The following is a 144,179-nucleotide window of genomic DNA, read 5'->3' as shown; positions in this document are numbered from 1 at the left end:
ACTCTCCATGCTTCTATATTGCAAGGTAAAAAAGGGGGAAAAAAGACATTTTAAAGGTTTTTAGACTGCCAAAGAAACATGAATGTTCATATGTCTTTGATTAGAGCATTATTCATGTGTAGACTGAATCTCAAACTGTAATTACACTGATGTCACTTAACGCTTTCTTGTTACTTGAAGCAAACATACAGAAATGCTATTATTCGCTCAGTATTAAACAGGTCTTATTTAATCCATCTTGATGCATATTTGTTAAAGGCAAGGGTGTCCTCTTTATGAGCGTACATATGTATTGTTTGTAAGTGTATGCTATGAACATGTTATTCTGGTGGGGAGCCCCAGGTAAACTGTGTATGTGCGTTTTTTGGGGGGTATGGATAATGGTAAAAACTGTGTAATACTGTATAAAATGATGGAGTTTTGAATTTCTGATTTATATGTAAACATGTGAATCAGTGTTACTTTTGGTTCACAGCAGCAGTTGACAATTTTCACATACATCCATGTGCTTGTAAGTCCTGTAAAACAGATGTTGTTTAGTTTGAGTAGCACTGACATATGTTAAACATGAACACCTGCAGAAATAATGCTGTATTACTGTAATAAAATAGTTTCAGAAGGAGAAGTCATTTATACAAACTGACCGGCTGTATTCTCCTTACAGTGCACACAACACAGTGCTGGCAGAAATTCTTGCCAGCGTCATATTTTCCATTTGCCAGAGCCCCGATCCTTACCTATTTCTCATTATCCAATTACTGTAGCTCCCACCATTCTTTAAGTGCTGTTGCTGAGAATTCCTCATGTGTTTTCAGCCTTGCTTGTGTAAGTGTGTGGCTCTGAGGATGGCAGTGTTGGACGGTCAGTAAAAGACACTTTGTTCTTGGGGGATGTAAGGAGCAGCACAGCCTCTAGGGGCTGCTAGCAGGGCTTTTAGACTTTCAGACTTGTTTCACTGTAAATGTCTTTCAGACACCACACTGCTCTATTGTATTCCCATTGCTATATTCAGTTTTCGGCAGGTTGAGTGTCACAAAGTAGCTTTGCTCTTAAGTGAGATCCTTTTTGCATCTCAAACAAAGATGCATTATAACTTTTCTTTCTCACCAGAGGCTCATTTTTCTTCTTCTTATTTGCATTCTCAGTCAGGGGATGAAGATGCTGTTCAGTGTCATAACACATGTGCACTTTACAGCAGTTAACCTATAAGTTGTTTTAATGTTACTGCACAACTGATACTTTGTAGAGATATACATTGTAGCTGTTCTGTCTTCATGCATACATACAGTATACTCTGTAGTTCTAATACAACTTGAAATGACCTTTACAAGGCTATTTTTGGCAAAAACAAAAATATCATATGCACTTATTTAGGTCAAACATAACAAATTTAAAAGCCTCCTTAGAGATGCTCTTTAGTACAAGTATCCCGAGTAATGGGGGACAGAGGCTTCACACTTTCTTTAGATATTACAGCTATCTTGTTGGTAAATAGAAAAGCCTGGGGTGCCTTCTCTTAAATAAAAGCCAACTTGCTGAGAACTAATCTCTTATTGGATGACCTTCAGTAAATCAAATCTTAAATAGCTAATTAAAGACTCTGATTAAGGGGGGTAGTTCTTTCACTGTTAAAGCTAGTAGATTAGGGTTTGGATATTGAAGTTGCTGATTTAATCAGTGCTTAACTATGATGTTTGCAACTACAAATTCAGGGGCAAATAACATCTACTGTATACACACATTCCCACTGAGCTCAGCATTAACTTAAACTTGTTTCTAAGACATTGGATCCCCCCCCCCCCCCCCCCCCCCACGCCCCTCCTCCCATTCACACCTCTATCATATCATTTTATTTCATTTCATTTGACCAGTTGTCTCAAGTTGAATTGCCATTTGACTTTAGCCAGTAAGAATTACTCCTTGTGGAAAAAGTCTGTCTATTATGAGGTAATATAAAACTATTAAATGGAATTCATTATAAGCAAGCCATCTTCATAATCAACCATCAGCCAATGTCATAAAATTTTACTCTCCAAGACTAACTTGCCATCCAACATGACATCACGCCCAGTCTGCATGAGGACCCCCCTAACTGTGCACCCAACCAACCTCTCTCATTATTTACCCCATCAGGTGTGGGACTAGGTGCTTGAATGACATTAGAGGCCCGTGCTGCCAAATAACTGCCCCCTGTGGGGAATTTGCATTATTCAAGATTAAAGAGCCTCACACGGTGCACCACAGTATGGTGTTCCTTCTTCCCCTCCATTTTCAACACACTGAGGACCCTGAATGGCACACCTGTCTCCTGGCATATCCTTTGAAATAATAAGTGTGCAGTAATTGCTGGGGAGTGGGGAGGATTTTGTACATCACTTCCTGACCTCATGAGTGACACAAACTTTAGAAGGCTACATTTATTCTTCTCTAAATGCATTTTTAATGTGGACTAAAAAGTGTTTGTGCATTATTCTGTTTCCGAATGGCGGAAAGTGGCTATGACAGGTCTAATAGCTTGATTTTTTTTTTTTTTTTTTTGTCAGGAATCATGAAGTGGCACATAAGATTGCCTCTTCTATCTAAGTCTAAAAGAAGTTTTAGAATAGATTGATTTTCCCTTTATTCGATTTCAAATGAACACTAAAAGTGTCAGTTGATCTTACAACTTCTGTATGAGGACTGAAGATGAAGATGCATTCGCCCTTTTGGTTATTGACAGCTTGCACTTAAATGAAAAATGGTAAAATGGCAGGTTTCAAGATCAGATCAACAGAAGACAAAGCCTAACATTACGCCCACATTTGATATGGCTTGATCCAATACCAAATCTTCTCCTTGCTCTGACAACACTGACAGTTCATCAGTCCTCCTTTTTTTTTAAAGGTTTTCACGTTGTTTATTTGGGGTAACCCAGCACGATAAAACCACGACTGTGTGGTGTCTTTTCTCCCTCTTCTCATTCATCTTATTCCCTCACTCTCATTTTCTCACCCCATCTCTCCCTCTCTCACTCTGTTTCTTGCTGTTGACAGCTTACCTTGCAGAGCTCTAATCTCACCCTACTACTGAGCAACCAAGTGTTGGAACAAGTCGCCTTCTGTAATAATTTGGAAACTCTGCCAGTTTCATGTCTTTAAAAAAAAGCAGCAATGAATTTAATTAGAAAGCTGTTGCATATCTCTGTGATACATTTCTTTTAATTAACCCCATGTGAATAAATTAAAAATAATAGGGGGCTGAAAAGTGTGGAAAAAACACCCTAATGAAGTTTTCCGTTAATTGGGATGGAGTCTGCAGCCAAACCACAGTGAGTAGTGAGCACCAGGAGCTAACAATGCCTTCTGTAAGCCTCAGAAAAAGGCCCAGGGCCTTCGTGCTGACTTCAAGTGTAAGAAATGCACCTCTGACGTGATGGAAATGACCGTGGGCTGGGAGAAAAGGCAGTCCTGTTCCAGGCTGCTCTGCTGAGACTCCCCATGCCGCGCTTGAAGCCGGGCCAGTGTTATTGCAGCCTTAATGCGGCTGACTCATTTGGAGCGGATCAGGAGTAATTATGGTAGGGAAAGTGGCTGCCGACCGTGGGGGTCAGGACACTTGTAACATGTGAAAAGAGCAATTATTCCAGGAGACAAAACCCTCCCTTATCCCAGGCAGTGCCAGGGTCAATGCAAGGGACGGCTGGGCTCCGTTTCACCAGGGCTTATTAGCCACAGCAAGCTGCAAAGTTTGAGAGAGTGCATCTTGTTAATGAACAGTCCCCTCCTCATCCGCACCAGCCCTGTCTGCTCTCTCTCTCCCACTTACTGTGGGTGTTAATTATGTCATAATCATAGCATGCATACAGTCCCAGAGATCACCCCACAGACCCCAGCATTCATACACAACCATCTGGAAATGTAGCATGCCTTACAGTAACATAGAAGGCTCTTACAGAAAACTATAAGAAAACACCTTTAGTATGAATGTAATATTGACTTGGGCCCTGTAAGAAACTACCTAATTTGAGAATGTGTGTGTCAGTGTGTTTCTCTCAGTGAGTGAGTGAGTGAGTGTGTGTGTGTCTGTGTTCATGCATATCTTTTCCTTTACTCCATGCATATGATCCAAATAAGGATGGGAACATGAATCACACAGTGAATCAGTGGTCTTTATTTTGCTTATCATTCAGAATACACTCATCAGTCGGCTTTCAACTGGCATGTGTATTCCAGCTGATATTATTACCAGATGTCTTGTATTTTGTCTTGGCAATAGAGAAACGTGTCTATGGGCTCAATTACAGCAATGACGGAAGCTGAATGAAAGGGGCTGATTCATGCACACAATGGCAAGACATCTGCATGAGATCCCCATTAACCTCAGTGGCAGACACCTTGGCCCAGGGACAAATTTTACTTGGGATTGACATGACCACAGCATTCACAGTGGTGGCAGAAACCTTAAAGAGTTGGGTTTAAAGCAAGTCTCTGTTGCTTCTAAACTGCACACGCACTGAGGAAACCAATATAGACATTTATGATTTTACACTGCTCTATATTGTTCTCCCTGTTTCTATAATATAATATAATATAATATAATATAATATAATATAATATAATATAATATAATATAATATAATATAATATAATTCAGATTTATTTAAGATGATTCATTCATTCAGTTATGCAGGGTTGATGTGTGATAGTTTGGTAACTTCATGCAGCAGTTTATAGATTCATCGTAGGTCATTATGGTTAGTTGATGTCTTGTGCAGGAGTGCTTTGAATTAAGAGAAGGTGATGGTAAAGATGATGATGACAGATGCACTTGTTTCAACTAAACGCAATCATTTGGTAATGTAGTATCTAATTTCTCTGAGCATCCCAGTCTGTGCATTTACCATGCTGGTGCCTAACACTCTTGTTTGCTGCAGCTGGGAGGAGGAATTATAGGGGCCCCTGAGAGGAGGCCCACCCATGGCCAACTTCCACCTCCTTGAAAGCCCGCCTCCCTCCCCATGTGTCAGGAAGGCTGAGTGATTCTCATCAAGATCCTTTACCTCCCCATGAACTAGCAAAGTCTGCGTCACACCATGGCATCGGTTCTTTTAATTGATCAAAAGGCATTTAACAAAACACAGAATCAGATGCAACTGTCCCTTCTGCTATTAAGGGCGAGCGCCTGTGAGAGCAGATGTTCCACTGGGATCATGCGTGTACTAGGAGGATACTGTGACTTTGTGCGTAAATTACATTTCAGTTTAGTTGCATGCACATTGATGCACATAAAAATACAGCTAAAAGAATTAGTCGATCGACAGTAAAGTGGTCAGCTGCTACTTTGATCATTTCAGTTCAGTCATCAAAAATGCCAAACATTTGTTGGTTCCGGCTTCTCACTTGAGGATTTGCAGATTTTTTTGCCATATATGATTGTAAATTCAATAATTTGGGGTTGTGGACTGTTGGTCAGACAAAACAAATCAACTGAAAATGTCACCTTAGACTCTTAGAAATTGTGATGGGCATTTTTTGGTCTTATTTTGGGGGGGGGGGGGGGGGGCATTTCATAGACTATACGATTAATCTAGAAAATAATCAGCATACATAAAAACTATGTAATTGGAACATAGAAGAAATACAGACAGTATCACTGGCAATTTTATGATTATGATGATGAGGATGATGATTATTTCCTGGTTTTGTATCCACAGCAGTTGATGCCAAAGCAATAACCAATCTTCCTTTATTCTGCATGACATGACACAGCATGGCTGATTGCTCCAGGATTCATAGGAAACCCATGCAGCATATATCTTTGCACCTGCTCATTCGCTCATTCAAAAAACAACCAAACATTTTGGTGATAACAATAGAGAAAAGGGTTTTAGAGCAAATCATCTTTCTTGTCACGCATTCCTTGTCCAGTCTGAGGAAATGTGGGTCTTGCCATGTCTATGTGATAATTATATTTCTCTACTTTCAAATGTTTCCTTTAGTGCTCCAAAAAGCGCATTTTCTTTTAAAACCTTAAATATATCAAAAAGGTTAGCAGAGTGATGTGATTTTTTGATAGCTGTAAAGACGGAAGTCTAAATAGGGTAACACAGAAATTGGATGCTATCTCTATAATGGAAAATACATGCTCTGACAGACTGCTTGGGCTGAGAAACTGTACATATTCTTGAAAGATACAATCTTAAAGAAAGTAGATGGATGGAAGAAGAGAGAGATGACAGGCCTTTACACACACTACTAATGGCAAATTAAATTCCTTCTCAGGAAGGATATTTGGCAGGACAAGTGCTGTCTCTCCACTTTGAGGGGTAAAATACATCCCTTGTTGGAGAACGAATTGTGATGTGGAGAGGCATGCTTTTGGTGACATCAAATGACACTGGAAGGTCAGTGGCACTTGTATCTGTTAAATGGATTGGATTAAGTGGAGGCTGCCTCCTAGTCTGCTACTTCCTTTCATAATGCAGCTTTTCTTCCTGGGAGGTGGCAAGCATGGGAGGTTCTGTTCAACTCCACAGTTTCACATTGCGCCGAGAGCGGTGACAGGTGCAAGAAAATGTCTCATGGCATTAAGGGAATTGAAAAGACATTTACTTTACACAATCTTTTTTTTTCTGTCACTGCTCTTTGTTTAGTAGGTTTGAGCTACTACTTGGTACACTACTATTAAAGCTGTTTTCCAGGTGCTGCTTTTGTAGAAGGCATCAAACCCGTGTTTGTTCCCTGCAATGGCTTCAAGGAAGAGGCATCAGTTCAATGTGCATACTGGTTTCCTGGCAGACATTAGACGTTCCTCTTCTGAGACATCTCTCTCTAGTCAGGCCTGAAGGACCAGAACATATGCATGAAGGAATGAATGTGAGACTAACTGAAAACAGAACCTCGGCTGCATTAAAACATAGTGTGTTGTCACTTTGATGATGCTGAGCAGGGTTTAAAACAAAGTACACATCCAACAGGGGGGTGAGCAGCATACAGTAATTGCAGGATAGGTTAAGCTTTGGCCTTTTCAAATGTGATGTAAAACACACGTGATATGTTTAAGGAGTGTGTGGCGGGTGGTGGTCTCAACCAGTTAGGAGTAGTTCTCTGGAGGTGGGGGAACGACCTTTTTGTATAATTAGTTTTCTTATTTAAAGCAAAGATTTTGAGTAGAATAACTAATTAGGTGTCATAAAAGGCAAATTAAAGATTCTTGTGATCCCAAGGGAATTGCAGAAACTCCTTTCTTTTTCTTTGCACAAGCTCAGAAGTACATACACATACACATGTACATAGAAACACACACAGGCATTTTCGCTCTCCTCATTAAGACTTTTTAGTTCTGTAGAAGCCTGTCAGGCGAGCACTGTTGGCATACCTGCAGAGAGCTCCCCTAACAAGCCATGAAATGCAGGTAGAAGAGTCCGCCCTTAGCCAGTGTGGCTTGAATTTGAAGCTTTTTAGCTTCATTTACACTGAACATTGGTATTTATAGCAGGTTTTGTGATCCTAATGTGCCAGCTTCAAGGGGCCTGTTTTGGTGAGGGAGGGAGGTGAGGGAGCTGGAGGGCAGGCAGAACACTAATTGATGGCTCCCATCACCAGAACTGGACCAATTAGCCTCTCCTTTCCACTTCTGATAAAGAAATAAGACGGCTCAACACCACTGGAGCACTTACTGACATATAAACCAAAGCTATAAATTTGACTAACAAGCTCTCCTATTTCTTTCACCTCTTTTTTAAAAGGGGAAATGCTAATTATATTACATTCATAGAATTATTGATGTAAGGATGGCCAAAAATTGCAGAGCAAATCTGGATCCAATAAGGTACTTTGTGAGTCCATTTGTGTATGCGGATGTGTGTGTGTGTGTGTCTGTGTGCATGCATGTGAGAAACAGAGAGAGAGAGAAAATATGTTTTCCTTTTCCAAAGAAGTCCTTTGAAAAGTGGTGTAAGGTTTTTGTGAAAGAGAACAAACTTGACAGGCTTAGCGGAGAAAAACAGTGCACAGAGTGAAGCGGTCCCCTGTCACCAGCTGAGGTTGCGTTTATTACTGAGCAAACCGCAGAAGTAACTGTTAAAATTGCAGATCCAACTACAGAATGACCCTATTCACACTTAACATTAACAGCTACAGAATACACTGTTACAACCTGCATTTGATCCGGACACAATGCACCTGCACACATCTCTAAAGTGCACCAGTTAAACAGTGACATTTCATATAAAACGCTGTATAACATCTTCATCGTCTTTAAAATAGGCCTTTATAGATACCCACACACACAAAATACTGGCCTGACCCCCTGTGATGCAGAGTGTCCAGGGGTTTTTTTTGTTTTGTTTTGTTTTTTTGAGAGAGAGAGAGAGAGAGAGAGAGAAATGTGTTTTGAAAGAGAGTGGCAAGTGGCATCCACTGTGTGTTCTTTTAGACAGATCAATAGCTCAGTGTGTGAGAGAGTGTCTTAAGAGCTGTTGTCTTGTGCTTTCAGCTGTGGCAGACCTGTTAGTGCTACAGAGGGGAGCTGCACGCCCCTGCCTCTGTACCAGCAGTGGCCTGAGGGGGGCTTTTAGTCCAAACACAAATGTCAACCACACATAGACTATTAGTGTTTAGTGCAGTTATTAAATGGACTTTATTTGTCCTTTAGGAGGGTAAAAGGCGCACTTAAAGGGGACCTGCGTGACAGCAGGGCAATTTGCGAGTTTGGTAAGTTAGGCTCGCTCGTTGCAGACACATGAGTACAGATAAGTGTAAAAGGAGGAAAGGCTGTAATGCTCTGAGTAGGGAACACTGTGTGTGTATGTGTGTGTGTGTGCGTTTGTGGTTTGTGTGTGCACATGTGTGTGCGTGAGTTTGTGTCTGTGTGTTTCCCTGTGTGTGTGTGTATGTATGAAAACACAGAGAGTGAGTGTATGCTAAAAGGCACTTAGGCCATAACATATCTCACTGGGGTCTGGTAGCAACGTTTTTGTGGTCAGAGGCTTTTTAAAAGGTTAATGTTAATCTATACCAAACAAAGCCCATGAGGAGCTTTTACAGCTGTGGACAGTTGAGTGAAATGGGCTTTGATGAAATGGTAGGTAACCAACGTACTACATGGCACACTCACAGTAAACAAAATAAACATTGTGTCTTGTATCCTCAGAAATACACAAGACATGCCCCTTACTCTGAAGCCTGCTGCAAGCAGTCATGTAACTTTTGTATTACAGCATGTTCTAAGTGGAACAAGTACGTCAGGGCTTTGTAGTCCAATGTGACCTGTGTGCCTATCTACATGGAAGAATGTTTTCTTTAATGCATATGAAGCAGGTAGGCAGTGTGCTGTGGCCGTGCGCGAGGCCAGGCTTAGACGCCTCGAGAAGCAGCCGGCTTATCAAAAAGAGAACATGAAAAGTCACTCGTGTTCCTGGGCCGTAAATCACGCATGGCTGTTTGTCTCCTTATCACTACAGGTGTGCCGATGCTCTCCGTCCAGCCCAAAGGGAAACAGAAGGGGTGTGCTGGCTGCAATCGCAAGATTAAAGACCGCTACCTGCTCAAGGCCCTGGACAAATACTGGCATGAGGACTGTCTCAAATGTGCCTGCTGTGACTGCCGCCTGGGGGAGGTGGGCTCCACCCTCTATACGAAAGCCAACCTCATCCTCTGTCGCAGGGACTACCTGAGGCAAGAAAAGACACACAGTCACCTCTCCACTCACAAGAAACACAAAAACCATGCCATTGCAAGGGCCGTGTGACATGAAGGAGTGAAGGTTTTTCTTTACCTTCTAGTGCCACTTTGCTTCGGTTTTTCAGTGTTTAAGTTGTGTGGCTCCCATTCATAGAAACACATCTACAATTCATCTAAATCACTGCAAAGACTCCTCCGTGTTATAATTACATGATAGCAAAACCCGATATGTAGACAGTTTGCCGTCATTTTATTTTGCAGTATGCGTACAGCAGAAAGTAATACTACTTGGAGACAGTTCACAAGAGAATAGCATAGGCAGAAAATAAACATTTTAGGGCATTTTTGGAGCAATTCATCTCCTTATTTGTAATCCTTAAAGAAATTTACATTCTGTATAACTTATGAAGATTCTTGTACAACTATCAAGACATGAATCATGCTGTCATGACATTTCTGACGTTTTCAGCACTACAGTTTAATTAGAGAGTAAGGATTGGCATACATTTTTATAAGAGGTTGTTTTGATAGGACACATAATTTAACATCTGAATTTTAATGTTCACATGAAAAAATTCTATAATAGTAACCTGTTTCGGATTTTGACTTGTGACTAGTGTTATTGATTGCTAAAAAAATACAAATTTTCCATACAACTATTAGTTTGATAGTATTGATAGAGATTCTATGACGTCACAATGAGAGACAAAAGAGACAGTAATTTTTTTTTTTAAACTTTATTACTTTTTGAAGTGATAAACATACAACTCACAGAATTGGCCAGATGAACCTTGCAGTGTGTGCTTAATTTCTTCTAACCTCATATAATATAAGATATTCCTGATCCACTGTGTACGAGATGGAGGAATTGTCTTTCCATTTCTGTTTGTACTGAGAAGATGTATACCCATTAAGCTAAAAGCCATTATTTCTGTGGTGTGAAGTTAATACGATTACGTGTAATTTTTGCTTTTCATCGCACAGTTTTTTTTTTTCATAATTACATCTTTTATTCTGTGTTTACATGAACACAGAAGACTTCTGTCATGGAGTAGACTAGGTCTCAGTTGTACCAGAGCTGTAGGCTGTACCTCCAGGCAGGCATGTTGCTTCACCAGTGTCTTTGGCTCTGTTCCCCCCCCCCGTTCCCCCTCCTTCAGATGTCCCCTGCCATCTGCTTGTTAAATTAAACATGACCATTTCCCGGGCGTTAAGTCACATTCCCAATGAGATCCTACCATTTATCTGAGAGGGAACCCCCCTGGGGCCGACTTAGGGATGCCGGTGCCCTAGGCCCCCCTCCTAAAACTCCCTGTCCTGTACTGTCCTCCCCCTCTCCCTTTCTCCATTCCCCTTCTGCCTACTCGTCTCTCCACTCCCTCATTGATATCTCCAGCTTGCTGCTACTCACTGGGTTTGGATCCGTTCATTACTCTGATTTAGAGGAACACATTTAAAACAGCAGACATCGTTTCAATCACTATTAAAATTCAAAGTAAAGAGAACCATAAGCCACTCCGTTATCTTCCTACCTCACTCATGGATCTCACATTTCACTCACATCTCAGCTTTTCCTCTGACCCAGAAGGAGCCTGCAGTCCACTTGAGAGGCGCTTAGGGACGTTTCGTTGAGATAGACCATTACCATCCATCAGTTCCCACCCACAGTTAATGCTTTTAAGATGCAGTGAGAGGTCCACTAAGACCCAGTGTTGCCCCCAGAAGGGGCAGATGGTGCATATGAGGTAATAATAAATGGGCAAATGACCAAGAGAAGGCAAAAATGATGAAGCGCAGAGACTTTCACTTGGTAAAATACATCTGCTGAAAAGACAGCAACCCCAACCCCCAAGCCATAAGTGCCTAACTGGCACAGTGACGGGAAAAGGAAAAGCTTTCTCGCACATTAGACCAGTAAGATGTAGAGGTCAGAGATGGGATGAAAATCAGAGAGTGACATATGAAATAAAGAGTTAGGAATACTAAAATAAGAATGAAAAAAAGAAGATGAGGAGAGAGCTTTCTGTGCACCTCTGTTGCCCCAGATTGCCTAATGAAATCCATCCCACTCGCCTGCTCTTCAGCCTGCGACAAATGCAGAACACTTAATGGCTAGAGATGCTTGAGATGAATTCTATTATGGAACAAATTAAAAACCTTGCCTTGCGTGTAGAGAAGAGGCAGTTTGAGAGACCAGAGCATTTGAAAGTAGGTGATGCAGTCTCCGTCCTGCGCCAGTTTCCTTTTCGTTCCTTCTGTGTAGTAAGACTCCCCTCACCTGCAGTAATGAAGTTAAATCTGTGCACTGAATTAGCCTCCTGCACTTCATTAAAGACACACGGGTGGATCAAACACACTTTGGTTATTTCCCAGGGTTTGGAACCCTGCCATGCTCACATTAATTATTATAGGAGCTCCATCTGTGATTGTCCTTCAGTGGCATTAGCAACTTATTGAATGCACTCACGCTTTCTTGAATCTTCAACACACAAACACTAAAAATGTACACACACTTTAGCCTGTGTCCTCTTCTGCCCTCCAAACCATTGCACTAACAAAAAGTCCAGAATTTCTAATCATCCTGACATCAATTTCTCTGTACTGAGGGTGTTTTTTTTAGCAACTTAGCCACACTCTTTCATTACAAATGAGAATAATAGATTAATTAGGCGTTTCCTTTTGTCTAGGGCCCAGGATCGTATGACTTCACCAGAGGGTTGACAATCTAGTCATGGTGTGATCATCAGGACTAAGATCATTTAATCTTCTACTTCATATATTAGAGAGGACATAATAGTCATCCACTTATCAAAAGGGGGTAAAATTAACTGTAAGAGAAAAACGTTTTCAAGATAATGAACATTATAAGTTATCCACAAACTGGCGAAATAGCAGGGGGAAGATGATAGCTCCATCTGGATGTGATTGTTTTTCAAATCTGTCCTCTCCTCACTACTTTAATAACTAAAACAGTTGCTCTTCCTCTCTGGGCAAAATAGATCTGAACATAAAAGTTTACACTTTCAAAAAGACACAACTGTTGAAGGTCAGAACATGTGATGCATGCATTAACAACTTTCCCTTTTATGAAATCTGACAAAACCTGCGTAGACTGGGAAGTCTCAAAGAGCTCAGAGAACAGGTACCGTAGAAAACTTCAAGAGCCACAGCCCAATCTGAGGGAAGTAATGCAGAGAGGCACTGTAGGAGCTTTAAGGGTTTGAAGTTGGCAAAGCAGCAAGTTGAAAGGACTAAAGAAGGCCCTCTTTTCTCTAAAGACCCATTGTAATAACTCAATAACAGAGGAAGGAGAGTTGAGTTTCTTACACTTTTTACTGCTGTCCAACTCTGCCCCAACAACAGCACACAAAGTTAAAACTGTTACTGAATAAGAACTCTTTTTAGAGATTTTAGAGTATGACATGTTCTGTACGGTATTTCCTCCTGTTTTCAAGATTATAAGAAATAGAGATTAGGCAGGCAAACTAAAAATAAACATTTTTTTATTTCCAAATAAAAACCATTTATTTCCAAATAAAACAGTATGCATTTATGACTATTGATCCTTATTAATTCAGTAAATATAACACAGCAGACAATGGAGTGTTTAGGTCAGTATGCTTATGAATTTAATAAATAATATATTTACAGAAAAAAATTACATTTATAACAGTAGACCTGAAGGAAATACTTTTATGTCAGGGGTCATTTAATATCTGAACACAGATTGTTAAATTTGAAAGTTCCTCAACACTCACTCACATTAAAGCTGTCCAATAAATAGCCAGTCTGCTTTCACTTTCACTGCGTTATCCTGTTCAGAAAGCCATGCCAGAATGTCTCACAGGTTGTGGGGAGCAATCCAAACCAGCACTTCTAACCATCTAATCTGTTTAAATTAACCACAGAAGCGTCTATTTTAAAATGGGACTTTTTAGGCTTCAAGCCCTGCTACAATGCCAATGATTGATCGACAAAGCCTGATGGGCCCAGTGTATTATGAGAGGCTATCAACAGTACTCTCTTATTTTCCAGAAAGTCATCATTCACATGCTATTAAAATAGAAGCACTAAAAACTGTGTTGATGTTGAATTTTTTCCCACTTTCCTTTTGAGAATATTGATTTATTTAATCCAAATGACCAGGGAAATTGAAGTGCATGAGCCACTGCACTCTTACAATACATGACATGTGTCAGAACAATACGTGGGAATTCTGCAGAAAATAGTCCATTCAAACAAAAAAAATCTATTATGAATGAAACGAATTAATGTTTTTCAAAAGGTAATCTGCAATTTATGTTCTTTGAAGGCTGTGTTTCAGTGCTGCGAAGCATATCGAATTTAAAGTAAAAAAAAAAAAACGACTGGAGCAACTGTATTAACAGTTTTCTTGTGTGTTTATATTCAAATTATTGTACATACTTTGTATGGTTACATGATTACAGTGAGAAAAATCTTCATAAGCTAATTGGCTATCCTGATCCTTCAGCTTGTGTAGATGATATTAGCTTTTTAGATTTTTAATCAGAGTATTTTCCATACTTTTGCACAAGATAAAGGTGGTAACTAACCTGGTCAGTCCATTCATGTGTTCGCTTCTGCCTTGCCTAATTTTTGTTTGACTCTAATTTTCTATATTCTCTCAGCTGACATCAAAACCTGTGACCTTTAAATTTTGCACTTGATCGTGTTTTGATGTGAAACATTCATTGCTCACTATGTGTAGTTTCCCTTCAGCTGTTACTCATGAGACCGCTAGAGTGGTGGCTCTCATAGCTTTTAGCTTCATAGGAAAGGGAAGAAAAGAGTGTAATGTGTTTGAACATTACTCTCAGTCTCTAATCTCCTCTTAGCACGAGAGGCCCAATTAAGTCGTATGCTGATGCCATGTTATAACCCAGACACATCAATTGTTGGTGGAAGAACTGTGCGAATAGCACACAGTCACATCCAGTGAAATTTCTTCATTCCAGTAAGAAATTTCTGGAAGATGGATGCAAAGCCTTTCTGAGCCAGCAGCAGAAACATTTTGTCTCCTGTTTAGGTATCTACTGTATTCAAAAATACTACTAAGTATTTTTTGTATTTCATTGTTTCTCAACTGGGGGTCCGCAGACCCCTAGTAGTCTGTGGTGTAATTGCAAGGGGTCTGTGAAATAATAAAATATATATTTTAAGAAGATCCTATGGCCTTTACAAAGATACCGTATTTCCTCAGATAGGGATTGGGGCCTTTATTTACCTCAACTGCAGAAGGTACTATGCCTTTATTTGAAACAGGCTTGTATTAGAGGCAGGCCTTTATTTCTAATTCCCTCTGTTTGATAAGTATAATTGGTCTTATATTAGTACGAAGTCTCGTTTTAATCACAGACTGTGAAAAAATAATGGACGTAGTTACCGTGATATCACCCATTGTTTTGTGGACTCTCGTTTTGAAGTCTCAACTTTGCCATTTTGGCCGTCGCCATCTTGGATATTTGGTGGAGGGGGGGGCCACACATTTCTCCGTTCTGTATTTCTCTGTTTTGTGTCTTCAGGTTATGCAACTTTGGAGCTAACCCCCTTTACTTTTCCAGCATTTGGGGAAACAACAGACGTGACTTTTTAGCATTTATTAAGCGACAAACTGTAGTCTGTACTGTACATTTACTGCCAGACTGACAACTTACTACTAACCTTTTCCTCTGCCCTGCTCGCATCCACCGTCACTTCTCTGCCCCTCGCTCTATCCCATATTGGATGTTCATTGGATGTTCATGAATGGATATTCATTCGGATGTCAAATATTAAAAAATATTTTTGGGGGGGCTGGCAGGGGTTCTCGTTGTTTCAATATGGAGAAACACAGATTCAGTAAATGTTCAGTAAACGTTGAGTACAGTTAGACCCTGCAGTCTCCATTAGGTTGGGCGAGTTCAAAGTTGTGAAAACAACGGGGGTGTTTTGAATACACACAATCACGCTGTATTGAAGAAAACTTCAAACTAGCAATTAAGACCATGACCTTGTTAGGAAAATGTTTACTGAGGAAATAAATCAAGTGAGAAGTAGGGTCATTTTCCCATAGACTTCTATACATTCAGACTTTTTTTTGGAGCAAGTGGAGTTGCCCCCTGCTGGCCATTAGAAAGAATGCGGCTTTAAGGCACTTCCACATTGGCTTCACTTTTCAGACCCGGAACTACCCGCTTGGTTTTGATCCACTCCTGTTTGCCTCGTTAAAGTTACTGCATTACGCCATTAATACAAACTCAACACTTCGGCATATAGCTTAATATATATATAACTTAAAATGTAACTGCAAACAACCAAACAAACACAAAGAAGAACTGTTTTTCACCATAGCACTAGCAATATGGAGAAATGGCTAAAACTAAACAAACAGCCGTCTGTTTTGAACAACAGTCCACATGAGAAGAAAACCAAGACAGAGAGCAAAGAGGCAATATAAAGAGGATTACATCATGTTCATGTTGATTGCGCCTACGTATGCTGTTTTATGCAGTTGTTATTACAATAAAGTAGGTTTTCCGTACAATTAGCCTCATGCAATTTCTGCTTCTGTCAAACTGTTTTGTTGCCTGGGTCCAGACCTTTGAATCCGCCCACCCCACCAAGTCGAATTGACTGACATCAGACAAATTGTTTTGGAGTTGAGAAAGGTTGAAGACCACTGTTGTAAGCTAACAGCCTCAACACACATACACAAAGGGTTTATTACCTTGGCGGCTTGTCTGCTGCATGCTCTCTGTCTGAGTTCCTGAGGATCCTCAAACATCCTTAAAGGGGAACTCCACCAATTTTACACACAAAGGTCAGTTTACTCGTTATGTGTGGTACTACTCAAACTGGTGATGTCACTGTGATATCAGTGACATCACCATCTGTGACATTATCAAACTGGGGGGCACGGAGTTTGAAAGATGTGGGTGTTTACCCAGGCAGGGTCTGCAGGCTTTCTGTTTTTGTTGTATCAAGCTCAAGCTGAGATAACCCTGGTGACATCATGAGGGTTATGTATGTATGAAATTTCTTATTTCATCTGTTTTCAGTGCAACTGCTAAAACAAATATTGTAAACATAAAATATAAATAAATGTAAATATATAAAACATAAATATTTTGTTTTTGTATTTTAGTAGCATTGCTTTTATTCTCCTGGATTGATAAAAATAATTCTTAAAAGTTAATCAAAATACCCTGTGTTTCTGCAGGACTGTTTAAATGCAGTGTACAGTACCTACAGTAGGTTGGGAGGTGTCTGTCAACAGCTGCAGAGATGGGATGCTGAAAAAATGTTTCATAAGAAAGGGAAGAAGAGATTACACCCACAGTATTTGGGTTATTTTTTGGAGACACTTTATAACTAAAAGGTAAAATATGAGCCACAGGTGTCACACACTCCTTTGACTGAAGGTGGAACTCAGTGTAGGAAGCAAGCTGGGCCTCCCCCACCAAGCGTTTTCACAACCTGTATGTATCAAGTGAGCACCATGTCCACAGCCCAGCGGGGTGTAATGGAGATGGGTTAGAATAATCCTACGAGCTGTTATGGGTGTGTGCATGTCAGACTCTGTAAGTGGCCGAGGCTCTCTAGGCTCTTTTATAGCTTTGGTTCCCTGAGGGGAAAGAGAAAGACATCACGACTGTATGTGACCCCTCATTACAGTTAGAGCTCAGGTGTGGTACAATCTGGAGCAGTCTCTGCCATTGTCATGATGACACTGGTTCCTCAAGCTGAGAAGGTGGGAGGCAGTAAGTTACACCCCAAGACGAAAGCTTTTTGGTGTAAGGTGAACACTAGGGAAGAGAATTAATTAATCAAAATTACAAAAACAAAAAATCAGGGTCGCCAAAATTTGTTTGCTGCAAATAATGTAATAGAAACAGTTTGTTTCTGGAGCAGTGATATTTGGACTGAATGTGTGTATGTAATCCTTTTTTTGGTAACACTTTATTTTAAATCCCCCTATTTAGCATTTATAAGTAGCATATAAATATTTAATAAATGTTTATAACACACTATAATGTAGTTATAAGTTATAAGGACAAGTGTTAATTAATGTACAATATTTGTCAACAACTATAACTTCCCCTTAAAAGCCAGATTTTATATTATTACAACTGTTGTCTTGTGTTTTACTATTGTCATTCATTATCTTATGGGTGCCCACAGGAGGAATTATAGTTTTTGACAAATGCATTAATTAACACTTGTATCTGCAAGTGTTTACAGTAAATGTGTCTCTACAGTATGTGGAAAAAAAAACAAATTCTTTATGTTACAGAGTGCCATATTGTCTTGTCTGCTGTATGAGAACATGCAGTATTTTACTGAAACAGTAAGCAGTTGTAACAATGTCTCTGTTTAACACCCTGTGAATCCCTCTCATGGAACATAACAGCCATTCTCCCTCCGTTTCTGTCTCTCCTGCTCCTCTGAGGCAGTGGCCCCTAATTAGAAGCAGGGCTGCTGGATAGACGTTTTCTTTAACAAGGTGAAAGCAACTGAATGGGACTAGCCTAAACGAGGCCGAATATCAACGCTGTGACTCTTCTGTCTGAGCCCTACAAGTTTGGGGAAAAGCATTTAACATATTGTTGGAATGGCAATCTGCTGTTGCCTTATCTCCTCTTGTAAAGCTGTGAAACGCTCCTTCTCCTCCTGCAGAATATATAAATCTTTCTGTGCTTCAGAATCTCCAAATTAAACATAGAAGGCAGGCGCTCGGAAAATGAAAATGTAAATCTGACTGGGAGAAGCATTGAGGTCCCTTTGAAGACAAAAGAGATCTACACCAGTGCTTCCTTGCTCTGTTTGTGACCTTTATCATTTGGCTCCAGTCTAATAAACAGTTGCCTAAACAAGCAGCAGCAAGGTTTGAGTTGTGAGTCTGAGAAACATTTAGTTAACTCTCCAAGGTTACATCTCCAATCATTCTGTTCTCTGAATGAAAAAGGAAGATGGAGCAAGAGAGAGAAGGGATTGAGTGTGAATCCTTGTAACAGAAATCTTTTGAACTTATGACTTCATTATAGAACGCAGCCTCTTGTGTAAAATCCAGCTGGCTTTGGTTGGGGATAGCCACATTAGGTATTTTAGATTTGAAAGAAAGAAAACTTTCAACAGCTCAAATGGTTTACCTCAGACTTGTTTTTGTTGTTTTTGCAACGTGCAAAGGGGGAATTCTTTGAAGAAGGAGATTAAAACCATGTGATCATTTTAATTAGATCATTAGCCAAGAATTAAGATCTATTTTTGTAACTCTCATTAACAAAAATACCAAGTGGGTGCCAAGAAAGATTTGTGCATTACATTCAATGTATTTTGATTCTGCCATGTTTTCTCTTCCATTGCAGCATTTTTTTTTTCTGCTATTGTCCTTGCTGTCAGTACGTTTTTGTTTACTCTTTTATTGCATCAAGGTAAAGGGAAGGTGGGTTAATCTCCGTCTGTGCTCTCTGTCTTTCAGGCTCTTTGGTACAACGGGGAACTGTGCAGCCTGCAGTAAACTGATCCCAGCCTTTGAAATGGTGATGAGAGCCAGAGATAATGTTTACCATTTGGACTGTTTTGCCTGTCAGCTTTGTAACCAGAGGTAAGAATAGAAATCATAACTGCATAACAACATAGCCTTTTTTTTGTTAAAATGGCCAATAGCTTAAATATTAGAATCTGCTGAAATATAGCTCTCTTTTAAGGTGCAACAGAGTACATCTGTCTGATTACATTATTGCAGACTGCAGTTTGGAAGTGTGAAAAAAAAAAACCTAAATTTTTGGGGCATGTGGATTGTCTTGTAAGAATAAAGGTTGCTGTGTTGCATTTGTAATGCTCTGCTAATTATTTTCTATTGTGACACTCTGCCAGCAGTTTAGCAGTTTGTCCTTGTTTGTGGCTAGATCTGTAAATCTTTTAAGCCAGAGGATGTAAAATGAGCTCTTACGTTTTCAAGGAGGTAGCTGGGAGCTACAAAAATAAAGTCTATTCCAGAGGTGTGTTGCTGCATAAGGGAGTGAAATGGTGTTTCCCTAGTGATAGGAATTATTATAAAATTGGAGCGAGCACAAAGCCTATGGTATGATATACATAGAATATGACATACCCAAATATTGCTTTTTCCCATTAATATACTGTTGGTAATGGCACCACTCTGGGAGCACAACGTCCTTTGCATGCTTGTCAGGGGTGCTGTGACCCTGTTCTTCCACACAGCACAAGCCCATTAACCTTCTGCAGGCCAGATTCAGTTACCATAGTGAACACCTGCTGTAAGGGAATTATGACTGCAGTCTCTCTTCTCAGCTGGCAGACATGAAGCCAGGTCTCATCTGGCACAGTATTGCCATGGCCGTGACTGTTTTACCAGCCTGGCACATTACTAAAGCCAAGCTACGCTCGACTATATTCTTATCTTCACTCCCCTTCAGTCACATTATGGAGCTTTCTCCACTGTGTCACACAAACAAACAGCAGCATAGAGAATAACATCAGTGGGGCAGGCTGCTATGTGTTATTTTTCCTCTTCAATTGACTCTGAGACTTTAGAGGAAAAACATTCTTGAGCAGTGGAACCAAATTGGTGTGTGAAAAGCTCACCCCGTGGCAGAGTTTCCTTGGAAACTCTTGTGGTGCCAGCGCCTTTTTTGCCAGGCCGAGGAGAGCTGACCTGCCTTTCGTTGGGCGCCAGTGCTCCTGTCTGCTTGCTTTGAAATGATAGGGTTTTAATCTACTTTTATTCGAAGCCACACATTTATGATGACTATCAAAAGCAGGCTTTGAATCTGACAGGGCGTAGTGTCAGTGTGCATCAGGTAAAATGTCTTGAGCCAAATGTGTGCAATCAAACAAAATCATCATTACCTGCTGATCTTAAATGCATTTTCACTGCCAGAGCAGAGCAGAGGCAGCCAGTCAACACACACACCACTTTGTCATAATGCCAACACTAATCGTCTTTGTGTTTTTAACAACAGTTTTGCCTTTGTTTTTCTCTGCCAACAGGTTTTGCGTGGGAGACAAGTTTTTCCTAAAAAACAACATGATTTTGTGTCAAATGGACTATGAGGAGGGCCAGCTGAATGGGAGCTTTGAGACACAGGTTCAATAGTTGGAACCTCGTGGCAGCAACATTCGGCTCCACACTTTACACACAAGATGGATGTTCTGCTGCACTTGGAAAAAGACAAGCATCTGTCTGCTTGCCTGCAATACTTTTTAAGACCCCTTTATCAGTCCCTAAGGACTCTTGTAAATGTTCAACTTTTTGCCCCTCCCACACCCCAACACTGAGCAGTTACAAATTTTGATGTACAGTTGTGCCTGCTTAGCTGAGCACTGTATTGCTTGTATGTTTTGTGAAATTTGTTTCAGGTTTGTTTTCTTTTCCTTTTAGAAATGGTTCATTGGAGGGTATGTACAGTCTGTTTTCTCTGTATATATAAACTGGAACATTTATTTTATGAAATGTAATGCAATTTTATTACTAGTGTGAATTAAAGATTCTTAAATGTTCATAGTGAGTTTTTTCTCTTGTACCAAAACCAAAGTTGTTGGAGGAGGTTGGCCCATGTGTTGATATGTAATCATGTCTCCAAAACTGCAATGCTATAAAAAGCCTTGCAAGAGAAAATATATTTGAAGTCCTTCTTTAAAACATGATGCAACAAAACAAGTTTTATTACATTTTACAGAGTTCTGATGGAATTAGAGATGCTGTTTAAAATGAACTAAATAAGATTTTATTTGGAATAAAAGAATGCTTCTCCAAACTGTGTTGTTGTGGACTTGCAGGTGTCATGAAAGGGAGTGAGTTAAGCTGAGCTGCTCTCTGTGATTCATGCTTCACTAATTGCCATCTGATTATGAGGGTGAATTGACCTGGAAATGAAATGCAACAGCAACTAAATTAGAGAGAAAATGAATGCTCATTGAGTTTGAGCGCATTCAAACTCATCAGCAACAGAGGTGCAGGGCTGTATTAAAAAGTACTTTTCCCAGAAGACTTTGTTAATGGAGCTGTGTGACACTGTCTGTTTATCTGATGAGGTTATATCTGATACACACACCAAAAGCCAACAATACACCAACTCTGGTAGAGCTGTCAGATATTCAGCAGATCCCTCAAGTGATAATTTATGTAAAGTCACTTTGCATATAACATGGAGTTGCACGACTTAATCAAGTTATCATTTTATGTTGACATTGACAAGTGTGTCTCAAATTAAAAATGATATTTTATAAGAATCTCTTGAAGATTAAGTGCTGCAAATAACATGATAAAGTTGATAATTATAAATATATTAGGCAGCACAATGGGTACACATCCTTTCTTTGTGCATTATCAAAATATCTGATTATTATGATTGGCGTTTGTGTATTGAAATAATACACGTAGGGATGATAAAAGTTTTCATTTTAAATTTTCAGCCGGTAATTTATAGTTTATTTGGACTACAATGAGCTAAGCCATTTTTACAATTAGTTAATTATGTTTAACATTTTAGAGCCACTTTGGGTCTATTTAAATTATTTCTGCCAAATTAAAACCTCAACACTGTTGCCATGTTACCATTTCATAAAATGAAATGTTTTCACATAGTTAATTAACGGTGAAGAAATACAAATATTACTCTAAGAGAGAAAATAAGCAAAATGCTAAAGCAAATACAATCCTCAGACCATTCAAGTTCCAAGTTGAAAAAGAGGCTGATAGAGGTCTCTGGCTTTTAATTTCACTCTGGTATGATGACATCACAAGCTGCAGGACCTCATGTGTGACATATTAGACCCTGGATATGAAAAAGACATGCTATTGGTCATCTTATGTCACCGGCTTTGATTTACTGGGATGTTCTAAAGTGCCTAAGACATTATATGACACAGTGAGAATAATGCAGACTTCTCACATCAGGTCACTGCTTGTGCTTTAGATCAAACCTGGATAAAAAAAATAAAAAAAAAAACACACAAGTTGCACGTCATGCCCACCTGTGTAAATGCTCAATAAAACTGGCATACTTTGCGGTTAGTTTATGCTTGATGCCCCAAATATAGCAGGACAACCATAATAAAAAAAGCAAGGTAGGGGAGTGTGTCAGAGTTTACACAGGTGCATACAGACATGACTGGGAATACACCGCATGCTTAATGTGGCTGAGCCGATGTATCAATCAATGTGCTGTCTGGGGCCTACAACAATTACAGAATAATCATAAACATTCAATATGTCCAACCTACACCGCTTTTTTATTTTTTAATCATTATTTTATTCTTATTCAACTCAGTGTCTTTCTTCCTTTTTAGTGAAAGCAGGCAAACTTCAGATTTCAACTCAGGTTTGACATTCTGTGGGCACTTTTCCACCAGCAGGACACAAACAGCAATATAATTTGCTAACACATAAATCAAGTGTGCAAAGAGCATTAATTAGAAATTCATTAAAAATTCAGACTCACCGGCAGGTGTGCAAATAAAGGATTAGGTAGACATCAATTATACCACATAAGAGAACATTTTAATTGCAATTCCTGGATTGATTTACAGAGGGAAACAATCAGGCTCCATGCAATATGGCTGATTGCTCATTTTCCGGGAAAATAATGAGGAAAACACCTCACCAGGTAACGCTGTCCCCAGCTGTAAATTCACACACACACACACACACAGATTCAGATATATGTGTTCTGTCATGCACACACATGCACCAATACACGCAGAATACACCATGACTGTATATGCCCACCAACACATTTCAATAGTAATCATATAGTAAAACATACAGAATAAGATAGAGAGACGCAGCAGATATGCACACACAGATACTATTGAGACACATACACATTCATCCAGAATTACAAAACATGACACACACACATGCATGCTCACACACATAAATACACATGCACTGCAGCTTGGCATTCCCATCTGCTTGTGTTGGTGGAGAAGTTCTTAAGCACCAAATGTTGCGCTGTTATGACTCAAGTTTGTGAATTCTCCAACCTCCTCTGTGTTCCTGATTACTGCATTATGGCATCTGCTTAATTAGCTTGGCTCGTGTCATATGTTGCACACGAGGGGGTGTTAAAAAGTGCCCTTCCCTCTTGCTCATTATCTGCCTCGATTCATGTGATGTATAATCTCTCTTGACAGACATTCGTATTGACATAGGGACAGCTGTCAGCAGAGCATGGTCATAAAGGGTGCATGGAGGATAAAAACCGCAAGGAAGGCCGATAAGTGGAGAGGATGCCAAAATTCTAAGTGAAACTTGTGATTCTGTGTTTCATTTTGGGTTCATCAACACTGCAACAGCTCTAATTATACTGGCTTTAATTTTATGGATGAGAGTTTTTTGGGAGAAGAAACTGATGGTAGGCTATGCATTTTGATTACTGCAGGTAATACGGAAAGTAACCTCTTGCCAGTGTATTTTTTAAATTGGTGTGGTGTCCAACTCTTGGCGAGGAATCAATCTCATTATTGCCATGTGGGAAATTTTAATCATTATCTGCATAACAGCTCTGGACAATAATTTTCCTCCCACAACACGTTACTTTCTTGATAGGACAGAGAGTTTGTTGTTTGGAAATGCCTTTTCTGTACAAGTCAAAGGATCTAATTCTGTCTAGGTTTAAAGCATGATATAATAGCATGATAATATAATGAGAACAACCTAAGCATTATAATGTGGTCTTCTCAATAAACATGTTATCCCAAAGGGTCCTTTATTTAAATATGTTTTTTTTATTGCGATGACTTAACTCTCTCAGCAAACAGAATAATGATAATGGACAAATCTGCAAAACCTGTAATGTGCCAATACCAAGAACACATTTTTTTCTACAATATTTGGTTAAAGCTGGAAAGTTATGTCAAATAAAATGGAGTACAGCGTTAGATCAGGCACTGAAGTCACTTTCGCTGACTATGATCAGTTATTTCATTCATGCTTCAAAATAACTGGCTTTTTCTTATCCGTGTGGCTAACAGCTGACTTGCGACGTCCAATCATATCCATGCAGGTGTACGGTGCGGCCATTATAACCTGACACATCTTGCTATTACTCTGCCGACCCAACCTCTTCCTTACAGTATGGGCTATAGCATATTTTTAGTATTGTTGATTTAACTCAGATTTGACTGTCCCAGACTGTACGGTATCAATGTGATGAATGTGCGGTGAATTCTAGCACTACAATGTAAATACAGAAAAGTATATGAAAGCAGGGGCACATCATCAGCATCCATCTGCGCCGCTCTTACGTTATCTTTTTTCGTTTCGTCTCCATCATTTTGGTTTGTGTGTACTAAAGATGTGTTAAACTTTATTCAAAAATGACACTTATGACATATCTCACCAGCCAGTGTATTGGTGTATTATAGATGTACGTCGTAGTAGCAGTCACACAGTCAGAATTTGGTCCTGATCACCAAAGCTCAAAGAGCAATCTAGGACCGCCTGGATTGATGACCAAAGATTTTGCTGCATTTCTCTCACAACAATTTCTCTTAACTGTGAACTTTCATCACAGCACCAAATTTGCAGTGATGGGTGACCCAGGCCTGTTTCCTTTAACCAAATCACAAACAGAAAAAATGAATTGTTCATCACATGGCAATGGAAATTTGTCTCTGATGTGGCTTACACAGTGAACAAAGTAAAAACATACACATCAAGTCAAAAAACAAAACACAGAGTTACAATATGGCTGTTTAAAAACTGTCTAAAGTCTTATGTGCGTGTTTGAGTACAAAGTCCTTCTTATATGTTTATTGTGTGAATGGAAGTTGGAATGAATCACTTGTCGAATATGTTTGTCCTGACTGGAAGGTTATTCATGCTTTGATACGGAATAAAACACAACTGGGACCCATTTAATTCTTCGGAATTATTCAGAAACATAGTGGTTGAAGTGAGATTTGGCCTGTTACCGTAAAAACAAGTGATGTTGATGACAATGAGGTGACCTCATGTATTTTTGTATGTCTTTGCTTAATGTTCATGACATAATTGTTTGACATGATAATCTTTATTGTCTACTCACGAACCGCGATGGTGTCCTTCAGACAGACAGCTGTGACCTTACAGCCTCACAGACAAAGCTATAGCATTTGATTTAAAATACAATGAACACCTTAAACAAATGAATATGAACAGATTTGGTAACTGTGGTCAAGTGACTATTATTCCCCTTGAAAATAAACTGATTTTCACACCCACTCAAAAACTCCAACATATGTTCCATTGATGCCTAATGGGCCTGCTTGTGCTCTGTGCAAGGGACTGGAGAGGGCAATTAGTTGCATGTGGCTTTGATTAGTACTGATTCCACAACAGTGCTGGAAGGAATATAGAAAACAAAATGCTAAATGACTGTTGAAGCTCTTTTAGACAGAATGCAATAAAATGGAAGAAACTATTTAACTTCATGGTAATAACAGGTAAATGTGAACACGTTAACTATAGTATGGTGCCCATGGCTAAGATTATGCATATTCTACCTACCAACAGCCAGTGCCAGGCAATGCATATAAAACTGAAATAAATGGCTACAGATGCATGAACTTGCCCTGAAAGAGGTTTGCTTACTCTGTGATCTCATTCTTAAATGAAACCAATTTGCCTAGAAATTGGTTCTAAGGCCTAATGCTGAACTCTGTACATCAGCTTCACCACACACACACACACACGCACACACACACACACAGTTAGCTTTTACAAACTCACTTTCACAGTCACACTGCTTCCACCCCTTCCCTTGCTGCAAATCATGTTTGACTTTGAAGTGCTAATTTTGGAAGTTTAGCCAATTTTTATTTGCTGCTTTGAAATGTATCCCCTAAGCTGCTGCACCAGCAATGAAATATACAGACCTTTACAATGAGGGATAAGTGACCAAAATGAGAAGCGCCTGGTTTTCTTCCTAACATTATATAACTGTGAATAATCCCCACATAGCATTTTCTCCTGTGCCATCACTGCCTCAATTTATATTCAAAAATATTATGCAGACTTTTTACTTTTTGCTCATTCCTCAATACCCACCTAAAGTTGGAGCTAATTTAAGATATGAACAATACAATGCTGCAGACAAAAACCCTAAAACATTTTTCACAGTATTCCTGTGTTTTATCAGTGTTTGTGAACAAAAACTTTACCATAAAAAGGGAGAGTAAAATTGGAATCTGAACAAGTTTTCCTTTTTTTTGCTTAAAAGATACCTGGTGATATGTATAATGACATTATATCATTACTAATTTTGCTCCAGATGAAGACATTATTCAGGTCCTCATTTATATATGATACTTACAGTAAGTAACATCCAAAGCCTGAAAGGGAACCAGTTAAATCAAGAACCACATGGGCCTATAGACAGGTGTGTTTGATCATGTATAGACACTGGAGACCCAATATAATTCAGATACATCAGGTCTATTTAGACATAAAAATGTAATTTATATGACTGCATATTAAGCTTTGTCGCTGTGTTTTCTGAAAAACCAACCCAGACACTGACAGAAAACGGCTGTAGTAATGTACGTAGCAGCGTTTGCCACCCTGATGGGTGCAAGGATGACCTCAATCACAATCCTTTTTTAACTGCTTTCAGCGGGAGCTGGAGCATTATATAGTAAAATAAGTTGATCAGATTGGCTCCTCACCAAGCAGCCCAGCTAATAACATGGCAAGCAAAGAGCTTGAGGGAGAGAAGATTTGGAATGTGGGCCCCTCCACTTTCAGCGCTGCTCTGCTTTAACACAGTCCTGGACTTGGCAATAAATTGCTTTGGTAATCAGCTTTTTGAAAAGCTTATTTACTGCTTGTTTTGTGTTTATTGTAGTTCTCAGAATGAAATATAAAATTGGATTTTATTACATGTGCAATTTTCCTTTCGTAAAGAATAGAGAGAGAGAGAGCACATCACCTTGTTGAGTATGGATGATCCAGAGAGGATGTATATTGTATATTATTTTTGATTATCTCTGTTTTGATGCAGTCGCCTCACGCTCCTAAGGATACACACTATGGGACTGAGTGGAAACATTTCATGTATAAAATGTCTAAAAAAAGCTGAGAGATCAAAATGTCTACAAGCTGGGGTGTATATCTGTGTGTCTGAGTGACAGAGAATAACAGAGGAAAAGGGAAGTGGGGACTAGTTTATACTGTATGTAAGGTATGGATATATCTTGTGGTATTCTGTTAGCATGTGAACAAAGTAACTTATCATTCATTGTACAACTGGAATATAAGATTAATTTAACCACAACTCCTCTTTACTAACATACAATCCATTTTCCCATATTTGAAGAATCATAGACCCAGTGACTCTTTTGACAGTTTCATCATTTTGTGCATCGTTTGTTCATTTTGTACAATGCAAGACAATGGGACAATGTGTTTTTGGAGACTATGTGCTATTATATAAAGCTAACAGGGCAGACGTCTGACCTACCCATATCCCAGTCATTCTTAATATTTGTTGTCACTACCCAGACTCTTTTTGGTTTTCACTTCATCTTATTTATGCTAGGTGAATGCATTCAATTATAAGCTATGACAGAAAACAGAGCACTCTGGAAATTGAATCATTTGCAAGAGCTTGCAATTTTGCTCAATCTGTACGATATTACCCATGAAAAAAGGGAGTCAGTTTAAAAGAATACTTTAAAATACTTTCTCGGACACCACCCTTATAATCTAAATCAGAATCACTGTTAAAAGCTCAGATCAAATACATCAAACAGTGTTCTCAACAAAACAACATATTGGCAACATTTTTAACTATCCAGTCTGTCATGGCCCGAAGATGTGTTACCACAAACTACTAACATCCTCTCAGCAACCACAAACAAAACCATATATGTTTTATTCCTCTTACTACAACTTAGATATGTTTTACTCTTGCTGGAGTTATACATAGCTACTGGTTCATGTCTTAACTTTTGTTATCTCAACACAACTCTACTCTAAAGAAATATTTTTATTTCCTCCTATTACACTGGCTGCATTATCCGTCTAGCGAGGAGGTCTGTATAGACACAAAATAAATTTGCTATACTCAAAATAACATTAATTGTGCATTACCTGTTACTGTACAACAGGGTTATTGTTTTAACTTTGTGAACCAGTATCAAGCTACAGTATGCATGATATTATATAAATATTCATATTGCCCCTTGGATAATATATCTAGTAGCCTAACTATACCGTAACCTTAAAGCATTTAAGCTTTTTTGGTGTTTGCAAGATCTCTCATAAACACATTTTAAATCTAATGCGTAGTGACTTTATAAACGGTTATAGTCTGACAGATTCCATTAAAATGTATAATTTAGTAGGGATACACACCAGGCCATTTACTTTCCAGTCAGATTAAGATTTTTATTGTGACTATTTTATTAGTTTGGCTTTGGGATTTCATACAGTTGATTGTAATGTCCTGTTGTAAATGCTGCATGTTTCACAGCTACATTTGAGCCCATTATTAATCTATACCTGCTTCTTTATGAGTCATTATCTTTAGTGATATGCACTTTCTGATGCTATGTTTCATGAATGTAGCTAGGTAGCGAGCTAGCTATGATGTAGTCCCACTCACTAAGCTCTGATTGGATCAAATATTTCTCTAACAAGGGGAAATAAGCATCGACAGGCTCAACACCAGACTTTACATTCATATATAAATCGCTGAACAGAGGTCTGGAACCAGGTCAAGATCATCTGTCACTACTGCTTGTGATGTCAAAAAAAACTCACTGATACTTCTGACTTTCACTTGCAAAGTTATTGATCTTTCTGTTTTTGTTGACCAGTATGAAAAAGTAGTTTGACCGAGGGTCACAAAATGAGGCTTTATCATAAAATACTTCAAAGCAGCATCACAGGCAACAGAAAGTTGGATTAACACATCTGGCAATAATGATAACTGAAATTTACTCTGCTAGGATGAAGCAGTAGTAAAATATACTGTACGCAGGGACAACAGCAGTTTAAATTCAGTACATTATGTCCAACATAACATCCACAGCCAGTCCTATTCATATTCGGCAATTATTCTGGTGGCACATAGTTACAATGAAATCCAAATGAGATCTCTGTAGCACTGACATACTTTCTGCTAGCAGGTACAGGATGCCTCATATATGATTAATTAATTGCGGCAGCCTGCCATCTGTGTTTTAACTGATTAAATAGCTCACAAAGTGGGATGCACCTTTTGATGTGAACCTTTGGGGAACTGGCTCTGTCTTTGTATTTCTACCTTGATTAAGCACAATAATCCGGCACTTCCTCCAGCCCTCTATTTCAAAGTCTCTTTTAATTTGTGAGGAAAGGACACAAAGGCATTTGGGCTACTTTAAAATGTTGCCCATTTCCAGTAGTCAAGGGGATGTCTCTCTCTTTCCTTCTTTTTGTTTTTTTACAAAGTGAAGGTTTCACACAGGGCTGGGCCGGTGAGCAAGCATCGAGCTTTCAGATAAAAATTGATTCCAGTAAATTCTCACCTGAGATCCATCACGGTGAAAGGCTTTAAAAGGTCACACATGTAATAAGTTCCTATGGTCTCAGTCCCTCCAATAATAGGCCTTTAGTCTGCCATGGAAGGCTGGTATATAGAAATAATTGAGTAATCTGTGGACCATTCAATTCAATCGTGGGACTCAGTGACAGTGCAAGGCCTGCTGGGCTGCGGAGAGGTTGTTCTGGAGAGTCTTTCTGCTGACAGGGAAATGGTTTGTCCCTTAAAGCCATGCTACTCCAACTTTGCAACGGCACAGTGGATCACTGACATTTCAGAGGCTCTTCCAGGCCTAAATTGTATAGCATGGTGTCAGCTTTTCAAATCAGAAAGAGGAAAGAATATGACACAACAGAAATGTATGCCTGAAAGCACTGATTAAATTAAAAGCCCTCTTGGTATCCTAAATTAACATGTATCCCTGATGTATAGTGAAGTGTATCTGATGTAAAGAGCACTTTTTGTATCTGGAAACATTTGAGGGACAAAGTAAAATACTAGTTTAACCAGAGCTCTGTGGGGTTTTTATGTTTGTTTCTGCTAATACACGATGTTAAGCACAAGACTTACCAATTTATGCAAGTGTGCTACAACACAAAGCCAACAGTTGTCTAATGAAAAAGCTGAAAGACTTAAGATTCAATCCTTGCAAATTAAGAAACTAAGTAATTAACGATGAAGCAATGTCACTTCACAGTGATTCTGTCATACTGTCTAGCATTTGAATAATCTTTTCATACTGCAATTCAATGAGGCTTCTTATACTACACCCTTAGAGGGAACCACATCACTCATTACTCCATCTCTTTATCTGTCTCACCACACTGCAGTCTCTCTCTCTCTATCTACATATCTATGTATCCTTCAGAATTTGGAAAAAAAAAAAGGGCAAGCTTATGCCAGAATGCATATCATGTCAGGAACCATTTTATTTAAATCGCTTCAACTGTGATAAATCCAGCAAGATGTAATAATATCTGTCAGCTATTTAGATCAGAAGTCAGATGTTGCATTGCAAAGTCCATAAACGTGATGTAGAGGATGCATGGTGTCCTGCAATTAACTTTCTTTAGGAGGATAATTTGTTGACTACCTGCAGTTATCAATGTATTCATATTTCCTTGCAACTGATGCCAAGCAGTGTTAGATGGACCTCTGTCTGCAAACTCTGACAGCATTTCCATGCAAGTCACTGATGTCACAATAGTCTTTACACATCATTTTTATTTTGAGCAAAAACTGTTCCCACCCATCAAAGACGCGTTCTCCACACATACACACTCACAACATGACAGATTTAGAAATATGACTTAAACCAGAACAGATGGCCCTTAAAAGTAAAACACAGTAATTCAATCTGGCTAATGGGAGGAAAGCCACAAACTGCTCCATTCTCATTTCTTTGACTGAGAAACTCGGCTGAATTGCTTCTCCAGCTTTGATGCTCAGCCCTTCTATCATAGTGTGTTTCTGTGTTCCCCATGCATATTATAAGACATTTAAAAGGAAAACAGTGTATATTTACTAGACATGCCTCACCATGTGCACAGACAGGAGCTATTAGTGCTTAGACGGGGGGTGGATGTATTGTAATTGATTGTTACAAAAGATTACCCTCTTCAAGAAGCATCAAGCTATTTCAGAACTGCATTTGACGCCTTGAAGCAATGAGAAGTGCAAAGAAGGCTCTCTCTGTGCCACACATTCACACTGACATGTGGTTTATGATGCACTGTTGTTTGATATTTGTCCCCACTTTGGTTCTTCATAAGTGTGAGTAGTAAATGGTAAATGGACTGCATTTATGTAGCGCCTTTCTAGTCTTCCAACCACTCAAAGCGCTTTACACTACATGCCACATTCATCCATTCACACACACATTCATAGGCTGATTGCAGAGGCTGCCATGCAAGGTGTCAAACTACTCATCAGAAGTTCTAATTATTATTCACACACCAATGGCACAGCCTTCTGCAGCAATTTGGGGTTCAGTATCTTGCCCAAGGACACTTCGACATACTGAGGGGAGCTGGGGATCGACCCACCGATCTTCTGATTAGTGGACGACCCGCTCTACTTCCTAAGCCACAGTGCAACTCACTTGCCAGCCATGTAGGTCCTATGGCAAACATGAGCCCCTTTCACACATGCAGTCTATCCCTGAAATGTTCAGGAACATTTCCTGCATAGGGTCATGTGAATGGCAGCAGGGATCAATATTCAGGGAAATCTGTACTGCAAATTCAAGAATTAACATTGGAGGGACAAGCACATAAGGGGTTACGTCCATCTGACGATGCTTTCACAGGTGATTTGATACCTATCAAGCAATACAAGTTATTTTGTTTGCCTACAAGTTCCTTTTTACAAGAATGGCTGGAAACAGAAAACAAAAAGAGATGTCTTCCACCGTGTACATGTACATCCAGCCTTGCCCCATCCTCTTCATCTGGTGAGTTTTGTGGCGGTTGGCATTCATAAGTGTTGCATTACCGCCAACTGCTTGACTGTCTCTTGCCCCATCTATTCCAGCATTGCCATGGCATGTGTGAAAAGGCGCAAGATGGAAAAGTTCCCGCATGTAGCTGCATGTGTGAATTGTGAAAATCACTGGCAGTGCTTGAAATGTTATCCCAGTAATTTACCGGGAACTATGTGTTAAACACACTATGGTTTCCATCAAGGGATGTCAGTTATACGCAAATGTAATGCATATTCCCCACATATCCAAAATCTGTAATAAGAAGTTGTTTTTGCCAATACAATCATGTTGTTAAAATGATAATGAATTTGTTTGAAGGTTGTGCCGGCATATGTTCTTGCAGTTATTTAAATTATATATTATCTATACAATGTTGGTAAATGGCTTTGCAGTTGGAAATATTCAATCCTATATGTGTTAGAAGTGTTCCAAAACATGCATTATGTATCATGTGGAAAAGGATTCAAAAGAGCAAACTTAATTGACAATATAGCATCCAACTGCTTTTTTTAGGGTCTATGAGGTTGAGTGAACCATAGTCTAAGTGTTATGAAGACAAAACACTGCTTTGTCTGGAATTGATTTAATTTCATTCACTTTCTGTATGTTTATGAAAAAATCTCCAGTTACAGAGGGACTGTATTCTCTTATATGACTTGCCTAATCTCCCAGTGAATCTGAAAGGACAGATTTCAACTTTACAAATAGATCAACTCTCCAGTCTGTACAGAAATTATGATAGACTAAAATAGCCGATTTGATGGGAAACGCATCTGTGTCGATTAAGGATAAGTAATGTGTGTGAAGGGGGGATGGGTATTGAATCTGGAATTCCCAACTAGGAGAAAATTGGTTTCTGTATAGCAGCAATATAGCTTGGACACTTCTAGTCAGTCTTTGGAGGAAATATATTAACCTGCCGGGCCATGCGCACAAACTTTCCAACCTTATTGTTGACAGGTTTTATGAGCCTAATGCACTTTGTGATGTATAGCATAATAACCCAGTCTATGACTGTAGGGCCTTACTCTTAATATCGGCTGCCGAGTGAATCAGGCAAAATTATTGTAATGAGACAAAATTTCCATACAACAGCAAAATGAGTTCATTACTCTAAGTTATATTGGTGAAGTAACCAAAAGAAATTGATGGTTTTATTAAGCTGGAATTGAATTTCAGGCATAAACAGAATTAGGCAAACATGCAGACAGCAAAATGTAATAATAATTACATTAGTGTTATCGAAAAGGTTATCAGAATGGCCCCTGCTGCTTCTTATTTATCGCTTTCAAACAGAGGTGCTGTTTTCAGCTCTAACATAGCTCTAATTTCGTGGCCTCAGTGGGCTGATTGAAATTTGTACAGTTGCCTTAGCAAACTGATCATAACCCTGTACACAGGTGTAGAAATGCAGGTGAAAATCTAACATTTAAAATTGGTCAGTGCCAGTCATCTACAATATAAAGCTTAACAAGAGAGGCATGACCCATCCATCTCCTAGCTGCTAACAGTATGTGGCAACCAGAGCATCTCATGTCCTTTTCTCCAAGACTTCCTCCAGTTCCTCTTGGGGGAAATCCTCAGACACTCCCAGGACAGGTGGGAAGTGTAGTCCTTCCTGGGTTTGCCCTGGGGACTCTCCCAGCCTGATCATTTCCAGCACACGTCCAAAGGGAGGCACTTAGACTTTATTTGATGTGCAAAGCATTTAAAGGAATAGTTCAACATTTTGAGAAATATGCTAATTGGCTTTCTTGTAGAGAGTTAGATGAGACATACAATACCACTCTCATGTTTTTTGGTTAAATGTGATACTTCACCTAGGAGAAAGTTTTTGAAGCACAGGAAACACCTAGGCTGGCTATTTTTAAAGGTAAAAAAATCTGCATACTATCACCTAAAGCTCACTCATGAATATGTCTGTTTAATTCGCACAAATACTTAAGTGTAACAATCACAAAATTACTGTATATGCAGGACTACTTCTTGGCCACGTCATAGACTGCACATAAATATGGACGTAGGTGTGACATTCTCTCCTGACTAGATCCTTGCTTGTGTTGTATCAGCTCTCAGATGTACGTCGCCTTGGATAAAAGCGTCTGTATTTCTAAAGAGAAGTTGACGCTTCTTGAATGGGAGTCAATGGGAGCCAGGGATTTTTTGGAGCCAGCACCTGGCGGCCACTGGTGGCATTGCACTTTAAGGTACTCCCACATTGGTTTCAGCCTCAAGCCATGGTAGCTGCCGCTTGGGCCAGGCACAGCTACTTCTTAGAGTCTTTGTTGGTTGCCTGGCAACCTTATGGTGACGACAAGACTTCCAGAAGTGACTGAGTCCGGCTGAGAAATAGTCCAGCACATAAGCCCCAGTAAAACCACAAATTATCTTTTTGTGAATTTGTGTTCTGGGTATGTTTTTAGTGGTGCATAACCGGTGGAAATCATACAAAATAAAACTGACCTTGGAAAAAAATGATTTAAGCGCTTTCACACAATTTTAATTACAATCACACATTAGAACGCAATCTACTTTAGATGGATTCTGAAGCTGCAGTACATATCTTATATATCCATTAAACAAAGTATCAGTAGTCATTCCTCCCAAGGTTACCATCTCTCTCAGTAGCTTAGCTGTACTCTCCAGCTGTCCACTGAGGACTGCTTCAGTGCATCCTCTACATCAGCTGATTATGCTATCTATCAACCCCAGCTGTCACTGCCCATTTAAACCTTTGTCAAGTCCTCCATGCAATGCAGCCTGCAGTAACCCAAGTAATTGCACTTTTGTAATCTAACACCTGAACATCACTTTCCCTATATATTTCTTAAACAGATAAGCAAGGTGCATTTTAACAGCAATATTTTGGGACTTGTGTTGCATTGATGGAGGCATGGGGTATAGTCTTGATGACAAATACACTGGTATCTAAAAGAACATTGTTTTGTTTTTGTTGTAGTTACAGCAAGCTAAAAGAAGGAAAAACAGATGCCAACTGCTTTTTTCTTGTTGCCAAGGCACAAACAGGATGCTGGCAGCTACAAAGATTCAATTATAAAAAGTACAGAAAATAATTAGAAAAAATAATAGCACTTGAAAAAAATTGCCCCTCCAGGAATTGCACATAACAATAAATCCGTTAATTAGCTCATTAATATTCAATTGGGGTCAGTGGACTTAATGGAACCTTTTTCATGGGCCAAGGAAATGTTTAACACTCATGCCTGTTCTCATTATCAACTATGCACAGGCAGGCCTTATCAGTCCTCCAGATGGTGAGGAACAATGCAGCACCATTATCGTCTTACGGCAGCGTGTGTGCCTTGTAACCGGTGTGTGCCTGGGACAGTGAAGTATAGATACTGAGGCATTTAGTGTAATTGATATGTGGTATATATCGTATTGTTTAGGCCTGTTTGTTTGCTCTGCTGGTATTCAAGGCGAGAGGAGAGGCGAAGATTGATTTTCACCGCAGCCATTCCCGCTCTCACCACAGGTCACAGATAACTTGTCAACGCAGGTTTTTGGGCTGGTGTAAAATGCATCAAGGCTAAACTCTCTCGGGTATAGTGGACGAGAGGGAGTTTCATCTCTGCAAACAAACCTCGCGTCGCCATTACCTTGTGCTTTGAGACAGATGTTTTATTCAACAAGTACATGGGATGGAGAAATGTCCAAGCAGAGTCTTTTCACATCTCTGCTCTGTTAGGTTCCCATTTTCAGGCAGATACCAGCCAACTTTATTTACTATATAGATATAGTATTTAGTATATAGTATAGGGGGGTGTCTTTGGAAAACACCAAATCAAAATATTTGTGCCTGTGGTTAAATTATGCGCTCTCTGGCATGCTGACCCCTAGAACTGCAGGGCACTCTGTTGACTATTATCACAAAAAAGTCTTGTCCTTTGCCACATCTTCATGTAAGGTGAAGACTAGAGGTAGACCGATAAATTAGCTGGGCTTATATATCGGCTGTCATTAGCATATTGCAGATAGACTGTATCTGTATATGCTAGCTGATAAGAAAGAAATTGCAGTACAGAAATACCGAAGATATGTAGAAACAGTGTCTCCATAATACTGTAAGGGCAGAGAACACTGACAAGTTTATTTTTCAACTGTAAAATTCAAAAAAATTAAACAATTTAATTTTAGATAGATTTTTTAAACTCAATTTTAACCTAAAAAATCCAGGCGATGGTGAAGACTACTGTTTTAAAGGTGCAGTGTGTAGGATTTAGTGGCATCTGGCAGTGAGGTTGCAGATTGCAACCAACTGAATATCCCTCCCCCTCCAAGCATGTAGGAGAAGATACTTGCAAAAAATGTGAAAGGCCCTCTCTAGAGCCAGTGTTTGGTTTGTCCGTTGTGGGCTACTTCAGAAATGTGGTGGGCTCTGTGGAAAGGGACCTGCTCACTGTGTAAATATAAAGGGCTCATTCTAAGGAAACAAAAACATAACTGTTCTTATTTTCAGGTGATTATACACTAATTAAAATATACTTATGAATAAATTACAAATTCTACACACTGGACCTTTAAGTTCATGTACTATATGACAGTATAAGCATTCAAGTCATAATATGCCGTCCTCATGATCACTCTTATGTTCCATTTAATGAGTGCATAAACATATGTTTCCTTCTATAAAGAAGCCTTCATCAGTCCTTTCATCAGTGTATATTATTGCATTCAATCTAACACTCCTTACATTAAGCTAATTTTCTAAATTTTCACATGATCAACCAAAAACAGGAGCCAGATAACTGGTCGATGTTTAAACCTTGTCTGGTGTCATAGAAGATGTGTGAACTTGCTGGGACCCTGTCTCCTTATAAGCTTCTCAAAGATTCAGATTACTTCAAGCTATTTCCACCAACATATGGCATCAGCCGTCAGAAAGCAGACCAAGTCAGAATCGCTCATGCATACACAATTGGCCAGGAAATGACTGTGTCAAAGTCTATGGTAAAGCCAGGTTTAATTAATGAAGCTATGATGAAAGCTAAATTGTCACTATGGGGCATTTTAAACCTATGACATTTACATAGCCTTTGAAGGGATTTCTCACAGAAATCAAGAAAAATGCTAGCAAGGATTTTACAGTTCTGTGATTTTCTGAGCAGAGTAAATAATGCAATCTGCTGAGAAATCTTCATTCACTGACAGTCAAAGGGGAAATTGATGCCACTTGTTACAAATATTCAGTACATTTATTTTTTATCAGCATTTTCCATAACACTGTGGATTAATGTGCCTCAGTTCAGAAGATGAACCGTGACATCGTCATTTCCCATTAACGTGCTCCATCTCTTGTATCCATCATTATATCTACAATAGTTAAATGTCAACCTTTTGAAAGCCAACATTTTCAGTCTCATCCAGGGTTACCCCCCTTTTAAAAAATAAGGCAAAACATGAAAGCACAGTTTGTTTTTGTCTCCGTTTGAAGCAAAGGCTGTGGATTTTTACAGAGATAAAGGCTGTTGCATTTGTTCTCAACATGTCAGTTTATTGACACCATTCTCACAGCAAGGGGAGATTATTAGAAATATTATCGCTTGGGAAAAAAAGAACATTTTGTTTCAAATCACTGGTGCAGAAAAATACTGGGATGGAGTGAATGACTTAAAAGGAGATTTTCATACATCTTCTTGACAACTAAGTGAAAGTTAAAAACGTACAAAATAAAATTGAATTCACTTGGCTGAAACAATGTAGGCATAAGGATTTAACAATGAGAGCCTTTTCTAAACAAATAACTGACAATGGCTTTCAGCTGTGAGAGCTAACAGAGCACAATGGCTAGGATTGAATGTGCTGAATGTGCTACGGCTATCCCACAAATAGAGGTGATCCTAAATCATGTGCTTAAAGGTTGCAGCTTGAGAGCCCAGGTGTCATGGATAATTCCTACTCAGATATCTATAGCTCTCACTATCTCACCCCATTCTCTCTCTCCTAGCTTAACTTCACCTCTGCCAAACAGGCAAGCTGCCATGCTATTGATCCTCCCCAACCTCCAAACGCCCAACCCCCTCCCCAGGCCGAGGCATAAGGGCAGTCACTAAACCTGTGGGCAAAGGGAAAGAGGACACTCCCCACTGAGTGCAATTGGGATTTGACAAAGTTAAACACTTCTCAAGCACAAAATTCCAGCCTGGGCAGCAGAGAGGGGATTCTGTCCTCAGGCCTCCTCACGCTCACCTGATCAGAAGGTCAGTCCCATCATCATCGTCCTTCTTGCCCATCTTGCACTCTTGCCGCCTTTGAGAAGCTCTGGAAGGGTTCAGCTTTCTCATTTACTTCAAACACTGCTGTCAACAGTTTTTGCTGCTCTCCTTGACTCTAAAATGATACAGGGTTCATATTTTGAGGAGGACATACTGTGGGGGTGAAGGGCAAAAAGTGCAAAACGGATGAAGGGGGATAGAGGATGAGGTCTTACAGTTAAACAAGGAAGTGAGTAAGGGGAGAACATATTTTGATGGATGCGACGCAAAACTTCACAAGACAAATTTAGTCAGTAAAACTAGCCCCACTCGGTCATTTGGTTTTAAGAAAGATGCATATCCTCTAAGCACTCAAATATATAAACATAACTCAATAGAATTAATAAGTAGAGATATTGTACATGGAAGGTGTTTCTATTTTCATTGATGCAAACCGCAACAGTGAAAACTATCATTGTAAAACAGTATATATAGATGTGAATAGACAGTTGCATCTAGAGATGTCTCGAGCCGATCCTAACAATGGGTATCAGGGCCAATTTGGATATTTTAATGGATCAGTATAGGCCAGTCCTCTCTCTACTCTTTTGTCCACCTCCGCCTCCAAGTGTTGCGACGGTGATCTCCTTTACAACAGCCTTCATTCATGTGCAAGCACAACAATAAAATGTGTCAGCTGACAGTAATTAGCATTCATTTCCTGAGTAACTTGATGGCAGACCGCGAGTGAACTGAGTGTTTTTGACAGAGTGATAAGTCTTCTCTAGAAAAAAATGAACTATTTTAGGAGTCATAGTCTCCCAGTTAAGCTTTCGTTCATATCATATCTATCATTTAAGCTTATAAATGTAATCATTTTGAACCAGGACCTTCAGTGTTTGGATCAAGAAACTTGTGAATAATAAGATTTGTGAAATTCAGTAGGCTATAAGTGTTATTTCAATGTATCAATTACATAATCAATATTGGTCAATTTAAGTATTAGATCTGCCTCAGTGTTGGCAGATACACAATATTAAAAGACTCAGATTGGGATTGAGGCCAAAATAACTTGATCAGATATCCCTAGTTGTATCCCATCCATACTCTTCCCATTTACTGTAGTTTTCTTGTCATTTGTCAGGATAAGCTCAATTAAATACCCACAAATTCCATTACAACCCGGACGGAAATGTTCTCAAGTGCTCTGACTACATCTCAGATACCTTACGGATTATTTCTTTACTGCATATGACCAGACCAAAATCCTGAAAAAAAACAAACTTAGGACTGATGCTTCAGAGACTAATCTAATCTAAACATAGTAAGCAATGAGAGCAAAGCCTGCCTTTTTTCAGTCGACCAAACTACAAATGAACAAGCTTGTTTATCAATACAAATAGCATTAATGCAGAAGGTGTGGTAGGATATGCTTATTAAAACAGATGTGTAGTAGATTAAATAAAGCTTTCATATCAGCATGTACGTGCTAGTTGTTGCATGTTGTGCCTAATGAGATACAAACTAATTCAAGAAAGGAATATAGTAATGCGTACACCTATGTGTTCAGTAAAATGTCAATTCACATGTAAAATCTTCTTTGCATGTAAAGATGAAAAACAGTGACACGATTATTTATATGTTTAGGTTTGTACAATAATTCCAATGAAAATGTAAATGTAACCTTTAACAGGACACAGATGACACAGGACATCACAAAGTCAGTGCAGGACCAGACACAGAGAGTCTTCAGGAGGCACAGGAATGGACACAAGGAGTACACACTTAGTAAGTAGACTAGATGGTTCATCTTCCATCAAATGTTGCAAATGTTTTTTGATATATTATATATGAAATCATGAGAGGGATTTGAATGGACTCACTTTCATTTTTTTATCCCATTGATACATTCTAATACGTGATATTGTATAAGGTTATTGACAGGATATTAAGATTGGCTATTGTTGTTCATTTCACAGCAATGTATCAACTATAATAAATGCTATACATAGCTATGTGTACAACATTAGACAACTGTCCCTATTGTTTTCTAAATGCGTAAATATTTTCAGTGTAACAGAACCTGAATGGATGGATGCATAGTGAAGATGTAGTGCTACTAGTACGGATGGTGCCCTACAGATTACACAGAACTGAACAGGACACAACAAAAAGGACAGGGGGCAGGACCGGACACAATAGCCATTCTGGACACAAATTAGTCTAACCATCTACTGGCCAAGCCAGCAAAAAAGTCTATCCCAATATACCTTCCTCCTGTTTTTGGACTTAGTGGTTGTTCTCAACACAACTGGTAAACAGATGAGACCAGACAGGTCAACAGCAGGCTCCATGGATGTACACTAATTGACTACAAGTGGTTTGCTGGTCCCCACAAACACTGAACCTTTAGTTGAAGGGTTGCCTTTGGACATTCTCTTTTTTTTTGTTGCTAACACCCATTTTACCCTAGTGTCCTTTATCTATTCAGACCTGTGGGTCTCCTGTAACACAACCTGCAAGAGTGAAGAAGGGGTATTTAAGGCCGTATCACCGCAACAAAAAGAGCTGCATGTTTACAAGAACAAGACAAGCACATTACATTCAAACAATGAAGCACTGCCTCCAATCCTGTGCTCTCTTTCACTCACTACATCCCACCCCCTCGGGGTTAGCAGACCTTCCTTCATGTTCAAAGATTATCTGTTAATCCAAAATGTGCAGGAGCATGAGACGACAGGAAAGGGACCAATACTCTGGGGGGAGGGAGGGATGCATGGCTTTATTTGTTTGTTGGCTTTCATATTAATCCATTGGAACACAGTGCATTTTCCCCCTCTTTTCTGGGCATGTGTAAATGTTTTAGAGCCATTAAATGGAAGATGAAATTTTCAATGGATAGCATGTAAAAGTATTAATTGTAAAGACCATTATTTGGTGTCCATGAGGCTGAATCAGCTTAGCCACTCCATTCCCCCATTTGCATACAAAATGCTTTATTTTGGCAATCAATGAAAGTGCTCCACTATGTGTGGCTTATCACATGCTTGCAGGAAATGGATTCCTTAGCCATCTCGTTAAATTCTGTTGATGCAGAACAATTTGAAACATGGCACAGGCAGCAATGACATTTAAAGATGCCTCGGCTTAATTATATTTTGCAAACATTTGGGCTGTTTGTCCTCGGGGATAAAGTGCCTCCACTACAAAGTTAACTTGTTAATAATTCAAAATGAATCTCTCTTTTTGTTGAGCACCAATCATTATCTCCTATTAGTGCTGGTTAAGGGCATTCAAGGTGCCTCAACCACACAGGGGAGACAAACTGCTATTAAATCCTTAAAATGGAGCACACATATGCAGCACAATGAACTTTGAAAATTTCAGGAAAAAAAATACAACTACTAAAGTTCTTGGACAATTTTGAATCTTAAAGACAGAGTAGAGATGCTTAAGTGCACAAAAATATAATCAACAATTCAAATAAATATACACACATCCAAACAAAAAAACGTGACCAGGAAGCACAGGAAAAGCAGATTAAACGGAAGAGAATGGCTGACAGTTGTTTCTCTCATACACCTGGGTTCTGGGTAATTACAGCCCACCATTGACATGACTGGTTAAATCACAAATAATCCAGAAATTCAAGTTGGAAAAATGCTTGTGTGTTGTTTTTGAAAAGGTAAATGGAAAAAAAGTACGGAAAATCTTATAGAACAGTTGAACTTAGTTGCCTGGATTGATTTACCGCTATGCACAATACTGCCACAAGGTGGAACCGTGTGACTATAACGGTGGCAGCTACCTACACTAGATTTATCCTCTGAATTTAAAGCTGACAGCTACTAGCAAGGCAACCACCTGATAACAAAGTAGGCGACAACTAACAATTACAAATCCACCTCTATAACAAGCAAGACAGATTTAGTGCTCTCACTATACAGTATGTATAAAACAGAAATGACTGCAAATACAATTAATATTAACATATGGACATATATACCATTGAAATCTACTAATCTAAGTCCTGATTAAACATGAACACAACAATACAAAAAGCTTTCAAATGAGAAATGATGGATGACTGCATGTTGATAAAGGTAACGGTAAGCACAGGCTCTGCACAGGTGGAAGCTGACACCAATTGGGCATAATTAGCATAATGACCAGCAGTAGCAAACGACAAAAAGCAATAATTATCTTAGAAAAGGACAAATATACATGTTACTATGTTAATATATGATTTAAAGAACTGACACACTTATACAAGAATAATACCCATGTTGGAACTTAATTGGCTTCACTATTAGAACTCAACAAAAAAAAACTCTGAGCATCATCTTCATGAACTACACTGAATATATCACTATTAGAATGAGGGGGAATAGTCCAAGTCGTGCTGGCCTTTTTAACAGAAATATGTTAGCAGATCTTGTGTCAGCTGGTGTCAACTTAGAAGCTACGGCCTATGGTTGAGACTTGTAGAGCAGATGTACTCAGAGATGTTGCAGATCCCATTAGTTTCTTTTCTGCAATGAATATACTGTTTTAAAATATAATGCATAGTCATAAAAAATACATGTTTTGTAGTGGAACAATTACACTGTTAATTTGAACAAAATACTTGTTTAAAAAAAGCAACTACTATATACTTTGTCTATAACAACCCATCTCAGTCAACAGAAAAAGTATAAAAATACAGTTAATGAGCAGTGATTATACTTATGATACTATACAGAAAAAAACATGTTTTTGCATACATACTATATTTGTGCATTAATGGTCAAGAGCTCATATTCAAGTTCTCTGCACACAGGCATGAGTTTTGTGTGCATGTTTTCATTCATGATGGTCTATAAAGGCAACACAAATTTAAATTGCATCCCTTGGTGATAGTGTCTGTCCTTCTGATACTAATAAATTAAAGTGTGCAGACTGGCAACCATACAACTAAAAAACAGTCAAGGTCTAGCCTATATTGAAAAGCATGTTTCAACGCCATTAATCCACCTCATTCATTTTTCACAACGGACTTTCTTCTATGAATATACAGGCTTCAAATGTGTGACAGTGTGTCCTTTATGACACTCAATATCAACAAAAAGAGGAAAAAAATTAAACCTTCTCAAAATATATGCTATAGGAGTGCATTGATTTAATATAGTGCCATAAGCCCTTGCTCCTACACTCGACATGCAATTTGGAAATAAATTGAGTGATTTAGATAGAGGCACGGGGAGGAGTGGAAAAAAACCTGATGTAAACCTGGTACGCTACTATTGAGTAAGGTGACATTGCGCAACAAATCACTTGCATGAATAGAGAAAGAAAACGATTTCTATTTCTAAAAAGTAATTTTGTTTGGGGAAGGTGCGTTGATTGCCATGTATGTGAATCTATTCCTCACTCGACTCGAGGAGCATGAACATTTTATAAAAGTCAATGTTATATTTTGCTGTTAGCATAATAATCAGAAAGGCCAGACTTTCATCCAAAGAATAACAGAATCTCATTTATTCCAAGTACATAATAGAAGGCCAACTGCAACAGCCTCTCTCTCCCATGCTTTGTATACTGTTCTGCAGAGGCATAAATAGTTGACTTTTGCAGCAGCAGAGTCTATTGTGTTTTAATTGAGCCCAATGAAGAATAATTAAGTAATTAAAGGCTTGATAAGAGAGAGCCACAGTAAACAGATAAAAGACAAGTGCTGGTATTAACAATTTGGCACACTGCAGAGTGAATTGGACATACCTCCAGTATGGCATCAGTGAAACAAGACAAAGCATCAAAGGCACCAACCAAAATGGGCCAACAGTCTGTATGTCATTTCTTAAAAGAGCTTGTGGCTGTGAATATGCACGTGGTCAGATTCAAAATTTAATACTTCCCAGCTGGATTTTGGGAATGGGAGTGCACTGTGATATTTTCACCACTCTGACATTAGCGGGTTTTATTTTTTGAGTAATTGCACAGCTTGATGTGTACTCAGGGGTTTCCATGAGAACGATGAAAGTCTTATTTCAACAATACTGCAATTATGGGGGAAATATGGAAATACATTTTGAGCCAGTTCACAGTTGAGTTGACTGGAATAATAGGAATAGAAAACAGAAACCGGGAGCAAGGGTGAAAATGGCAATTCGAAACTCAACTGTCTTTAAAATACAAACCAGTTATGAAAAAGAATCCTTACAACTAAAATCCCTAATACCCTCTGTGTGTCAAATACAGCAGCATGTCCATATTACTTTGAAGTAGTTCATTGTGCCAAATTTTCAAACAGTGGTATCTGCTTTATTCAACGTACAGCAGCCATAATCTCTGTTGGCATCATATGCTGGTTGGCAGTGATAATCTATAATCCATTCATCCAGAGAGGGTACACAAATGCATATTTGTTTCCTAGGATTAAAAGCTTATAGGGGGTGTATGGCATGGCCAATAATGTTCATCCATGCCAGCTATGACAGAATTTTCAGCTGTATTGTAGATACTTAGGTTTCTAAGTCACAACGCAGTGTGCCAAGTGTTTCAATGTTTTTAGTCTAAAGTGAATATTCTGCCATGACAATATCTCTTTTAATGATAATTGATATTAAGAGACTTGATATCACTTGATAGCCCTACCTACCAGCCTGCCTTGTGGTCAGCAGTTGTCACCAGTTCATGGTCCAACTTTAAAAAGGTCTACAACCATTGTTTGACTGAAATGAAATCCTGAATTGCTGCAAAAACAAGATGCCAGTCATAATACTGAAGGCAATTTAAGCACAACAAAAACACCAACAATATTTTCAACACTAACAGTGAGATAAATCTGAGTGATTCACACTCATCATTGTGCTAAGTCTCCTTACTGTTTGAATATGTCAATACCCATCAATTTACTACTTTTTGATTTAATTCACTCACTTGTCAAAAAGGAAAGGAATGGAGAAAACAGAAAACAGGCTTGTAGTATTGAATGCTAGTCAACTACATATACAGTTGTATAGAATGTGCATTTTATTTTAAATATTCACCCTGAAATAATGAATTGGTGTTCCTTGACATTCCTTACATAGTATAAGTCTCTTTGATGTCTACTAGGACTAAGATTCTCTTTGTACTTAACGAGTGGTAAAATGGGACTTTGCCCATGTGACGCACCAAAGGTAACTACTGAGCAGGTCTTGATGATCTACTTTTTTTTTTTTAAATTTCTGGTACTTTTGTCAGTAGAATAGTCCTTCCAGAATGACACCTTTCTTTTTCCTCTGAAGTACTTTTTGGCCTTTGTTAAGTTTCCCCTACATTCAAGAAATCCACAGTTCACAGATTATCAGCATATCATGCATAAACATGTTAATTGTCAACAATATTCAATAAAGCCAAAGCACAATGCTGTATGAAAATAGTTCTCTTGATACCCTGTATCAGAGAACCAAAACTTTTTGATAGATCATTAGACCATGCATGATTTCTGCTTTGTGTAGTTAATTGCCATAAGTGCAATAGGTGCTGTCCACTCCCTTAACAAGTGTCAAAATGTCCCTTGAGCTGAATGAGAAAAAGTAGCAGTTTGTTCCCTATGGCTCTATTTCAGGAAAATGAGACAACTTGATGCAAACATTACCCAATCACATGGTGGCATGTCATATATATATATATATGACGTGTACTCGACTCACTCAGGGCTATACCTAAACTCATAGAATTGGGGCTATATCGAGGTAACTGCTATCCTCCACCCTCTTACAGTCTTCGATATTGGTGGAAAACCATGAACAAAGGCTGGGATTACCCAGATTCAAGTCCTCCTTGGTTACTTACTATGTTGTTCGTTCACTTTTTTTCTAAGCTAAGCAATAACATCACGGTTCAAATGCACATCAATACATATGGCAGTAAGCGAACACATCACCAGTCACACTGCTGCAACATTCAGCACAGATTCTGACTGTCCTCAGTTCAGTAGTGTATTCAGTCTATTGTTGGTTCAACCTGTTACATTCAGTTCAGTAAAGAACTAAGCCTATACAAACACTGTTCAGAAAGTTAATAGTTTGTTTCTGTGGCTTCTGCTGTCTTTTTAATAAGCTTTTAACTGGGAAGTAAAGCACCATGAATCAGCACTAACCACTGGAAAAACAAAAGATCTGGAGGTCAAAATGGTTAGATTTGGCTGTACAAAATTGGAGTCATAGTCAGACAGAATATTCAGGCCAGCAGCTCTTAATAACCATTTAATTAGCAGATGTCTCCTGATTGTGAGGCATTCATAGTCATGAAATTTTGACCAGATGATGGCACTTGATGAAAAGTCAGGAGTTCAAAGTTATTATGATTAATCATCGTGGGACCAGGAATGTGTGTACCAAATTTCACAATAATCCACCCAATAGTTGTTGAGATATTTCAATAAAAAACTGAACATTTAACCTCACTGTGACACTAGTGGAAAATTCACCAAAGTCATTAAAATAGACTGTCTGGGAACCATAAATGTCTACCACATTTTGAGGCAATCCATAAAGCAGATGCTGAGATATATCACAGCATATGTCAAAACTTTACTTACAGCAACGTTAGAAGATCACCTAAGTCTCTAAAATGTATCCTCTAAGGACTTTGAGTAACTGTTGTAAATTTCATCAGATTATTTGTCAAGATATTTCACTGAAAACCACAAACGTCAACCTGATGGTGGCGCAAGAGGAAAAGTCAAGGCTTGACCAAAGTCAGTAGGATTCCTCCTCTCGGGGCCATCAATGTCTGTACAAAAGGTCATTGCAACCTATCGAATCACTGTCGAGATATTTCAGTCTGAACCCAAAGTGGTCAAGACTTTGACCGACTGGCCAACAATACCATTCCTAGAACCATGCCACCAGAATGACTAAAAATGCTAAAGTGACCTTGGTTTTTAGGGGGACTGATGTTGATCAACTTCAAACATGCTGAATTTATGGTGAAATATGTCACCATCTTGCACATTAATTGCTGTATAGTGTAAAGGGGAGCAATGGTACAAGATGGTTAAAATCAGCTTCCTGAAATTAATCAACCAAAATCAGCAGTGTTTTCAATGTTATGTTTTCCCTTGTAAAAACACAATGGCAAATACTGATTGTTGCATGTTTGCCACTCAAGGGGGAATGACCATGACGATGTCTAAAGATGTGTAAAGTGACTTACATATCCTCTGCTACAGCAACAACCATTATTCATAGATGATCTTTCATTACAAATACCATCAATTATTTATCCCACCCCTGCACTAACTGGTTATTTCTGAAGGTTTACCACATTGATCAGTGTTCCAAAAAGCCTTTAGACTCTTGATAAGTATTCTGTGAAAAATACATGTGGGAGTTATCATCTCTGCCATGGTCTTTGCTAATAAGTCCCCCAGGTCCCACCTGCTTGACCTTTGTGCATGTTGGTTTGAGGTTAAGTGTTAAACTGGACTGCTGCACCTTTAAAATGGCAAAACATAGTAAGAGTAATGCCAAAAATGGTTGATAAATATATCTACTATTAAGTTAATCACTTTGATCTAATTTTCCAACCTTTCATACAAAAAAGACTGATTGTAGTAGAAGAATCCCATGCAACTCTCACATTAGACTATGATATTACAATACTGAATGCATAGCTTCCTTATTTCATCTTTAACCAACTAAATTTTGCACCCACCCCCTCCATATTTTTTAATATTCACATTATTTGCTGTTTTTTAATGGCTATCCTCAATTACTTGTCGATATTCTGGTTTTAATTTATACAACTATACACATGAACTACGTAAATAATTTGTATTGAAATAAAATACTACATGGTTACTAATATTGAGGCCCACACATTTGAAGTCCAAATGGGAATATTCAAGTGACTTAATGTGTGTATTAATATACACACATGATACTTGTATTGTATCATCTTTAATTAGTTAAAAATGTGGCAAACTGTAAATGGCTTTGGGGAGAGAAAATTAGAGTCCTAAAACTAAACAAAAAGTCCTCTTTAGTCAATTAGAACCTAAAAATGTGAGACAATCTATTAAACAAGGTAAATCAAGCAATGTTACTTGACTCTTGGGACTTGTGAGTTGGTGATCCCACTGTACCTGAGCCTACACTGCCATCTGCTGCTGTTTGGTATGAAGCACACACCAGAGGGTCTATGGAGTGGATAGGTTGTTAGGTCATATGCTGCATTCAAGTGCTCTTTGAAATATCTTATCTGAAATGCAATTTGTGTATTCAAACCCTTTGCTTGAAAATAATTAATAATAGACCCTGTAAGAATTACTTTTGGTGGCTTTTGCCCATTACAGAAATCAAAGAGTGTAAAGGGAGATATGTATATCATGCATTTAATTAAATCTTTACCTATTTTACAAACAGAAATTAAAAATATATATCACTTGTCCTCGCTTTTCCACTTCTTGTTTTTGGCATGCCATGTGATGCTTCTGGCAAATATGACACTGACAATTCCAATGAGAAATGTTAGCTAGTACAGTAATAACACTAACCCAGAAAAATTACTGGATCAATATCAAAAAAGACACACCTGGGAAACACTTACAACCTTACATCTGTTTGTGATTTTTTTTTCTCTGACAAAATCATAAAGTAATGTACTTTCCATCCTGCCACTTCTATCAAACTTGAATTATAACCAGCTGGCTGGGAGCTGTCTCAAAGCACACTGAAACTCCACATTGCCTCAAAAATCAATCAGCATGCACTGATCAACCTGAAAAACTATTGCACTATTAGACCAGTCATAACACACAGTAAACACAGCGAAGTCTAACCTTAAACCACATATTTTTTCCTCACCAGTTTCTAGGCAAAAGCATCTATTACTACAGGGCTCTGATTCATTTTTGAGCTTGAGCTTCTTACTGCAATAACTCTAGATATCTCTAGAAACAATAAAAAAGCAAAATGAACACGTGCACCAAATATAGGTACAACAGCACAAAGCAAACTTGATTTGCTGCAGTTTATGTAAAAAAAAATATATATAGCATCCTCACAACTTCGAAAATGAATTGCAGAAAAAGTGTATTAAAATTACATCAGAAAATGATTTTCTTACTTGGCCCAAACATGTTATGTATAAAATGTGGTTAAGACTGAATAAAAATTGAAGGCTGTGATTTTTATTAGTGTGTGTTTTGGAATCTAGGCTGAAATGGGGTTGGCCATCGCAGAAAGACATGTCTTCATCCAAGGAATCCAGGGAAAAGACATTTTGTTTGCAGAGTGTTTGGTTCCCAACTTGTTAAACAAAATGTAATGATGGTCAGCTGATGCTGTTTGCTGCGCCTAAGTAGTAGGCAACTCAATCTACCTGCTGAATTACGTTGCTGTAGGTGTTGTAGTTTCTGAGATCCGGATACTTGTAAGACAACAACAATATGAACAATAATATGAGCAATGCACTTTTTAAGCAGGCCACTTGATTGCGCCTCTGGGGATTTATAGTTAACATTTCAAACAGCCCTTGAAGGCAGCGCATCTAATCTGGTGTAATCTGGACAGTAACGTCACCAGATGAGAGATGACATCTGTGCATACTAGCTTTACTCTTCAAGTGAAATAAACGCATGGCTGTCGTCCTCTGAGACAAAATGTCTATCACAACTTGCCAGAAGGTTACTCTTATATCATGTTCTGTTCTCTGTGTTTCTCTCTTTTTGCCCAGAATGCTTTTACCCAGAGGGAAAAAGGAGATGGGGCAGCCTGAGGGTAAGGCGGCTTATCAGATCATCATCCATCCAACCATCTCCATCCTGCTCCATCTCAAATGGTTTTTTGTGTTACTGCTGCTGTTGTTGTTGTTGTTGCCAGCTGTTACTCTGGCTATACATAGTGCACCAGGCCTAGAGGCCCCATCATAGTGCACACATGTTCATCAAAATGTTATACAATGGGTGAAAAAAAAAGGCATTATTTATACATTGAAAAATATGTTTATGTGTTCTAAAATTTTAAAAATGTATTTGTACATGTATATTTGCAAATATTCAAATATGTTTGGGAATATTTTTTATGTTTTAAAACATATGTCAACACTGAATCTGAAGGTAAATTGTATCATACATCATACTAGAAAACAGCCTAGGCCACCATGAAACTACTGACACTGATTAAGCTTCTGTATTTGTTGATGCGTTGCACTTAAAGACGGAGGTCAAATAGAGCTATTCAAATCTATTTTAAAGGCTCTAATTCATTATCTGTAAATACGTCAAGCATAAACAATAACTTGATTTCTAAACAGCATTTTTCCCTACTCCTCCAATTTGAGGAGGTTTTATTTTTCTCTTGGTATCCGTTTTATATGGTGACAGAACATGCCTGAAGCTGTTGTCAAAATGGATCAATCATCACTATTGGGAGAGATTTGACACAGAACTATATTTAAGTTTCTATATTTTATATAAGACTATATTCTAATCTGCACAACAGGATGTATGTAATAAAGCACAGACATTTGATATTATCATTTATTATATTATTTTGTAAAATGAATGCTTTATATGTACTACGACTGTGGATTTATCTGAACAGGAAGTATTACAATATAGAATTCAAAACCACAAGGTTATTTTTGATTTTGAGGAGCACACAATATTAATTAAGACATAATGAAGAAGTGAAATGATGAAATATTTGCTGAGTAAGTCACTTTCATTCTGAACACCTGCTGTGTCAAGGATATTTTACAAGCAGGGCTACTGTTTTTCATGATATCACCTAATGTTGCAAATTAAGTTTTGTTCATCTCTGGGTATGCTTTCAGAAATTAGAATAATGTTTAATTTGAATTAATTTTAATACAGGTTTTTTTTTTTTTTACCATGACCTTGTACTGCTGCTTGACAGCTGCAATCTAAGAAACAAGATATTCTTTCCAGGTTCTTACCTTGAGACTCCAAACAGGGAAGCCTCTCTTCTTCAGCCAGATCTCCTTCTGTGCTGCTGTAGGTGGACACTTCAATAGCTGTCCCTGGCGGTCATTTTACATTATTTGGCAGCCTACTAGCACACTAGCTAGTTCTAGCATACTAGTATCCTCACAAAGCCTTTGGCCGCAAACGTACGTCGCGTTTTGACTTATTGGAGTTTTGAAATACAAACAATCCCTCATGAGCGACTGTTTTAGGTGTATCCTCCTGTTATACTGTGCCACATTATGCCATATCAAACTTTAATACGAGGCAGACAACACCACAACAGACAAACGCTGAACGTACCACTTCACACGTCAACCGAATTTGCGGATACTTATCTTAAAATCTGCCTGTTTAGGCGGGCTCAATTGTAATTGGTTGAACAGACTGTAGATCATAAACTACAGGCTGTGATTGGTGCAAATTGGCGTTCCAATAGATAGGAGTTACCGTGAAATATTTGCTTCATCCAACTATTAAACAGGAGTTTTCGATATTTCAAAAGGGCACCTAAAATGTTATAAAATGCAGGCCCTCAGTTTCCAAAACACATTTGATTCAACACATTACTATAGGTTGTTTATTTTGTATAAATTTATCATTTAACTTACTCGATTCTCCAAGGTCTCCCAAACTATTTGTGGCTTTGACCAAAAACTCATTATTCCCAAATACTGACCTGCTGCCTGTGAATTATCTAACTGGAGCATGAGTCCATCAGTTTGAGTTTGATAAAAGTTCAGTGCAGGATAACAAAAATAATGTCATTCTTTAACAATCAAGTAAGTGGCCTATACCTGCCAGAGGAGATCAGGGAAACACACTGTCTTCTGTTAAGTCACTTTTAAAACCTCACTATTGTAGACTTGCTTTTTGTTGGTGTTACTATAGGTTTTATTATCTGTCATTGTATCTGTCATTGTATTTTTATTATAATGTTCATCGTTAGCTTTTTATAGTCTTTTTTAAAATTGTATGTAAAGTGCTTTGTAACTTGTTTTGAAATGCGCTATATAAATAAATAAATTATTATTATACAATCAATTCTTCTTACTTGCATTATTAGTTTCTGAGATGAGAAAAACGGCTATTACCACTTGAAGGAGCAATTACTGTGGAATATTTACAGTAAAATTTGCTCTAATGATTGATTGATTGATTGATTGATTCATTCATTCATTCATTCATTGGTTGATTGATTGATTGATTTTTGTCTTCTCTAGTTGGACCTGGATTCTACCCACCTGTGATGAACCAGCTGTCATTGCCAGAGGACCCAGAACGGTGGGGTGTGGACCCTTCGTACTCCATGACACACAGTGCTGAGACCATGGCCAAAGTAAAAGGAATTGGACGAGGCAAAAAATACAACCTGATGGCTCAAGTGATACCCATATATGGCTTTGGGATCCTTCTTTACATCCTCTATATAATCTATAAGGTGATTACTACGACTGACCTGCATGGTAGGCAGGTTACATGAATATAAAATACTATCCAGTTCAAGAAAATGAATATACAGTAGACATTTCTTTATGTTACAGATGATTATCGCTGCATTCTATTACTCTAATCATAATTATTTTGTGTTCACAGCTGACATGCAAGGGGAAGACTACTAAATCAGGAAACTATGCAACAATCACCAAGGCAAACATGGAGAGTAAGATTGGTAAGTTTATTTTTAAAGGTAAAGTATTTGTGATATAGTGTAATTCCAAAGCTATTTTGTTTTCTTGATACATTTTAATGGCTCAAGGGTTCTATAATTGTATCTGTTCATGGAAAATATGTCAACATTTGGCTTTTTCTTAACAAGTAAATATTAATAAGTGGTTCTCATTAGGTTCTACTTCAAAAAGTACAGCAGCAAAATACAGTGTTACAGTGGCCATCTGATGGCTCTGCATGTGCTCATTCAACTAGAATTACAATGCATAACCTTTGTAATTGTAAAGGGAATTGGGCATATACAGTAAATGACACTTCTGTCTACAGTATGTAGCAGTACAATACAAAATAGTGTGTCAGTGTACATATATGTTTCCACACCTACACATTGTATAATCTGTGTATCAGAAATGCATTATATTTTGATATATATTATAATAATGTTTTCTCATGTAAATTCTATAGTAACTGATGATGAGTATGCCAGGCTTCAGGAGAGACTACTGCAAACGGAAAGGATGATGGAGAGGATTGTCTCTGAAAAAAAACGTGTTTCTGGGAGGTAAAATATTTATTTTGTCTCTCAACATACTACTTTTCACTGCCATGGCAGAACCATGACCTCATATTGGGATAAATCAGCATAGACCTGGCATGGAAATGAAGGACTGAAAATGTAAGGGAAAATTATTCAAAGGTGGAAAGGCCACTGGCATATTTTACTAAAGCAGAAGTGCTGCTACTTTATTTAAAATGTCCTTAGGTCTTAATAACATTAATTGTTAAGAAGGTGAATTTATGTATGAGAAAAGGGAAAACCAGTTGTCAGTTTGTTGGAAAATGCTCATGTCACTTTTTAACATAATAATACTAAATAATTATTTGTAATGAGCAAAGAAAGCACTCACAGACTCAATAATGTAATGTAAGGGATTTTTATCCGTCACAATTCATTGTTACAGAAAACATGTCTAATCGGGGCCTCATCTCACTGAGTAGAGGCATAGAGAAATAAGTAAGAATAAGGAAAATAAAACCCAAGAGAGCATATGCATTGCAAGTATGTAGGACCATTGAACGCAAGAATGTAAGAACGTAACTGAGTACTGCAATGACTCTGCTGAGATGATGATACTGCTTCCATACTTGTGCTGCCCCCTAGTGGAAGACGGAGAAAGAGTAAAACTACAACATCAAAGAAGGAGGAGAAATTACTCAGGCAACTTAGACAGATCACACAGCTGATGCAAGAGGGACGTTTGGAGGGGGCCTCCCCAGAGATGGAGGCTGAGGAGGTCCCTTATGGTGCAGACTGGGAAGGTACATGCCTAAAACTCAATCCCCAAGCTCCTCACAAAATTTTACAAAATGATTTTGTCTCCAGAGTGATTAAATAAATGTATCACGATAAGAAGCTGCTTTATGCACCCAATACGCCATGCTGTACATCAAACAATGTCTTTTTTTGTACACCAAGGCTACCCAGATGAGACCTACCCAGAGTTTGATGAGCCCTATGACAAATACGGATTTGACACATTTACTCTGGAGGATCCCGTCAACCAGCCCACTGCCGAGGCCCTGGCAGAGAGGATGGAGCAAGAGGAGGAAGAGATTATGGCAAGGAAGTTATCCATAGTGCAAGAGGAGGATGAGGAGGAAGATGAGGAAGACGAAGAAGAAGAGGAGGAGGAAGACGAGGAGGAAGAGGATGTGGAGGAAGATATAGAAGAAGATGAGGAGGAGGAAGAAGAGGAAGCTGAAGCAGAGAAAAGACATTTGCTCTGTCCTTTTCCATCACAGCCTTCTCCAGAAAGATGGCAGGAGAGAGTTGGTTTGGAGGTGAGCAATGAGCTACAATGTCTCAATGGAGGGAAGAAACAAATAAGTTTCAGTGACCACAAAGATGTATTCCACTACCCTAAAGAGGACACTTATGAGAAGGAGGAGGAAGAGGAGAAGGAAGATGAGGTAGAGGAGGAGGATGAAGGGACAGAGGTGGAAGAGGAGGATGAGGGGACGGAGGTGGAAGATGAGGAGGAAGGTGATGAAGATGATCCAGTGATGGAGGCAGAGAACCTGCTGTTCAGTTGTGAGGGTGGTTCCAACCCGGAGGAAGAAGCAGAGGAGGAAAAAGAGGAGTATTTGTTAATGGCACCGCCTGTGGAGGGTGAAGGTCACATCCATGCAGACGTGCCTAAAGAGGTCGGGGTGAGTGGGCTGAGGATGCGGAACAGGAGGGAGACATAAAGGAGTTTTCTCTTTACCTAAAATGAGTTCTCTAATATACAGTAAACTGTGTTCCTCACATAGTACTGTGTTTATTACAGACCCCTTATGTGTATAAAATATACAACACAATCTATACAATCCAATACTGTTCTTAAGTAATTCTTTTGGACAAATAATAGTCTCCTCTCACACCGTTAGAACATACTGTACTGTAGTAAGAGCTTGATACCTGTTATGTGCATGTATTTTCATTTACATTCTCATTTATTTCTAGCATGGATTTGACATGAAGCTCAGGCTCAGTAGATGATGTTAAAATAGTTTTGTTGGGTTTTTTTTTTCATCGGGCTTTTCAGAGGGCTTCCCACATTTTCTTTTTCTGTTAAAAAAAAAAAAAAAAAAAAAACGATTTAAAAATTGTTGTATACTTACAATCTCCAAATTGTAGACCCACAGAATGTTTACATTATTTATCATCATCCCAGGCTACTTTTATGTGACACTAGTGTTACATTTGAATCAAAAATCGTGTCACATGCACCACAGAAGCCAGGGGAGCTCACACAGCACGGACAGAGAATTTAGGCTTTGCCACAAATTAAATGTGAAACGGTTTAGACATATCTAACTCCATCTGGTGGTCCACTATGGTTCTGCTCCTGGAGATGCTCCCTGCTGTGATAATACAGCATAACAACTTAGAGTACACAACAACATGATAACATCCAGGGAACATTCTAAATAACCCCCTGGCAAGAATTGTCATAGAAATAACAACACTCTCCAGGGTGCACACAAACAGAACAGAGCATAAACAGGTGGTAGCTGTGGTGGAGAAGGCTTTTGCAAATTGGTGCAGTAGTAAATAGCAACAAAGCACATGTGAATGTACAGAGTAAATGTCAACAAGTCCTATGAATACAAATCATTGCGCAAAGAAGGGAGGGATGTGGGTAAAATAGCTCTCAGTTGCCACAGCAAAACTTTGACTTGAAGTGTTCCGTCAAAATTAAGTCATTAGCTGCTTTGTGCACTGCTGCCTCTAGAGATTGATGTAATTAAGTTACACTTAATTAAACCCTTAGGAAAATTTGTCTTCTGCTCTTGATCCATTCTAACCTTTTAGGAGCAGGGGGTAGCCATAGTGCAGGACTCCTGAACAAGCTCCTGTTGTGAGCTACGTGCTTTAGTCAAAGGCAATGAGGTTTTTCAATATCACTGGAAAAACCTAAATATTAGACTTGTTTTGTGTCAGACAAGGGCTGTAATTGATTATAGACAGAACAGGGTCTCATTATTTTAAAAGCACTGGAAGTTGTACTTATATTATCAGCAAATACCAAAAACGTTGCTTTGTTTTGTATTGTTACAAAAATTAACATTGTTTTTATGATGGGATATAGCAACATTTTTATTTCCAATACATATTGTGGAAAAAATATGGGTTGTTAGCATTGTTACAACACATAATTTGCAAGAGCTTCAGTGTTCTTGTGGCAAACATCAAATGTTCCATCTGACCAAGAGACTTCTCATTGCAGACATTTTGTCTTTGTCATTAACAGATGTGACTAATAACAATGATAACAGCTGCAGTCCGTTGAGGAGTTCCAGTCCCAGTGCCCTGATATTGCATGTTGTCTCATTGCTTGCTGGCATACCAAAATAGGCAAAGCCATAATTAATAATATTAGTTACATCTGTGCTTCTTCTCCTATGACAAGTCAAAATGTCAGCTGTGAGAAAGGTCAATTTTGATTATTTTTTCTGACATTTGTAAGGAACATTTCTGTCAATGCCATTTTTAAATCATTTAGAAATTTTCATCATCTATTGTATAGAGCACTTTTCACAAAATTCTTGACATTTTTTTTTTTTTTTGAGACATCCTTGACATGAGTAGTGTTTCATGAATGTGTAGCATCATGTAGTAGTGTAAAACAAAATAAACTTCTAGGACTAGCACCTTTCCTGGTTGTGAGTCATAAAGTAACTTTAAAAAAGCATCCTTTTTGCCATCCAACTTGGGGTTTGGGCTACATCCTCCTAGCTTTGATGATCATGATCAACACAAGATAACCTCATCAGAATGCACTTGTAGTAGCCCAAGCATAGACCTAAAGAAGGCAATATCCATATAACTGAGTCTGAATTAATGCATAGATATATGATAAGATCAAGCAACAACCACCATGGTCAGAGTCCTTTCTCTGATCAATACAAAATGCAAAGCAGAAAACAAGAAAGAAAAACAATAAAATAGAAGAAAGACAAACAAAGCAACAACACAACAAAGTTTTAACCAGCCATAACAGGATTTAACATCTGTTTCCAATGCTTGATTGTCCTTCCAGACATCTCTATAATGAACCAGTTTTTTTGTGTGTCGGTGTAACAATGGATCATGTTTGCACATCATACTACCACCCCTAGCTTGTATGTAAGGCATTTACTGTATTTTTATAGTCATGTGTAGGGGAAAATCCCCTTATCACTTTGAATGCAGACAGTACAAACCCTCAAACAAGAGGACCAGCTATTTCCTCAACTTCCCAGGAATGCTGGCCATCAAGACATCAGTCAGTTTTCCCTAAACCAGACCACTGACCCTGCCACCTTTTGACCCTTCAAGAGTCTCCAACATGGAAAGACCATTTCACACACCAGTGTGAGCTGATAGCACAACTTGGGTAAACATCCCCTCACCACTTGTTATTATAACTCACCTCCAGCAACACACACACACACACACACACAAATGTAGCACATGGCCTGGACACCTGCCATTTGCAGTCAGATCAAGGAGAACAATGAAATGTAAAACCCACTGACTTACAAATGTAGTTTTAAATTTTGTCTAAGGACAATTAACATTGCATGTAAATATGTGTGTGTATATCACCTAATGGGTCTGCTTTAACTATAGTTTTATTCCCCTCTAAAAGACATTTCACTCTAAACAAGCTACAATCCAAAAAGGCAAAATTGGAAACTGTGCAATTGTTATAAGACTAAAAATTTTGATGTAAAAGTAACATTCAGGAGTCAAACCCGCATGTCCATGGACAGCAAGGAATTGACTCTGCCCCCACAGAGATCAGCAATCCCTGTGATTGGCCAGGATGCATCTTCTGGGTGGGCAGACCAAAACTTTAAAATAGTCTCTTATCTGAGATTCCAGCTGCTTTTTCTTGCTTCTTGCCCTTGCTTTTTGCTATGCCGTTTGAATGCTTGCTTTTTGCCAGTCTGTGGATGTGATTCAGAACAATTGGAGGTGAAACCTCAAAATCTAGAGCCATGAGTTATCAATCAAAACTAGGAGAGCTAAACAAGGAGTTCTCCTACACTGAGAAATGCCCAGATCCAGACCTGCAACTTATTCATCATTTCGAGATCCAGACCGCAGCTCCTCACCCCAATACATCCAACTCCATTCTCCATAAGAAGCCACCCCAGGGAGCAAGCAAGTATTTCTACAACACCTCCATTGACTTGCTTAAACCTTGTGGTGATTTCATAATTGGTAACTTCATTTGGCAATTCAGAACTAAACAGTTGATTGATTTGACTCGCTGCTTCTGAGGTAACAGTCATCTCAGCTGTCTATCAGGTCTCTCATACCAACTGCACAATAGATAACCCTGTATCATCAATTTCAATCATTCACTAGCCATAGCCTTCTGTATCAGTTTCCTCCTTTCCCTCTTGTGTCTTGTTTGTAATATGTTGTAGTTGTAGTGTTCAGTAATTGTAACTGTAGTACTTTAATAAATGTGTGTATAATCTAAAGTGAACTTGTTTGTGTTTCCTTGTGCTTGCATCTCAGTCAATTAACCTTAAAAGCCCTTGGCCTATACCCTTGCAAAATCATAATTACGATTATTAATAGTCGTAGTTTCAATTGACCTCTTGTGTGGCCAACAAGGAGGACTATTTCTCTATTACTATATTCCCTATATACTCTAATATGAGTTATGTTGCTGGATGAATAATTTCATATTTGAGTTGTGCACAATATTAATTCATAATTCTCCCTTAAAATCATAAAACTATTTGTGCACAAATTCCTTACACATGCAACCTTTTTGTTCAAGTTGTTGTAAAAATGACCAGATGCACATGATAAAGATGGCAATGCTTCTCAACTTCAAATAAAGTCTTTCCATGCTCATTTTATGTTCTTCTACTTCTTCCATACATCACATACTATAGGATTTTAACCCTCCCTTGTATAAACAATCAACAGTAAGGACATGTTCAGTTTACTAGCACAAACCACATTTTAAAGGAGACAGACGTACTCTTGTGAAATATCAGTACATGAGACAACGAAGCGGAGGCATCTGTGTGCTGCACAATGTCTCAAACACCCCTGATTAGTTTTGACAAAACTCTGGCGTGTTGATACATCTTGCCACTATACACTATACACAACACAATATATTTATACTAACTGACCCAAGGAGGAACCAAAATCATAGCTTACAACAAAGTGAATTTTCTGGGACTGGACTTAATCAGTGAAATGAGATGGGATGTTCACTGTTACCTTGTTTTGAAATAGAAGAAAATAGAAAAAGACTGCAGATCAATTCACCAAATTCATAAACAAGTTACACATACTTCGACTTACTGAAGCTTTATTTTATTTTTTTCATGATCAAAGGACTGTGTCTATACCATCACAGTAAATTGTACACCATTTACTGTACATTACAACGGGAGGACTAAAAACAGAAAGTGAAAGAACCTTTGGTTCCTGGACATATGTATGAAAAGCAGACAGCAAGAGTATCAACAATTTTAAAATAGAAATTTAAAATAGTTAGAGCACAATTGAGTACAAGAATAGCACATTTGATAAAGATTTCCTCATAACCCACAGTAACCAATAGTGGTATCAGAGATTGTTCTTTGCCTTCATTCAGCATTTTCTTACTGGTCATAAAATACAAAATACTATCATATACTGTATTTGAGAAAGGATATTACCCCACAAGGAGAAAGAGGAATACTATTTTGAGTTAAAATGTGAACAGCAATAAAACTCTAACCACATGATATAGAAACTTACTGCCAGTCAAATGAGGAATGTACCAAACTCCACATCAGAGGAGTGTAAAATTAATCATAGATGTAAAGAGATGCAATATGTAAGTGTTGAAACTGTGGCAGACTCACACTGTTGCTGTGTGTGTTTGTTGGCAGTAAATCAATCTGTGTTCGGTTTTTTTTCCAGGTAGGAGACATCAGAAGATATGAGGACAGCCTTAAGCCTGAGTGCTTTTGATATATATGCTGCCTGAAACAGAATACTGTAAATAATTATTCACCTCTTTACTGTAACATGTTGTAGGCCCTAAATGAAATTTAAATATATCTGGACAATCACTAAAATACTGTCCAGTGATGTGCACTTTGGATTATAATCCTTTGAGAGGTTTTTTTTAACTGTAGATGTTTAATCCTTCCAAATGACCTCTGCGTTAGTTAAGTAAGTTAGAAGTAGCTACAGAGAAATATCTCCAATGCATAAGGACAGCAAAAGACCAATTCAAGCTCAGCTCATTTTACATCCAAAGCGTAACACTGGAATTAGTCTTCAAAGGCACAATCAAGTATGTACAGCTATATCTCATCCACTACTGACTTAAAGTAAAGTGCACCATCATCCTATACATTCACATACATGACACTGTGACACAATATCATCTATGGTACACAGCACAGTGTAACATGCCTTTGCCCTGTTCATGTCCATGTAGCTAATTGTTTTGTGTGGATACAAGAGATACTCTGTCTTGTGATGCTCTTTTACTGTATGTGCTTGCTGCTCCATAGAGCCAAGATTGTTGAGACCGTTGCAAATTAAAACAGAAAACAAAATCAACATGTAATAAATACATAAATAACAAAATAAATATATTGTGACATGCATGTTATGTTTTTTGTTTAATTCAGTAACTTTATAAGCAGTATTCATGCTTGAGGAAGTGTGTGACATTGTGTTATTAGTGTGGCAGACTACATAAAATTCAGTCAATTTACAGATGTGTAATTGTTAGTTATAATTTACAGATAAAGAAATGTTAAATTTCTCTAACTCCTACATAAAGGAACAGTGTTTGTTTTTATAATGCCATTACAGTACAAAATGACTATAGTTATCAAAACAAATGAATTTGATTCTGAAAGTGGATTACGCTTTGTGCTTGTTTACTTCCGCTGACCAAGAACCATCCCAATGTCCCACCCCCCCACACACAGATACACACAAAACTTGAGGCCCATAAAGCATTTTGGGATATGCAGGAATTCCAGGGTACTGGGTGATTTGGAGATCTCAAACCAGCCCCAGGGATACATTAACAGCCCTTGTTGAGAGGACAGATGGACCAGTTCTCCACTGAACGTCAGGCTGGGACCTATTCACAGGCTAACTTGCTGTCAAAGCTGGAAAGGGCTATGGCAAAGGCTTGGAGGGCACACATTGGGTAGTTATAGTCCATGGTGAAGACATCTTCTGCCACACGGCCAAACTGCATCACAATGTAGTCAGCTACAGAAGAGAGGAACCAGAATTTTAGATGAGCTGTATTGTGGAATTATATTGTGATTTAGGAAGTCTTCAATATTAGATAAAAAATACTTCATTATGTTATCATTTAAATAAACACAGACAAAAATACACACACACACACACACACACACACACATATATATATATATGAAGAATCTGAGGAAGACTGTGTGTGCGGAAATGTTGATGTTTAGAACTTGAAACAACAAGACTGCATCAAGGTGTGCAATTTTCCCAGTCTTTCTAAAGTATATAATATAACCATGAAATCGTGAAACAAACCAATAATTTTTAAGTTTCAACTCAGTCTTATGAAAAGTTATGTTATATGATTGGCTGTTCCCTCACTCAGACCAAAGCAACAATCAATAAGATAATTGGCTCTGCCCTATTTGTCTTGATTGACAGGTAGACTTTGTGATGAAAAGGATATTGGATTATGTTTCAATTTTATTATTAAATATTGTATATTTGGTCTGTGCTAATATTATTACACATTTCATAATGTATTTTTTATCTATTTAATATTGAACACTTTTTGGCTCCCACTAAATTATATAATTAATAAAACACCCATTTCAGCAAATACCACTCTGATGAGAAACATACTGTATGTCTTTTAGAAGTTACTTTATGTAATTGTTTTGTAGCAAAGATGCATATTAGTTTCCCTGCTATCACAAATATGGCAGCCAGAGACAATGTTTTCTGATTGGCTGGCAGACATCCATTAAAACTGTGTAACAGCTCAGAACATAGTTCCGGTCAAAAGTTTAACCACACTATATCATATCACTGCAGGTAACCATGGCAACTTACTCATGCTCCTTTTAAATCTCACTCATCAAACTGACCCGTGGTGTTTTTATCCACCTTGTTCATTATTTTTGTATCAGGACTCCTCGCTGTTTATTATAACTTCTCTTTTACAAAGGGGGGGTCTGTACTAAAATCTACCACTGACTGGGTCTTTTGTACAGCACAAGATTATCATACCATACCAATATATTCATTATATTTAAAATTATAATAGGTTAGATGTATGGAACTCACGGTCATTGTCATGAATGATTTGGAAATTCTTGACAGAGGCCTGCGTGACTCTGCCGTGGAAGTTGAGCACGTACGATTGTGTATCATCATTCCACACAGGCGTTTTGTTGTGAAGTTCAATCACGCTCTCTGTGTTCTTGTTCTGCCACCTGGCCAACAATGACTCATGGTCCTGTAAAGAATAAAAGTAGAATAGTTTCAAACATCAATTATGATCAGATGAATTATGTAAGTATTAGAGAAGGTTGAAATGGTCAGCACAGACATGGCTGTTAGGCAATTAGGTAACACATACATTTCGTGGGCGAATTGACACTCTCTCATGGTCCATGTTCATCCCAGGAATGATGACACTCATTTTGCGAGGTCCTTTGAATCCTAAGACATTGGTTTCCTGGGTAGAGAAGATGTTTAACTTTCATCTGCTATCATTATATTTACCATAGCAGGAGGCAAGTTTACATCTATGACATATTTAAAGTATGACATATTTAAATATCACTTGAAGCAACTTGACAAAAACATTTTCTACAAATAATATAATAATAATAAAATAATAAAAAAATAATAAAATAATCTGCTTATTGTTGAAATAATTCCTACAATCTAATTAAGCAAATGTTAAATTATTGTTGTTATTAAAACTGATTTCTGGCTGCAATGAAAGTAAAGGTGATTTTATAATGTGTCATTCCCCTTTATAAATATTCTAATGAATGTATGCAAGCATACATGATAACTAATATCAAGTTAAGTTAATGTCTTGACTCTTGACCGTTACATGAATGCCTTTATCTCATTATCTTAGATTGAATGTCTAAATAAAACTGTGTATTTTAAAGGCCACCAGACACATTAACCTGGATGTTGTATTTTCAAAGCAAATAAAATGACATATAGTTCTTATTTTGGTTCCTTTGGAGCTGTGTTATTAAATTATATAATGTTAAGAGGGTTATTAGAAAAATGACATTACTCAAAACCGTGTAATTAAAATAGTGTTATAAGTGGATTATTCTTAGTAATTTAAGCATCTCAGTGTATGTAACCACACTAAATTATTCTGTATCCTATTGAGATCCTATACCTCAATATTTGTCTACATTCAACTCCAAGCAATTTCAGGGAAAAAATTACCGTTAAGGAAAATTTTCACTCACATAGCAAATGGCTGCTAGCTCTTGACGCAGGTTGCTAGCTTCGAGGCTGGTGGTGCTCTTCATAGGGTTCAGACCACTGTCGTATACGGTGAACTTGGTCCCCATGAGATTAGACCTGTGAAGATAAGAAGGTATAACAAAGTCTGATGGTTGTGTGTGTGTGTGTGTGTGTGTGTGTGTGTGTGTTACACTTTTTGCCTCTCTAACTGCTGAAACCATGTACAGCATGTTGCATCTTCTTATACAACTTTTCCTTTTAGTGCCTATTTATAATGTATAAAAAGGAACAGCTGCTGTTTTAAATCCCCCACTGATTGTTGAATAGTACTGTTGTTTTGATGGAAAAACTCTGATGGAGTTTGTTTTTGTGGGATTGTGGGATTGTGGCTCTGCAGGGACGGATAGCTGGACTTCCCAGCAAGATGATGGTCAGCGGCCAGAAGCCAGAGGCCAGTGGTTTGCCTTTAAATGATTTATTAACTTAGACCAACCTCAAAGTTTTTTGATGAGAATTTACCATGTAAAAAAGACAAGTTCTTCTGATCCTCATCCACAACTTCAGACTTCTAATACTGTCTCTAGAGAGGAAAATGCTGCTATGTAGCTCTGCTATTTTATGTACTACACAAAAGCTGCACTAATAACTACAATATCAAAATAAAATGATGCTTTCTAATTCTATATTCTATGGCAGTATCCAGATGTTATTTGTACAGAGACTAATATCAGTGTTTTGTACCAGTGTAAATCATTTCTGTATATATGTAGTTTTATGAGCTGCTTCCCCACGCAGTGCACAGTTGTGCATTGTTTGGTTTCTTGAGACATATTCATATTAAGGCAGTGAATATATGAGCTCCATCACTGTGAGAACCCATCTCAGATGAAAAAGCTGTTCAGAAGATATCTGGATATCCACACAACAATGCCACCAGCAGCCCACACTTTGACTATGTTTACATTCAAATGGCCCATGTGTTCAAGTAAGAAGTTACAGCTGTTATTTTCAGAAATGTATAGTAGCCAGGTACGGATTTGCAATGGTTTTTCAATCCCACAGCTATAAACAGCTGACTGCATAGCTCTTATACACTATACCTCATTTAGGCCAGCCCCCTCAAGGACTCTTGAGAAGCACTAGATGAAAGGTCACTGTTCATTTAAATTTAAATCTCCATCATTCAAGTGGGATTGTGATTGCAAAGGTTTGAACAGCGCATCGACCAATGGTCTGACCAGCTCTGAAGATTAAAGGCTGCACACAGCCATATTTGATTAAACTCCCCAGGAGTTTCCATGGAGCCACTAACGCAGCCTTGAAGCTGTCTCTAAGGATTATGTCCCTACTCACTTCCTACCAGTCTTACTGTTGTAATGTGGCCTTAAAGATGAAACAAATCTACAGCTAATGTATGTAGTATGTATGTAGTTATGAGGAAGGTATAAACATACAAGACATTTTTTTCTAAATTATATATTTTCATTAGTGTGGCTAAAAGAGTGAAGGACAGTATATTCTTCTACTGGTGCCTTACATTGAATATTAATGTAAAGGTGTTTTTAAACACTAATTGTTAACTATTCATATACTATATATACTATGCTATACATGAACAGTTAGTCCTTAATTTGTTCATTACTAATTATTCAGCTTCAGTAGGCAAAATTTTGTGAAACTTACTGGAGAGATTTATTTGTGCGGTTTTTTTCACCTGCCTCATGGAGGAATGGGACTGCACTTCAAATGTACTCTAATTATTTACATATGGAAGTGCAATTTTGTTCAATTAAATAACCATTAAATATGCATAAAAAATAGTTTCAACACAAGGCCTAAAACCAAATTTTAGATAGTATAGGGGTAAAAAAAATTTTTTAAGACAAGTCAAATAGCATTGACAGTAGAAAAGTTAAGTAAGAAAACATGTACAACAACACTTAGCATGATTCTTTAGTGTACATGATTCCCAGTGAGGGTTGCCAAACTTTTTTCATGTCGCAAACGCATTGTGGACTCACCTCAATTTACCAATGAAGCTCTCTCCACCTCGAGATAGATCAGTGGGATCAATGGAGATGAGGTAATTGGATGTTTTACTCTTTTTCCTCTTCCTTCCTGCTAACAGAAACACCTGTGGCAAACCAAGTCAGAAACCAAATTAGTAAAATATCAGCATCGTCTATAAAGACATTATTTGGATACACACTGCTTGAAATGAAAATAATTATTAATTGGAACATATAGATGTTACTCACAGAGCATAACTGAGAAAAAAACAGAAACCTTTGCACCTTTTCCATATCTATTTTAAATGTACTGGCAGCCATATCTGATCTGTTAATCTTGTAGAAACAGTGCCCATTATTGCCAATTGCCAATTAAAACTCCATCTTGTACAGGTGTAAATTCTGTTGTCCAACCCTTCTCACCTTCTTGCCATCCTCTCTCTCCAGGTGAAGGTAGTAGGTGGGATACATGCCTCTGTCCATGCCTTTCTTATCCCTGGTGATTCTGCACTTCACTCTGACCCCCTGAGGTGCAGGTCGCAGGGAAAACTCTTCAAGGTCATCCACATCAATGGCTGGTTCACTGACTGGTGGAGTCGGCGCTGAGGCAACCTCCTGTAGGAAAAGACAGCCCATCCGGGGCAAGACCTCTCTTGAGATGGTGGACTGGTAAGTGATGCATTAGAGTTTCCTTTCATTAGAAAAGAGTAATGAGTCTGAAGATCAGATCATCCACTGGGACTGAGAATGAGCACACTGTGTCTAAAATAAGGACCTGGTGTACGGTGTAGTGTATGAAAGATTGAGTAGACTGAAGGGAAAGATTAGAGTGGAATGAGGAGCAAAGAGACATGATGGTTATCATAAGTATCGGCTTGTATTTCATCCTGAACAAAGTGTCGAGGCTGCAAAAAGACTGTGTTTTTTTTTTTTTAGAGAAAATTACATGGTTATCTGACCTACAGTATAAGTCATCCATTATCACACCTGAAATGGAGAAAAACAAAACCTCAAACATTAGACGTAATGACCTCAAGTGATCAGAAGTGTGCAAAATAACAGCTTTCTGCCTGCTAAAAAAACAACAAAAATGCACTTTCAAAATACTTACTACAAATATGTGTGGACATATGAATTGCATATCAGTGTTTACAGTGGCCAACCTGGACCTTTATATAAGGCTCCCTGTCTCAAGTGTTCAATATCCAACCAAATAACAAACATTTCCTCTCAAACTCCTGGAGACATATAAGGTGTCTCTCACTCAATATCTGAGATTATTGTTCTACCACCTGTTTACGGTATCATCCACACAATACCACAGTCAGCCAAATTACATTGTGATGACATCTGTGTGGCAAATAAACAACAGACCAGAAATAGCAAAAGCCCAAAATAATCTAAATATTGTTTGTAGAGGAAACAAAAAGCCAAAGGCCAACAATACTTTATGGTCTATTACCCTACGTTCAGCAATGAAACAGTTTTGAATTGAGTCCAGCTGTGCAGCTAAATTGAATCTACGTTTGTTGCTGCTTGTTATCCACTTTTAAAAGATGCTGTGTTCCTGGCAGAATAAAGTCACATTATGTAGAGTGTGCTGTGAAATTCCTGTTACCTTGCATGACTTCTTGCTAGTTGCAGAGCCTGGTCTCGTGTTGCTGTTGAGCTGCGAGGAACTAGAGCTAATTTCGTCTTCATCATCTTCTTCTTCATCAAAATTCATGCTGCTGGATATACCTTCACAGACAGAAATTAATAAATAAGGAGGTGTCACTGCAACAAGAGTTTTTCTTCCCTGCTGCTGTTAATTGGTGACATGAAATGCTTCAGAAGGTGAAGACTCCAACAGGAACACTTTCACACTTACAGTACATATCATTGCTCTTACAGGTTGCTTGTAACTTCTGTAAAAAAATATGTTTTCACAGTTTGAGGTTGAAATAGAAAAACTTGTGGCCCTTGTTTGTACAAGTTTGTTTGTACAAGTAGGTCACATGTTGCCTTTAAATATGAGCTTTACCCAGGGTGTCAGTATTCAGTAGAGAGCTTTTTATGTGAGTTTAGTAGTCCCAGCTGTTATCTGTAGTGTTACAGCAGGACCATCCTCTATCACTTGTTGTCATCTTGGTTGTTACATTTATTTCATGGAGTCTTATGTCATTCAGCATCTGACTTTTTACATCCATAATATTGTCATGGCAAGTGTATATGATAAAAGGCGTATGTGCGGATGTGTTAGCATAGTAAAATAATAAAGGTGGCATCGCGGAAGGTTGTGAGTCCTGTCATTTGCATAATTAGAAATGTATAGTGTTTAATATTTGGTGCCGAAGAATGCACCACACTTGAAGCTGGTCCAAATAACATGTGTGTAAAAATGTGTTTTAACCTTTTTGAAAATACTTCTTATCAAGTGCAAAGTTCCAGCAATTAGAGTCCCACATAATAAGGAATATATATCTTGCAAGGTATTTACAATTTTTCCAATTAAATTAACCTAAATGTCACTATCATCCTAATTATTGGTGTTGTTTTCTCCAAAATCTTTTTCCAGTTTTTCAACCAAAACTATGAAATTTGTTCAGCTAGCTGCCATTTTGAATCAAAACTAACTTGTATATTTGTAATGAAAAAAAAAAGATTTCAAGTAACAATTTAAATATAATGTTGGTCATTATAGTATTGATCATGCTTGATATTTTCAAAATGTTTGGTTGTTCCTTTATTTTTTCAAGGGACAAAAATGATGGTGATAGAAAAATATGACAATCTGAGCTGCATCTAATCTGTGTATTATTTTAATAGTTGTGCTTCTTAAAATGACATTTCTATTTGCAGTTGCAAGTCCTAACATGATTCAGTGTGTTTCACCCTCCTACCGACACACTACGGCTGTGGACCAGCATGCTGTGGGTGTAAACATGGACTCCTGGCGGTGCTGCTGCAGATGCACTGACAGTACCTTTCTTGAGCATGGTCACCCGCAGGTCCTGTTTACTCTGTGACTGAGTGCAGCTCATGACAGGCTCTCCCTCGCCCTCCTCTGTGGTGGGGTGACCCACTGTCAGGATCTGGATCTGACCATCCTCCTGCTGGGAAGCCAGGCCATCCATCCCTGCTGAGCCACCATTCCACAACAACAAACAAAGTAAATCACAGGTAGTTGTGGCCATCAAAACATAACCCAAAATCATAGCTTCCTTGACTAAATGTGATAACATTTCCACATTTCCGCTTGAATGAATGAATGAGTGGGTGTTTTGTGCTCTGTTGTCCTGCTGTAATCATAATCGTTTCTCTTACTTTCTTTCTTATTAAATTAGCTTCTACTGTATCAGAGGGAAGAGCATTATGTCTCTGCTGCTACAAGCATTCAAGCACAGATCTTGATGGTTTTAAAGCAGCTGACAACCTCTTTTTTAAATGTCCTTTTTTCTATAGTAGGAAACAATAGAAAAACATGATGGTAAGCGTGAAATACATGGACACTCTAATTAGAGCACTGTTTTAAAAGGAGTGTTAAAACATAGAAGAAGAGTTAAACAGTATTGTAAATCCCTTTTTGTAGGAATACTAGCAATGGTTCAGTGTTGCTGTGTTACATTGAAAAGAATTTTCTTGAGTATAACCCATCCTTGTTTTTCCTTTCCTTCAAAGTGTGTATGTACACAGCTAGTGTCTTATGAAACAGCATATGGGATTCCCATGTGTATGTGTTCATATCTTCATTGTTGAAATCCAGTTTTATTCACTAATAATTTATTTCATATTTCAGATACCGTAGATAGGTAGTTATTTTACTTATGAAGCAGCTTGAATTACTCTTTCTGAGTAAATCTAGCCACCCTGTCTTCCTCAATTCTTAACGCTGGTGCCTTTTTAGTGTGTGTAGTAATAGTATCTGATTGAAATAGCCTCAATGTATCTGTGTGCTTATAGAGCTTGAGACAGAGACAGAGTGAAACAGGTTCATCAGTGCTGAGTTTGTTGCTATTGGCCTGATTACTCTCTTACCCCAGTGGAATCCCATTAGCTTCTTTGTTTTTCTGGGACAAAGTCATTCCAAAGATGAGCATTAAATGCTCTACATCAAATGACAAACATCTTTACTGTCAGAAATATAATACCAAAAATAGTCTGTGACTGATTGCTGTCTGTTCCTTTTTTTTTTAATCTGTAAAAATTTTAAGCTAAGATGTTATGATAAATATTCTTAACTCTGCTCCATAGTATTTCAGCAACACACTGTAAATGTTGAAAAGCAAAGTAGTGAGGGTAACAGTCAGTTTTTCCTCTTCCATCTAAAGACTAATTTATGTCTCCAGTTGTGGTGTGGCAGCAGGCTGACAGCACTCAGACCATCATATATTATTACAGACGGGTTGAGTTCTGACAAGCATGGCACCACAGTGGTGCCTAAGAGGGCAGCTTCATTTGCTCTGTTTGTTGAAGGATTTGGCTTGAAAATTCAACAGGCAAGCCATTATCTGAGCACTGCAAAGGGGGCTCAAACAGATAGTTGCAGCTGCTGCATAATAAGGATTATGGCTTCCTCTCTTTTATACTGTGGACTGCGTCTAACGACTTCAATCTGCTTATTTTGCATTAAAGCATGAATACTAAAGATCAAGAAAAATATGGTAAGAAGAGATACATAAAAAATGCTTCCGTTGCATTTATAATGACTCAAATATCTCCTCTGTTATCTGTCTTTTACTTTTTCTGACTACCTGCTTTCTAATTAGGTCAGTCTGTCAGTCAAAGCTCTCTTCCAGGTCGTCTGTCCATTCATTTCAGGTCTGTCTGTCTCTCGCTCTGTCTGACTGGCTGTTTGTCTTAATTCTGGCAGGCTGACCTTTGTGCTTCCCCTTCCTCTCTTTCTTGTCACTGCCTGTCTGTGGAGTGGAGCTGGCTGATGCTTTGCCCTTTTTGGCTGAGCGAGGTGGCTGTGGGTCCGCTATCACCTTCACCTCCTCTTGTTCAGCTTCTTGCACTAAACACATGGATGGAGACACATACAGGGTTATCAGGGAGGTCAGACAGAAGATGAGAGAGACGGACAAGAAGGTTAGGCAAGTTGTTGAGTTAAACTGAAAAAAGATTAAGATTTCAGGTCTTCTGACAAGTTATTACATTTTATTGAGTCTCTGCCATGAAATAATAATATATAACTGAAAAAATGTTTACAAATGTGAACTGCTAGACGTCTGAAATGGGAACTGCATAATCATTTTTCTCTAGAAAAAACTAATCTAATTGTACAATATTTATAACAGGTGTACAATACAATATAGATGTAGTGTTATATGTGAGAATAATGTTGGGCTGCTGTTCAATGACATGTAGCATCCACTTCCACTTCCCACAGTGTAGCGCCAAAGAGTGAATGCAAGTCAGAAGATGTATTTTACTCATTGGTTGCAGATAATATGGTTATAACAAGGTTATTAATCCCCCTTTTTCTGTCAGAATATATTAACCTTGCACAGTGTAACATTTTGTCAATATACTTTCTCTTCTCTCTGCAGGAAGTATGACAGTTCATGGCCTTGAGCCCAGAAAAGGCCCTCAGTACTGCGGATTAGATGACTGCTCTGGTCTCTGTGTGTAGATAAGCAGGCTTCATCAATCCAAGTCCAACACAGAAACTCAAATCTGAGGACTAGAGGATTTGCAGCACAGTGTAAAAGCCTGCTGTAGATGATACAGTTTTTTGTACTGGTTCAACATTGGCTGCTAAAATGGTACTGTAATTAGAAACAGTCTCATAGATGTTATTTATTAATTAAAGTCGCCCTCGACTCAAAAATGTGTTTTTCTTCTTGATCTTGTAGCTTGATATTTGAGCGTCACTGTGTGGAATAATGTATGTGCAAAGTTTGACACTAGAAGGCTGTTTTCACATTCATCTGCCGAAGACGGAAAGTTTCTCTGTGCTCATTGAAAATCAGATTTTAAGGGCGGGCCTATGAGCATGATTTGTGACATTACAATGAGTTTTGAAGTCAATCTTGGTCCAATATTCAACTTACACAAGTGTGATGTGGAAAATTTAAGCTTCCAGTGCACATACACTTAGAACAGACTTTACAGTGAACACAGAGACATGTTGTGTCCAGCAGTTAAACTTATGAAATGAAATATAATTGAAAATTCATAGACTCCGGAATCTTTAATGAGGGAGAGGGAGTAGATGTCATTTTAAATATTTTATCGTGGTAATTCTCTCTTGTAGAAAAGCCATATCAGAATCCTCCCTCCATTTCTACTTAGCTTAAAGATGTGATGTTCTTTCTTTAGCCTGAGAAAGTTGAGTATTCTTTGAAGGCTTCAAATGATAAATATGTTACAAAGTGGCACCGTTTATATCATTCTTCAATGCCCTGCAGAGGCTCCCTTCGGATGAGGGGCTGTAACTTGAAGTGTTCACATTATTACCACAGACTCATTGTCAACACACAGTCCAAGCAATTTGCAAATTTTATTTAATTTATTCATTCACTTATTTATCTTATTTTTCTGCTTTGTATTTCTACCCCATACCATCCTATTCAATCTGTGCCTCAGTACTTTAATGTTGTGTAACCCTCATAATTAGTTGTGGGTCTGTGTATCATTGGCTATGCTCAGAGTTCACTTTCCCACTACCTCGACCAGAACATGGTGCTTCTCCGGTCAAGGCAGATGGCCGCTCACCTAGAGCCCGGTTCTGCTCAAGGTTTTTTCCTGTTAAAGGGCGGTTTTTCCTTGTGCTTGCTCATGGGGGAATGTTGGGTCTTTGTAAATACGGTCCAGACCTGCTCTATGTGAAAAGTGCCCTAATATAACTTGCATTGTGATTTGGCACTATATAAATAAAAAGTCATATCAGACACACATTATTGTTCCATGCAGTCTTAACACCTGTCTGGAGAGGATGTACAATTATTTTTATATTTGTTTTTAGCAACTGTGTTACATTTCTAATCAGGAAAGGAAAAAAACCAGCATAAGAATAAAATCTCTTGGGCCTATTAACAAATGCTTCCTATACATAAGACACATTGATCAAATAAGGAGTCTGAAGGTTTAATCTGTTCAATCCATAATGTTTCTTAATTCCCCAGTTTGGGTTTTCTGCATCAACAGAGCTTGGCAGCAGTGTCAGTCCTGCTTACCATGGTAGATGGTGCTGCTGTTGCTGCTGAGGTAGGATTCCACCAGCGGAGCCTGTTCCTCGCTCTGTTTGGTCCGGCGAGTGCGAGATCTCCCATCCACATTAGACTGGACCATTAGAGGCTCCTGCCTCTTCTTCTTCTGCTTCTGCTCAAGGAGTGCTCGCTGTTGAGGACATTTAATGTACATGCACACAAACGTTCCAAGACAGAAAGAAAGATAATGACACGCTCCCAACGTGCATCATTTTAGGGAATAAATTAAATTATAACAAAAATACAGAGGCACAGAGGTCACTGAAGTAAGCATTGGTAATCTCATTAAATAACCCTTTTTCTTGCGAGCTGTCTTCATACTATAAACAGATGGTTGGGTTTAAAAACAATTGGCAATAACAAAGTATCAAATAAATCTATTAAGCCGCAGGAGAACAATCTGAAGATATGCTGCCCAGACCACTCTGACATCAGGCCGGATATAACCATTCATCTGAACTAACTGTCACCTATATGCAATTCTTCAAACCAGAGCTCATCAAATATTCAGGGTTTCTATTAAAGGGAATTCGGGATACAGAGCATGAGTGCTCTACAGTATCTCCTGTTCTGCTCACATCTTTTCCAGGACAGTGATGGCCAACAGTGGCTACATTTACATGCAGTACACGGATTTTATGTTTAAGTTCTTGACCTGTGGTTAAGGCTCAAAACATAAACTTTGGTATGGAGGGTGTACAGCTACAAGCAAGCCAAGTTACTTAACCAATGAGAAAAATAGCAAATACATTATCTTGTTTTCACATTACATTGTACCTTAAATGTGTATTTTCCCAAAAGAACTTTAAAAAAACTATTGAGAGAGAAGTAAATTGAGAAGTATCAATGCTAAATGAACCATTAATCCAGACATTAACTGGCTTTCTTGTAATCAATAAGGCTAGGCTAGTGGTTCTGAGTACTGTATGTTACTCCACTCACATTACTCAATTCAGGCAACTGACAAGACATGGAAAACAGCACTTTACACAAGCATATTTTCTCATATGACCAAAATGTGAGATGTCTGTCAGTGAAAGAATGAAACTGATGAATCTGATCACTTGCAATCGCTCATAAAAATGCTGCAAATATCATTTGTATTATACCCGTTTTTTAGCATAACAACTCAAACTGATAAACAACTGTGAAATCTAGCTGCTAAAACATTCTGCTGAGTCGTTCTTTGTACAACATACAGTATGCGCTACATCTGCACTAAACATCTTTGATACTGAACAAAATCATTGGGAATGTTCCAAAAATGTAAAAAAAAAAAAAAAAAGGTAGCACATATCAAATTTCCTTGTCAAGAAGGACAAAAATACAATTTCACTTATTAGTATAAATCACTGTCATTTACAGTTATGTCCAAATAATCTCTTCAACATAACTGATATCATGGAACAAGGCAGAAATAAACTGTAATCCACTTCTTATGGAGAGCAGTATATTTTCTTTTTTAACCTATGCTGTGATGGCCACGGCCAAACCAGCTGATTAAAATATTTGGTTATCTTTCCACACTATTTCATTTTCATTTCAAATTACCTTCGCTCTTAGGTTTATATTCAGTTTTCAATTTTCAGTTCAGTTACACAGTTCAGTTTGCTGTAGTTTGAGTTCAGTTCTGTTCTGTTGACCTCTTTTAGGGTTTAATTTAGTTATTAATCAAAAATACTTTGCTCCTTTTGCATTTTTTGGGTAAAGACAACCACACTTTTTGACACTACAAAGACCTGTGCCTTACTGTTCAGTCCCTAACATATACAATGAGCATGAAACATACAAAATGTACTGGTGTTAATATGGTTTGGCTTTGGGTTTTGTGCATGTAATTTACTGTACATCAGTCTTGTAGAGCCTTATACACCCTCTCATTAGAACGTCACAGAGAGAGATAATAAGTCCTAGTTGGCCATTTGCGGCCTCATGATGGAGCAGCAAAAGTTTGTGTCATGATAAAATTGCCCTGTTATGATTAATATGTGTGTTGCTCTGTTATCAGAACTGCAGGAAGAACTGAAAAAGACTTACCTGTCTGTCCAGTTTCTGCTGTCGGAGGTTGGTGCCCTCATCATCTAAAGTGCTGCAAAGAAAAGAGTAAGGAAGCGGGGAGAAGGATATTAAAATACTAAGAAGTGCTGTTCAGCTGTTTATGATGTTCACACTTCAAATACAGTAAAATTTTCTAGACTGCTTTAGTTTATTTATTTGCTACTTTGAAAATGCAACTGAACACCTACAATATCTTTAGCTTTATTACCATTAATGTACATGGTAATGAAGCCTGTTGTGGGTAACAAAGAGACAGTACATTTGTGATGCAACATTCTTTACACTGATGCCTAAATTACTCTGTTATTGCAATACAGTCTAAGTTACTATTGTGCACTCAAATGGATGAGGTCATTATTAAAACTAAAACTAAATCTGATAATCAATACAAAATAACCTTGAATTTTCCACATCAAATTTGCAAAATTCTTGTATTAGCTATTTTGGGTGTAAACGTTGGGATGACTCTCCTCTCCTTTGACATCCCAAGGGAAGGTATGTTTTTTTAATGTATGCACTCACAAACTGTGCACACCATATAGGACCATAAGCTAGTAAATACAGCGGTGACATGACAACTTTTTCAGCCATTTCTTCATCTGTCCCTTCTTGTATGGACTATTGCACTTTACTATTGCACTTAATGTGCAAATTTGGCTTACATATGGTTACAATATGGTTTAGAAAATGAATTTATTAAAAAAAAATCATAACAGACAAAAATATATGCAACATTATGGACAAGACACACTGTACAACATATACAGTATATTACAGCGAGGTTTCAGGGGGCCTGTATCAATCTTTGGACTTAACCCAGGTTTTCCAGTATCACAAAGCTGGCTCACTTTTAACCAGGACAGATCACCATGGTAACCTATGCTGCAAGGCTAACCTGCTCCTCCTGCAGGTTCAGTTCAAAGGATCAGATCAAAACCTGTCAACAGCCAGACTACTGGCCAATCACATCAAACTTTGTAATCATTCCTTGGTGACCGGCTTCATGTTACCTGATTTTGCAAAGGTATTACAACTATGAACGTGACTTGAGCACATGTGCAGATCTGCTCAACCGTGCCAACAGAGATTCACTTCCACAGTAGCAAGAAACATTGTCACAGCTTTACTTTGACTGCAGAGCTCACACTTGAGAACACCTAAGTAACCGTATCGAGGTTTCAGTGAGCATATGGACCGCAGCACATGTCACAAGAAAAGCAGACAGAGTGTGTCATATGCTGTGCAGCTTGTAAAGCCCTTTGAGGCACATTTGTGATTTTGGCGTATATAAATAAAACTGACTTGACTTGACATGCCCTCACACCGAGTATTGCTTACTGTAGGCCTAAAATGTAGCTGGTAAAGTTTATAGTTCTTTCACAAAGGACAGCAGCTTTGATCAGCTTGAATTATGTCATTTAAAAAGGATTCCAAAGGTGGTCACAGTTTTTATGATGGAAAAAAGTACCAAAACATCTACAGAAACCTCTCAAACCCTTCCTGCAGCATGATCCACCTTTCTACTGTCCAACTGTTTGCTCATTATGTTCCAGTACGCTCTGTGGTACACAGTCTCCCTCTTCAAAGCTTCACCAGAAGCTGTGTCACTATTGATGACATCTTTGGAAACCACTGTAACCATCTTAGTTCAAGCTTACCACAGCTGCTGTTCTTAATGTTCTTAATGGAGGAAGAAACTACACACATCACCTTTCAAGCCTTTGGGAGGGAATATTTGACAGATTTTAGGTAGAGTATCACAACAAGCTAAATAAAGGGACATTACTGTTGACTACAGCATTTACTCTCTCAGTCAGTATGCCTCTCTCACCATGTTATCTTGTTGGTGGGGCGAAGTAATGTTTCTGCGGTGATCAATGTGTGCAGTGAAAATTCTTATTTCTCTCATAAAAAAATCTTATGTCCTCAGCAGAAAATTTCACATAATATCTGATGCAAAACAAAGGATATGCAAGGACAGAGAAATTCACAGAGGATTCATTGCAAGAATAACATCTTGTCCGAGCAGCACAGGACACAATTGACTGCACAATATCAAACACATATCTGATCTCCGCCTGTAAAAAGGATTTTCTGAGTTTGCCTTGCTGAGTATCTCTACAAACACCAGTATTGACTTGAACCTTATTTGATTTGTTGGTGCCCTGCGCCCTGACATAATGACATTGGTCTAAGCAAATGCAGCACAGCCAGTCACGGTCAGTCCAGCACAAGTAATGTTGGCAAAACGAGTGTCTGAATGATTTCCAGCTGGCTACTGTTTCTCTCACCACCACCGCAAAATAAGCAGCTGTTGAAAAAAATCATGAATATAAACGGGGACACATTATAGAATCAAAACCAGAGCTACAGCATAATGACCACTGACATGTAATCACAGTGCTCTGTATGCAGTGTGAAGAACATTAGCCACATGGTGCGCCATATGAGAAGAGGGCTGCGACTATTTCCCTTTTTAATTAATCTAATGACTTTGTTTCACTAATTAACCAATTAACTCTAAAGCCCAAAATAATGCTTTGCTTTGTCCAACCAACAGTCAAACAACTCATTTTCATTTTTCATTTACAAACATTTTAATCAGATTTCTTCACATTTGAGAAACTGTAACCAGCAAATGTTTGGTATTTTCAAATGACTTCACTCATTAATAATCTTTCAGTGGAATAATCGATTAATTGACTAAGTGTATTTGTAATGTCTGTCCATCTCGCTAATAAGCATCACTTGACATTTAGGGAGTAGAACTGATCACTGCATGCAAGAGACAATATGAAAGCACTTGAAACTGAAATGAGATGTTACTTCAGTTTAAATATTAATTTCAAGAACGAGAAATTGCATATAATAATTTAAATTTAAATTATATTTATTGGAAAATTTGTACATAGCTTTTAACCACTGCCTTCCTCTTCCTGTTTTCCATGTTTGAAGGGCTTTTAATGTAAAATGACCTGTCTCCTTGCATTATAAAACCTACTGTACAGTATGATTTCATGTAGTGTACTGGTGTGTATGTGCTTGTTCATTCTATGCTTGACTGCGCATGCACAACATAGAAGAATAAGTTGAACTGACAACTACAGTCAGCAGCAAAATGACAAAAAACAAATCTAATTATGAATTTGTTTTTTGACAAAGAATCTACCAGAAACAAAATTGCAACTTGATAGATATCAGTCTTTCTCACTAACATTGTTAAACATCATCTCCACGCCAGCATCAGCACTTCATTTCCATATTGGTTCTTTTCTAATATTTGTGTTATTATTCAGCATTTTCAGTCTTTTTTCTCTGTGACAGACTAAAGCCATGGTTTTAAACTAGAACCCAGAATTAGATAGTTCTCAACACTACCAAACTGTGCATCACAGGGATTGTTGACATGTGTGATGGTGATTGATTGAAGAAAATCATTGAGGGACATCATTAGCCCCCGCTGGCCTGTCAGATCAAATCCTACCAGAAGTGTCCTTTGTCTGCCTTTGGCTCTGCTTTCCAATAGTCTGAATAAACTGCATTTACTAAAGGTGAATAGACTAATGGCTCTCATTAACAAAACAACAGGATATTTATTTGCAGTGATTGGATGGTCGCTCTCTGTTTCCACTTTGCATCCAGTCCTCCCTTTTCACCGCCAGGGCTTTTAATCACTGGCGACAGACTCACTGATTGTTCCTTCAGCTCGTGTGGCTGGACTTCTCTCAGAGATCCAGAGAAATCTCAATGGTTCCCAATTACAGAGCAATGAGAGGTTTCCTCAAAAAGCGATGGAGAGAGCGAGCCACAGCAGAAGACAAAAGGGTGAAAGATAGAGGGAGAGAGGTATCTGTGTGATTAATGAGAACATTATATTGTTTTTCCAGCCCTCTCACTACAACTGAAATTTGCTTTGTAAGCATTAAGTTTTTTAAAGATTCAGATTGCGTCAAAATGTTTCTTCACAGTGTAGTTTTTATGTCATGCAGTCTACCTTTTGATGGCTATTGCTTTACTATGTACAACTTATGACACAGGCACCTGATGATTTTTCTGCATATGCATAATGAATGCAGTATGTCTCTTATTTTATATTCTTACATTAAATGAGTAATATGGGTACGTAAAAGCTTTCATGCATGCAGCCTGACATATTATCAATAATATGACATTCAAAAGATAAATGCATATGTTGGTTTATGTATGTATTTACATAAGCAATTTCTGTGATTACTAAAAAGTCATTGCAGGGCCGATAATTACAATATAATTAAGAATCCCAATTTTATATAATTTCATTGTCAGTTTGTTATCTTTCTGCTTGCTTGGTGGCAACTGCGGCAAAGCTCTTTTCATTTCCCACCATGCCATATTGGTGCATGATAAACAAAGCTAACTAAGGTGGTTTGGTTGATGAACATTTTTATACCATTCATACCTCTGTCAACAGCTTTTTAAAGTGACAGTGGATAGTCAGTCTTGCAGCTACAGCGCATAAGATCAGTCAATGAATATCCAGTCTACCTGCAGCTCTTCACTACTGATTCTAGTTTGACAACAAAGGCCCACACAGATGCAATACAAATGTATTTACCTCCCACTCTATGTCAAACATACAGACAAACAAAGCACTCCATGTCTGCAATCAGAGTAATCAAGTGTGAATAGGCATCAGACAGGAAGATAATGACACAGAGCTGTTCCAGTGGGGGTCAAACAGCTCATTATTGTGGAGAGTCTCAGGTCACTCTTGTGCTGCAATACACTGATGTTGAGTTTTACAGGAAGATTTATAATTTGTTAAAGGAACAAATTTATCCTTAAGACAATTTACTGTAATTGCACTGCAATTGAAAATTTAAGGTGGAAATAGTCTGTGTAATGAAGTATAACACTTACAAGTTGAAACAACTTGACAAAATATGAAAATTCCCAAATGAAGCCTGTTCAAGAGAACCTGAGTAACACATTGAAATTGTATAAACAGAATATTTTTAGAAGATTGCAACACTCTAGTTGAGTTCTGAACGTTTAGTTACCAAAGGTTCAATATGACTGCATTTTTTAAATTTTTGCCCATCTGATTAAAAAGTGAGGTTTTTGATTTTATTCAGATTCGACACAGCTAAAACTTAAATTTGTGCACAAATTGGTAGATTTTTTTTAACCTGCCACAAGTGAATTTGGCACTTGGGAGATTGTCCTCTTGACAATTTTCAACTTTTTTTCCCTAATTTTATACGCATCACCAGGTTTTATATGTGTGACAGTCTCTGGCTTGATGATGATTCTGCAGCAGCCCCTGGATACTTTGGAGGACAATTCAATATGCACCCATAAAAAATTCATTTTCATGGTGCAATTCAGGAAAATTGGTTGTAAGAAAATGAATCTGATGAGCACTGCACATATTCAAACTGACCTTGCAAGCAGGAATGTTAATAACAGAGCTAAAACTAACATTAATGGAAAACTAATACAGATTGTGGAACTATTTCTTACATCAGGAAACCTCTGATTAGAATCTCTGAAATGATGAATGTGAAATAAAACAGGATGTTAATTGCATTGATTGACAATTCAGCAATATCACCATTTCTTTTGCCAAGCATTCAGCAACACCTGCTCTCCTACTTGGGTGCCCTTGTCAGAGAAATAAGAAAAGACAGAGATTTGCCCAAGTCTAGTACAACTGAAGTGCTAATCTGGTGAATTTGCTCCCCACAGAGAAGCATTACTTTTCAACTGCTGTTTCTTTGTGTGTATGTGTGTGTTTGGGAGATATGTTTCCTTCATTTTGTTCATTTCTATGAATACATGCGCTGTATATCTCTAATGAAATGAGAGCTACACAGTGCAGCTGTCTCCCTCAACTCTGCACAGAGGCCCATGCATTTTTCATGGCAGCTTCACGGGATGAGGAAAAACTGCTCATTGAGAAACCACCAATCTCTCTGCCCCCACCTTCTCACTGACACTCAAAAGGCACACTTCAAGGGATAATTTTGGATACTGACAATGGCTGATATCATGTTAACATAATTTTTTTTGTCTATCATTTACTTCCATCTCCTATGCATCTTTTCTACAACAAAAAGTGAAGGAGTGAGGAGGCCAAAATGTGTAATGACCCAATAAATGCTATTTGATTTTCCCACTATCAGTCATTGAACTAGTTATTTTTCATTGTTTAAAAGTCAATCTAATGATTTCACTAGATGGTTTTTATACAGAATTAACTTTCTTATTTGATGTAATACCTAAAGTGGATCAGTTCCTCTACAGTCTGTTTCACAAGTTTGAAATAAATTCCATGCAGGTACACTTTCTGCTGTTATCCTGATACAGTCTCATTCTGAAATTTGTGGACAGCCACCGTAACTTATAGCAACCATGAGCCAATGGCATCAAAGTAAGCAGGGAAACCATGGCAATAGGTGCTCAATCAGAGGAAAGAGCCAGCTGCGGTAGTGCTGCAATTGAATGATGAGAGCAGATATAGGTTTTACAGCAAGAGACTGAAAGCTCATTAATGCTCAAGTGTTTCTTATTTACACAACATGCTTTCATCATTTGTACAAATGTCGGGATAAGATTCCCAGTACGATGCAATAAGGATCATATTTGCACACATGCATGCAGGCATGCACGTAAATCACACATTCACACACAAAGGCAAGAAGTTTCTCAGTGATTTACAACCCAGTAAAAAATATGTAAAGACATGAATGTGATCCTACATACCTAATCACAGTGAAAACACTATTTTTGAATCAGATTATTTATAGGGATGATCAATTTAACAGTTCAAGGAAAGAAAATATTTTCTGCTTGTGAACTAGATTAAGACTTCAATAGTTCTTGCAGGTGAAATTCTAGGATTCACTTTTGTTCGTGTTTGTTTCTGTGGTGTTCTTTTAAAGAAGACCCTCAGTCTAAAACATACAGTATCAGTCAAAAGTTTGGACACACCTTCCCATTCACTTGAATGAGAAAGTGTGTCCAAACATTTGACTGCTACTGTAAATATGAACATTTTCCCACAAAATATGTTCCCAATATTATGCCACAAAATACAATTCTAGTTCCAACCATGCATTAGACATTGTTTGCTTTTACTGTGCCAATTCAGTGTTACCACTATCAGTCTGATCTTCTTGTCAGACACTCACACAATTAAACACCTGCTCAGATACACATGCACACACACTAACGCACACTGCTTCAAAAGATGAACACTGTGCCCTTTCCTGAATTCTCAGGAATGTGGTACAGTACCTGTAGGGGATCCAGTCGGAGGAGTGCTTGGAGCTCATTCTGTATCAATCACTCTGACTGCTGCTGCCTAACTGCGAGGCTAACGGCCTGCAACAGCACCAGTGCAAGTGGCTACGGGGTCTGAGGACAGCAATCACAGCCAGAGAGCCCACATAGCCTGTTCATCCTCTGCACACAGCCCTATATCCCCAGCCTGCCTGTGTTTCTTCGTATGTCCTCTAGTTGTAGGGCAGCAGATGACTAACAATCCAGACCGACAGCCGCACTCCTCAGTCATGTACAATGAGCACATGAAATAGCCGTTTTCTTCTATCCCATGTGTACGCTTCCAGTCAATGCCTCTCCTCTTCCCTGCTCCCATCCGCTGCCTCTGCTCCTGCTCTGCGCTGGCTCTCTTCCCTTGCTCTCACTCTTTAGGCTGTATCTAAATCTCCCTCCGTTTCTTGCCCTTTAAATCCCCCCTCCCTTCCTCCTCTCTTTCCAAATCTCGCTCTCTGCCTCTTTGCCCAATCTATCTCTCGTTATCTCCCGTGCAGCATCACCTACAGCAGCATCAAATGCAAAGCCTTAAGTGAAAAAGGAGACAAAAAAAGGGTTATGGAGAATCCCCTTTGTCTTGCCTCTTTCATGTTTATTCTACGCTATTTCTGCACAGTGCCACCCCCCTCTCTCCAATGCAAGAATAACCTACATGTAGACCTATTCTCTCTCTCTCTCTCTCTCTCTCTTCCTCTCTCTCTCTCTCTCTCTCTATGTATCTTTCTAGCGCAATGTCTGTGTTGCATGAGGCATGCAAAGCAGGGACTCAGATGTGTTTTCTGGACCATAATTTATTTATTCTCTCAGAGTAACAGGCATTAGCATATGACTGCGCAGACTAGTGTTAACAGCCTTTAATTCAACACTCTCTACAGCTAGACAAAGGCACCCTGTGATAGTGCCACAGCTCTGAACCTCTCTCTCACACATCTGCTTCCGCCCTCCGTCTGCCGCCCCTCACTGTCACCACACAAACACACATCACTCACTGTGTTCCCAGGGTTATTCAAGAGTCCATCTATAGACAGTTAAACCAAGCAGCTTCCTTGTAACGAAACTGCTTTACAAGGAGGTGATTCAAGTCAGCTTCATCAACGAGCAAATATCTCAGTTTTAAGTGTGTGATCCACGTGTGCTGATTTTGAGTGTGAAATCATCTGCAACAACTTAAAAATGATTGGGTGAAGAAAATCAATTGCTAGTGGGTGAAGATGAAAGCATCTTGCTCCCTGCAAAACAGCCTCAGGCTAAGTCTTTCAATTTCTGCATTTCATCATCTGTATGTTGCACCAATTCCTGAGTTTAATTCACATGTATTTGGGACATTCGATGCAACAAACCATTCTGAAATACACAAATATGTGAAATGTGTTGAAGCTCAAAGTGTGAAGTTCACTCTCTCAAGGTCAGAATTTGCACAATGTGCTGAGCAGATTGGACACAGTGTGTTACATGGTACAGCTGTAACAAAGCATTAAGCATTGCACAAAATGTTATTTAAGCAAAGACAAGTCAAACAGTGCAGTCACTATTAAGGGCATTCAAGCGTATTCCCTCAATTATTTATTGCACGCCTAAAAACAAGCATCACTGATAGAGTTTAGTGGTAGACTGCCAAAGTAAACCAGTAGGAAAATGAAACGGCAGTGAAAACCAACAGGGAAATAGACACAATGCTGTTTCAGAAAAACACAAAATCTGTGTTTTAAATGAAAGATTGATGTGTTAAAATAAACAGCTCAAAGCCTGTGGAATAAGCAAGCATGAAATTCAATAAAATGAACGATAACCAACATTTAATATCTAAGAAAGCCGAGAACCGTGCTTGCAATTATTTTTTGAATGCCATTATCTCGAGATCACAAGTTAATTATTTTGTCACCTCAAGAAAACAAGCTTTGTTATCTCGAGGTAATGAGATAATCAACCCCTTATCACGAGAAAACAAAAAGTTGTTTCCTCTCATTACTTATTCTTATTATTATTCCCATGCCAGCATGCATAGATGGCGTCTAGACAGCTGTAGCAACTGATTTAAGCTGAAAATGTCAGACCAAGGAGCACTCATTATTATTAGCAGCACCTTTATTAATGACATCTGTGTCACAGCCAAATGGCAGGTCATAATATGATGGGATGTTTCATGTAGGAGAAGTACCAAACAAAACCGTTCAAGCATTTTCATTTCATTAGACTTAATGAGAGAAAGGAAATACGAGCGGAGAGTAGGAATAAGAACTAACATATGACAGATTTTAACCCACATCCTTAAGAGCCACCTGAAGATTTCTTGTGCTTGATCTAAATAGTTGAGCTATTCATGTGAGGGAGACGTGGAGAAGAGAAGACAGGAATGAACAAATGAGAATGAGCTTCACCTGTGATAAATCTCATGAGAAATTATCTCATTATCTCGAGAAATTGAGAGATAACGAGGTAAATGAACTAGTGATCTTGAGATAACGGCATTAAAAAAATAATTGCAAGCACAGTCCTTTTAAAGCAAAGCTAGGCTTTTGCTGACAAATATATACAAATTAAACACTCACTGTCTGCACAGTCTGTACTCCAATTAAAAGGTTGATCTTTTGTTGTGTCTATAGTATTTGCACTGTACAAGACAAAAAGGACAAATATGATGATAAAAATCAGTGGGCTCTAAATATATCACTCCCAAATTAAATTACACAAATATTTACAACACACTGTACAGTATACTGATAATTGGCACAGACAATTAGCTTGAAATGAAAAAGAAAATGGCCAAAAAAACCCACCAACCTACAGCATGAAAGCCTACTGCAACTGCTTTACTGAAAACATAACGAAACATTGATTGCACGCTCTAATGGTATGGCCTTTCAAAAATGTCAAGTCACAGAGGTGTTTCACTTAGACTCAAATAGAAAGAAAGTGTTGGCAGAATAGACAACAGTAGTAAAGTAAATGAGCCTGTATAATGTTCCAAACAAATCAATCCCTCACACTTTGTTTGTCCCACCATGTCACAGACCACCAGTGAGCGGTGTTTAAAATAAAATGGAGGACTGGGGAGTCAAGCAGATTATGTTTTTTAAGAATGTTGTATAATGGAGGATTGTTGTGGTACATTTTTATTTTATCATGTGAATTTATTATCTAGTAAAGAAGTTTGTTACACTGCTCTATAATACTACATTACTGAGAAACAAGTTGACAACAGTTTGTATTTTACTTAAGTGGGCAGCAGAGTCAGATGTTCCTCCTACACAGCTCTGATGCTGTTTCTTCTGCTGTTTCTGTAGGTTTCCCTACACAGTAAAAAAAAAAGTGTTAGTTTACCCCCAACTAACTGAGTTTTTGTGTCACATCCCAGGAGACCCATGTTCTGTGGTTTATAATGCAATTAAGGGATGAACAACCAAAGCATGATTATAAAAAAATAACATAGTTGTAATTACTATGTATTTGGGAAACAAGAAGACATCTTGTCTAAGGTACTGATTCCCCACCTGCCTTGATGTCTATGGGGAGCGGGGGCCAGGGAAAGCAGAATGCTACACAGAGATTCATTAAGCGTGGCTGTTACAAACAGAAATTACTAAGCAACTAAACTACTAAACTGGTAGTGAGATGAAAGTAGATGACTGTAAATTAAGTGTAGCTGACTGTTAGAGAGCCTCTGTAGTTAATGGCGTGTGACGTGCATATCAGCTTGTGTGATGAAAGTGGAAGTAAATGGAACAAGCCACTCTCCTGAGGAGCAGGTGTACACACAGCACCCTGCTTAATATTTGATGCTGGAGGACGGACTTTGAAGTTTGGCTTTGGTCATGAAAAGAGTTAGACGTGAGAGGGAGGCTTACAAGACAAAAGTGTATTCTCCGTACCACTGGACTCAGCAAACAGAGCACTTTCTTTTCCATTTCTTCCCTCTGGCCCTATAGTCATTACAGCATTAAACAGAAAATGATAAGATCTTCTCGACAAATTTAATTTTTCCAGGCCAGAATTTGTACAGTCTTCCCAGAGGCATTTTATTGTTGGTAACAGGAGGCCAGCAGTATCTGTAATTATAATAATTGTCCTGGCACAGAAGGCACACACTGATGTGAAAATGGATCTCTGGCTTGTGTCTGCCTGCCTTAATCAGACGGGCTGAAACGCAGCTGCAGAGCACACAACCTTAGTAATATAGCAACCTGATCAGGCATGCAGGACTTGCGCCAACTGAAGAGTGACATTTACAGTACCAGTCAAAAGTTTGGACACATTTTCTTATTCAGTTGAATAGGAAGGCATGTCCAAACTTTTGACTGATACTGTACCTTTGCACGAATCTGTGTATGAATATTTGTATGTTTTTATCACACTCAAATCAACCAAACCCTCATGTTACTACACAGAAGCCTCAGTTTCACAAGCCTTACTTCTTCTCTCCTGAGTGATCTGGGAGGCTGTTTCCAAAATGCAAAAACAAACATTGTGAACATGTTTTTCTGGTGTGCCAACACAAACATGTATTTGAAACTTTGGTATTATATAACCTTGGTTTAATATTTTCCTGCTTCAATTCCTGCTTCCATGTTTCCTCAACCTCTGACTGGCCGGATCCACAGCAACTATTTGCTGTCATGCATCACAACTCAAAGGCATCCTCCTTCAAAAGACAGCCTGGAGGAAAACAGGCTACTCCTCCCCCTAAAATTATGGTTCACTATTGCCATTTTCACCCATAGCTGAACAGATTTCAAAACCAGTGGTGCTCGGACGGTTGTTCTCAACTTGTTCTCAAGTTGATCAAGTGACTTTTCCTGTCAAAACATGAATGGTGAAAAATTTACTGTTGTAATTAGAAATATGGGCGTCTTTCACTGTTCTATCACATTTGTGAATGATTGCTATTTCCTATGCAATGACTGACAACATGCCCAGGATGCTGAGAACAAACAGTGGAGTTTGTGGCTGGTTTCCATTATTTGCACCGCCATGACCAATGATGCACCATTAACAACAATCATGCAATGAGTCTGTGATACTGTAAATTGCAATGGAAAATCTGCTTGTGTTCTCCAGAGTCAAGCAAGAGAAAACTGCCTTTCTCTGCTACATTTGAAGAAGCCATAAATGCAACAGCCTCGTCAAACTCTTATGACGTATTCAGCCTTGAAATGTGCACTTTGAAGGAGGCAATTAGGACACAGCTCAAGAAGTGAGTCACTGACTGCATCCACATTACGTCACATCACACACAGGAGCGTGCTGCACTTCAGAGAGACTGGAGGCGAGCCAAGGGATCCTGTCAGCAATAAGTTGGTGTAAGCTAAATAAGCCCTGCCTCCGCTGGGCTTAACAGGATAGATGGTACTTATTATGGCTCACCTGTTTAATTATGTATATACAAAACAGTTCAATGTCAGAGGAATGAACAGGCGACAACTGATATCAGATGGTGCAACATCTTGTAAGTGAGTGCAACTTGATGTTGGATATAATAGGTTTTGGAAGCTAAACAAGCTTTACTGTACACACCTCTGAGTTACTAAAAACCCCTCTCATGCAAGAGCTTTGAAAGTGTTAAGACACAGTTGTATTCATACATGAAGACACCATGATCCTATGAAAACAACACTAAGCAAACACTTTTTCAGTAGTGCATATCCTAGAAAAAAACTAAAAAAACAAGCTATTGCTCCTTCTTCTCACTTATGAAAGAGACCAGAAACTGACAAATTAAACAGTAAAAGGACAAATGCTTTCAAGCCTTTCAAAACTGTGACTGAATTGCATATCAAAACCACTTCTGAGAGTCCACTTGAGAGGCCATTTCCAAATCTCAGTCATAATCAGATAACATTTGATTGTTCAATTCATACCACTTTTTCAATCATTTCCCACTGAATTAAACATGTAAAATGCAACATCAGAAAAGCTGGTTACACACTTTCATCCAGGAACAGCCCACAGAGGCCTTCTTTAGTGTGAATCAGCAGCAGCCTGGCAGCGGATGATATCATCATTCACGGATGGAAACCTCGAAAAATGTATTTATGCAAGAAATCTATCCAAAATTGATGGTGGGCGGCTAAAAATTTTTTTTAAAAAGCTAGTCTTTGAAGGTTGCTGTGAGGCATTTTGTATAAACAGTGGCATCTTTATTTTAAGGAGAGTTTTAAATCTTAGAGAAAGAGAGGAAGACAGAAACAGAGAGACGTGTGTGAGTGTGAGTGAAAAGTCAATCTCACAGCTTCAGAGACGCAAAGAGTGAGACACTGTGTGTGAGCTTTTGCATGAAAAGAATGAAAAGTGAATGAGCATACTGGCTTTTGTCCAGTATTGATTGAATCTGACATGCGCACTCTATTGATTCCCTCTAATATGGGCAACATAGTCTTTGCTGGTAACAATAAATTGCGGATCATTTGAATTTATAATTGTGTCACATTTTCGAGTACCACTTCTGTTTTAAGAGTGTCACATCAAGCTATTTAAAAACCATGTGCATCTGCGACTGTGTGTGTGTGTGAGTGTGTGTGTGTGTGTGTGTGTGTGTGTGTGTGTGTGTGTGTGTAGTGGTTTCTGTTTTCAAACTACTGTATATCACAGTGTGAAATTAAGCTGAAGAATCAGCAAGTGGGTGAAAGTACAGACACACACATGTACACACACAGAGAGAGGAGAGACCTTGTATCAACATAAATCCCTGTATCTCATCTCTCAGTGCCCAACAGAGGGCATGCATAAAACATGATTTGGATTAGAAAATGTCACGCTGGATGAAACAGTGCCCCAGTGTCCCAGAGAGGCAACTAGATGGACTGCTTCAATACACCAAAGTTCCTTTGCATCCTCTCCTCCAAAGTGCAGCTAGCAATACGCATCTGCATGTTCTGGATACATTTCTGCTTTTGTTATCGCTACATTCCTCTGAAATGTCTTGACATGTTATACACTAGCTGTAAATTCTGCTATTTATATTCCTGATACTGATAACAGCTTGCTATGAACTCTTGCAAATTCACTATATCAATAAAATTACACACAGATGTACCAGTTTTTGCAGATTCTACTAATTTCAATATTCAGTTGTCTTCTTCTCAGACAAACGTGATTATGTTCCAATGAAAAAAGTTAAAAGAGGTTGAAGAATTACAATATCTTCCCTTAAACAGTTTCAAAGCTATTCTCAATCTGTAAATACAGATTTTATGAATGATTTACCGCCTGTATTACAGCACATTCATAAATCCTGACTGTCAGTGAAGGATGATATTACAGTCAAATGTCATAAAACAAGTAGACATGTTTTACAACTCTGTGCACTAACAAAAAAAATATGGCTGCAAGCTGAAGTTCACCAACAGAGATAGACACACATTTAATAAGGTATTTGCTAAATATTACATAAACACTGCCTTATTAATACCCAGCCATCTGAATCAATCCCTCTGTGAGACAACCTGAACAAAGACTATATGTCTTGAGCTTTGCTAAATTGGTATTTATGGCAGGCTTTCCATTTGGAAACCACTTGTATCCAGGGGCAACAGACAAAGATGCACAGCTTAGTATAATAAGAAGCACAAACCTCAGTATGGACTGATGAGTCATCTCCCACATTTTCCCTCTGTATATACAGATGTGTTTACATTTCTAGAAAGCCAAATTACGTCTTAAACTCAGTCATTTGCAAGCAGTTAAATATGCAGTCCTTTGTTTGTACATGGTTCATTTTCTAGCTGTTAAAAGTACACTCCCTGGTTTTGTTTTAGTGTTAAGTTCCTCCTTGCTAACTTTTGATGTTTGGAAACTAAGCGGTGAACTGTGCTTTTGCTAGAACAAAATCAGGGAGTTTATCTTTGCAAAGTAAGTCAAGGATATTTTAATTATCCACATACAGTTAATGTATCCATCATTTTATATTTCTCCAGCAAGCTGTTTAAGCTTTACCTTACATTCTGCACATAGCACATGTTTATAATATTGTCAAGAGAAAAGAGAGTACTCATTTTATAAAACCACATTTAAAACTACATTTTACACTCTTTACACATACACATTTTCATTATGTTGTTTGGGCAATGCCAGACCATAAAAAGTAAAACAATCAAAAGCATAATTTGTTCTTTTCAAAGGTTAATGACCTATCTTTGGTTCAAACAGAGGATAAGAGCCCAATCCCACACACACTGACGCACACAGATTGTACTTCACACCCTGCTGACAGAAAGACAGCAGAGAGGCAGAGATGTTAAATGAGAGTGTCGTCTTGTCAGGTGCTGTATCTATCTGTGTCTATCTTTAGAGGATCATAAGCATGTGACTCACTTTTTCTAAGCTGTTTCTGGTAATACTTAGTTCCCAAAATATCTATCTTCTTTACATTTTATCTACATTTTAGCTTTTAAATGAGTTGTATAATGCCACACACGCACAGCCATCATCTCTAGTTTCGGAAATTTCCCTGTAATTACGTACAATGAATCAGATGAACTAATTAGCATAGATAAAAGCAGAAAATAGTGAGCCATAGGATGCCAAAAATCTGTACTGAACTGTAGCCTTAAATGACACTGTGTTTTTGGCCCTCATCCTTCTCATCGCACACACTCAATCAGGCAGTTCACTATGAAGTCATGTTCAACTGAAATACCTTTCCATGAAAAATAAAGCTGACTGTGTTATTCTGACTCTTGGATAATTTCATGGATGATAGAGCAGTGCTAATGAATGTTTTTAATTCCATGGACATAAGCAGAGATGGAGGTAGTGTTGTATCCTAACTAGGCATCTTTGCGAGAAGGAGGTGGCGGCTGATGTCTCTCTCTGTGTGTCACACTGTTCCTGTGGCCATGGCAACAGCGGAGACTAATTATCATTTAAAAGCTCACTGGTAGGCTTTTTAACCGTAATATCTGCTTCAAGAAAAGACACACATGCAGAAACACAAACACGTCACCACCTTTCCAGTTTCCATAGCTGTGATTAATTAACATCTGGCTTTGCCTGCGGTGTACAGTAACATCACTGCACTGCTGTTGTTAGTGGCAGTGTTTATTTTTCTTGACCAACAGGGGGACTCATTGACCAGTGATAAAAATGTGTAGTGATGACTCATGGACACATGGAGGAGCTGTACAATAGCTCAAGCGTTGCATTTCCAGCTTTTCAACTGCAGCTTCACAGTTCTTGGGAAGGGAGGGGACTCCACAGTTACTGGAAACACACATTTGATGCCGTTTACAAGAGCTAACTGCACCTAAATTATATGGAAAAGAAACTTGCTAAACACCCCTTGCGTGTCTCATTCCTGTATTTGTCATTGTAAATTATGAGTATTTTAAAGTAACAATGTACTTAGATTTACAAAGATATCTTTATGTTTACAGTGCTGGGCCAGCAGAAACTGTGTGGGGGATAAAATGCATCTTCAGCCAGGCTTTTATCTTTTTGTGTCTTCTTAAAATTCTCAACTCTCTGCTGTTTAAAGCAACAAAATGCAAAATACGTATAACTGACAATCACATCATATCATGGTCATTAAAAGCAGATGTGACGGACTGAACATCAAGACATATTGAGCATCGCCAGGTCCACATGTTTTGCTTGCCTAGTCATGCCAGTGGCTATGAAAAAATTTTGCATTCACTGAATCATTGCAGAACAGTCTGTTCTGTATTTTTGGACTTCGGTTTCCAATTTATACAGTGAGAAACTCATTAAGTGTTCAAGAATCAGAGTCAACAGAAGACAAATTGTTCAAAAAAAGGAAAGAAGTAGTGTAGAAGTAGTGACAGAAGTGTGTGTGTACCCTGTGTAACGTGTCTGTGCATGTTTAAATCTGCTCGATCTTGCTATTCGTTTAGATACCTTCATAGGTACTGACATTATTTTACTTCAGAAGACATGGAGGGGAGAAGCAAATGGAATTCACACAAGCAATGAAAGACTTCCTGATATAAGATAATAAAGCCAGTGGGGATACTTACATTGCAATCTAAATGAATATATAATTAATGACTGTATGACAGAGTTCATTCATACGGCTAGTTTCCAAACTTTCCCAAACCATGTCTTAGTGTCTGCTCAGCTTCTGTTTAAGTCTTTAAAGAAGACCAGCTGCTCTCTCCATGTTGAACAGATCAGTGTAATCCTCAAACTATCTATTAATCATAGGATATTGGTTTTCATATGGTTTATGGCCCTAAAGTTCATCAGTATTATGACAGGAGGCAGTCAATGGTAAATTATGACACCACTCATGGTGCATACTAAATCCCTTTTTCTTTGAAGGTCTGTAAAATTGAAATGTTTTAAGATAATTGCAAAATTAGTCTAGTTAGAGGAAAACTGATGTCAGTTTTATAATCAAAGTTATAATTGACATACATGTGGCATGTCAACTACACAACATCAGCAGGTGTATGTCATTTGAATTGTGTATATTAATAAATAGCTTTTGAAGCCAAGTCCAGTGATACAGTTTGAATCTGTGATAAGTTAAAACAAACATATCGAAAATGATTAGTATATTAGTTCAGTATTAAATAAATAAATGAGACATAATAAATAATAAAGAGACCCAGGACAGTGTCTGTTATGTGATTGGCTGTTGCTTTGATGTGACTAAGCAGTCGGCCAATCACATAACTGGTTCTGCCTGGTTTGTCTTGATTGACAGACAAAAACTGATCATGAGTTGCATGAGATAAAACTCTAACAAAGAAAGATTGTGTTGTGAAATAAAAACAGACAAACACAGACTAAGAAATGAGTTAAGTTTTAAATTTTTTACTTCTCAATTTCATTTATAGATTTTGTTGCATTTATTCATATAATTATTTATTTCATAATAAATAATTTCTTTATTTAATCCTGAATATCATTAAATCTGCACTCAAAAGCTCCAACAAATGCATGTTCTCTGGCTAAATAATAAGAGCAGTTTTTCTACATGTTGTTATTTTCTCCTTCTCACTACGCATTATCAATATTCTGACATATGTAACCATACAATGCATCAATATATTCAACATGGAGCAGCAGCAAACACTAAACTCCCACAGTACAATCTTTCAGACACATCCAGACAACAGTCTGTTCCATGTGATGAAGGGACAGAGGGAGATAAGACTGCATGTGTTCACACTTACACAGCCTGCTCATGGATGGGAGATACATAATTACACACTCCACACACACACACACAGTCGTATATCTCAAAAACTTAATACCACTTCTCAATTTCACACCATGATGTTTCACCATAGCAACCATCTCCAGAGGCATATCCCACACACATGCACCACTGGTACAGAGCTATGGACGAGAGCTGAATAAAAGAATAGCAAGAGGGAGCTGAATCTACATATTTTATATTTGTAGGACTTCACAAAACAAAACAAAAAAACAAACAGAAAAAATACCTTAATAGTCCAATAAAAGCAAATATAAAAACCCTAAGTAACAAAGGGGTGAATCTGACAGTAAAAAGATTAAAGACATTCTGTATGAGCCTATAAAAACTAATTTTAAGGAGGAATTTGACAGAAGGCACATTTACATTTCATCTGAGATTTTAAAACATATTAGCTGACAAACTAGGGCTGTGTATTTGCTCATCTGTTATGTATAATGCATAATCTTATAAGAGACCAAATCGTGGTAGTCCACAGGTAATGCATGCTGGAGAAGGAATTTCCTATGCACAAGGTTAGAGAATAAATTGATTAATAAGGAACACTGATGGAGAGCAAGAAGGGAATATAACAGTTCAAGAGATAGGGAGATGAGTTAATTAATTAGTAGTACATGGAATCGATGAGGGAAGGATAATGGTCTTGCTATAATTGTTTTCATCACCTTACTTGGTGCCAACAGAATGTCAAATTTCTCTCCTGGTGATCTGCTACAGTGTGATTTCTGCTCATATTTTGATCACATTTCAAAATCTGCTCACTATCACGCACACAATTTGTTGAAATAATAAAAGGTAGGCCTTGTACAATGATTTCTGGTTTTGAATGCATTTAGTTAGCTGATGGTAAGAGCCAAATGTGCTGAAAGGCTGTGTTCGAATTAAATCAATGGAATGTAGGTAGTAAAATAAAGTTGATAGAATGCAGAAAATAGTGTCCTGGAAGATTGGGTTTTAAAAATCCTTCTTTTTTCCTTTCATTTCTTTCACATGCAAAACTATCATTACAACAATACATCTTAATAATCTTGTCAAGTTACTGATAAATTAAAAATGCCCTCAGCCCTACACAAACCCAATACACTAAAATGCCCTAAAGTTTGATATGGTTAGCAAGCAACTGCTTATTTACACATCCAGCAGACACAGAGCAACATTATCATTAATGTGGGGTTCTGTTGGCCACCTGACAAATGTCAATTCAATATTCATTCCTTCTCCTTCACAATATTTCCTGAGGGAAATATTGGTATCTTTTAGCTGCTAGACACTCCACTATGTTCACTAGCTAGTCACTGAGCAGAGCAGGTAGCACACAGTACAATGGGTTTTACCAGTCCAGAGCTTTTTCACTGAAAACAGCTGCCTGCTGCTGGAACACAGTCGATGAGAGCTGAGTTGCAGACCGTGAACCAAAACAATATGTTCAAGAACACTAAAAAGCTTGGTAGGGCTGAGAGGAACTACAGAATTAATGATCATTTTCTGTGGATTCATCACTACAAGCAACCCCCTTCACATTACACCTAGTAATTTTATCCATTGTATGGATTTACAATATAATAATAAACAGATCAATTACTGCAGCATTAATGATTTTCATTTGCAAGTCCAGCATGTGTGTCATGTGTGTCTCTAGAGTAACTGTATATCTGTATTTACGTATATGTATATACAGTATTTATCATAGAAAATGATGGAAAATGAATGTTCACGTGTATGTCAGTACCTGCATAAATATATGACTTTCACCTTTGAAGATATGCCTCTGACACTAACCTGTATCTGATGCATATCAAGGTGAAACAACATAAGTACATTATTATTTGCTGCAGCAGGCTGCTTTTCATATTGAACATACTGATGTTTAAAATGTAAGATTTTGTTTAGAATCGAAAGATAAATTGAACATATGTATGCCATGTGTTTAAGTAAGAAATAAATTGAATATAACTGCTGATGGCGCACAAGACACACAAAGATAATGAATATTGCGCGATGATTGCCTATTGCACATTGAATTTTTAATATGGAATTAAATCTGAGTCCAGTTCAGTAAAAGTCAGGGAGAGGTGCAGGCTCCTCATTGACACAAAGTATTACTCCAATAAAGTAGTACCATTCTGCAGTATTTGCCATCACTTCTTGGTTTTTTTTTTTTTTTTTGCTGGAGCAGCCATCTATAGCCAAGGGCACAGCTGGGTTGTCATGCTGATCCAGACTCCTGTTCCAAAGGCACACCTGCTGCTGAAAGGGTAATTTGACATAAATCCACTTTGATGTGAAGGAGAACCAACAACCTCTCTCGTTTTAATAAGACAGCAAAAGCATCAAAGTGAAGAGGCTACAAACACTGTCATGTCACTTGTATAGTGATTATGAAAAATGAACAGAGACGATGCTATTCCTTTGATGAAAAATGGAGGATTTGTTTTGGTCAGAAATGCCGGGATGACAAAGAGAGTACCTTCAGTGATGGCATTTGGTGATACTCCACAAACATTTCTCATCAGCCAGCACAGATTTGAAAGTGAAGAAGTTAAACACTGAGACCCGGAGGGTGTATTAGTTCCAACTGTCATTTTGTATTTTAATTTGTATTTATGGTATTTAACATAATAAAGAAAAGCTCCAGACACGTTTCATTACATTCAGTATAAAAGACTGGAATAATAATTGTGTCTGCAATTAGTTAAAAAATTAGATCCTTCTCTTTCCAGAATCTATGAATAATATTTTTACCACATTCACAATCTTAAGCTTGGAGACAAAGGCAACCAGTTTCTAGGCTCCTGGCAAATAATGCCTTCCTACGCAGGCTGGGAACCAACACAATGTTTAGAGATTAACAACAAGGCACGATTATATATTTCTTTTCACATTAGATATGGACCACTAAGAAATTCATGAAGGTTTGAAAAATTGCCCCACACAAACACCTCCACACACATCTGCAGCACAGACGCTCTCTCTCACTCTTCAAAGATGGTCTTTTCAAACACTTCAGAGTAAAGATAATCATCAAGTGTCACTGGGAGACACTTAAGAAGCTCCTGGACGTGTAGCTGATTGTCCGTTGTCATCTGCATCTAAAATGTATGACATTTAGACACACAATTAAGAGAGAGAACAGCAAAAATAACTATAACTTGCTATGAGTTAGATATTTCCTGCACCCAAAGACTGATAACACCCAAAAGCTAATTACAAGATTTACGATATTTGTGTTGTAGGTCTTTTTTGTGTGTTTAACAAACTACAAGCATCACAAGTTTTCTTAGATGATGTAACCAATGCCCATTGGACGCTAAACCCAACTAACACATGCAATTTAACATCATCGACCAGATGTGGAGAATAAAATCTTTTTAAATTCAATTTGAGTCATTATATTCATGTAATTGTCCATACAATTCAAAGGTTTGGGAGTTTTTTATTCACAATTTGTGAGTTAAACCACAGACCTTCATTCAAGCCCATCACATCAACTGAGTGTAATTAAATAAGACAGCCAATGGAAAGTCTGCAGGGTGTCCTTAGGGTGATGGGTATGTTTTGTTAGTGTGATTTATGAGTGATGAATACAGTTTATATACAGTGGTGATAAGGCTAACACCTCTATAATAGAGTGGTAATTTAGAACAATTTTTTGATGATTTAGGGATAGGTTTAATGATGGTCTTATACCAATGAGAAGGGAATAACGTCAGAATAAAAAAAAAAACCTGTAACAACTAAGATAGGATTTGAAATATCTTAGGTGACCTCAGCTTTAGTTTCCTGAATTTACTCTCTTCAATATTTTTTTAAATCTCCTTACAAAAAGTATGACCTGTCTGCCTGTATACAATGTATACTCAGCCACAGTGTCTGCCAGTATCTGGAATTAGCACCCATCGAGGAAATTATCCCCCAGCACTCCAAAGTTGCCAGTTCACCTCACATCAGGCACCTTTTCTTTCCAAGCTTGTGGCCTGCCAGCATCGCCGCAGCACAGCAGACAGTAACCACTTCCTCACATCAACAGAAAGCCAAAACACAGAGGAAGATGTTAGAGAGGTAGCTTTTTCACCTTTGCACCTGATGTCAGTCCCTACTTGTCAGCAGCATTATAAGACAAGCAGCTTTAACCAGAGAGACAGGTGGGATTGTTTGCCTGTCTTCCTGCAGAAGAAGGACTGGACTGACAGGCTGGCTGCCTTTCTACCATGGCATCCTCTCTAACACCTTCTGATCTGCACCTGAAAAATCTTTGTATTTCATCTCAGTGGATCCTGACGCACTCACACCCTTCCCCTCCTTTCCCTCATATCTGCTCACTAAACTCTCCTCTGTCTGTCCGCGAGATGTGACCAAAATGTGGGCTTATATGCCAAGAAGAGAAAAATAGGCATTGCTATGTTTCTGTGCTGGTCTTGCCTTCGGTTTGTTAACTTAAATCACTTGGTTGGTGTAATGCTACTCTGAATAAGCATTCAGTTGCATTGCTGGCCTTTATCTAAAAATCAAGGTCCTTGCCATTTTCTGGTTATGAACAACAAAAGGTTTTTTTGCAACAAATAATCCAATATGTTTATATGTAGGTAAACTACGTTATGTACTGTATATGTAGATTTCTGCTATTTAGGAACCACTGGTGATTGATGACCAAACAACATTTCTAGACCTGACATTTGTTGTTTGGTTTTATTACATTTTTTTTATAATTATGTACAACGCTTATTATTGTAACCCTTATTAAGACATACAGAAAGATTTCAAGCTTTGTGCTGGTTAGTGTGTTAGTGATAAAAACCTGACAAATTACCATCATGAAATGGCGTCACTTAGGTTTCTGACAGTTGGGGCCACACCAACTCACTACCAATTGCCACAGGCATTTTGTAACTGCTACAAGCAAAAACAAGAAGTGTAGCAGTACAGACAAAAGCCTGAGTGCTTTGTTTGGTGCAATGCTTTTTCTGTCTGTGGTTACTAGAGAAACAGGTGGACAGTGACTAAGCTATGAACTGCGTACCAACAGCAGTGCAGAAGAGGGGTCGTTGGGCTGGAGAGGTCTGACGAATACAATGTAACAGGCGACACCACCACCAGAAACAATCAGAGTTTGGAAATAGCTTTTGTTTCCCTACAGGTCAACAGCTTGAAAAGCTGGACTATACTGCATGTTTTTACACGCGCCGTGTCAGAATCCATTTAAAATCTCCATTGGTGAGCTTTCTGGACAGGCTCTCACACAGCAGGCGGAGTGGATGTTCTGACACTGTCTGGACACTGTTGTTTTAGCTGCTCTCCTGCACTGAACTGTAGCAGCTGCAGAGAGCTGCATCAAGCCCACTTTACCTGGCTCATCTCTCTTCATAATATTGTGAAATAGTTCCCTCTGCAATCCAAAACCTACCTATTTCCATTGTCAGAGCACAAAAACAAACAATTGTCATCAAACTTAAGTTGACACAACGTTGGTAGAGCCAACATTGCCACTCCTTATTCACTCTCCACTTTAAGATGGTACATTGAGCATTGAGTCTGAATTATTGACAAGGATTTAAATAATCGCCTGGTCAGACAGTGAATGACAGAGGCTCTGTTTTCTAAAAAAAAAAGAAAAAGAAAAAGAAAAAAAAACCCCAGGGGAAATCTTTATCTTAGTCAATAACTCATCGATTATGAATTTTGTGGCACTGGCTGAATATTGACGGTTTGATGGATGGTTTGTTTGTTGGTTCGTCAATTCATCAGTTTATCTGTCCAACAAACAAGTTCACAGCAACATATCTTTACAAATTCTCACCAAACTGTCATGACAACCGCATTCAACTTTTCCTCTCCACTCTGTGGCCCCTGGCCAACTCTCATCTCTGATTTTTTCTTTTTCTTTTTTTTTTAAAATTACATTTCATCTAGTCTCTTTTATAATGGAAGTAACAGTTCCCTTAGATTGAGAATGATGAATCAATCTCATACCTTTTGTTTGGTTGTCTGCAATTTCGTGCTAAGTCACATGGTTCTTGTGTGACTCATTTTTAAAGCCACCCACAAAGGCCAAAAACACATGATGGATTCCCACTTCAAGAGCTCGCACCATTTGGTTTGTATGACTTGATATATAACTGATAACCAGTGTCTCTAACAAATCTGGTGTTGAGGGCTGGGTTTATTTTTCAGATGGCAAAATGCATTATAATGCATACTACAGATTAATGACAGCATATTTTCTAGCAGGTTACATTTTCTGGCAATCTTAAATGCATACACACACACATACACACATACACTTGACTAACTGTCAACAGGTATTGCTTTGGCTAACTCACACCTGCCTCATGTGCTAAACAAACATGAGCACATCTCAGATCAACCCATTTGATTTGATCTAAAACCAAACTCATGCATAATAATTATTCAGAAGCGTAAAACAACATAACTAACAATTATTTTCAATATCAATTCAACTGCCAATTATTTTCTCGAACAATCAATTAATCATTTGGTCTATAAAATGTCAGAAAACTGTTTATCACAGTTCCCTAAAGCCCAAGATATGATTGTCAAATCAGCAGTTCAAACATAAAAATATTCAGTTTGCAATCACAGAAGATAATGAAAAGCAGCACATTCTCACAAAATAAACTCTGGAATTAAAGAATGTCTGGCATTTCTGCTTGAAAAAATGGCATAAACAATTTCTGGACTATCAATTAAACACTTTCTGTCAATCAGCTAATAAATGAATTAACAAATTGTATCAGTTCACTATCTTCTCCAGTCTTTTTCGTGAAGATCTTCATCGACACTGAAATACCAAAACAATAGGAAACTGGTTAAATCTCATTGTCAGACTCTGTCGGTTGGCAAACAGCCCAGTTACTCCACTGAGTCTCGGAAATCTCTGTTCAGTACACTTTTGCACTCCATGATCACAGCTGAACATACGTTTAGTAGTTCTTGTTCACATGTATTTCTGTTTCTTATTTCAGACAACTGAACAAGTCGAAAAAAGTGATTTGATTTGCAGTAATACCTACACTGTTGCGCTGAGACATGAATAAAATACCTATTTTTTGACCATGAAGTGGTCTAATAAAATCAGCCTAAATGCAATGCAATGACACCTGTCAACACCTGTGCTATGTGATTAGCTACATTGACATTAAAACGAGCCATCACTGAAGTGAACACACAAAGTTGGAGAAAGTTGACACAAACTTTAAAGTTACGCTGCCTCTCACTATGTTGTATGTCACTGTTTTACAGAAAAGCTCAGCTCTCCCCTGTCACCCAAAAATGACAAATGCTGGAGACTGTTTCAAAAAAGCTCAGAGGGCCAAATGGAGCGAAAAAGATACTCTGAGAAAAGATGCCCTAGATAAATTAAGCCACTGTGTCTGCTCTCAGCTGTCAGTTAGGTTCATCTTGAGCTCCAGTGAGGAGAATTACTAGTTGTTTTTTCTTCCATTTTGACACTGCGTCAGGAAATCTGAATTCCTTTTTTTTTTTTTAAATACAGGAAAAAACAAGCTCACTGGTGAAATTAAAACTGTGCGCATTTATTTCCGCAGCAATTCCTTCACTTGAGTGGAGACATGATTGGAATGAAAGTCAAGACTTCACAGTGATGAGCCTTTGGATTTGATTGGATTTCATTTGCATCTCTTATATCAACTACAGTCGAGTTGATATTCTTAATTAATGAATGGTTAGTTGATTATCACTCTTTGCAATCCCCATAGTTATTGCTTTCAGGGCAGTCAAGTCTCTTTTCAGGGTGTTGTGGTTCTGTTTGAATTGAACAACTCATCATCAGGTCCCATGGCGACGGATGAGAGAGGAAGGAGAATCAGATGATGTTCCTCCGTTCCTCATTTTTCAATACCAGTTTTTTCCTGTGCAGGTCAACAGGTGTAACAGTCTACACAAGAAAATGTATTTGTCTTTGATTAAAATCATGAAAATGCTGCACTGAGCTCTCCAGACTCTGAATTGTATCTTGTCAGCCCACCTTGGCCCTCCATCTCTAGGATACAGTGTTTACTGAGTGGGTTCCAGGACACAGTGTGATTGTTCATACTGTAGGTCCAAGTACTTAAAGGCTCCACCATGAATTACAGCGCCTGCAAAAACACAGCAGTACAATGTGGCCATACTTGAAACTAAATCACATTTCAGATAATCCAGTTTTGATAGAAAACAGACATATTAGGCACTTTTACTACTTATCCACACTAATTAATTATTTTATATTGTCAATCGAATGGTTACAGTATATAATGTGAAAGGGGTCGTTTGTAGAGACAAACACACAGAGCATTATCACTTTACTCTGCAGTTCCCCTCATCTATGGAGCGTCTTTGCCTCCTCCAGATCATTTCTTTGGCCTTCAAATTCTTCTTTCATCAATCTTGTTTCCAGTCACATACAGGAGATATTTTAAGCGAATAAGCGGTTTCCCTTATGGTCAACATTTGCTCTAATATTTCAACATGGTGCTTGTTTTTGCTGCAACAGTGAAACAAAGTAAGATAAGCTTTCTCATTTTTAGCCTCCAACAATTAGCTGTAATGTCAAATGTTGCCAGCAGACTTTTATCAGCTGTAGCCAGTTGAGTCGGTCAAACTACAAAATTACTAAACTTAGCTATTGTTTGGTGACTGTTTTAGGATTGTCTCATTCATTCTGCAGGATTTTAAACTACTAACTTCTACTAGCTAGGTAGTAGTAGTCAAAATCTACCTAATCTAATATCTTAAGCTAATTAACTTCATATCATTATTTATTACAACAATCCAGATATGACTTAGTAACAGTTTTGAATATCAGGATGACTATTTTTGAGTGCATTTACATCTTTTTTTTTTTTTTTTTACAAAAAAAGATTATAATTACCTCTGCTTAGTTCACCTCTGTTGCAGTATCTCAGTTAAAGACCCTGCACACAGGTGTTTTCACTTATTGTTGTTAATTAAACCTCAGTTCAGGTTAAAGTTGGAGCTACGCTGGAATTACAAGTGCAACAAAACAAGGGGAGGGACAGGCAGATGTCAGAGTCTGCACATGCACACACAGTCCTTAGACAAGTTTTAATCAGGCAAAACATGAAACACCTGTGTAGGTGGACCATTGATGTGCCCCTGTAACTGGTGGGAGTAATAGTCCTCATTGACAATGCTTTTATGCCCTGTGGAGGGGATATACAGATGTGTGTGTGTGTGTGTGTGTGTGTGTGTGTGTGTGTGTGTGTGTGTGTTTGTGTGTGTGTGTGTGTGTGTCTGCATCAACCCCTAACTCAAGTGGGCCCTGTGCTAACACATGCAGAAGAGAGACCACTTTCTCATTTTCACCCCTTTCCTTTAGAGTGTGTGCATACCACTGCAGGACCTAACTACTCTTTTATTAGTCTTTTATGTCTGACAAATTGGCAGCCAAGATCTGTCTTTGGTCCAATTTAGGCAAGAGACAAGCTTTGAAAAATGTAACAACCAGCAACATATGCACAAATTTCACAGAGGTGCTCCTCTGATTTATTAAGTTTCTAGCCTGACTGACAATGACAATTTTTTTTTCTCATGTGGCAACTACTTTGTATTTTGTATGGCTTTAATAAGCAGTCATGATTATTCATTTAATGAGATGAAAGTTTATACAATGAGATGACACCCCTGTCTTGTGCCCGCCAGAAGTGTCACATGTCAGACTAGTCTTGATTGTAGAGATTTTGACCACAAGAAAGAGTCAGTAGTTCATTTAAATGTTCACTTGTAACTTGAAGGGAAGGTTCACAGTTTTTCAAGTCTGTCTTAAAACAACATTCAGGTGTCCATGTGAACATTTAAACAGGTTTTCCTCTCTGTAATCATTCCTCCTGTTCATATTGACTTTAAAAAAGGTCCACTTCAAATGCGCTTTCAATGTAAATGAAGGGCGCCAAAATCCACAGTGTGTCTGCACAGTCATGTTGTGCGAAAATGTATTTGAAGCTTATATGAGGCTTCAGCAGTCTGAGTTAGTCATTTCAAGTGCATATCTGCCACACTTAGTCTTTTTAATATAAAATTCCCTCTTTGTGTTTCCCTGTTGAGCTGCGGTGGAAGTATAGTAACAAAAAGAGGGACTTTGGCACTAACAAGACCTCATTTGGATAGCTTCAGATCAACTTTTAAATACATTTTTGCACAGAAGGACGGCTGTGAATTTTGCCCCCCCCCCCCATCACTTACATTGTAAGTGCATTATGACGGGATCTTCTAATGGCCAGAATGAACAGAGGGAATGTCAAGAAAAACCTATTTCAAAGTTCATTTGTGCACATAACTATTGTTTTACCAAAGCTAATGCTAAAGCTAAAGCTTATGGTTTCAGGAAGACAAATCTACAGGCGTACAGTATATATAGACTCTGTAATTACATGACATTGCTGTACAAGCGGACAATACTCCTCCTTTAATGCACAGATCCAGTCACAGCCTATAACTGGTTGTATACAGTAAACATTATTTCACAGCACTGTGAGAAATCTTACAAGGATAAGAGACCACAGGCTCTGGCAGCAGTCTCTTGGGATGTCCAAGCACTGATTCAGAATACAAATTATATTGTCTGAGCCAGCAGATACAGTGTTTTCAGAGTAAAACCTCCTCTACTGTGCCTTTGGTTTTCAATGATACAGAAACAGTGTCGCCAACCAACCACTGTATTCTAAATTGTTGGCTGTATGACTTATAGGAGGAATTGAATAGCTACTGAAGAGCTGTATGTTTTGATATGTGTTAGCCATAAATCACCCCTGCAAATATGTGTAATAATTATATATGTGCAATAAACTGGTGCAGATACTCAGCGCAATCACAAGTTATGGCCATTCAAGCTGACTGACATGATGTCAATAAACTCACTCTGACACAAAAGACATTGTGTCATTCTCATCTATGGTAGTTAGTCATGAAATGCAAATTTGTCGTAGATTACACCCTCATAAACAATCCTCCTCTTCTTTATATATTTAATTCCTTCCCAAAGTAGCATTTGAAAAAGGTATCTATTGTCAAGCTGGGGTCCATGGTTCTATGGGGTGGTTTTTATCATCTACGCTTTCTGTTTTCATACTCCACACGCCAAAAATGTGTGGTCTTGACCACAGTCACCCCTACTGAGACATGGCCTGCCAACTTCCTTGCTAATGAGTCCTGCACTTAAGCCTGTGTAAGCAGATATTCTTACCACTGTGTTGATACTTTTTAAGCACTAATAAATACAGCAAATTGTCACTTCCAGTACATATGACTTTTAGTGTAAGATGCCAGATAGATAGATAGATAGATAGATAGATAGATAGATAGATAGATAGAAAACAAACAATAACAGATACAATAACAGACTAAACATAGCATGAAGTGCAACATAAACACTCAACCCGTTCCTATGGGAATGTTTAGGTGATGGTGGGTTGTCTGGGACTGATAGATATGTGAATACACTGTGGACATACAGACACAGAGTAAGGCGAACATCCATGTCTTTTCCAGCTGACACAGTATGATGCTGAGGCTACTTAATACACTCAGATCGCATATCCCTCATTTCCAAATCCGTTGCACCTGTCAACTAATTGCGCAGGAGGGGTTTCCTTCCCACCAAGCTGTAGCCTCAACCTTTAACGTTATCGGCCTTGCGTGACGAAACAAACACATACTGAGATGGAAACTAGCATCTTATACCGGTCATTATGGGAAGCAGCGCTTACCTGTCATAACTCCATCTGCTGTAAGACATGCTCCTGTTGCTGCTCACTCCCTCCATGTCTCCGGCTGGACTGGATGGACTGTGGCGAGAAGGCAAAAATCAAAGCGTAAAACGCTCCTCTCCCCTTTCTCACTAATGCAAACACGAACTAAAGCAATCGGCGTTTAGTGAATGAGCGGAGAGGCTGTGCAGACCCAGACGCTGTCCTATTGGCTATGCCACTACTGAGAAGGGAGCGCGAGCTGTCAGCTCACGGTGCACGCGCGGATGCTGATTTATTTCATTCACGCGAAGGACACACAACGCGGATTAATTTTACTTTGACAGTATTCTACGTGCCAATACATGCTTCATCCTAATTAAAGAGTAAACAGGTGAAACTGTTATTCATTTGTTTTTGTTTTTTTTCCCATTATTGGCATGTCATGACTGCTTAACAGCCAACAGCAAACACTGAACCTTTTCATCCATTTGCTGATCAATGCCAAACGACATATAGTATGCTATAGCCCTCTTTTATTGATGAAATGCTGAATGACATTAGATATGGATGTGTGCACTCTCAGGAACTAATTTTCCATACATACAAATTAATGCAAATTAGGATAGGCCTATCAGACTCACACAGTTCACTACTTATGGCATGCAGGTTGAGGCAGCTACTGCTCTAAGATCATTAATGGATGTCTGCAAAAAACTGTAATTTTGTGCAAACATGGAGACACTTTAGAACAGCCTGTCATTAGCTGAACCAATCCAGAGATGAAAGGTGGAAATGAGAGCCTAGGGCATGCGGGAAAACCTCTTGAGCTGCCGTTTCAGTGCGTTGTATACCACGGTATGTCTTTCATTTGAGCCAGCAAATGAACATAAAGGACCCTGGAGTCCTTCAACCTTCCAATACTTACCTCATCTGTTTAGGTTAAAAAACACACATATTACACTAACGATACATTTTCTCTTTCCATATTCACTTTTTTTTTTCAAGGAGAATATATTACAGATGTCACTAGGATTTAATAGACATCACAGTGTACTTTGAGGATCTTGAATCTTAGTCCAGCTATAAAACATCACCACAACTCCCTATAAACTCACAGTGAACACAGTGGCAGAATACAGGTTATACATTTGCTCATTATAAATCATTATAAACCTTCATGATGGAAATACTGATGATGATGAAGTAGCCTTGCCTCAGGATTGTTTGTAGTTACTCACTCCAGTGAATAGTATTAATCAGTGTTAATAAAGGCCATAACCAGACCAAAAGCACTAAAGCAGTAGCAAAACAAATCTGGTAAGACTTTATTGGACCCCTTCTTGTTTAATCACTCATTTCCATTCCTTTTTTGCACATGTGAGAGCTTACAAGGATGCTGGGCCCCTCAGTTGATGTTGAGGACATGGATGGATCCAGTTATGGTAACAGTTACAGCAACTCACTGTGTTCTGATGAAAAAAAAATAAGTCCAGGTGTTAAGATTTAATGCTTCAATATGCTGTAACTGTCTAAAACCTGTGCAGTGCAGTATGATCACAGGTAATGTTTGAATGGTCAAATGTTGCAAATGCTCATGGTACTGTATGTGTGGCACGTTCTTAATGGAAAGTCAAACACAAATGTTTCAAAGCATAGCATAACTCTGACTCTGAGAGTCACTGTTGTTAAGATATGATGATGATATAGTTTAGACTACAGACTTAGTTTCTGTGAATAATTTTTGAAGATCTAAAAGCAATTTAAGTTTCAGTGCCCTATCATTTTTCAATCAATCAATCATCTTTTAGGCTTTCTGTTGTCACTTAATGACCATATAAAGTCATATTTATAGTGAGTATACTATGCACACAGATATGTTCCGTAGTTTATGTCAAAACTTCAGTTTCCACTGAGGATTTTAAAATCTCAACAAAATCTCAATATGTAGGTTTCAGTATGCACTGCTGAAAATCAGATGCTGTTCACATGCAGAATAGGTTACAAGTGGTCAGTCATGTTGTTGACGTGACTCTAGTTGGAGTCATACTGTGAATAATGATGAGATACTGCATGGTTTTTCTGAATCCTGTCTCTCACTGATTGACTGCAGCCATAAATCTCTTCGACACAAGGCTCAGTATGGAAGGCTCAGGTCTTAACAGGTTTTTGAATGAAAAAAAAAAAAAGATTCTCTACCCCATCTGGCTCAATGACAGATTTTATTTTAGCACCAAAAGCTAGACACAGGGCAAAAGACATTGAAATGGAAGAAAAAGAAAAATCTGTATGATTTGGATGTACACTAACATTTGCATTAAGATGGGGGAGGGAGGGGTATTTCAGATCTCAGTGATTATAATAATTCATTCATGTGGTTTAAAGCTCCTATGTAAAGACCAGAATCATCTCTAAAACCCTTTCCCACCTGACCTGGCATTTTACACACTGAGATGGTGGTGAACACCTCAAGATAAATATACTCTCCATTACTAAGCCACAATAAGAAAAAACATTCTTGGTCACATCTGGGTGAAGAATCCAATTTTGCTAATTTGGGCCAACAGTCATCTTCAGTTTCAAATAATCAAGAGAATTAAATATTCCTCTTTACATATATACACAGCTGTGCTGTGAACGTGTATTCACTTATAAACATATAAAAATACTTGTCAACTAGTTTGATAAGAAAATAATGTATAAAAGTAGAGTAGAAACATTTAATCAAGTCCATTACTTCCATCATCTGATTTTCTTGTTGTTTATATTACAAGATGATGATATGAAAAACAAACTGCAGTACTTCATAAGTATGCCCGAACAGAAGTACAGGGGTGGAAAGGGAAGGCAGAACAGTATTTTATGTCTGTGGTGATGATTACTCCACAGGTGGCAGGTCCGCTGAGTTCGTGTCCCATTGGAGAACGGTTGTTTTTTATGATGTGCATCTCAATGCTTCCACTTGTCCTGGTTTTCTTGACAGACCATTGGGGGGAAAAAGTTATGTGACAGAATAATTCAAGGACACAAAACAAATACATTGCCACTGTGTTATTGGAATGATAAAACAGTTATTTGATCTATTTTGTAGACTAAATGTTCGACAGAAATGAAGCGTTACACTGGAATGATCTGAACTGAACTGAGCTCTAAAAGCTTCTTGATTTGCAACAAATGAATCTGTTAATATTATTCGTCAAAGGTTGAATAAAGAGCATACAGTGTTCAGTGTTTTGATCTGAAATCAAGTTTTTTCAAAGCTACACAACGTGCTGCCAATAATTTTGTCTCTGCGGCTTTCTTAGAAATTGGAAACAACATACGCTGTCCAATTTTGACTGAACCGCCACCTTCGAAAAAGAAATTCTGACAAATTTGCTACTTTCGGTACATTGAGGAAATGGCATAGGATGTGAATCCTACAATCTATAAGACTTTTTAAAATTCTAATACAGTAGACACTCCATATTTGGCAATTGAGATGAAAGCAGAAACCACAGACAAAGTAAAGAATCCACTGCAGAATGCCAGAAAGTTCTATCATTGTAGCTTTAAGGGCTGTCTAGGCATTATATTTATATACATACTTATATATTCACTTTCATATATGTAAAACCAAACTCAACCTCACACACTGTACTGTGGTGATTTAATAGGTCATTAGAAATACACTTTGAAAATCACAACAAATGTCACATATGTACAGTAGCAGATTAGCACATGGGAGTAAAGATGGGATATGGCACAACATACACAAAGCTTCATAAGATAATCTCTCTGCTCTGGTCACTGAAAACTAAAGAAACTCATTAACATTCTGGATATATAGTTTTCATTCAATCTCGGTAGCAAGTACAAATGTCACTACAAGGCAAGAGAAGTCCTTCAGAGTATAAAACATTAATTTGTCAGGCTGATTTAGAAGGCAATGTTTAGTGTTGGGACTCTCTCGTGTGAATTAGATTACGGCTGAAGGTAGAGTGGTGTTAAAATTTGGCATTGTCAGTTGTCCATAGTGATGTCCTGGGGACAGCAGTTCCTGGTCAAAGTATCTCAGAAAAAGCTGTCTGAAGTCATGCACGTGGAGAAGGCAGCGGTCAGTCATCCACTTAGGATGTGATGTCAGGCAGAGTGGGTGGGGTGGTAGAGAGTAGCTGCATGAGTTACAGTGATAAGGCCGACTCAGACGATCACACAATGGCAGCCGCTCTTGTCTTTCTCTTTTCTTGTAGGTTCTGGCGATGGTGGACATTCCTGTTCTTGGAATTTCCTGGGAGTTGGAAGAGAGTAAAACTATCAGGGTACACTGGTGGGTGTGTGCGTTCACTTTCCTTACTCTCATTTTGTAATCGAATGAAAAGATAGTAAATGTTGTGTCTTTATTACTCATTTTATAAAGATGACGAATAGAACAAGCAGATACAAATCTATTTTCCTATTACGTATTATTGCTATAATTGAAAATGCACATACATTTTCCTGCATGAAAAATGGCAAGATTACATTTTTTAGTCACATGGTTTAGAATGACGTCAAAAGTCTGAATGCCCTTGCTCCCACACATTATAGATGTGCCTGAATGTTCATCCTATTAGCTGTCCTTATACCTTTAAAAAAGTGCAGATTTGAGTCACCAAAAGAACCATGTGAAATCAATGTGCCAGATGCCTTTAAGGAGCACCTACCTGATTACTCTAACCAGCTCATGGAAAGCCTGGTCTACGTTCATACGGATTTTGGCTGAAGCCTCCATATATGTGACCTTCAATTGCCTGGCCAGCTGCTGGCCCTCTTCTTGGGTTACCTGAGGCAAAAGGAAGGGGGAAGTGATGATTGGTTGGAACATAAACACAATTTAGATCTAGTACATCCTAAATTTATTTTCACAATCCCCAAAAACAGACTATGTTGTTATGAAACACTGGTATCATCTTCTGGCAAGAAGGAAATACATAGCAGGTTTGGAGAACTGAAAGGTAGGTTATGTCATTTTAATGTAATTTGTGATTTGATGAGATCACGCTACTTTTTGTGCACACAGTCACTATTAATGTGGGTATTTAGTTTCTGTGCCCTATTATATAGATACCTGTTGTAACTTAATGATCATATAAGGACAAAAATAACATTTATAGAAGTGAATATACCAAACACTTAGATAAGTTCTATAGTTTATGTCAAAACTATAGTTTCCACTGAGGATTTTCAAATTTTGAAATTGTTAAATACCACTAGTGTAAACAACTCAATATTTCGGATCCAGTATGCACTGCATACATGTTTAGACTTTCACATCTGACTGAAAGTGACCCTGAATAACACCGAAAGAAGAACTCTGTTACTTTCTAATTTAGCTCATTTTCTAGGGTAGGACATAAATAATCATGACCTTATTAAACATGTGCATTTTCCAACTTTCCTGCTCCTCCAATTTCATTTCCAAATGGTTCAGAAAATGCCCTTTGACCAGACTGTCTCCTGACCCTTTACAATATCATTCACAGATTTTTCCCTTTTTTCAGCCCTGTTACATTCCTCCTTTCCATTACACCGTGCATTGTGGACAACAATACCCACCAACACCATGAAGCATTTTTTATATGCATACCCTAAATTTTATAGTATTTCATGTAATCATTTTTTCCAAGTGTAAACTTCTAACACACTTTAATAAATACTGTATATGTAATATGCATCTGGGACACAGCTGTAATCTGCCTCTAAACACTTTTAGAAACAGCTGTGCTGTAATTCAATTTAATAATGCAAAAGTAATTATGTCCACTACATCAGACTACTACATTTCCTGAGAGAAACAGTCCAGATAATAACAGTTAGCAAAATGTGAAATACTGGCATTTAAAGAGGCTGATCTGTAAGTTTGTTAAACAGGTTCAGGGTAAAACCCTAACCCTAACCCTTTGCTTACAATTAGAGTGTTATTACATTTAAGCTTCTATGACAGAGATACCATCTGGTCAACTCAGTCATGTGTAGTAAGCAGCCATTATCTTTAATGTTAAATGTAATGTCTGAGGCACCTACAACCTCATCTGAAATCTAATAAATATGTAAGAGGGAGAAGAATAGGGAACAAACCGACACAAGTTTGTGTCACATGAGGCTTGAAATGCTAAATGCTAATTTCAGTGAATAAAGCCATTGATAGTAATTAGCTATCTGTGCCTGTAGGGCTACTTTTCACCATGAGGGGGTGATGTGGATTCACTGCTGAGCGACTGCATACCAACAACCAGAAAATTCATCATATCAACACACTCCCTTTTCTCTCTATCTATCCTCCCCTCATGACACCATATTTTTTACAACCTCTCTTTTATTCACTAACATCCTGTATCTTAACAGCTAGCAGCTAGCTGCAGCTGCAATGCTTGCTTCCACTTTTGAGCATGTGAATGTGAATCCTTCAGACTGGCTGATATTGTCTCTTCAGATGATCAAAGAAGTCATTGGGTTCAGACCACTGCAATCTGTAGGACTTACTTGTCTCTGTAGTTCCAGATCTGCTTTGTTTCCTACAAGGATCATGGGGAATTCATCTCTGTCTTTAACTCGGAGAATTTGTCTTTGGAATTTGTAGATTTCTTCAAAGCTGTGAATTATATTACATGGTGTTATATGGCGTTTTCTGCATAAACAGGTTACATAATGTTTTTTTACGATTAGATGCACACATTCATCTAAATATGCACATGTGCACATGCAAACCTCCAAGTAAAACCACCCACACATACAGCACACACACCCATCACCCGGGAGTTGGGGTCACCACCACTGCGAATCAGACTGAGAGGCTTGAAAATGTCAGCAAAGAAGGAAAAGTCAGTCGCACTATTACAAATACATAAAATGGGGCTCTGCTCTGTGCACTGACCTGACAGTTGTCCCGCTATGATATAAATGCCATATGCACTTTTTCAACCAAATAGCAAATAAAAATGTCAATATGAAAAAAAAAAGAGGCAGAATGCGACCACAAACCCAGGACAGCATTCCAGCCACGAGCCCACAGACAGCTTGGAGAGCACATAGTAAATCTGGAAAGACTTGACTAATATAAATGGAGGAAGGAAAGACTGTTTACAACATAAACACTGGGAGGAGGGGGGTGGGGGCGGCGGGGCAGGGGAAAGCAGCTCACTGCACTGCTGGGTAGGGACACAAAGGCGAGGAGGATGGGGTGTGACACGCTGACTATAACAAGAATACTATGTAGTGAAGTATGAAAGTACTTTCAAGGTGATTCATCACATAGACGTAGAATCTCTGAAAATCAAGCCTTTTTTCCCCTTTAACTGCCTGTTAAGTAGCTTTAAGGTTGGAAAATCATCTTATTCCACACTCACAGTAGTAATTCATTGAAGCTACATGATGTTTACACTGACTAATATATTCAAACCCATGTTTTTATGGCTGCACCATTCTGTCAAATGGAAATATTCTAGATGTGCATCATTTTGCACAAATTTTCCCCAAATTCAGCCTTGTTTATACAATATTTGGCTGTACAGCCTGAGTACTCACCAGTAGATCAGTGAGGTTTAAGAGGTTAAAGCATTGTTATTGCCTATGCATACTGAAATGAAAGATTGTGTCATTCTGGTTTAAAAAAAACTGTAAAATTCCTGTGAAGCCCCTTAAGTTTCCCAAATATTTCTATATCAGCCGACGTACAATTGTTTCAGTAGCATTTGGGCTTAAAATAGAAAGCTAAATTGTGTGAATAAGTGAATTCAATAGAACAGGATAAGGGAGGAAGTGTTGAGAACAAAAGAATATGACAAGAACAACAGCAAGAGGCTCCGGAAGTACAAGTGGCAACAAGTGAGAGTATCAGTGCAAGATTTATGGTTTTAGTAAAGTGAGAGGCAGGCGAGGCGAGTAAGAGCAGTGCGCAATTGTGAAGAGTAAACAAAGATGTGCAAACAGAAAGAAAGAGAACTGAGCGTATAGACGTGAGTTTGCGCATGACGAGAACTGTCACTCACCTTCCTCTGTCAGTGACTGAGAAGACGAGCAGGAAGCCCTCCCCTGTCCTCATGTATTGTTCTCGCATGGCTCCAAACTCTTCCTGTCCAGCCGTGTCTAGGACTAGAGAGCGTGCACACACACGCAAACACACAAACACACAATAACTTGCAGCAAAATAGAAACTACCTTTGCAATCAATTCTTAGAGTGCAATGTAATTCAATAGGAACGTACAAATGCCCTTTGTGTGTGTGTGCGTGTGTTTGTGTGTGTCTCCGGTCATGTTTGTTCAGCAAACTACACTTACTGTCAAGCCTGGCTGCCCTTTCGTCAATCACACACTGCTTGGTGTAGGAGTCTTCAATTGTGGGATCATAGTCAGTGACAAAGTATGACTGCAGGAGAGAAAGAAGAGGACAAGAGAGAGAAAAACTGTGAATATGTCTGAGACCTACACATTATAACAAGACACAAGCTGTGTCCAAATTACATACTAATTGTATAAAATACTCACTATATACTGATCTTTATAGTATACTATTATATAGTATAGTATACAGTGAGTATAGAGGAAATGAATATACTTTACTCGTTTATACTAACAGGAAATGATAGGTAGGTAGGTTGGTAGGTAGGTAGGTACTTTATTAATACATTCATGTAAAATACGTTCGCCATGCAAATGCAATCAAGCTGCAACTTTAGATTACTTACTATATACTGCCAATTAAACTTTAAAAACATAAAACAAAAGATATGTTTTTCCAAAAATGTATTAGTTATTTTTTTGTTTTCTGACGTGTTCCTGGTGCTGTTTCACCACAATCTGCAGCTGTGAGCAACTCTACATTTCCCGCTGACTGATTCTGAGTATACTTTGTCACTTTTCTAGCATGAAAACACTCATTTTCATACTCAAAACCTGCTTTGAAGTAATATGTAGTATGGATTTGAGACACAGCTACAGTGACTAAAATCAGCTGGCTTCAAAATGGACAGATATGAGAACAAACAGCCGCTCTGTGTTTTTGGTAAAAACAGCACAAACATCCTAACTGACCTCTACCTTTCCTATCATACTGCAGACAGGAGGTAAACACTGCTCTCAGACACTTTGACAGGAAGTGTGAAGTAAATATACTCTCACTCTAACAACCACTGCTTAGGTTTCTGACAGTTGTCATGCTAATAACACATTTACAAGATGTTTTCTCCTTTGCAACAGTCACACCACTCGCTCCTCAAGGCTTTGATTCTTTCATTTTCGGGCCAATCTGGTCTCCTAGTAACCTAAACTGGAAGGGTGGGGCAAGAGAGGCAGGGAGGAGGAGGAGGAGTCATGCATTTTTTACATTTTTCCCATGTTTTGTAGTTCTCGCTCTCCTTGGGGACTAGTTAAGTGGTGACAGCTGAGGGGAGTGCTCAGGGAATGTCAAACCAACACCCTAAAACACAGAATGGTCACGAGAACATAAAACCTAGACAAAATTCCCTGTTATTCTAACAACAGGCTTAATTAAAATTTTACAGTTACAGTTACATTGTTTGTATGTGAAACCACACCTGTTATACCACACGATGACGCAGGTCATGTATTGCTTATTTGCAATTATGTAGCCGCACAGGAAGACGAGAGAGCAAAGAGCTTGCTCTATGTGTACCAATTGTCACTTCTTTACTCTTGTTTAAGTAATATATAGACAGCTGATACAGATTAAAAAAGAAGCTGGAAAATCCATTCTTTATCTCTGATAGGAGTGCAACCACTACAGTGGATGATTTTATCAACCGATTTTAGCTTTAAAAGATATACCAGTATCAGTGTATATGTCAGCCAATAAGCATCAAGTAATAGTAGTATAGAAATGCCTAAGATGCCTAAGATGAAGAAATGTCAGATAACAATAAAAACGCCTGTTATCATTTTCTCACAGCCCAAGATGTATCTAAATTGCTTGTTTATTCAAGTAACAGTTCAAACCCAAAGAAATTCAGTTTACTATCATATACATTTAAGAAGAGCATCAAATCCTTACATTTGGGAAAGTGGAACCAGCTAATATTTGGCATTTTTGCTTGAAAAAAATTATTAAAATGATCAGAATAGTTGCCGATTGATTTTCTGTTGGACTAATCCATTAATTGACACATTTTTCTATTGCCATTACATGCTGTCTTCCAGAAGGCACTGACTGTACTGTATCTTGGTCACTATAACCAAGCGTAACCAAATAACCAAATTTATGGGATCACAAGTGTTTAAGCGTTACTGTCATCTGCAGTAGATTTTTTTTGAACTCCCAAATATTGATATCAGTGATGGCCTCAAAACGCTGGATTTGCTCAAGCTATAAAGTTGATTTATGAATGTTTATAATCCTAACTTACATCTTCTGCATACGAATTCTTCCTTCTCACCTGCAGCTCTCTGTTGCTGCAGGAGATGCAGGTAATCTCTCCCACTCACTCTCCTGTCACTCTGCAGCATGCAAGTATGCTGGCCTGTGTCACATCCACTCACCACTGTTCAATAATTCATCAGTACTACTGTGTATCCTAGAATGTGCTTCACTGCACTGCACTCCCCATGAGCCTTCAGACAACCAGACAGAGAGAGAAACAGAGAGAGAGAGACAGAAAAAAAAGAGCTGCTTGTGTTACTCTTCCCTCCCTCCCTCCCTTCCACCACCACCACCACTCTCTCAGCCGTAGCTTCAGCACGTGACCTCGGCTTCCCGTCAACCTCTTATTCCTATTCTGTCAACCTCGGGCAGCCGCATTGAGCACCGCACTCCTCTGGCTATTCCTCCCCTCCCTCTACATGCATGGGTAGTGTCGCTGCTGCACTCTGTTCTGGCCAAGCTGATTCTCTCAGAGCCGTTTCCCGTGATAGATGAGGCTGTTTTGCAGTGCCAGCAGCACCAGAGCCAGCACTAACAGGGCTGTAGCTCAGCTTCAGTTGGGCAGCAACAAAGCAATGGGATAGGTGAGGGAGTGCAACATGACTCAGGAGGACCACCAGTAACTACTACGTAATATACGCAAGTCTGACTCATGTCCAGTAATATGACCTATAAATCCTTACATTAGTAGATGACTTCATCAGATGTAACAGACTCCTTAAAAAGATTGAAACATAATGCATGAGTCATGTAGTGTTGCCCCAAGTGACCACGCTGCCCTCCTGATGTTCATCTGATGCAAATGCAAATAGGTGAATCACATTTTTGAGTTGTGAGCACTGAAAACTGTCACATATAGAAAGTTAGCACAGAGTACTTTGTCAGGTCCTTTTACTTATTGTTTGACCTGATATTTCCTGATTTAGGCCATCTTTGCCAATTTTATACCATTTTATTCCATCAAAGTGCTTGTATATTAGTACAACATTAAAACAATACTGTGAGAGATCACAATCACAGTATGTAGCACAGGAGGTACTGATGAGGCAGACGGATTCCTGAACAGATTTCCATGAAAACACTGGACAGCTGTCACAAGGAAACACTCACAGTGGGATTACAGCTCAGTTTTTAACACTGTAACACTGAGTGTAGTTTGAACTGTTCTTAAAAAAACACACCCCAACACAAACAGAGGTTCCACAATGACCCATGTGCCCTAGATCTTTAAATATTCATTGTTAAATGTCCTCTGCTCAAATGAATTCTCCAACTGCAGCACAAGCAACTGAGGCATTTGCAACAATTTGTGTCCAGCAGCAACTTTGCAAAGCTAAGGTAAATTACTATTTAAACTGAGCCAAGTTGTTGTATAACAACTTGTACACATGAAGCTTGGAATGATGCTAAAAAACCACTTAGGCAAACATTAGACCAGCACTGACATGACCACCATCGTGGACGTGTGTATTCATGAGCTATAAAAACCAGGATTATTAGTTATGTCAAGTCAAGTCAATTTTATTTATATAGTGCCAAATCATAACAGAAGTTATCTCAGGGCACTTTTTTATATTGAGCAGGTCTAGACCGTACTCTTGCCAATATTATTTACAGAGACCCAACATTTCCCCATGAGCAAGCACATGGCGACAGTGGCAAGGAAAACTCCCTTTTAATGGGAAGAAACCTTGAGAAGAACCAAGCTCTGGGTGGGCGGCCATCTGCCTCAATTGGTTGAGTTGAGAGAGAAAGAGAGAGGGGGAGAGAAAGAGAGAGAGAGAGAGAAAGAGAGCAGGAGGAAAGAGAGCATAGCACAATACAAGTTCCACATGATGGTGAGATATATAATAATAACAACAACAATAATAATAATAATAATAATAATAATAATAATTGTAGCAGTGGGTGTTGAGCAGGATCATGGGGACAGTGAGTGGCTTGCAATCAGAAATTCAGATTCTAATGCTCCCGAGGCAGAAATACCTGCAGAAAGCAACTGGAGGAGACAGGAGAGAGACGAGAAAGCACAAAACTACATTCCACAGAGAAAATGCCGAGTTAGTAACATGCATTAATGGGAATGAATGTGTACAGATGGAGAGGGAGAGGGGGAGAGAGAAGCTCGGTGCATCATGGGAAGTCCCCCAGCAGTCTAGGCCTATTGCAGCATAACTAGGGGCTGGTCCAAGGCAAGCCTGAGCTGGCCCTAACTATAAGCCTTATCATAAAGGGAAGTCTTAAGCCTACTCTTAAACATAGAGAGGGTGTCTGCGTCCCAGACCCAAACTAGAAGATGGTTCCACAGTAGAGGAGCCTGATAGTTGAAGGCTCTACCTCTCATTCTACTTTTGGAGACTCTAGGAACCACAAGTCAGCCTGCATTCTGGGAGTTCAGTGGGGTAATAGGGTACTATGAGCTCTTTGAGATATGATGGTGCCTGACCATTAAGGGCTTTGTATATGAGGAGAAGGATTTTTAATTCTATCTTGGATTTTACAGGAAGCCAGTGCAAAGAAGCTAAAATGGGAGAAATATGATCTCTTTTCTTCGTTCTTGTCAGCACATGTGCAGCAGCATTCAGTATCAGCTGGAGAATTTTTAGAGACTTGTTGGGGCAGCTTGATAATAAGGAATTGCAATAATCCAGCCTGGAAGTAACAAAAGCACGGACTAGTTTTTCTGCATATTTTTGAGACAGGATGTGCCTGATTTTTTTGCAATGTTACATAGGTGAAGAAAGGCAGTCCTTGAAATTTGTTTTATGTGCTAAAATGAGCTAAAGGACATATCCTCATCAAAGATAACTCCCAGATTCCTTACAGTGGTACTGGAGGCCGGGGTAATACCATCAAGAGTACCTATATCATTAGATAATGTGTTTATGAGGAGTTTAGGGTCAAGCACGATAACTTCAGTTTTGTCTGAGTTTAATAGCAGAAAATTGCAGGTCATCCAGGTCTTTATGTCCTTAAGGAATGCTTGGTGTTTAGTTAACTGATTGGTTTCATCTGGCTTCATTGATAAATATAATCAGGTATCATCTGCATAAGAATTAAAATTTATGAATTGTTTCCTAATAATATTGCCTAAAGGAAGCATATATAAGGTAAATAGTATTGGTCCAAGCACAGGACCTTGTGGAACTCCGTGTCTAACTTTTGTGTGCATGGAGTAGGCCTATTCATCATTGAATCGTGTACAAACTGAAATCGATCTGATAAATAGGACTTAAACAAACTAGTATTATGTAGAAAGTCACACAACTGATCGGAGAGTGCTTAGATCTTAGAGAGAAAGGGAAGGCTACATATGGGTCTATAGTTGGCTAAAACACCTGGATCAAGAATGTGCTTTTTAAGAGGAGGTTTAATTACAGCTACTTTAAAGGACTGTGTGACATAGCCTGTTACTAAAGACAGATTGATCATATCTAGTAAAAAAGTGCTAACTAAGGGTAAAACCTCCTTAAGCAGCCTAGTTAGGATAGGGTCTAAGAGACAGGTTGATGGTTTTGATGAAGAAAGTTGTAGAATCAAGTTCAGGAAGGTCGATTAGAAAAAAACAGTCTAAATATGTATCAGGTTTTACAGCTGTTTCTAAGGTTCCTTTGTTTGAGGATAAATCGGTACCTGTTGAGGGCAGGAGGTGATGAATTTTGTCTCTAATAGTTAGAATTTTATCATTAAAGAAGCTCATGAAGTCGTTACTACCGAGAGCTATGGGAATACATGGATCAATAGAGTTATGACTCTTTGTCAGCCTGGCCAAAGTACTAAAAAGGAACCTAGGGCTGTTTTTATTCTTCTCTAATAATGATGAGTAATAGGCAGCTTTGGCATTACAGAGGGTCTTCCTTTATGTTTTAAGACTATCTTGCCAGATTAAGCGAGATTCTTCCGGTTTGGTGGAACGCCATATCCTTTCAAGTTTTCGTGATGTTTGCTTGGCTTGGGAGTTATACCATGGAGCTAATCTTTTTTGTTTTATTATCTTCCTTTTTAAAGAGGCGATGGAATCGAGTGTTAGAATTCAGATAAAAGTACAGAGTATGGGCCAGGAGGGCGGTACAGTATAAAAAACTAGAATTGACTGTAAAGTTTTACAGGTTGGGTGTGAAAGGCTAAGAACATGGCTTTCAAATGAGTTATAATTAAGTTTAGGTCTAGGGTTGATTATTAGGCTTGAGTTAAAAATGGCTGCAACTCCACCTCCTCGGCCAGTGTCTCCAAGAATGTGAGTATTAATATGACTGGGGGACGTGGATTCATTTAGGCTAGCATATTCTTCATGACACAGCCAGGTTTCACTGAGACAAAATAAATCAATATGATAATCTGAGATTAGATCATTTATCGATACAGCTTTAGATGTCAGAGATCTCATGTTTAAGAGTCCACATTTAATTCTCCTATTTTGTTGTACTATTGCAGTGGTGGTGTTAATTTATATTAGATTTTTATGTATAACTCCTCTTCTGTTTGCTTTTGATAAATGATTTAAGTGGTCAGGGGGCAGATGCAGTCTCTATGTAGTTTTGGGCGAGTAACTGTTCTAATGGGAGCACAGAGAAGCATGTAGGACTGCAGCTTTGCCTTGTGGTCTCAACTCTTTATTGGATGTCGTTTGCTGGACACCACCTTGACAGCCAGCGGTTGAATGATGACATGCGGCTATACATGTCATCACTGGTCAGGTTTGGCAGGGGCACAGAGGATTCTCTGTCTGACAGTCCGACGTTGTTTTTGCATATGTACACACCAACTCAACATTAATTTTAGTGACCTCCAATTGGTGTAATTGAGTCATTACCGCTGACGTGAATAATAATGATTTTACCATCACCTGTTCTGGCCCCACATTTGACTATGGTCACTGGTGTCACTAACTTCACGTTACTCACAAGAGAGCTGCCAATAAAAATAATGTAAAATAATTATTAACATCCATGGATTTAGTCCTGTACTCAGCAGCTGTCAAAGTCAACTCAAAGTTCATTTGAGGGGGATTATCAATCTTATCTTATCTTACTTATCATTATAACAATAATAATAAAACAGAAAGAGAAAGAGGGAGATCCAAAAGCCTGCAGAACCAGGCTGCAGTACAGTTTAGATGTTGGTGGCAAGGTGGGTCAGGCCACACTCAGCCCTGGTCAACTCTGCAGGAAGGAAACTCCACCTCTGCAGCAGGCAGCTGGCCCGGCCGAGCCTTCGGGTGGTGGTGATGTCACAGACGACATGTTCCCGTACCCCGCCTACCAACCAAAGTCCAAACCTGTCACTCAGTTCCCCTCCAGCATTCCAGCTATACATCCCAGCCCTCCACCCACACACATCACATGTACACTCACACCAGGAAAACATTAGACGCCTGTTTTCACCATGAAAAATAGGCCAGTGAATGATTCTCAGCTGCAGCACGGCTTTATATGCTGGGCTGTTCTGTATCTGGATGTTTGTGAAACACAGACAGACTGTCTCCTTAATTGAAATGACAACACAAAGAAGAAAGTTCTGAGAGAGTAAAGAAACTAGTGGTGCAACTAATGATCATTTTAGAGCTGAAACGATTAGTCGATTAGTTGTTCCGCAGAAAATAAAGCACCAATTGCATAATAATCGATTAATTATTTTGAGAATGTGAGCTTCTCAGATGTGAATGTTTTCTGGTTTCTTTAGTCTTCTGCGATAGTAAACGGAATATCTTTGGGTTGTGGACTGTTGGTCGGGACAAAACAAGATATTTTAGGTTACATCTTGGGCTTTGGGAAAGTCTCATCAAAATTTTTAACCATTTTCTGACATTTTATAGACCAAACAACAAATTAATTAATCAAGAAAATAATTAGCAGATTAATCAATGATGAAAATAATTGTTAGTTGCGGCCCTAACCATCTTCATTATCAATTATTGTAGAAAAATGCCAAAACATAGTGAAAAATGACCAACCCAATTTCTCAAAGTCCAACATAATGTCTTCAAACTGATTATTTTGTCCAAACAACAGTCCAATACCTAAAGATATTCCATTTACAATTATATAAAACTGAGAAAAGCAGATAATCTCCACATTTGAGAACCTGGAACCATCAAATATTTAGCATCATTGCTTGATAAATGACTTAACTGATTATTGTTGATAAATTTTCTGTGGATCAACGTACTGACTAATCCTTTCAGAACTTAACGCTGCTTTTATTTAGCAAAGCCTTGAAAAAAAAACATGTTACAGTCAGTGATGCATTTAAAGATGACGATAATTGTACAAATCTGCATAAACCACGAAGATAGTATCAGTTTAGTTTGTGGGTGTATTCGTCTGCTTACTAACCTCATTATTTAATATATCAGATGTAATAAACGTGGTCCAATTTGTGGTGTTTTCTTAATTTGAACATATATATGCATTTACTTCAAGCAGGTTCAGGTTTGCTTTTAGCTTCCTAACTGCTTTAGTCGAGACATAAAGCATTAAATCCTGTCTGTTACAACTGCTGGTTGCCAGCCTCAAGGAAAGCAAGACTGGGTGATATGTGTAGGCGTGTAATCAACATCATGCTTGCACTATGCACCCACTTCCTCTCCACACAAACAGCTTTACTTACACTAAATATAGATCCTTTTCCATCTCTGTCAGTTATCCTACTTGTTTGGTTAGAGCAGTCTCTTACAGTACCGTTAACTACAGAACACAAAACCATACCAGTGCAGATAAAACTGAGATTTTCACTACAAATTAAAAAAAAAAAAACAACCCTTGGGCAATTAACAAAAATACACTGTACCTACTCAATTGATTGGAAATGGTGTCCCTGACTACTAGATTGTCATAATGAGAAGGAATGCTGAGCTAAAACAAATAGTCATCAAACACGGTTAGGAGTTAATTACCTTCTGCATATGGCCTCATGCCCAATGAGAATTCACAGACCTTGACTCAAAAATCACCAGCTGTGGTTATTCTTTAATTAAAGAAAAATGTAGATTGAATGCCATTAAATTGTGTTATTCTAGGAAAAATTCTGTCAGCATCTGCAGATTTATAATATTCCCCAACCTCCTGATGCCCGCCCCAACACACCACAGCTTACAACACTTTCCTCTGCAAAAGCTGCAAAATACTACAAAATATTGTGTTGTTCTGAATTGTGGGAGACCCCACACGTACCAAGCCTTTTCTCGGATCTTGTCTCTTTCACATTCATCACTACCACCAAACACTACACACCTCTGAACCACCACCCAAACTCATGTTTGGTGTCTTTATAGCGTGGTTTTGTGCATGGTGTGGACTAACAGGAAAACAAAAAGATGTAAGAACAGAGATGAATGGAACAGTGGGTGTGAAAATGAGCTGAGCATGGTTTCATTTTGCAGAACAAATTTAAGTTGAGCAACAACAGGCTCATGCAGGACTCATGTTATTCATTGCACAAGTTTAATTCATGCAACTTTTGTTCATGAAAACTGAGGAAAGAGTCATTGTGTTTATCACAACAAGAAACCTGTTGAGTCTAACTTGGTAACATTTTATTTTATGGATTTTTCCAAACAATTTCCCAATTCCAGGAAAGAACAATGTAAATTGGTACAAATTATGAGGGAAATGTGAATTTTCTTGAAAGGAGTGCTTAATTCAAAGCAAGTAAATATTCATGCATTATTCATTTAATATTAGAAACGTTATTAGTCACATATGTTGAACTGTGTCCTTGCCTGTAAACAAATTTCATATTGTATGTTCAGGTGACCTTGAAAGGACTTTCTAGGTTAAGATAACAATTAATTGGAGTTAATTGTAAGTTTTCCTTTTAATTAGTACCAAAATTACATTACCTTTCTGGGAAAAGCCATAGTAAATTATTAGGAAATTACGGACTCATAAAACAAATTATTACGTCTTTTGAAATTGTACCAATCTAGTACAGTAGTGGGACTCAGCTCTTATTGGCTTTTGATGTTTGTCTGCGATTCAATGGGCAACTCTCCTAGACTACACGAAACTTGCCAATAACATAGGGCTGTGACGTTATGTTTTTTTGTACTGCTGGGACGAATCAACATATCCCCACAGTTTGGCAGTTGACCCAAAAATTTGCAGTGATGACAGTAATGAGCTCAACCCTGTGATAGGCATCACATGACCGCAGTATGGTGGTAATGCAGTTGTCGTCAAAGCCCTACGATAATATCAACCATGTTTGATCTGGTGTCAAGAGTCAAGACTGAAACCTCACACTCTAATCTAATCTAATAAGATTATCATTGACTATCATGAAACACCTCTGCAAGGGTCAGGAATTGTCTTCGTGAGCGTTCAGCTTAACCTTGATCAAACTGGTTCTCACTCTGAGTTCTGCTGACGGAGCAATACGGACCGCTACATAGACAGAGATATCAGCACCAAGAGGCTGGATAGGAGTGGCCAACACACAAAGAAGAGGTGGAGGGATTGCCCTCAAGCTGACAGGTGAAGCACGCCATTTATAAGACTTGCTCAGTGGGCCAGAGCCAAGTGCAGCAATTTCAATTAAGGATGTAAACGCATGCCAGATGGTCTGGATCTGGAAGTCACACCCTCAGCTAGCAAGCAAAAGAATGTGACAGATTGTAGTGATGATCAATTTCCAATAACTCATCATCACATGACTAGACCAACCCAGACACTGTACATGCGTATAAAAAACATCAGAGATGCATAATAGCAAAAATATGCCTTTTATTCATTCTTTAGGATCAAGCAGACTTCTCTTTTTAACTTTAATCTTTTTAACTATTAAGCTGAATCCCTAAAGGCAAAGCTTAGCTTAAACAGCATCTTAATAACCACATTCAAGCTTAGAGATTGTGGGTTTGAGAGAGCTCGGTTCGGAGGAGAGTTCTGTGAGAGATGCCCTTCAAATTCAAAGGTGTAAACCTTCTCATGCTACCTATTTTACAAAAACAGGGGTGTTGCCACAGGATTTCCTCTATAAGTTAACTGCTTTGCATATTTTTTCAATTTTATCTTTCTAGCATCAATGATAGATTGTGTCACTAGATACATACAAATCAATGTATTTGTAAAAAAATCGCATTTTTGTACCTTCATACTTGGAACTCTCCAGGATAAATCTCAGTTCCGTGAAATCTACTGTAATCGGTGCCCAAGTGAAACCTTTCTCGATATTTAAGTCGTGTAACATGAGGCATTGATCAGAGAAAAGAAAAGTTTGAATGGGGGCATCTGTGTATCACTTCCTGTTCCCAAACCACACAGGTTTAACCTTTGCCGAACCCCTGGGGCTGGACTCTGAGCAGCTGTTGATAATAAAATAGCTACTATAAGAGTTTAATGTTAAACAGATGGAAGTGAAGACTTCTTTGCATCTCTGCACTCCATCATTGCCTTTCTTCCCATGCTTGACAGAGTTTCACACAACTAACACAGGATCTTGTGTGAGGAGTATTGTTGTGCAGAGTGCTTGAAGTGAGAAATCGTGGAAAAAAATAACAGAGAATGAAGGGCTTGAGGTGGAGGGAGACTCTAGGCTACATAGAGAGGGAGAGCAAGAGAAAAAGAGGGGGAGGGAAAGGCATTAACTTCCTGTGGAAACACCCACTTTTCCCATGAGCTCATGCAAACTAGAAAGGTCACTTATTCAATACCTAATACACACGGAGAGAAAGAGAGCACACAATGTGTCCGCTGCCTCAAACGGTCACCGGGGACCATTCTGTTAGAGCTGGGAAAACTTGAAGACAGCGAATTACCTGAAAACAACATGAAGTTCTGATTGACTCTAGCCATTTTCAAAACAAGCTGAATGATCAGATGGCAACATCCACAGTAATAACACTTTCACTGAATGTTTACAGTTAGCGAATGCAGTCTGGGTGTAGCACTGAATCTTGGCTTGATGCCGAATTAAATGAACCCATGCACATCACTCCTACAAGCTCTCTTCCTCCTAAAGCGCAACAGATCGATAGCCTGTCCCTTTAATCATTGCCTTGTCCTTAAATGCCGGCAGGCCAGTAAAATTCTGCCCCGCCAGACAAACCCTTGGCGTAAAACTCAAATCCATCCAGGACCATGACCTCACTGGAAAAGCAGATCCTGCCACTGTGAAGGTAAAGGATAATTTAATTTTATTATAACTGACAGAATTTCATTATCATCTAATTATTTTCTCAATTAATCATTTTGTCCATGAAATGTCAGGGAACAGTGAAAAATCATTTCCCAGTACCCAAGTTGGCTCCTTCAAATTCCATGTTTTATCCAATCATCAGCTCATACTATAGTACAATGGTATCATATATGACAAAGAAAAGCAGCAAATCCTCACATTTGAGAAGATGAAATCAGAGAATGTCTGACATTTTTGGTTAAAAAACAATAATCTATCAAAATAGTTGCCGATTAATTTACCGTTCGACTAATCAATTAAATTACTAATCGTTTCAGCTCTGGTAACTGTCACTGTAAATTATATTTTGCAGAGATACTTCCTGGTTTGACCTAATGTACTTAGAGTGGTTTTGCACACAATGCAGTTTTTCACTGTAATGGATAATTGCAAAAAACATTTCTGGTGTGTTCACCATCAATTTTCCTTTCCTGTGCTACAACAACGCAGGGGGCTGTGTTGGTGGGGGCAACTGTTGTTACCGATTGAATACAGGAAGTCCCGTCGGAGTAACGGATTTATGCGTTCAAAGATTTAGGAGATGCCAAAACACAGCACAGAGGTTTATAACACTCACAGACAGGATTTTACAGCTCTGGGAAGTTTTCATGGTGACAATTATTTTGTCTTTCGTTGCAAGGTAAAAAGAAATACAGCATTCAAGTTAGAAAGTAATCTACCAGGAAAGTGCACTTGCATACATGTGATTGCCCAACTCAGCGCCATGCTTGATGACATCACATTGTGTTGCAGCAAAAGTTGAGCCTGGTTCAACTTTATTGCCCGACGACAACTCTACGTTGTTTTGCCAGAGCCCTCAGCACTGACACCCTTGCTGCCTCAACAGCCAGAATGAGACGACTACTTTTTTCACACAGGGTTAATGTCTGTCTGAAGATCATTACTTATAGAAATGATAACTAAAACTATGCAAATCTGATTCAAATTTTAAAAATTGCCACTCATCATGCACATACAGTACATATACATGTAGCTTTATTGCCATTATGCTGGACATACTGGTGATTTACAATAACAGTACATGCTGAATGACCCCACTAACATTCAAGGCTTTAGAATCAGGAATAGGACTCCTGTAGAGAATAAAGCAGAAGATGAATGTCCCACCAAGTAGGCCAACTCCTGCCGTCGTCAACCCCCTGCTCTCCTCTAACCTCTCTGGCATTAAGACTTCAATCGCCCTGCTAAATATCAATGTGTGCTGGACTCTGAACACTTTTGAACCCGCTCAAAGGCGCAGAATCAAAGAGTTGCCATTTAAAGGCCCTTTTCCACCAGATCACTGAGCTCAAAGCAGCCTGTTTGCTCTATAATGGTCACACTATAAACTGTTTCTTTATCTCCATTTCATAAGTATGCTTTGTTGAATTATAAGCGGGGACCTGTGTAAATACTTTCGAAGCCCACAAACTGATTAAACAGAACGACACAAAGACCAAGAAGTATGTGAACCACCCTTATTGTTCTAGCGGATCATGTGACATCACTAATGTTCCCCTTCCCTGCATTAAGCCTACCCTAAGCCCAGCCATTGATGGGTTATCGATGCAGTTTTCTCTACAGCCCTTCCTTGTTTTGCTGGGAGGGACAGAAAATAAAGACTTATTTTGATGAGGGGTTACTCCCTAAAAAGACTTGAGAGTCTCCCTGACTGCATTTTGTTCTGGTGAATCTTCATCAATGCCTACTTTTGTAGAGGTAGGAAAACCTAGGCCCATGTGACAGTGTATAGACAAATTAAGTGGGCAAGATATAGAGCATGACTTAATCAAGGCGCTGACAGAACAGTGAGTAATGTAGCTGTGAAGTTCCTGCAATTAGTGAGGATTACAGGATCATGTAAAGCAGATACAGTAAAAGACAAACAGCATACAAAATGAAAAAGTCGACCCAGAAAGTCCTCGTGCTAACTCTTGGAACACATGTTGTGATATACTGAGGCCTTGTACTGTAGTGACCCATTGTCTCATGCAGTATAGTGCTTGCATATGTTTTTGTTACATTCTAGGCTTTATTCAATTCTTCTTCCTCTGCTTGTCTTTGTGCACAAGTAGTACTGCACATGCTCACATCAACAAAGCATTACTGTGACGGCTCTGTGAGAGGACACCAGCTACTGCAGTGGCTGTGTGGACAGAGAAACTACTGTGTGACTTTCGAAAACCCATACAAAATTACTCAAAGGAGCGTGGCTCACAGTCTATAGTCTATGGTTTCAGGAAAACCGTATGATGACTAAATAATGGGATGCTGATCAGCGCTAAAAACAAAGAACAGTCAGAAGTTTCAAACAGTTAGTTCACCAATTAGGATTAGAGGATATGAATAATTTATAATTGAAAAATGCTGTAAAAATGCCAATAATTTCCAATAATTTGCTACTACTGAGCACTTAAATTATGTATCACACATATTCTTCTGTTAAAATCCTGAATAAAATCAATAAATATTCTATAATAAAGATTTCACTCTACAGCACATACGCAGAGATGTATTCATGTTCTCCACCATCTCCCCCCTTTCCTCTAGTACAACTGCTGAGTGTGTATTTCTGAACCAGTCTACTCTACTGCAGACTATAATTCTTGGTATGGGGTGATATGTCAAAGGAAATGGGGCCACTCACTGGCATCATGTCTGATACACAGCAGCATTACTGTTGCATGCTTTTAGTCCAACAGTCACACAAAACCAGACAGCAGACATGTTATTACTTTACTCCTCATAAATAAGACCTAATGGACACATCTTCTCTCTTCCCTCTCTTAGGGTTCCTCCCTGCCAGCCCAGTCATCACCATTAAAATTCTCTCTGCATGATATAACACATGAGCACGATCAAAAGTCCCGTATGTCACACTTAAAAAGATGTAAAAAGACAAATGCAGATGGGTGACAAAAGAAAAACATATGATGAGTATTTGATTAGAATGAAAATGATGTAAATCATGTGCTACAGCCATCACAATCACCAGATCTCAATCCAGTTGAACTCCTATTGAGGTCCAGTCATTCCAGCATTTTAAACATAATCAATTCATTTCAATGGAATTGCTAGAATTGACAAAGTAAATCTTTTGCATTGAGTTCAACTTTAGGGACACGCAAATTTGTGCCATTGGCCAATAGCAAGCTGTCTTGACTGTGCTAACCTTTGAGGGGAGCTGGAGAGTCCTACATGGAGAATGCTATCCTAGTTTATTAGCTGTGTTGCACCACCTTAGTTTTATTTAACCCACTTTTGTTGGAGCATAAACTGCTATCCAAAAGAGGAATGGTTTGCTTACAATTATGAGACAGGAGTCGAAGGTACAAACAAGCCTTTTGAATAAACTGTGTAAACATGTTGTCCTGAGATAGCAAGTTTGCTTGCTCATAGAGCTTTTTTCCCTGTCTTCAATAACTTTTGAATTGAATGAAATGGTGGACAATCCTGAGAACAAAATGCCAGGGGGGAGTAAACAACACAGTGCAGAGAAAACAGAAAGAAGCTCAGAGACCAATTGAGGGTGACTGGTGTTGGCATGTTCCGGGCTGGCTAGTGTGTTAGCTGTTAGCTTGCCAACTGCAGTATTTTAGCAACTAGCCCTACGAGTCATCCCTACATTACCAAGTCTCTAAAACCACATATCTTGCAAAGAGGTGAGGGTGAATTTTTCTTTAGACAGCACTCCCAATCACCATCAATAAAACATCAAGTGAGGAAATATCTTTTGAAAGAATAAGCCACCCCAACAGAGTTTGAGACACTAGTAAAATCTATAACAAGGTGCAGTGTAGCTGTTCTGAAGCAAGCTACTAGCAACTAGCAAGCTTGCCAACAAGGTGAATGTGTTTTGTGTGTGCAGTGGATTGAGCACCACATGCTTTAGGCCTGGCTGTGAGAGGACAATGTTTTGGTTATACATACCAAACAGACTTTTTAAGCAGCTGTTTACTTGGTGTGTGCTGGCGTGTGCCAATTTAAAATTTCACATTGGGTTTGCCGACACCAACTGGTGCTGAGGACACAGTCACACACAGTTGCCGTGCCTTTTAGATCAAAATAACAGTCACACAACAGCTGTGTCAGTGAGTCTACCAAACTCAAATATTTCCAAGTGTATCTTCACATGTACCTGATGCTTTCTGAACAGCCTTTCTGATTATAATCTGGTATCATATAATGTGGGAGAGAGACTCAGAAGCTCATTTGTTGGGGACACAAGCCACACTTGGCCATTGTCGTCTGTACATTTGGACAGTGAGCCGTGCTGTGCTGTCACCTGTTGAGGAGTTGTCTCATTCCATGCCTCACCTCCCCCCTGATGGACAGCAGGTGCCTCGCAGGCCTCTGGACACTGTCTGCATGAGACGTGCCAAATGTCCACCAGCTGCCTGGCAGGCAGCTCAGGGCCCGGCATCAGGGACAAGCACAGACGTATAAAAAGAACCATTCATAGTGTTCTTTCAACTAAACTGCATTAAAAATGTCTCTAACTGTGGCACACTGCATGCAGCACTACTAAATAACAGACCAGTGGTTCCCAACATGGGGGTCTCTAATCCTTTTTTCTGTTATTTCTTTAATTTTATGTTTTGTTCTTGTGAGATGTTGGATAATTTCACCTCTTTAGGTCTCTAAAAATCTTTGAAGAAATCTGAAAGGAAAAAAAAATTGGTTGAAGTGCTCTCTGTTTAACTCACACATTAGTAGTATGCTAATTAAATGTAGGCTTGTCACATAAGAAAATAATACATAGATTTGGAAAGCTAAATTTTGAAGGTTGTGGGAGTGAGCTGCTAAATAAACAGCATGTCAGTTTCCCATAGCCAGAGTTGTTGTTACAGTATATGACTCTGAGATGTGAGACCTGATACTGTGGCCAGTTATTCTGAAACAGACAGATGTGTGAAGACAGAACAATTGCCAAAAACAACATAGAGGAACCCACTGCCCTCTCTGTCTGTCTGACTATCAGAGGGGCAGTGACCGGAAAACAAGTGGGGGGGGGGGTTATCGCAGGTGGATATAGAATTTTTTTCACCCCATCAGAAGGAAATGTTACTAGTTCAAAACACTCAAAAATGTTGTATAAATAATAATGCTGCCATTAAAATGTGGTCTAATATGGTGAAATGAATGAAATTGCACACCAAAAAACAATTTCTTAGTTGTAACTGATATTTAGCATTTATTGTATACAATTGTGCAAATATAACATTGAAAAGCAGCATGAAATCTGTTGAGATTAGGTGCTAAGAGAAGATTTTAGAAAACAGCAAATGAATAATTAATTCGCTATAAACACAAGAGACAAAATAATAGAAACTGACTTTTCGTAGATTCAAAAATGTCACTTTTTAAATAAATTATAATGGAATCTAAAAAAGTTGACATAAAATCTTATTTTTTTCATCATCTTCAATAACAATCTTGTGTCTATTAATACTAATACTACCACTTTGATGCTCCACAAAAGTATTAGCCCTGAAAATAAAACATTATTTTAAATATGACAAATTGCTACCAGCTTGCACTAGTAAGCGCCACCTGAATATTTAGTGAAAAAACATAAAACAAAAATAGAAATAAAACCTTACAGATATTATCTAACAGTCCTCACATCTGAACTGCTCTGTATTAGCAGCCATATACAACTGGTTAGAGGGTTTAAATAAATGCCTTGCTAATGGACATTTCAGCAGCAGTTGTTACGCTGTTTGAATGACTAAGTAGGAAAAGCTCAACAAGCATTTATAACTACTGTCCCTGGTGGCTTTCATGGTGACATGCTGGATCTATAGTGCGTATCCACAGAGCTACCTGCAGGATCTCTTCAGTCAGATCCCCCAGTGTTTTCCATGTAAACAACATAAATGTAGATGGAGGAAACGTAGCTCGGAAGGTGAAATTTGAGACTGACTGAAGAGACAAAGAGAAAGCTTCTCCTATAAAACAGAACAATGACCAAGTTAAGCTCTAAACAAAACTGTCTTACTTTTATCTGACAGTATCATCAGATCATCAGGCAAATAAGATCCCCAATTACTTTATAATTAGAGCCAAAAAGTCCATTTGGACTATTGGACTACTATACTATCAGCTGATTACCAATCACCGTTATGTAGATTCCTGTGATGCTCGCTCATGATGTTGAATGAATGTATGTAAATGTTTGAAGGCATGTTAGTTTCCCATCCTGTTGACACTTATTCATCACTGTCATATTCTGATCTGATAAACAGCTTCAGAAGAAGAAGCAGTCACCTCACACATCAACCTGTAGGCCCAGAGCTAATCATGAAACCTGACAATAGGTCTTAAAATCACAATCAAAACTGTTTGCTATTTGTGCCACAACACTTAAGTGTCAGTATCAATACCGCAACAGTATTTTCAGCACCATACTTTGAGAGGTATAAACAAGTTTTCCTACAAAATCATCTCTTTCATTTAACAAAACAAGCTCACATTTTCTAATATTAAATGTTATCTTAACACAAGTAGCCATACAATAACTTTACCCACATGAGATACAGTCTAAAATTTTAATTTAAATTGGGAACTAATCGAAGAATAAGTAAACAAGGTTGAAATATGACCAGTCTTTTGATGCCAGCTTTCAGTGCTTGACAGCTTTAAATATGCTGTGCTATTCTCCAAAATGCACATTCTGCTAGTTTGTGTGTATATATGTATTGGCACCATGTCGTATGCAAATAAATATTTTTTTCACACTGGAAATACTTGATTCAATCAACTCATAAGTGATCATCTGTATATAAAAGGCTACAAATTGTTCTGCGTTATTCAATTGTATGCATGCATTCTAGTAGCTATCCTCATTCACCCTCCACAGTGAGCTGATGTGTCATCTTGTTAATCAAATTTTGTGGTTTCTCTTTAGAATCTGCATATTACTGTAACATAGTTTCTAAATAACTCCTCCTGGCTGATATGTACGTAGGTAATCAGTCAGATAAAGTCATTCCCTCACTCGTGTTATTAGTCTAAGAACAGACAGTCACTTGAAATGAATGAATGACAGTTATGTAGTATTTATGGTACGAGAACCAAATAAAATAGTTTCACAAACATCTCATTAAAACAATTGGATGGTTTGAAACTGTTACCCATTAATACACAATAAATACTTATCTGCATCTAATAGACTTCAGGTTTGCTTACAAAGCCTAAAAAGAAGTTTTCTTTTCTATAAGCTTATTTTATTTAAGAGTTTACCATGAAGAATAACAGGCAGAGAGGAGAAAAGAGAATGACGTGATAAAGGACATTGGGAATGTAATGCCAATTTATATTTGACTCTATGATCATATAAAAATGGAATTGTTTCCCGTTTCATTAGTATTTCACTTCACTGGCCTGTGCATACATGCTACACTGTATTATTCTTTCTTGTGGCTGTTGCAGGGAAACAATGGGAGAGAGTAATAGGAGGAGTGGCTGAAATTATCATCTGATCTCAAATCTGTGATGTCTGGTGGGCAACACACTGAGTTACACCCTCGCCTCCAGCTAGCAGCTCTACACTGCAGAGAGGATGCTTCAGGACGGATGAATGAGAACCTCACATTATTTTCATTGTGCATATGGATGGAAAAGAAATATTCTTTTAATATCAGCTTCATAATCAATAATGACTCACTTGAGCCTCTCTGCGAGAGCACTCACACAAAACTCCTCGACTGTTGCATTCAAGGCTGCATATGAGTCAGGATGTGAAAGGGGTAGCTATATGGATAAATTCTATAAATTATTGCCATACAGCTTAACTTGAAGAGGGCGTCATATGCTCACCCCCACCAGATGATAACATGGTACAGTCCCAGGTCAGGGAATCTTGTTTCTTTGAACAGGGAAATGATTGTGTAAACAGTAATATAACGCATCACACGTACACACGCACGCAGGTGTATGTGTGTGTATGAGAGGACAGACATGCACATGGATACAAGCCAGCTTTAGTTAAAATGTGAAAACAGGTGAAGGCACACGTGAAACAGAGCTAAACAAGAGTGAAATACCAGTGAAATACCTAAAACTATTTGCGTGACAGTAAATCTATTCCTATTAGTTCCTCTTTGGTAATAACTGAGACTCTTTATTTTAAGACTGACTATGAAACATTGGTTCAACACATATGACCATAATGGAATCAACCACAGCATCAAAAATACATAATAATCCAGTTGTGCCTCACGTTGTAATAAAGTCTTTATTGTAGCTTTGGCAGAGTGGTGTTCCTCCCTGGATAGTCATTAGTTTCTCATTAGCTTGGAGTGAAAGGGATGACCTGCTAGTCTCTTGAGCTTTACCAGATGGGTGGGAGCGCCTTTGCAGATCCTGAACTCCCTTTTTGCATGAACATTCCTATGGTGTACTGCATGGCATCTTGCCAGTTTCAAGTAAATTACCTCAGCAACATGAATGTATTCATCCATGTACTCAAGCAGGACTAAAAATGTAAAGCCCCACTCCCTAGCAATGCTCATCACATCCCACAAAACAAAAGTGCTAGATGGCACAAACAATGGACTGATAAGACTATTCTTAGATGCTAGAGTGAAAACTGTAAAAAAAAATTGTCCCGGGAGTGGTAGTAAAGGGAAGGCAATGAGGCCATTAAGATATGTTTATCTCCTTGGAAGTTTGAATGTGCTCAGAACATTTCACACAAGAGTGCCCATTAGATCATAATGTAATAGTATTTAATTGTGCAATCCTGTAATCTACAACTCACCACTATTACTGTAATATACAGACTCAAAAATATAAGGAAAGCAGTTAGTTTAATGCGTGTTGCTGTGCAGCCACCAGCCACAAGGCCTGCTAAATTCATACCTGATTGGTCACAGAAATCCATATTTAGAAATATGCATATGATAAGTTATATCTGGTTATAGTTTTTTGTTCACTGAAGTCACACAAGACACATAATTAAGCATGTACACTTGCATGTTTGATGTAAAATGTTCTTTTTATGCTAAATGTTTTCTCAGACCCAAAACTACAGAATGAATTGCATTTTCGGTTGATCTGATTGGGTCAATGCATATTATCTGCCCTTGCTCACAATCTAGGCTGAACACATATCTAATAATGTTGTGGTAGCTACAATAACACATTATCTACATGGTGAATATTAAATCACAACAGAATAATTAAACAATTGCTACAACCTTTTACTGCATGTTGGCAATGACTTCCTGCCATCTTAAAGCGTAAATTCTGATCTTCTCAGTTTCTATACAGTGTAAGTTGTTACATTTCTTCTTACAGTTAATTACCTGCTAATATTGTAAACCAGATGGATGATTCACAAGCAAAGTGACAGTAAGTCTACAGGAATCATTTCTATTAACATTATGTGTGATATGTTGACAATAAATTTTCAAAATCCTACTTTTTTGGGAAATGTGAAATGGTGTAAATTTATTTGCATTTACATTTTTTTTTTAACTTCACAACTAAAAATCATATCATGAGAACCACTGAAAGGTTTCCCTGCTCTCACTGTGGTTCACTTTCAAGTAGCCAGCTCTGTGAGAACTCAACAGGTGACCCTCATACCGAGCTAAACAAACAATGTTCTCTCTTCACCTGCACTGACAGGAACACACACACAAGCCTGCCAGAGCCGTAAAACCCTACTCTAAAAAAGAACTTACAGTCACACGCTTCAGTCTTCCATAACAAAGAAAAGTTATTAACTCCCTTAAAGGAGATGAAGAAACACTGGTCAGAATATAAATGGAATTGTTTGCACTCAGTGGTATGGCATGTGACATATCACTGAGCCAGACAGAAAGTTACAAAACCGCTTGTACCCAAAAATGGACTGAGAGTATGCCGCGTGCAACGCTACATACAACACAACCTCTGAAGCTAAATCACAAACACACACACATGCGACACACGTACACACAAAAAGCGCCACTGCAAACACTTTGTCTAACCACCTATGTCTGTTTCTGAGAAATGCACATGAGACAGCAGCCACCACACTCAGCTCCGACACTACTATCATTACCGCACCTTGCCTCCACATGCCCAAAGAGAGCTGTCCTTATAATCCATGTTTATTCTATTGAATTACTACTTATGGCAACATTCCTCCTAAATGACCTCATATCTAAGTAATCAAAGCATGCTAAAAAATATGTGAGATATGTGGAAAGGGAATAGGAGAGAGACAGAGAGGTCACCCATGCACTTCAGCTGTAAATCCAGCTGAGATCTACAAAAAATCCTCAACTAATCTGTCTGGACTTGATCAGTCAGGATGTTTTGCTCTCGTGCATGAATCTCCACCGCCGAGGGCCGCCACCACACTAATATTAGCAAGCATGTGAGCAGGCAACGCCATGCTTTTTCAGCCAGCAATCAGATCACACAACATCTCATTATAGAGCCATGTCATTCCAGTAGCTTCTTTGATTACTCTATGTAAGTTGAATCCGTTTTTCGGTGCGCCATTATTTCTGAGATAAAAACAAACCTACAGACACACACATACACACACTACCCCACATGCAGTCTTCACATGGCCAACGTGAGTCATGTTTTCCCTTACTTGGGACGCTTCCTCCCTCACAGACGTCACATTAAACAACACACTGTGTTCCACAACTTTTGTCAGATGACTCAATGTTATGTCATTCCAATGCTATTTCAGCTTGAGTCAACTGCTTGGCATTAGGGTGGCCAGCAGCTCCCCGGGACCTGCCACTCTGTTATTGCAAGCGACATCATCTTTTATCCTCTAACTCCCAAAAATCCCTGCCTCAGCACTGTAGTCCTTTTTTTTTTTTGTTCATCGCAGACTCTGCTCAGCACCCACAAGATTGGGAACCTTTGTACTTTTATAGGAATGACTGAAATGTGCCCGTAAAATTGAGTATCTGGTAATTGGTAAAGTACCAAAAGTTGGTATCAAATGATTTTTAGTGTTGTTTACTTCTAATTCTATGGTCGGATTAGCCTGATATAAATCATAACTTTTTTTAAATTTATTTTTTATGTCATGAAAGAAGATAACATTTAACATTAATGCATTAGAGTATCTTGTTAAATGAAAAAATAGATTTTGTTTAAAAAAATCTTTGTATTCCTCAAAATTCTGTAATTAAAAACTCATTTTGGTATCAGTGCCAAATTTCAATTTCATTGACGTAGCGCCTGTATCAAAATGTTTTAAATGATACAAGACTGAAACATACTTGTTAAAATGATGAATGTGTCATGGACGCACAACGCACACAAAAAGTAATAAAACACGATGCCGTAATTACTATATATTCAAACTGTGAGAGCACCTCTCCTAAATTAAATCATACTTGGATGGTAGAAGCAGACTGTTTGCAAAACTAGCTCAAGTAGCCTATTTTTACTGGCCTACTTTAAATAGTAACTACTTACCAACCAGATGACAGGATATTAAATGATGACAAATTGTCTCAACAGCAGCTCAGTACAAAACACTAAATCATTTTTTCTTGTTATAAAGTTGAGGGAAATCATATCCAAAAGAAATGGAAGGTAACAGAGCTTATACTGTCTGAGGAAAAAGTGTTGCAAGAGCGTTCGTCAGCAGTCGTTGCTAACCAGCGAACCAACAAAGAGTTTCAAAGAAGAGTTTTTTGTCTTTTGAAGAGACTTTTGACACCAGCGGTATCACTCTGTTATTTAGTTGAGTATTTACAGTATACAAGGCCTGGTTTAAATTGTTAAGTGTGTTACAATTTTATAAAATGTCATAAAAGCAATACTGCCATAATTCATGGCAAAATTTATGTCAAGTACTTAATATTTTTGGCAAAACACTTAACAATCTGTCAAGATTACCACTAACACACACACACGTAGTTCCAGTGATTCAGGAAGCAGGTCATGTTTTTCCATACAAAACTAGGAGGTCCTAAGAGCAGCAGTAGAGGGACTTCCTTTGCCAAAGGGCCAAATTCCACATGGTCCATGACCATTAACCCACCCAGGCTGACTCAGACCACCCGCCCCCCACCCGAAACTCCCAACACTCAACAGTTCTAGGGAAAGCCTCGACTTCACAAGCAGCTGTTAGGTCCTTTCCCCTGGCAGGCGACTTCTAGAAACGTCTAAAGAGGATGTAGGTTCTCCTCCTGCTGTCAACATCTCAATTTCTCTCACTTTCGCGGCACCAGATATGCCAGAAGAGTGTGAGGGGGAAATTAACTGTGGGTCAAACTGAGCTCAAAAAATACATACAAAGGGGATCTTCCTGCAAAATCCCAAATCAAACTGATGGCATACGCTGATACTCTGTTTACCTCTCAAATTAAATTCATGGCAGAAGCGTGATGCAGACAGCTTGATAATATCTTCTAAAAAAAACAGCAGCAGGCTGTGTTAAAATTCTTTCACCCAGCTGAAATAATACGCTTTTGAATTAGTTGATCAATTGGCTGTAGCTGGAGCTCTGTTATCCTTAGTTGAAGCTGCAGCTTTATTTCTAAATCCACACAGAAATCCACCTTAACACTTAATGATAAAACAATCTTTGCATGTCTTCAGTATTACCTTAACATTGAATGTGAAGTATGATCTTCTAGCTAGAAACATTTTTGACATTTTTCAGATAATTCAGGTAATGTCAGTGACAGCATGTGGCGGATCTGCCGCTCAAATGAGAAACCTTACAATCGGAATATCAGTAAGTGAAATGATTTTTGAGTGAGTTTCATATTCAGCTTGAAATGCTCCTTTACTTCAGGTCAGTGGGGTCAGAAGGCTATGGCAAAAATCTGTGCCACAGCTATCTGATCCCTTTTTACTTGGTATGCAGTTAATGAGCTTTTTGAACCCTCATTAGACTCAACTCCCCCCCAACACACACACGAACACACACACACACACACACACACACACACACACAAACACACAAGCTTTTCACCGCCACTCTGAAACGTGTGCCAGCCCACTATTGTCTGACAGTGTGGAGACATGCAGCTGCCTGCAGTCTGGTCTCCTGGAAGCAAGAGCCAGCATCACTAACACACAGACACGAGGGGGGAAACACTCACAAGGCAAAGGGCAAAGTCTGTCATTTCTTTCATACAGAGTGTGTGTGTGTGTGTGTGTGTTTGTGTGTGTGTGTGTGTGTGTGTGTGTGTGTGTGTGGTCCAGGTATTCCTAATGTTGTCAGGACATAAATCTGTTTACACACTCTTGTTGCGGGGACTCGCTTCCCTTATGAAGACAAAAAGCAAGTCCCCTTAACATAAATCATTAATTTTAGAGTGAAGACTTGGTTTAAAGTTAAGGTTAGTTTAAGGTTATGTTAAGGTTAGGGTAAGGGTTAGGCATGTGTCGGTTATGGTTAAGGTTAGGATAAGTCTCCAGGAAATTAATGTAAGTCAATGTAATGTCCTCTGAAGTGATGGAAACACAACTGTGTTTGTGTGTGTGTGTGTGTGTGTGTGTGTGTGTGTGTGTGTGTGGTCCAGGTATTCCTAATGTTGTCAGGACATAAATCTGTTTACACACTCTTGTTGCGGGGACTCGCCTCCCTTATGAAGACAAAAAGCAAGTCCCCTTAACATAAATCATTAATTTTAGAGTGAAGACTTGGTTTAAAGTTAAGGTTAGTTTAAGGTTATGTTAAGGTTAGGGTAAGGGTTAGGCATGTGTCGGTTATGGTTAAGGTTAGGATAAGTCTCCAGAAAATTAATGTAAGTCAATGTAATGTCCTCTGAAGTGATGGAAACACAACTGTGTTTGTGTGTGTGTGTGTGTGTGTGTGTGTGTGTGTGTGTGGGCTCTCGGAAAAGGAGCCCTCAACTAAATGACTATTATGAAAGCCTGGAAGGTCAAAGCGAGGCAGGGTATGTCTGCAGTGTGCTGGAATGCAACCAGGGATTCAGGGAGGTAAACTGTTTACATGCCTTTTATATGTGACACAGATGAGTATTCAAGTAGGTTGATATTAAACTGATGAAGATCTATCTTTCCGGCTGTGGAAGTAGTTTTATTTCTAAGGACATTTACATGAAAGTGGTTTGGTTACTGGAAATATCTGTACCCACAATGAAGGGTTTTAGCAGCGGCTTGCCTTAGTAAAAGTCATCTGAACACAAAGTTAATCATCTTTCAATGGACATTTTGTGCTGCTGCTGCTTACAATCACTCAACCTTAACGGATTTTCTGCCTACTTCACAAATTTCCAATGAAATTTAACAGTTTGGTGGCACTCAAAAAATGAATTTAACAACTTCTTTCCCCTCTCTTGAGCTATCAGGACTGCCACTATATGCTCTTCTTATAATGTGATTTTGTGCAACTTTTCCTCGGCATAGTTCTCTCTTTAAGTTTTCTAGCTTGTGGGTCATTACAGGCTACATTTTTTAGAGTTGTCACATCTAAGCTGCAAGTCTAAATCCGTTACTTAACTTTGCATACCAAGTTAGTAAAATAGGACAACTCGGGAGCTCCGTAGACCCACTTTCCTTTCTCTTTTGACTGGCGGCAATAATATTGCAAAGTGGAAGTGGATCTCTCGGAAATCGCGTTAAAGTGACAGCCGTCCTTCCTCGTTTAATTCACAAAATAACGCTTACCACCTCACCATAACCTCCTCTAACAATCCCTCAGTAAATAGTTGTAGGCCTCGGCAAAGTAGCGGAGAAGAAAACAGACCCCGGTATCCGCTTACGGGGTTCCCGTGTCTGGCCTCCCCCTTCCACCAGCTCTCTCTCTCTCTCTTTGCTTGTGTTTTCGGATAAACAGGGAAATCAAAGCAATGGCTAAATTCAAGGGAAGGGTGAAGGCGACTGACCTGAATAAACTGGATAGTCAGGGCTGATTTCCCGACACCGCCACCTCCGACCACAACCAGCCGATACTTCTCCTGCACCGAGCCGTCCTTCCAGCCAGCCATCGAGGACACTTCGCTGCCGAAACACCAGTGAGCAGCAAACACCCACTTTTTTTCTCCTGTGAACTGAGGAGGCCCTGCAGTGGAGACAGCGCAACGCAGAAAATGTGCCACACGGTTGCCAAAAAAAATGAGTCGTCGGTGTAGTCCGTTTAAGAGCAACGGGTAGATAGAGGGAGGGATCCCGGAGCTACGGGCGCCTGTCCATACGCCTGACCGTGTTTCAGCCTCGACAACACTGCGATGTTCAAGATGTGGATCCGATAGTAGGATTCATCAGCCAGACCAGTACTAATGTCTGGCGCTAGGGGCCCTTCTACAGGCGGTGTGTGTGACTGCCTCAACAATCCCCACCACCACCACCACCACCCTTACGCACACACCACACACACACATATTTATAGCCTATAGAGAAATAACCCTGCAGCCCTGTCCTGAGACTTATATCATGCAGTCACATTCCTGTCCCCAAACACCGCCTGCACACACACACAAACAGTGCCGATCTTACTGCAGTTACAACCGATTATGCAGTGACAGTAAAGGTGTCCTGCAGCTATCATTTTAATGCAAAGACCTCCGGCAGTGTTTTGTGAAAGCAGTGTGTGTTTTCCTCGCATCTTGTAGCCCAGTTTTATTACTATGTTGTAAAACCAGGGATTCACAAAGTATAGATCTGGTATAGATCTGCATTTTGTCTGATGTCACAATTTCAATGACCATTTTGGCAGATAATATTTTTCTTTTTCTTTGCAATACATCATACAAAGATTAAAGCAAGAAAATATTACAATGTAAAAAATACAATGTAATGAATGAAGTATTATATACATTTAAAACTACTCTATGCCTGATATCATCACATGGTGCCCGAGAACTTAAGTTCCCTCAAGTTGAGTTTACCCATTATACTGTAACGGTGGCATTTGCTGATTCTGCATCTTGCTCTAAAAAAGAAATCACTGCTTCATAGTAATAATGCCCTGATTTATTACACCATTGATACTGCAGATACTTCAGAGTGGCTCAAAGACATTTTGAAAATATCTTACTTTTTTTTTTTTTTTGATTAACACCTTCAAAAATCTTCGTTCTTGCTCTTTTGTTTTTCTAAAACAGGTTCACCCCCTGTTAGGAACACCAATTTTTGTTTATAGCAGGAAGGTGAAATTTGCCACCTTCAGAGATAACAAAAGTTTTTATAATTGCACAGAAAGTTTAACTTTGTCCATTCAAACTGAGTAATTGTCATATTTAATGATTTGCATGCCAAAATGATGCCCAGTATATTGTACTAATGTGTGTTTGTCTTGATCTCAATACAGAGAACATATTATTGAGTAACTATAAAAATAGGCTACTAAAGCAATAAAAATGGCTAATAAAAAGGTTTTTAAAAATAATTATACACCACATACTTTATAACATATGAATATATGTTAAACTCAATTTAACTCACTTTTGTGACATCTGAGTTATGAATTTACTGCTATATTGTGAGAACATCCTATTACTTGACTTTTATATCCTTTTGCAAAAGCAGAAGGTTTCCATGTGTTAGTCATTTGCAGTACATGTATAGTTCCACTCTGTGATGCTTATCTTGCATTTTGGAGCATGAGACGTCATGATAACTCATCACTGAGGTAAAAATAAAAATGAAGAACTCTGATTTTCTGTGACTCTGGCTGGCAGAAAACTGGCATTCAGCCTGAAGTCTAGACTGAGTCCATCAGCCAGTTTATCTAAAACGACAGACTTTACTTCAGCGTGTGCAAGCATGACTTTTATTATGTCAACATGTCAATTATATGCCATGTTAAGACAAATCTTGCTGTAACATTAAACTATGTAGAATATCACCACAGTCTGCTGACAGCTGGGACGCCATCTAGTGTCAAAAGAAAGACCTAAAACTCTGCACTGCCGTTCTCATCAAAGTCTTGATTAAGACCCTTTAAGTGAATAAAAATTATTTCAGACGATAACATTAATAGTTATCTCATAGACTCATAGATTAATTTCAACAGAACTAACTATGATGCTAAAGCTGCCGCCTCACCTATATACTGTAGGTGTAAAGTGCTGAATGCAAGCATGTTAGGAGTGCAAAAAAAAAAGAAAAATGATTTGCCTGTGACAGTTCTTCTTATAGAATGAAGGATGGGGTACTATAAAAACAGTGCAGCAAAACTCCAAGTCCCCATAGAAATACAGTATTTCAAACATACCATAGGCAATGAAACGTCAAAGCCACTTTGACATTGGCTGTGATGCAAAGAATAAAAAAGTCACCATAAATTCCCTTTTTCATGGAAACAGCATGCAGTTAATCATTACAACATTGAGAGGAAATAAAAAATGAAACGTGATGTATTGTTGAGGAGATTACAACCTACTCAATAGCTTCCTAAAAGAGAAAAAACATTTTTAAAAAAGCACAAGGTGCAAAAGCTCAGACCTTAGGGATATGGGGCTTACCTGTGATTGTAATAATTATGAGTAATAAAAACATTAAATCTAAAGTGATTATACACCTCACACAGTAGCTGGGCTGCCGGATAGCCAACTGTTTATTTTCACAGCTGAAGCTGTGACCTCAAAGCCACCTTCCAGCCTTTATCTAACCCCCCTGGAGAGACAGATCTCACAGATATTGTTA

The 144,179-nt window shown here is 38.5% G+C and overlaps 4 protein-coding genes and 1 long non-coding RNA gene across 8 annotated transcripts in view; 2 read left to right on the top strand and 3 right to left on the bottom strand.

Annotated features, from left to right (window-relative positions):
* The window catches only part of lmo1 (LIM domain only 1), a 26,997-nt gene extending 5,815 nt beyond the window's left edge, over positions 1–21,182 (top strand). The window contains exons 2-4 of the mRNA XM_067588370.1: positions 9,443–9,656; positions 19,141–19,266; positions 20,673–21,182. Coding sequence (XP_067444471.1) covers positions 9,443–9,656; positions 19,141–19,266; positions 20,673–20,778 — 446 coding nt within the window. The 3' untranslated portion in view covers positions 20,779–21,182. The remainder of the gene's footprint in view (positions 1–9,442; positions 9,657–19,140; positions 19,267–20,672) is intronic.
* On the bottom strand, positions 9,566–52,319 carry LOC137182099 (uncharacterized). 2 transcript variants are annotated; one of them, XR_010928246.1, is made up of 3 exons: positions 51,821–52,315; positions 38,886–39,026; positions 9,566–9,651 (listed from the first exon to the last, which is right to left on the bottom strand). It is a non-coding gene; the product is annotated as an uncharacterized lncRNA (long non-coding RNA). The 2 variants fall into 2 exon arrangements; XR_010928248.1 differs by lacking the exon at positions 9,566–9,651 and adding an exon at positions 33,653–34,321 and having other exon boundaries at positions 51,821–52,319.
* ric3a (RIC3 acetylcholine receptor chaperone a) lies at positions 50,458–57,716 on the top strand. The gene is made up of 6 exons (XM_067588382.1): positions 50,458–50,640; positions 53,072–53,289; positions 53,445–53,520; positions 53,985–54,081; positions 54,682–54,839; positions 54,997–57,716. Exons 1-6 carry the CDS (start codon positions 50,523–50,525, stop codon positions 55,767–55,769), a joined length of 1,440 nt encoding a protein of 479 aa, XP_067444483.1. The 5' UTR covers positions 50,458–50,522; the 3' UTR covers positions 55,770–57,716.
* A 2,679-nt stretch (positions 57,717–60,395) lies between these two features.
* On the bottom strand, positions 60,396–106,228 carry tub (TUB bipartite transcription factor). Of its 3 annotated transcripts, none has more exons than XM_067588341.1 (12): positions 106,037–106,228; positions 75,782–75,833; positions 73,712–73,874; positions 71,410–71,547; positions 69,517–69,672; positions 68,170–68,291; positions 66,975–67,166; positions 66,564–66,676; positions 64,545–64,659; positions 63,680–63,778; positions 63,385–63,556; positions 60,396–62,310 (listed from the first exon to the last, which is right to left on the bottom strand). In XM_067588341.1, the coding sequence occupies exons 1-12, from the start codon at positions 106,090–106,092 to the stop codon at positions 62,177–62,179; spliced, it is 1,512 nt and encodes a 503-aa protein (XP_067444442.1). In that variant the 5' UTR covers positions 106,093–106,228; the 3' UTR covers positions 60,396–62,176. The 3 variants fall into 3 exon arrangements, with proteins under 3 accessions (XP_067444442.1, XP_067444450.1, XP_067444459.1); XM_067588349.1 differs by having other exon boundaries at positions 69,517–69,669; XM_067588358.1 differs by lacking the exon at positions 106,037–106,228 and adding an exon at positions 83,081–83,739.
* A 1,990-nt stretch (positions 106,229–108,218) lies between these two features.
* On the bottom strand, positions 108,219–141,857 carry rras2 (RAS related 2). The gene is made up of 6 exons (XM_067588331.1): positions 141,419–141,857; positions 114,314–114,401; positions 114,025–114,127; positions 112,520–112,628; positions 110,701–110,819; positions 108,219–110,285 (listed from the first exon to the last, which is right to left on the bottom strand). The coding sequence occupies exons 1-6, from the start codon at positions 141,518–141,520 to the stop codon at positions 110,198–110,200; spliced, it is 609 nt and encodes a 202-aa protein (XP_067444432.1). The 5' UTR covers positions 141,521–141,857; the 3' UTR covers positions 108,219–110,197.
* Between the last annotated feature and the right edge of the window lie 2,322 nt (positions 141,858–144,179).

This window comes from Thunnus thynnus, chromosome 1 (assembly GCF_963924715.1).
Source record: "Thunnus thynnus chromosome 1, fThuThy2.1, whole genome shotgun sequence".
Lineage (NCBI taxonomy): Eukaryota > Metazoa > Chordata > Actinopteri > Scombriformes > Scombridae > Thunnus > Thunnus thynnus.
Note: the sequence above shows the minus strand (reverse complement) of the source record. Positions and strands in the feature narration are given on the sequence as shown.

Bases quoted from the DNA above. Each gene is read 5' to 3' on its own strand.
- tub (XM_067588341.1), bottom strand. From the start codon at position 106,092: ATGGAGGGAGTGAGCAGCAACAGGAGCATGTCTTACAGCAGATGGAGT. The intron at 68,292-69,516 runs GTACTGTCAGTG...CTGTCTGTGAAG, and splicing joins GGTGACCATGCTCAAGAAAG to GTATATCCAGCAGCATGAAT. The intron at 62,311-63,384 runs GTGAGTTCCATA...TCTCTTCTGTAG, and splicing joins AATCATTCATGACAATGACC to CTGACTACATTGTGATGCAG.
- ric3a (XM_067588382.1), top strand. From the start codon at position 50,523: ATGTCTATCACAACTTGCCAGAAGGTTACTCTTATATCATGTTCTGTT. The intron at 53,290-53,444 runs GTGATTACTACG...TTGTGTTCACAG, and splicing joins TCCTCTATATAATCTATAAG to CTGACATGCAAGGGGAAGAC. The intron at 54,840-54,996 runs GTACATGCCTAA...TTGTACACCAAG, and splicing joins TTATGGTGCAGACTGGGAAG to GCTACCCAGATGAGACCTAC.
- rras2 (XM_067588331.1), bottom strand. From the start codon at position 141,520: ATGGCTGGCTGGAAGGACGGCTCGGTGCAGGAGAAGTATCGGCTGGTT. The intron at 112,629-114,024 runs GTGAGTGACAGT...TATAATTCACAG, and splicing joins TCAGTCACTGACAGAGGAAG to CTTTGAAGAAATCTACAAAT. The intron at 110,820-112,519 runs GTAAGTCCTACA...CTTTTGCCTCAG, and splicing joins ATCTGGAACTACAGAGACAA to GTAACCCAAGAAGAGGGCCA.